Raw genomic sequence first — 144,179 nt, 5'->3', positions numbered from 1 at the left:
CAGGCGCGTACTGATGCTGATACCCATATTGTAAATGTTGGTGTTGGTAATATTCTCCTGGTGGGATGTAGTCTGCTTGACTGTATTCTTCGGAAGGCGGGAATTTGGGGTCCGGCTGCGGTTGGTACCCGCCGTTCATGAGGAAGGAGCTCATGATGGGCGTGGTCGAGTCGGCGCATCACCTCGCGTCCAGCACGCCTGCTAATATGGCCGCCATTCAAACGTCACGGGATAGCATGACCTTTGATTCGTCTGTGCGGTCACTTGTTTTATATTTAGAAAGTGACTTATCGTATGAGATACAGGTATCGCTATTTTATAAGAGCATTTATTTAGTTAATTAGTCAATTTCAAATAATACTTTTCAATATAGTCGGCAAAATTTCTTTTCAAATCTCATGTCCATTTCTCACAAGATACAAAGACAGTATTGAAAATGTGCACAAATATTATTTTCACACAAATACGATCATGAAAATATACCTAAAACAAACTCACAAACAATCAATTGTTTTTAAAATGTTTCAACTAATCCATTAGGCACGGTCACAAAACAAAATCACTGGGTATAAAGTTCTAAAATATTCATTGCTCCGTTATTTACGTCAAATTCTTCCCAATTTCGATAAGACAGTAACAATTTTGTCCACAACAAAGTCCACTTTTCACATGCACAAAGTTTTAATAATTATTTTGATCACAATATTGCGAGTTTTGTAAAACGGAATAATTTGCAGAGTCATTTGATTTATCACTGTTTGATAATAAACAAAGGCGTTGAAGGTGCGCTACCCTGGGACGACATTTTGAAACAATATACACTGTCCAACACGCCAGCGCACTCTGTCACTTTAAGGACTCCTATACATGTTCATCAATTTTTACATACCACCTTCCATTTTTAAGGCGGAGCTGTTCTTATGCTGACTTATTCACAACTGAAAATCCAAATCTAAATTCTATGGCAATTGAAATAGAATTGAATTTGAATTACTCCTGCGTTGTGAAGCATTAAACCGCGACAATGAATCTCCCCTTTCCACCTATACACAACGCGATGCGTGCGAATGAAATAGAGCTAAAGCGAATGGGTTTGTGGAATATAGTGGTACGCTATACAGCTCTCTTTCTTCCACAGCGAATTATGCAATAGGGTAACAGAGAGAACGAACAATACTGGGGACTTGCGTAGAAGAGATTAAGAAGCTGTTTTAATAATAATACAGAATGAACATGGTCTCCTGCTCGTAACGACACGGCCGTTTTAAATATTTAATATGCAATTTCCTTTAGTTTTCATTACTATTGTTCTTTTATAATAAAGTATAAGTGGGATATGATTAAGTGTAAATTAATTGTTTTACTGATACTTGTCATTTGCATTACTCTGATGGTGATAAGTGGATTACTTACGTATTTATTTATATTGATACCGGTCGTTAACGTCTATAGAAATTCTAAAAATTTTATTAAGTACAAATAATTTTGTATTATATAATTTAATAACATAATAAGAAAATCTTTTATGAATTGTATTAAACAGAATTTTTAAAATTATCCATAACAACGCATTTTTAAACGGATCATATAAGAGTAAAATATAAATAAAAAGTCATCTGCCAATGGAAAATACCAAGACGAAAAACTGAGACTTAAAGAAAGTACAGATAATGAGTCATTTACTGTTACGAAATTAAACCTTCTCCTTATGTTAAAATAAAAAATATCACAAGAAAATACCCAATTGAAACCATAGCCAAACCAACCTATTTGTTATGGAATATCTGCTTAAACTAAACAGGCAAAATGCAAAGTCTCTATATTTGTGCCAGAGATTAGGTATTTCTTATACGAGGCCAATTAAAAGGATATTAATACTTTAAAATAGCATCACCAACAATCGTTAGACATTTCTTAAAACAATCTTACAGGGTAAGTTACATGACATCTAAATAATTCCTTCTAACCCTCAAAAACAACAGTCATGGTCTATATCATGTAGCTTAAGCCGCCAATACACTAGTAAGTAGCCGACAAAGACGGGCGAACAGACAAATAAACAAAAATGTCCGGTGATTTTATTGAATTAGACGATCACAATGCCGGAGGGTCATCGGTTCGATTTTGCCAAGTCATGGTTAAAAATAAGGAGAATACAGACAGGTAAACACTCACTGAAATTCAGGCGTGAGGTTCCCGACCACCAATATAAAAAAGAATAGGACCACTCCCTCTCTATAACATAGATGTCGTAAAAAGCGATTAAGGGATAGGCTTTTAAACTTGGAATACTTCTTTTAGGCGATGGGCTAGACACGAGTCACTTTTTGCATCTCAATTCTAACATTGAGCCTACAAGTCTTACAAGGTTGCTGTATACGTCTAAGGTATATGGACGTGATTACACGAACGAACGAACTCACTGAAAGAGTACCCACTAAGTAAATCCTCAATAGAATTAGTTAAATATTTTTTTTATCTTCGATTCACCTAAGTAATCTGTTAGTAAGCAAACTACAATTTTTTTAAATTCTCTGTTCCCTGATAATTACAAAAGGGACTTTCAAGGCAAAAGTGAACAAGAAGTCATTATTGAAGCTAGTGTGCATCTAACACTTTATCTTGCTAATTATAAGGCATATTGTGGTCTATCGCACAAACATTATCGAAAAAAGGAAAATTAAATGGCTTAGTAAAAATTTCATGAAGATATTTAAGTCGTGCAGTTATCTTAAAATTAAATAACTCGAAATCTGCCCGTGGACACCGCAATATGCCTTAACCGCTCGAAAAGTCTTCTCCTTTAATCTCTAATGTAGTTTTAATTTAAAAATCAATATTTGTGTTTTGCCTTGTGCTTTCAGGCTCTACCTAATACAAATAAATAGGACCACTCCATCTCTTTCCCATGGATATCGTAAAAGGTGAAGAAAAAGGCTTACTTAAGATTCTTTTATTAGACAATATCCTAGCAACCTGTCACTTTTTGAATCTTAATTCTACCACTAAGCATAGGTTTAAAGATGGGGCGTCTTAGGACGTATAGACGTGACTATATTTACATATGTACGTAAACTTGACTTTAAGTTGCTAAGCAAACTAAGATTTGGTATCAAAAAATCAATATAGCTTCGTTTCTATACTCTTTACATTTTAGGGTCCTTGCTACTAGCCGGCTGCTACTAAAAGGTGGTAACACCCGTTCAATGGGTGTTTGATCAATAAATAGATGCGGCGGTCATGGAAATTTTGTTAAGAATTTGTTCTGAGTCTATGTAAAGCTTTTCAATAATTTGTTAATGAACTAAGTAGTACATAGGTTCATTCATGGGTTTGGTTAAAATTGATTTAGTTTTGTCACACTGACTATAGTATATTCCAGGATCATGGTCAAAGGATCATTTTGTTCGCGTAAAGAACAATCGCATGAGAAGAAGACAGGTAATAAATAATAATTAATGATATAGCTAATAATGAATAAGAAATATTTCGTCCCATCATCAAAATAACAGTGGCTAATTTTAAACATGCAGACAAAGAAGTGTCAGTGAGTAGATTTTTTATAATTTTATTGAATTTTGAAGAATAAACTTAAATGACTCTTGCAAAAAACAAAATATAGCAATTTTTTATTTATTATTAACGACAGCTAGCTAGATATAAGTACTTGCACGGTACAGCTACTTATTTGAATCAATGTCGATCTCGAGACAATGTTATCTTAAAGTTTGTTGGAAGTTATCCCCTCGCGCTGTTTTTTCTCAACGCTAACTGCTTGCCGCTCGTTCTATCCAGCGCAAACTTAATCCAAGTTTAATGAACAATACGACAGGCCCTTAATCAAACTTTGAATTTCCCAAACAATCCAACACCCCAATATGCACCTTAAAATACAAATTTACAGTTCAATATGGCGTAAACGCATCACTACACTTATTACGTTTAGATTTTCAAGCTCGCAGCTGGAGAAAAACCTATTTAGCTGACTTTGATCGTATTATTTGTTTCTTGTTTTGTTTTGAGATTCAGTCACGGAATAAGAAAGTAATTTAAAACAAAGAATATTTTGTGTTGGCGATTTATTATAAAGTTTGTTATTAGAAAAATTTTGGTTAAAATGTCAAAGACCGATTAATTAAATGAAGGCATTGCCTTTTGATTAAATTTAGCTTCTGTGTGCGTGCACTCAGTGTTGTATGAAATGAATTTGAAAAGGTCACGTGAGCAGCTCAATACCAAATTATTGAATTACTTGTTCTTCACTATTAATCATAATTTGATTGTTTTTCTAACTGACCTATCCGAACCGAAGGCCTGGCTTATGAGCGTCATTGACATATGCAAATCGCTTAACTAAGTTTGACACTATTTGTTACCAAGCTCAGTTTTTAAATAGCATAAAAACTGAATGTATGGACGGACACTGACCTTTTTCATTCAAAATTGTGAACCTTAAAAAATACTCACATTTAGATAGTTACGAGGGAACAAAAGATCCGCTCCCAATTACATATTCCCGATGCAAGGGGATCGAATAGCCAATTTTCTATAATGGCGGGTTGCATAGCCTATCTTTGTTGCACCCAGTGCCGACGTTTTTTGCAACACTGCCCCTCCCATAGGGGCTCGGATGTCTACGTTTAAAATTTATGAGATACATTATATAAACGCAAATCCGACATCCAAGGAAATAAGCTCCTATTTTGTGTTATTTCAGTATTTGGTAAAATGTCTACGCTGAAAAAATACCCTGGTTGACTAAATATTTTTTGTTTTGTTGTAAATATTTATTTGGATTGGTCTAAGAAAGCAAATTGTAAAAAAATACCCAAGTGGGCATCAGGCTTCTCTCAATGTAAGCTTACCTTAGCCGAACATCACAGTAAAACAACATGATTTTATCTTCTTTTCCAAGCGTCAAGCTCCATACAATTAAAGCCCTTGCCTCTAGCAAAGAAGATGTATTGATGGTGATGAAAATATTGCTGTATAAGAATTAGATACTTCTTTTCTATCCGTCTTACTCTTAACCAATGTTCCTGAAATTCTCATAAACTACATTTTCGTAGCATATACTATAAACTGCTTTACAGAAACGGAGTAGAACCGCAACACAACTTCGAAGCAAACTTAGGCCATTGTAGCAACGTTGACGGAACATAACACGTCTGGGAACCTTTTGAGGGAAGTTTCTGACGCGACCCGTCATCGTATGTCAAGGGTTTGACAGCCGACGCTGCTCTCCCTCCGCCTCCTGTGACGTCATCCACCCCGGTATATAAAGGCGGTGTTCTACTTGCAGAGACAAATTAATAAGCGATTATGAAATGTTAATAAACGAAGTGAAGAAGTCTATAAATTTTATAAGCATTGTAAATTTTATTCAGTGCTTTTTGTATATATTTTCTATAGCAACCTCTGTTATGCAGTAGTAATATGCTTGCCTCTAAAATATAAGGTCCAGGATTCGGATCCTGACCCGTGCATAATGAAAAATAAACTTTGATGAAGATGCATATGCATAAAAATGGTTTTAACAATGAAAATGCTTCAGACCAGATAAAGTGGAAAGCAAAATATCAAAAAGCGGACTCTAGCCTGCCTAAAGATGAAATAAAGTATTTAGTTTAAACAGGAAGGAGAATTTAGATTGGATTTTCCCACAGGAATGGCAAACATCGAAAATTACGCAGAGAGAGAGAAAGATCTGTACTAATTACAGATTTACTTACAAAAATCGCTGTTTATGAGACCAGTCCCTGTTATAGACTTTGGGAGTATCTGACAATATTCGATGTCTAATCAGAAATTTGACGTTGAGGAATATCTTGGGGTATTTTGCAAACTTATTTACGGTGAATGAGGAAACTTTCTGTTTTGCTGATGTAGATATAGCTACGTTTATTTAAGATCCCTCATTAGGTAATCAATTTTTCTATGTTTAATAATTGTTATATTTTTCTTTATTAAGACTAATGTAGCTAGACTGTGTAGTCATGTTTTGCTTAAACGTTCTAGCTGAATATCATAAATGATTGAAATATATTTTTAAAATACTTCTGCTACATTTTTTTGAAATTTGAGTATTTGGATAGAAGGAATTTCTATTACCTACTTTTTCATTGTTTGCATTATGGTTATAAGTTTGGCACCTTGAGTGATTAAACAGAATTCATATTCAGATTAGTTAATCTAGAAACATTTATTCTTGTGTCAATGTATATTCATCTACTGAATTGTTATAGTTAATATTTTGCTACGTTACATATACATATATCCCACAAAAACGTCAAATGTTACAGCGTAGGGGAAACGTTTGGTATTCTTGGAGGTGGCACTACATAATGTAATAAGTCCGTAAGTCTATCAAACGATATTGACATCTACGATGCTCTATGTAAGGTTAAAGATGAAAACGAATTTGTTGGTGATATAAAGAGGTTCATAGATGAGTGAGCAGAGGTTTCATTAATCAGCAAGCAGTCGCGACAGTGCAGCATTGCCGTCGTGGTTCAATTTTTTTCCTCTTGCGCCCTTAGATTGGATATTGGACACGATTTCCTGCGAAACTCTAAGGAGAGTGGGTGGTCTTCAGGATAGAGTTATAACTATAGTTACAACATTTCAGTATTTCGTTCTTGGAAACTTTAGTATAAGTTTAAGGCACGTGTTTGGTATAATATGTACTTACTTACTATAAGTTACTATAGCATGTGTTTTAAAATCTTTTAACTTTTAATTTTTGTAAGGGCGTATAAATATTTATGAAACATTAACTAGGTATTTAAATACAGTTTTTTGGTAAACTAAAACTGAAATTAAGATATTTATTTCTGATAATATCTGATTTTTAAATAACAATTCCACTGGACACTTTTTTTTTAATATGAGTTTTCACATGGTAACAGCATTAAAAATTTAATAAAATTATATGCACTGACACTTAGCTCCGCTCTCAGATGTCATCCACCAATCCACCCTTCTCCACAGAGGGTGAGAATTTGCATCGCATGCATAATTTACCTTATGTATCCAGTGATATCTCTGAATAAATATTTCTGTTATCTCTGCCCCTCAGACCCTCTGCACTGTATCTAAAATAATCCCTTTGAAAATAGGGAGAGTTTCAAAACATTTTTTTTATTTATGCAGTTATGATCTAGAAAACTGATATGAATTGGTGTTTTTTTTTGTCGCGAATTTACTGATAAGATATAATGGAACATACCTATAATATACCTCGAACACATACTTTCTCGAAAGAGTAGGCAGAGACTTGCTATAATCTCTATACTTTTCCTTCATAAACATTCATTATATTATTCATGCAAGCTCATCGGTTTTGTTTATGTTAACATAAAATTAAAAAAAAGGAACATAAAATGTAAAATGTGTCAAGCAGTAAAGTAAATACAAGTTTATTTTATTTATTGACTATCATATGCAAATTGATTTGCTTAACCGCAGTCACGATGGGTCTAAGCTTCAGTTTTACTTAATGAAACGTCAAACATATTGAACTCATTACAAACACTTCAATTAACACGTTACTTGCGCAATCTGTGTGAGAGTCACGAGGACTACTTTATTACTTTTTTTACGGCTCCCAAATGATAATATCGTAAAAAGTGATCGACACGTTATTTCGCTACCAATCAATCACAGCGGATTGTTAAATAAACTCCAATTTCACGCGTCCACGACGCATCTTACTTTCTAACTGGGAACTGATCGATCGGCCGGAAAATCGAGTTGAATCGTAAATATTATGACACGATCCGAGCATCGTATTAGGAAACAATCGTTTTTGAACTGTTTGATCGCCTCCGGTTGAGGGACGTCCAAAAACTTAATATCTTTGATAGATCGGTCTCGAGGGCTTTCGGTGTACAGTAGCGCTTTACTTCGCACTAAACAATGGTCGATTCGGAGACTCGTCCCAGGAGGGAATGCTGGTTAGACTTACTTTGAAGTTTGCGTGGAGAAAGATGTATCTACCTATTATTGTGTGATGGAAGTTTGATTCTGACTTGTCATCGTTATTGGATTGCAAAATGATAAGTAGGTATTTAAGATTTAAACATTGAATATCAGGGTAGAATCAATTCAACTCTGAAATAAATGTTTACTGAATAAACCAGTACTCAACATAGTCAAAGCCTAGGCTTATTTCCATATGGATGAATCTCAAACAATGTGCTTGTTATGTATTTTTTATTTATACATTTACTTTTATGACTTGTATATTTCACTTTTTGGCAAATTTGATTTGAGAATGCTAAACTAAAGCATTCTTCGTTATTCATATCTACGTGATATCAAACATAAAGTTATAAATTGTGATAAATAGTTCTCCATCCTACTGAGGAAAACATTTCCATCTAACATTTCCACCAAAATAGGAGTTGAAATCCCTCACAAAATGCACATTTAGGTTTGGAATTGCATCAGTTGAGTGCGGCAAAAAGCATCACTCCTCGGCAGAATGACTAATGATCCTCGGTTCCGCGAGGATTTCGAAAAATACCCCGGCGGTAGACAATGACAACGATTGAAATTCGAAATTCGAATAATTGAAGATTCTTCAAAGAGGCCGCTCTCACAACGATTAGTTTTTGGTCATAGTTTTTGTATGGAATTAGCGAAACGGCTGTTAAATTTTAATCGAGTTCCTATTTTGAAAATTTTGTAAATTCCTTCACTTTTCTGAGCTGTTATTTTTAAACTGTTATTATGCTAGTAGCTATGCTGTAGGTATGTTTTCTCCATTTTCTAAAGGTTGATTTGTAGAGACTAGAGAATGAGTTCGACATAGAGTACTTACATTAAGAAAAAAATAACAAATCATAGAAATCGCGAACGATTGAATGAATTTTTCATTTATTTCGATTGTTCTTCTTTTCTCCCTGGCTTTAGTCCCGGTTGCATTCTCATCACTCTGGATAGGCCCAGGGTATAGCTTTGGATGGCTAACCATGAATCCTAGTTTGAGTGAGTCAGGCTTTTACACAATCCATTTATTTCGATAGTTATTATGAATAACTTTGTTAAAAGTTTACCATAAATATGACCTTGCATTTACTTCATTGTAGGTAATATGAATGATCATGTTCTATTCTTGTTATAAATAATGAATGGTCTATAGTTTCCTAGAATTTATAACTTATCTTTAATTATCGTAATTTGCACACACACACATTTATGAATAAATAGACTGACATTAGCTATCCCAAAAAAAAATTTTATCTTCAGTATTTTATATAAGTAATACAGCCCTGAAATATATTTCATAACAAATTTCATACTGATAATTTTTCACGTTTTGTGTGATCCAGTGGTTTGTTTTCGCCTGTGAACCACAAATACAGTCATTTAAATCAGATAAACAGAGAACAATTTACACACGAGCGAAGCCACGAGCAGACGCTAGTTCTATATACCTACGTCTTTTGTTTCTTAGCCTCTGGTTTAATAAAGCAGTCGTTTTTACAGTTCCGTTCGTAGCCCTGAACCAAACAAAGACCTAAGTCGATCCTTTGCACCAGCCGAGAAAAATAGTAGGAAATCCATTAATAACTGTCACCGAAGCTCCTTGTTAAATGCATACAATACTTGAAGCTTTTTAAAAGACTTACAATGGAGTCTTGGCTAAATTAAAAGTTTTTCGATACAGAACGCGACATTGCACGGAACTAGAAGACTGTAATTATTGTACGCTTGTAGCGTTAGCAACCAACATGAAAATAAAAGATAAATAACAAAATAAAAAGAGTTATTTTTTTCTTAGGTTTCGCTTATACACAGAGTTAATTGTGGAATTCGAAAATTTTTCTCCGTTTATATAAAAATAAATAGCGTTTTGGAGGAAATATATTCTCCCATATAAGATAAATTTATTTTAAATTGCGATCGAAGCGCAGTCGCCAAATAAAAAAGCATGATGTACGTACGTACATGTCAATTCCTTTAGAGAGATATATCTATTTTAAGGTATACCTTACGAATAAATGTAGGCAGTTTGACCAAAAGGTTTGTGTTACTAACCGATGTTCGTAAGGTAAGGAATATACACTGTCAGGAAACCTGTATATTCAAGCAATTGCATGTGTAACCATGACCTGTTATGGGTTAGGCTCCCCCGCAAAGGATTCAGGAGTCAGACGGGTGATGCTCCTTGAAAAACTTGACTTGCTAATTCGAGATCGTGTTCATGGGCGGATGCCTGATTCTTCCCCAGACATTCTTAGCATGAACAGTTCCACAACGCTATAACCTAAAATTACTCCATCTATGAAAGTTTGATAATTTAGTTTTGATATTATACAAAAAAATACCTACATTTTAACTCGTCACTGCAATTTATTTCATTCAAAGTCTCGAGAGCATGCAAAGAATAGGGAGGTAAACAAATCTTTAAATTAACATTTTTATTATTTTTGTAATGGAATTTATTATTATTTATTTTTTTATTATTATTCAATGTATGTATTAAAATGTTATTTTTGTGTCGACGATATGTGTCTAGAAACCTGGAATAAATGATTTTTTTTTTATATTTAAATGAGTTCCATTTGAAAATTAATAATTGTAATGCTGTCTGTACTACACAAACGTCAACTGCCACAGGTTTGTAAAGACACATTTAAGCGGAAAAAAGTCAAAATTAATGATATCGCTGCCAACTAGTAGGGTATATGGTCGAATGTTTCCTTTCATACAACCTCCGTTTACAATTTGCCTGGCGTTGTTGTTATTATATAAAGATTTCCGGCATACAGCTACTTAGTAGGTCTAACTACCTGAATTCTCATAAACATAAGTTTTAACGTATATGAGAATTAAGTTTGACAAAGAATACTTATATTTCAGACTAAATTTTGGCGGTGTACAATACCTGCACAGGTACAGAATTAGTATTATTTTTTAACTTAGGCGTTAATGGGTTAGGTAATATTCTCAAAACTAAACAAAATATGTTGTGTGTTCATGCTGTGCATTGTCATTATCATTAGATTTATAGAAAATAAATCGAAATTAAACAGGACTGTTAGTACGATTAACATATTTACTTAACCAAAATCACTGCAAATTTGCGATCTTATACCGCGTCATAGAGTTCCATGCATAAAGACTTGATACTTTGTTGTTTGTACATATTACATCTCACACGAGGTGTGGAAACAGTGATAAATGTGGTTGATTATCCACATTCTCAATCTGGTACATAAAATGTTATGAAAAGAACTTTTATTTACCAGTCCACCAGCATGCCCTCGTCAAAACATTGACAGGCGATCACGCCGACGTCTGCAGATGGTATCGACCGATGATTGGGAGGCAGCGCCCCCGCGTAAACTTGTAGCGAACTGATCTTACGATAAGTCAATCAAACTTGATGTCGTGGGATTTGGAGCACGTTGCGATCAACAGAAGCAGAGGCTCATTGTTATTTAATTCCACTGTGTTTCTTCTTACCTCTATACATATACTCTGTTTCTCTCGTCTTTAGATGTTCCCAGTTGAACCCTCCGACTATCCTTCGATCCTCGATCCGCTAGAGTCAATACTTAATATTAAAATTTTCAGTTAAATTACGACTGTTGCTATATCTATAATATATAAACTCTTAGCAATGATAACATAAAGACTCCTGAAGGACGCTAAATGCAGATGGCTTTCAAGCAATCAAAGTAGAAATCTAGTAGTAAACTTGAGATTTTAATTCCTTTTTCAACGTCGAGCAAAGAACGTTGAGAAATGATTGTAGGTTATGAAAACCATAATTTTTTACAGTATTTTTGGACGGTGAACTAAGAAGGTTACCATAAAAACATACAGGTAAAAAAGTTAGTACAACCCCTTTTTTGATGCACTTCTTGACGATTATTTATCCTCCTCCATTCCACTACAGGACGATGTGATTAGGACAATCACATTCTCCTGTAACACAGGGCTCTTTTCGTCTTCTTAAATTTAAAACCTATTTCTTTACGGTAAAGTATCCTCCACTCTTTGGTTTTCTACTATTTTACGTCTTGGATATCGTAATCCATATTATGATTAATAAATTCAAATGTTTCCTATCGCGTTAACGATTATACTATTTCCATTTTAAAATAAACCCCGAAACTCACGCAGATGCATCTCAAAATTAAAAAAAAAAACTCCTTCCAAACAATAGCTATTTCCCATCTGCCAATCGCATATCGATTTGAATTTTAATTACTCCAAGTGGCTGAGGCAGAGCGATCAAGACGGGACCTTGTGACCCATTTTAAAAGTTTTATAGCGGGTCCAACGAGGGGAGTGATAAATGAGGAGCATCAATCAGGCAAATTTAAGTGTTGCAAATTTTCACCCGTACTGATGCCGTTTGTTTTGATGGAATGAAACTAATTTGCGAGGTTTGAGAATATTATTTTGGAATTCATATTATTGAGTCTTTGGTCCGCTTAGTGCATAGTTGTGAAAATGAAGAATTAAAAATGAAGGTGGAAGGTGGAAGGTGGAAAGATGTTTATTAGCGTATCCAGACCTCTTAAATATCACTGAGTTTGGGAAAATAGTCAAATTATGATAGATTTGTGGAAATACAGCACATGAAATATCACTGTTATCCCTGAAAAGCATTCAGATATTGGTAAGGTGGTTCGTACCTGTTTGACCAGTTGGTAACCACGATCCTAGAGAAAGAGAAACGGAAATGTCGAGAACTTACAGTGGAGTTAACTGTCATTTTCGATACCCTGTAACATATTTGAAAGATGGAACCCGGGACCAGTTCAAAGAAAACTACAACTGCGCGAAACAGGAACTTGATAAATAAAAATATAAGACCTCTTTATTTTGCATAATAGCTTAAATTCTTGGTTTCATATTTCGTTTTCAAGTGTAATAAATTTAAAAGAATCTTTGCTCAAACTAAATCAATTTCGCAACAAGGCACTTTCTTGAGAAACTTTTAAGTGAAACGTTGATTCCAAAGTGGGTGGGAAAGTCTTGTTGGCACCCACGATAAATTCTCTATTCCTAATGGGTTCAGTGAAAGCGTACAGCTACTAACTTTGAAAAGTTGACCAAACATGTCCGGCTAAGTTCTAATAATAATCCTTTAAAAAGGTATATTCAGTATCAAGTATCTCATAAACTCGAGTATAGACCTACTAAGTAGCTTTAAATATATGCTTCTTACTTTTTTTATACCCAACTTTATAAGCGTTTCCTTATTATTACCTCTGCGGGGAGAAAATCGGTTTTGTTTATTGTTTCCTATCCTAAATCGGTCTTCATTACCAGCTCTTGATTATAAGCCCTTTCTCTCTTATTTTACAGATTTTACTCATACAGCTACGCCCATAGCAGTCATGCTTAAGACAAAGTATTATAGTCAAGTAACACATGCTGTTGTTAAAAGATTTGGCATACTTTTAACCATAGTCTGATTCTGTTTTCAAATAAATTCAAAATAGAATGCAAATTTTACACGCATATTTCATTCGCTTTTCATCCTATTAAGCTTAGATCAAGAGATTAAAAGATACTCTTTGAGAATCCCCATTTGATAACTCACACTTCTAAATTATTAAACTTGATAAATACACATTTTAGTAATTTATTTTAATAAAAGTAAATTAAAACACTCCGATTTGATTAAAACAATGGGAAGGGACATCAATAATGCGTTATCTGTGACAATGACCGCTGATCGGCTACCGTGGACACTTTTAAACAAGCTTCTGGAACATTCTATAGAGATATTAATACCGCATATTATTTTTTGTGACATCTAAGTTTTCTTGATGAGAATATTTCGTTGGTTAAGGATTGTATTCGATAATTACTCTCTAAAGGCAGTCAATAGATGAGCAATTCCATTGAAGTGAATGAAGCTTGGTAAGAATAATCATACAAAATGGTTTTAAATAAATTAAAAATACTGTCGTGTTTCTTTGTTTCTAATTTTTAGATAGTTTGTCAAATAATAATTTAATAAAAATAAAGGAAATATTTCACTGATGAGCATATAATCTTCTTCTAAAGATCTAGGAAACTTGACTGGTTTAAAGACCCACAGATCCGAACTGGCAGCTTCCTCCCGCGAGAACGCTCGCAAAAAATTCCTTATTAGAGCACCCCCATACCAAAAAAGCATCTTACGACCTATCTCAAAAATTCAAAATTCAAAATTTTTATTCATTATTATAGGATACTTCATATCGCTTAATAATTGTCAAAACGTATGGTTTAACAACATTGGTTGACGTCAAATAAATTACTTAAAACTAAGTTAACTGCCGCTTCCAAGGCGTCAGTGTAGAAGAAGCGGTAACAAACTGACAAAATCTATATTGTGCGTTGATATATCGGCCAATCAGTCAGTCAGTGTCCTCTTTGAGTATTTTTGATAATACATATTTTATAGAGGTTTCAAAGTTTTACACATATGCTGCAGCTTTAGTAAATATTTTGAACGACATCGATTTACAATACAATCATCTCATTACAATTCGATTCCCGTGTAGGTCTAGATTAGAGACAGTTTTAGGTAACTATTAAAAAATAACTCTGTCATAAGCTATTAATCAATGTTCCATAAGGAACTCAAAATGGGCGGTCCGTGTTGTAAGCCAGGTGATTTATTTTATAAGTCCAAAGACTAACACGACCAATTTAAAATGAACTCCGCGATTTCTCTCGAGTTTCATTATCGAGGTTTTCGTGGAAGTATAAGGAGGTCTTATCAATTTGGTTGCTTTATATTGGCGATGGATGATAGTGACCGATGTATTGACAACGTATTCCAGACAATAGGTAATGCTTGTATGAGAAATCGTATTTTTGTTGTATGGAGAAATTTGATTTGATCTTGAGTGGACGGTTCGATAATACTGGGAACTTATATGTTATACTTAACTATTGATCACATCATTCTTATTTAGCATTGAGAATCGCTTAAATTTTAAATTATCGTTATTTTTTTATGTCTATAAATATTTACATTTGCGAAATTGCAGGTCAAGAATACCTACCCTAGCGATGAAATTGCATAAGGAGAGTGATGCATGTGAATGAAGCGAAATAAGTATACAGGGAAAGTGCCAAATATAAATATGTAGTCCCTGCCTACCCCACCAGGAAACAGGTATGTAAGTATGTCATTCCATATACCTATGTCAAGTCGTAGAAGATACTTATGAATAATGAATTATATTGTTCGCATACGATTTATGTCAGGAAAATATTTATAGATGCGTAGATACGAGTATGATTCATATTAATCCCACGATCTTTAACCTAGTATTTGCTGAAGGTCCAAGGTTGCCATTGCCGCAGAAATGGATTTTCATTATTTATTATATAGCAATATTACTTTGTACATAGGTTTCTCTTTTTATACTCAAATGTACGTAATAAAATTACATTTCTTTTCCGGACGCGCAGGCATTTTTCGACTTGCCTCGATCCCAATTTACTTCTTTCGCCTCATCTAAGTATTTATATTTATTACTGTCTTCTTCTACGTAAATTACTCTCTTTTTCCTGGCCAGTTCAATTCAGTGGTGACGCACTCTGGAGATGAGCCCGGGGTAAGCCTTGACCATGGATCCTTGATTGGGTGAGTCAGGTTTTTACACGAAGCCACTCGAGTAATCCGTATTGGTTCATGTGGTTACACATCCAGTTGCCTGAATGTGCAGGTTTCCTCACGATGTTTTCCCTCATCATCTTCATCTACGTATATTAATTACTGTGGGGTACATATTACAGACCTGACTCTTTTTAACTTTTTAGATAGGGATGAGAACCTGATTGTATGAAAAGATTTTGTAAATAGATTACGATCGGTTCTCTTCCTGCCATCAAATTAAACTGATTAGACGTACCTATTATGATTTAGATAAGGTTTATAATAAATACATTCTTAGTCATGACATGAGCAAGTCGGAGATCGTTTCGTGTAAACACCTGACTTACCCAATCCTGGATCGTGATCACAGCCGGATCCCGGGCGCCTCTCCAGAGACTCGCAATCGGGACTAACGCCAGCAATCTAGATTACATACATACGTACATAAAATCACGCCTCTTTCCCGGAGGGGTAGGCAGAGACTACCTCATTCCACTTGCCATGATTTCAGCATACTTCCTTCGCTTCATCCACATTCATAACTCTTCATGGAAGCTCGGCGGTTTCGGGTACTGAATTGTATACAATCAAGATTATCAAAGGTAAGTAAGATTGTTTAATAAATAAATAACTAAAACTGTTACTAAAATAATGTTCTATTTTCTGTGTGAAATTACAAGAACTTCCCAAATACTTCCTAATAAAATATTAACGCATTTCCAAACTATTTTCTATTATGATACTGCCAACGCATATGACATCTGTTAACGAATAGATATAAACAATTTGATTTATAAATGAACCAACACGTTAACGTTAATAGCGCCATCTTCTGACGAGTAGCAGGCACTCTAACGTAACAACTTACATACTTTGTAAAAGCACCACAGCAAGGACAAAATTATAAAATTTATTTGTTAGAAAAATATGTGTGGCTCCCTCCCGGCACCAATATAAAAAAGAATAGGACCACTCTATCTCTTTCCCATGGATGTCATAAAAGGTGACAAAGGGATAGGCTAACAAACTTGGGGTTCTTTTTTAGGCGATGGTATGTATGTATGTAGAAAAATATAAGCATGTGTATTACGATAGGTTTGTAAATAAATACTCTTGTTATGTTTAAATTTTCTGACATCTATTTGACTAATACTATTAAATACTAATTATAAGAGAGAACCTTTTCGTAAATATTTAAACACTTATTTTTGTGTAGTAGTAGTAACATACAGTACTCTTAAATAATTTTTGCCTCATATATATTGCATGTTTGCATCATAATAACATTGAAAACTCTCCGTTTCTCTCATTTAAACGACTCAATTTGTAGGTAGGTACTTACTTGTTGTTGTAGAATTTCTGAGTCATAAGCTACTTTACTGTGCAATTATTTGATATTATTTTTATTCTACCTGTTTAGTTTTTCCAATCCCTTTTATTTGTAATCAAATTTATTTCCTGAAGAGATAGACAGAGGTAGAAAGTTGTAGCCTCTGTCTAGAAGAAGTATGTAGAAGTAGGGGTTACTACACATGCACATTCATCACGCTATTTATATATCTATACTCTTTCTTGCCTTTTACCAGGACGTCCGCGATTTGATCAAGGGACACTTGTCGGAATTTGATGTTCCAGTTGTTTGTTTTTGTCCTTTAGTTGCCTCCCACGACATGCGACTCCCACACACTCCCAGACACATTTGAGATAAGTGATGGAAACGTATCATACAACTGACTTAAAAGGTTGAATTGCTGTTGAAAGTAGCCACTTCTTCGGAAAGGACATTGCAGGTGTCATAAACTTGTCAATATTATAAATATAAAAGATTATGAAATTGTGTGTTTATTACTCTTTCACGCAAAAAATATTGAACAGATTTCCGTGAAAGTCAGCTGTGTAAGAGATAAAGCATATTGTACGTTATCTTACATAGTTATTTCACAATTTGGAAGGAAGATAACGCTGTTATGCGAAAATGTAAAATTAAACTTGTGGAAACATTCTACAAACGCTTAAGTAATTTTAGAAATAAAACTGCCAATATTTTTGTTATATTATTTATTTTCTTCTAGGAATACCAACGAAGCGTTCTCACTGTAGAAGACAGGATTTTCAGGTTTGTAGAATCATTCAACTAACTCACTCTTTCATCATTATATTGTTTAAGGGCTATGATACTGATAATCAAAAATATTGATTTTTTCACATGCCTACAATGTTTTCTGTTTTTATATATTTACATACATACATACACATAATCACGTCTATATCCCTGCGGCGTAGACAGTCTACATTCAGCTATTTGGCTTCATGATAGAATTGATATTCAAATACTGACAGGGTGCTAGGTTTTATATATTTATGTATATCAATGAAAAATGCAACTAGAACTTAGAAGAAGGAGAAACTTTATACAAAGGCACTACTTATTTCTGAAGAAAGTTCTTCCAGTACGTTTCTTATTTTTGTCAAAATATTTTGTTCAAACTAAACTCCATCGCCAAAAGTAAGTTCTCAAATATAAGAAGAAAAGATTCGTTGTGAAATATTACACAAAATTTAAGCGATCGTAATTTGACGCTCTAGTAATCCAGTAGTCAATGCTTTCGGCTTCTACGACATCTACAGAAGGAAATAATCCTAATCCTAGCATAGCTAAACTTCTTTGGCGGTAACCAAATGTAAACTTTCCTGAAAAATTACTTAATACTTATTGTATATAAGAACTCCACAATTAAGCCAAGATTTAAGTAAAGATTGTTGAAAGGTTGGTTTTTTTCGGCCATGTGATGATATGATATGAGTCATAACTCCACATGATAAGACTAATTTTACCATCAGCTATTCCAAGTCAAAGCAGACTCTAGTAGTACTCCGAAGTACAGCAGCTGTGGGGTGCATGAGAAATCTATTCGATATCATCATATTGATAGGCGTATTATACCCATAAGTCTAAACTAATTATAAAGGTATCCTATTTCATTTGGACGAAAGGTGTCGCTGTCGTCGAGTCACTCCAAAACCTGGAAATAGATAATAACAAAACACACACATATTTATGTTGTTGTTACACAAAGCAAATGTTTACAAAAAATATTCGTAGACATGTAGACAAAAGTTACATTTTTTATTCGAGATTGCGTCCCCCATCTTTGATGAATAAATCTACTTATATTGGCAGTTATTTATGTAGAGGTCAAGTGAATTAATGTAATGTCTCTTAATAAATAGAGATATTAAAAAACATACTCGCCCTTTCATGATTACCATTTAATACTTTCATTGTATTTTAAAAGGCAGGAAAAATCTTATATTTACTAAATCTCTAAATATTTTACTTGACGTAAAAATTTTCATAAAGGGAGACCTTCACATATAATATACATACATCAAGTCTTAATCGCTTACATGGTAGGCAGAGGCAAAATGAAATTAAAAGCTTGAGATAACCTTTCTAAAAACTTAAAACAAATTATATTTCATTAGATATTAACTAAGAGATACTAAAATTAAAAACTTGACACACCATACATATATCCTTTCTTTCTTATCAAAATTTATGAACAATGCAAATAGATCTCAAAAATTTGAAAACATAAACAAACACGTAATCTTATAAAGACAGTCACAAAAAGGTTACACTGATTTCCTAATCCAATATTGGTATCACATGGGTCCCGATATAAAACTCAAGTGCATCTAAAACCTTATCATAAATCCAGGGGCTCTTACGGTAACGATATATGACGCAATAAAGTATATCGTTGGACCTCCTATTACCAATACTATGTCTTCACCTAAAGTGTTGTTCTATTAGATTGAGAAATAAAACGCTTTATTACTGTGATATTTATGTGTGGAAGCAATGTTTTTTTATTTATAGAGTGTAATGTTTATTCCAATCACTTCATTCCAATAAAGTATTAAAACAAAAATAAAATGGAAAGGCGCAGTGTAAGAAATAAATATGAAGGGAACGGATATAAGAGTCTTCTAATATATTAGTAAAATAAACAAAATGATAGACATTTAAGCAAAAATACTACATAGTAATGCATAAAGTTCATTTTAAAATGTTCATGTTATTTTTGTTTACTTACACACACAATCATTATTCGTAATCGTTGCTGATTGTAGAGATTCGTAGCCGATCTTTATTGTCGTAGCGACGGCAGTCTACGAAAGATTTTATTGTTCTGCCCTGCCCTGCTTTGAGAATGGAAATGTAATAGAACTTCTCGTTCTTTTTCTCTCAGTTTTTTTCGTTCAGTTCTCATTTCCATTCTAAAGAGAAAAATTAACAAGGGAAAAAGCTATATTTATAATAGCTTTGTGCATAATGGAATCATTCTACCTCTTCCAGCGGATTATTTAAAGCAGCAGCTACAGTCACTCAAAAGTAGTAGTACCTAAACATAGATTCAACGCAAAATGTTTCGAAAACGTTTTTACTTTATAGAAATTTGAGATAGATAATTTTATATTTAAATATAAGTTTATAATTTATGACAAAATCTACACAAGAGAGGCAACGTGTAAACCCTGACTTTACCTGTCCACGTTGACAGTCAAATGTCACTTTGAGCTCGTCTCAAGAGGGGTGATAATGTAACCAGATGAATACCAGAAAGATGATGTTGCCTTGAATGGGCACTAGGCACTGAAGTCCAGAGCTGAGAAAAAAATGTTATTACAAAGAGACAGTAAGTAGCATGTGATCTTCATAATCTTCTCGTCTTCTTAGAACAGCAAGTAGCGTGGTCTTCCAGCCGTGAGATACCTGTAGAGACGAGCTTCTGATGAGGCTTAACTACAAAAGCCCGGATCTACAGGGTAGATCACGAATGTGCCATTTAATATCTTTTTTGTCTTCTTTTTTCAAGTTCTTCTTTGTTCTGATACTTTTTTTTTCAAATTCTTCTTTGTTCTTGAGCTTCTTTTTTCTAATTTTTCACTTATGTTCGAAGTCTTGAAGATGTGTTTTCTGTCTTGAATGTTGACGTTGATGCATCTTCTTCACATCTTTGGGGATGAAATCTGAAAGTTTAAATTAAAATAGTTAATGATTTTTAACAGTCTAACATCTTAATAACTGATAATTTTTGCAAATAAAATTATTTTTATTTTTGGTCCTGATCCTCTAAATATATTTTAATAGTCAAAATATCATTTTGATATTAAACACACACAAACAGAGACAGCAAATCAACAGACCTAAGTCAAACTTAAAGAGTGTTGGGTTGTTGGGGTTTGAAATTCTAGTCTAATAGGTATTAGTCTCCAAAAAAATTTAAATATAATATAATATTTTTAAATTAAAATCTGTATTAAGTCCGATACAATAGCGTCACATTGACAAAGGCCCGCAGGAACCGCTTCGCCCGCTACAGTGTAATTAAATTGACGGGGTGACAGCGCAAAATAAGAAAATCTCAGATTTGGAACATGTTCTTATTTATTGTATAAATTAATACAGCTCAATGCCATATAGATAAGTTTAGAATTAGATCATTTTTTATTTAACTACTTCAGCATGTTGAAACCGAAAAATCTGGTTAATTCCTGTTCTGTCGGGCTATGCGTCAATGTCAATCAGTCACTCAGTCACAAATTAGTTTCCTTTTTTAGTTAAACAGATTCCAAATTTCCAAATTTGTAACCGCTTGAATTTTGTACTTTCGTAATACGAAGTGTCATTTCTAGATTTTCTTTATTTTGAGCCCGGCAGCCATTTAATATGGAAATCTCATTACTGAAAGACCTTGACACGTGTAGAATCATTTATTACAACGTAATTGAGATATAAATTTAAATTCAAGTGTATGTTGAAGTCAGAAGACAATTTGTTTGTGAAAAAAACATTTAAAATTTATTGCGATTAAACTTACGCCTTCCTGGTATAATTTTTTATGGATACGAAAAAAAATTATGCCGAACAAAAAGGTACATATGAGTGAGTGCAATTGTAAATATTTTAATAATTAACTTTTTTTCGGCTCCTATAATAAACGTTATTTAATTACAATTAAGTAGTCAATAATTAAATATTGTTGGAATGCTCAAGTGAGTTTTGAATAAATAAGTAAAAACGTGAGATATCCTCACAAACATTACACCAACGTAAGATAGGCATAAAATGACAAAGAATATCTACAAGAGCCCAAGGAAAAACAAATAAACAACAAACATGTTAATGAAGACAGTCCTTCAACATTAATTAATAGCCGACAAACGCCGACGTTCCACATCAATACCCCGAAATTCAATTTACGAACACAATACACTGCTGGCCATTCCTGTAGCATGACGAAGGACCACAAATCAGTCGAATCGGAAACCAGCTCCCGCGGGATTCGCAAAAAAATAATCTCGACGTCTTTCCGCAAATCATTGCTACCATTGTGTACCGATAATGTAGTAGAAGCGTGCTCTAACAAAAAGGTTCACTTAATTGCGCGAGGGAGAACGCTGAAAGGCGCCGCCATTGTTTCCCGCGAGGCCTTTGTACGACTCGAGCAATCCACTGACTCATCAATTTCCCCGATTGACGGAGCCGAACGATTGAGTTGGATCCGTCCAACTAATTCCCAAGATCCGCGGTTTTTCGCGAAACACTCCAGCTCGATCATGTCCTCGTTAATCTATATAGAAAGCTCGTAGCGAATTAAAACCGAATAGCAAAGTTTAATTAAATAATTTAACTTAAACCTCATTCAGAGCTCACGAATTAGTGTAACTAGCTGGAATTTATAGAGGATTATATATTAAATGGTTAACTAAATATCCGAACGCAATTAGCTGGTATGGAACTAGAGAATAACCGAATTTCGGGGATTGAGGAGAAATCCCGTATAGACTCCGACCCCCTCTCCTCTCTGGGGGTCTTTAGTGTCTTCGCGAAACCATTAATCTTGTACGGCAAGCAAACACCGTCTTCCCAAGTTTAGAGCTGCGCGGAGTCGATAATGTAAGTAAACTATAGTCGATATGATCGATAACACGGCCGGCGTCTTCCGTTATTAATTGGGTTTTAAACGAGGGTCAAGAGAAGAATTTATCTTTTTCAAGTTAAAATGATTTATTGGTTACGAAAATAACAGTTTAACATTAAGAGTGAAATTACTACTGCAACTGGAAACTTAATTTAAAATGTAATGTTTTACACCTACTTGTAGAAAACAATATTAGAAAAACGTTGTGACGTTATGATTTAGTTGTAATTAATCATAGGCATAATTAAACACACAGAAGAAAAAACTTTATAGTTTGTTAAGGTAATTTTGCTGGATATTTTTTTTTATTAAATCGTCGATAACAGGGTTCTCTTCCCTAAACCGAAGGGGTTTATATGCCAGCTACATGGATTGCATATTAATAGGTAGGTTAGGTTATAGTTAGGTTAGGTTAGGTTATAGTATTGAATATGAAATCTCGGAATTGATTCGTGTTATTTCTGCCATTTTTTACTTCGCAGAGATAAGGTTTTTTGTCTTTCTTTAAATTTTCTAGATTCTAGGCATTTAGGTTATTAATATAAAACTGAGTAGTAATATTATTTTATTCATTAAATTATTAACACTAAAAATTTGTACATCTGCATATAAACTACCAATTTATTTATGACAAACGATATATATTTGAATGAAATAAAAATGAAAGGCCCAGTAAATCTTACCTGAAGTTTGTTTTCCACAGCGACCTGCCGGGTGCTCGCCCTGAAACATACGACCCCAAATGTTACATTTCAATATGATGACGCAACTTTCACTTTACCCATATTTTATGGATAACAGTGTCTCGGAAGGATTGTGATGACGTGGTCGTATACAAAGTTTGACAATATTTTATTCAAGGGAATTTTATTGCTATATATTGCAAATACATATATGAAAATTAAGTACCGACAAAAACTGTAACCTTGATTTCGTTAGACATTTAATTCGATGAAGATTTCGAATTATATAATATGAGTGACATTATCTGATATCGATTGAAGTAAGCATGAGTTGAGAATCTGTGCACGTATATCACGGCTTTATCCCCTAAGAGATAAACAGAGCTTATAGTAAAAAAAAGACGTAAAGAACGCATTCAGCAAAATATTTAAAACTGTAGAGATTGGTTTCTTAAGTTTATTCATATATTCTCGGAGTCACTTAGGTTAATGGGATGTAAATGCGTTCAACCATATCGTTAATTGAGTTAAGTGTAAACAAAATCTGGCTAAATTAAACTTGATCTCATTAACAATAACTTCGCTTTTAATATTTCAGCTAACGAGATTACTTTGGCAACACATAAATGTTAAAGAGATTGCATGACCGGCAAACGATAATAGCTTCCTCGGATACAATAAGTATTTAAGTAACTATATATTTCGTGTCGTTTGTATTTTTTTATTATTTTCTACTTTCGTACATAAATTCATATCCTTGATGGTTAGGTAAATAAAATTCACACACAGAAACAGGACAAAATCGTATAAGATAACAAAAAATCTGGTGGTCCATATGGCCAATTGAATCTGACTCTAACGGCACAATATTCAGAACATGAAATGGCAGTCAGCAAAAACTGAATGGCCGATCCCAGCTGTCGCTAAATTTGAAATCCACACGTTCACGTATACAACAAGCGTTGCAGAATAATCCCAGGATTTTCTATTTTATTTAATTTCAGCTAAAAGAGCATTCTGCAAGCGAGTGCACTGCATTTTGTTTCTTGAAATGGTACTAATTAACATTTTTTAATTGTACTAGCCTTAAACCTTGTCCGTGTCCTTTGTAACTAGAAATACTAATTTTATCATATAATTACGATCAGGCAAACGGCTAAGAATTGTTTTGCTGTTGCTAACATAAGTTTCGATTTGCTCATTTATTCATTGAAATAAAAAATGAGTTTTTGAACAACATAATAACAAAAACAAATAAAACACTGCTTCCATGCCGCTTTACAATTCAATTGAAAATTCGTTTAATCTAGTCCAAATACAAAATTAAACGGCCGGCTTTACAATTCAATTGAAAATTCGTTTAATCTAGTCCAAATACAAAATTAAACGGCCATTATCTGCACTCGCCATCCATTTTAATTAACTACCAGTCTAGTTTTATTAAAACACAGAAAGCCCTCAGCGTTGGCTCCGGGCCAGGAAACCGCACGAGATTTATATTTGCAAACATATAACCACAGAGCAGGCAACTCCACAGCTTCCCTGCTCTGTGCTATTACCATAGGACGTGCGCGATCAATATGCCGCTATTGGCGTCGTTCATACTTCCATACGCGGATTTAGTGAGCGTGAAGATCCACAACGTTTATAGCCCACAAATTCAGTACGTGATACAGCCTAAACCGTTAAAGGCAGTATGAATTTAGAAATCTAGAGCAATATTTTATGCTTTTATTGCCTGATATTTAGAAAGCTACATTTAGTAGTATCATTTAGGACATAATAGTAGAATGATTGTGGTATTGTTTTGTACATATTCAGTATTAGAAGGCCTCTCGGCGGGACACTGAAGGTCCCGCGTTCGAATCCCGGCCAAGGTATGATGAGAAACGAACATTTTGTAATTAGCTTAGGTCTTGGATGTTTATCTATATAAGTATTTATTATAAAATATATCGTTAAGTATCTCGTAACACAAGTTTAATCAACTTACTTCGGGGCTAACTATTATTTGTCCCGTATATATTTATTACATATTGATAATATTTAATATTATTATAAATCTATTCTCTTTTATTCGTTATGTGTCGTCTTTAATATAATAAACCTATGAGGCATGTTATACGTAAAACATTTTATTTAAAAAGTAAAACGGAAAATAAAAATGTCTATATCTTTGCCCATTTCTTCCTCCTCGAAAGACCGTAATAAATTTCGCCGTAAAGAAAGAACCGGACGATCGGATAACTCAAATATCTCCACGGGCGAAGCGGAAACGTTGCTTTTTTCCTTTTTTTACAAAAAATAGGAGCAAAATCCAATTCGCCAAGAAGCGACGGTGACAAGAACTTTTAAAATTGTTTTTCTTTAAAGTGCAAATAAATGGCTCTGGGAAATTAAACGTGACGTCAAATAAAGCAGCCTGTAATATCAGCCTTTTTCAGATAAAAACCGCAGACAACGTTTTTTGTTTTTAGACATTTGAAATGTTCTTCTTTACCAACGTTTTTCCGCTGCTGCCTCAAAATATGGAAATACTTATTGTGACTTTAGGGTGCCTTGTTCAAACAAGAGTTTGTCATAATATATTTCTCTTCTTTTATAAAAGCAGTCGCATCTACACTTCATCCTTCTATTGGCTTGTAAAAATCGGGGACTTTATGCAAATCTGGCAGAGTGAAAAGATATTCCAAAATTTCTGAATTTCTTTCCTAAGCTTTCAAAGCCTGATTATCCGTCGATATAACTGGCAACAGTCTTGTGTCATGGAAACAAGACAGCTCCTTCTCAACAGATATGTCAAAAACTACTTAAAATTACAATAATGCATAAAAAAATATGTATAAGTAAAAACAATTTGATTACGAAAGCCAACCACGCTTCATTACCATGCGTTCCTTGTGCACTATAATGTCTAAAGCTGAGATAAATTCTATGCAACCATAACATTTGTAAATACCCAAAGACAATTGCTTCACTTAATTCAGTTGCTAAGTGCACTCGCTTTATCTGAATAACGGAACTACCCTAGTTAAGCTCCGGACACATTTGCAGGAACATAAACTTGGATTCTGCATACACGAAGTAAAAGCCAGGGCCAAATTAAGAGCGGAGAGCGGCGCGCAGAGAGCCTAATTAGAGGCGATTTATAGACACAGATTAAGTTGCAAGTGTCGTGCATTTGAATATGTAAAATTATGTGAAGGACTTAGATGATTATAAAAATGAGAGTATTAAACCATAGTGTCGTAACGTATGTTACATGCAGTAATCGTAGAAGATAATGTGACGAAATAAGAAAGATCTATTGATGATATATAATTTGCAAATTGTAATTGTAATAATGCAATTTTTTCTAATGTTAAATGTAGTAAATATTATAGTATTTAATTTAAAGAAAATGTGCAGGATTGAATGAGGTACGAGAAAATAATAGGAGTAAGAAGCACTTTTGCTTTGAAAGCTTACTTTATTCGTGTCGGTTTTCTAAGCGAAATACTATCCTACTTTTATTCGTTTACATTTTTATGCTTTCCTCATAAAATATACTAGCATGGTACATATAACCCGTTTCAGTTCTTAACTTATACCAAGGCAAGTCTAAGGTTAAGCTCACCAGAGAGCTGTTAGCTCAAATTGCATTTGCATATCGTGCTTGTTCCTTTGTGCGGAATGGTGGCGGGAATAGGAAACTAAAGGTATTTAAATAATAACTACCTTCGAATGCATTTACAAACATATCCAATATTTGCATATAAAGTAGAAGAATTTTAAGACCAAATTAAAGCTCTAGGCGAAAACAATTTTTGTACGTAAGAGCGAACGAAAACCGGAAATTATTTAGAGAACGAATAACGTACGTTAACTGTTTAATAGACATTTTTCATATAACTTAAAACAGATAAAGGGTTAAGGCGACAAAAAGCCTTTAGCACAAGCACCAAAATATTATTAGTCTGCTAATATAATATTGCAAAATTATTAATTTTTTTTGGAAAACTCTGTGTACCCTTGTATACACCAATGGGCTTTCTAAATTTTGTCGTTTATATTATTATTAAAAAGTATCTAACGTGTAGGAAGAAATAATGTTGATAGCATTATTTCAATTCATTTTATTTTGAACTTAAAAGATTTCAGTGTAATATAAGTCAGTCTACTTCAGTCTAAACTAGACTTTGCAAAAATTCATATAAATTTTTATGTGAGAAGTGAAATAAATTGCACTTTTCTCCAACTATCGTTAAATAGACGGCAAAGAATTATTTTACATTAGTAGTCGAGTTGCGAAAGTCGTTATTCATATTTATGCAAGTTCCAACGCCTGGCGAAATTAATGCCACGCGACGAACATATAATGTTAAATAAAATGGCTTCTACTGAAATAATTTACGGCTACGTTTCGCATAACGCTTGTTTTAAATTTTATTTGCAGGATTAGAATTCCGAGATATTTAGTACAGGAACTGCGTTAGATTAGAGGAAATGAAACGGGTTTGGTTTATTCCGGTTATCTGGCATTAATGTTTTGTTGTTTGCATTTAATGGTCCGAGTCATAATTTTAAGTATATCGTAATAACCAACCTTTATCTTGGTAAAGAGATTATAGTATTTACTCCTGAAAAATCTTTTTAATGCAAATCGGCAGAATGCGCACAGCCGACCATACTATTCGTAGGTATTCGGTGTGCAACAAAATTTTAATAGATTTTAGTCTACGATACTGATTTCTTTCTATAATATTTATAGAGAAAGGCAAAAAACTAATCTCAAAATAAATACGGTTTTGTATTCTGTTCTGGCCTGACGTGAAAAGTAAGAGGAAGGAAAAGTTCTAGAGGAAGATTTTTCTTTACATTTAGCTAGGGAGAACAGTGGTCCAAGTAAAATAAAATTAAACATACAAGCGGGTAATAATTACAGTTCAACAAAAACACATTAGTACTCCTAGCGCACAGCGGTTTACTGCATTTTAATTGTGCCTGGACTGAATCAAAGATGGCGGCCGGAGGGTGGGAGTAGGGGTCGCATTTCGCGCCCGGGGCGACATCTATAATTCCTGAGAGCTATCATAAATTAGCATACGTATTAGATTGCGGCACGGCCGCGACTAATTCTGCGCACGACGCGACTACTGTTGGTTAAGATGCAAAGTCAGAATGGTGAGATGGCAAAGTAAACTTTAAGTACTCTTTTTAAGGTTTTTTTGTTTTGTTAATAGAGCTACTAAGTACATTGGATGAAATAGTTCGGTTTTGGTGGGTCGGTTTTTTAAGATTGCTTGAGTATGTAGTAGGTATATTAAGTATAAGTGAAATAATTGATTTGAAAGTTGAGCATTCACAAATCTAATTAAAAAAATATGTATCAGATATTGTTAATTGGGATTTAAATTGCCTATACTTCTAGACAATGTAAATTGAAATCGGTTTAAAAAATAAAACTTTCTTCTTTAATGTCTGTGTGTATGTCTGTGTCACCACAAGATAGTATGTTTTCTTAAAAAAATCCTGATTACAAGCTTGACCTGATCTGAGCCTGAAAATTCTGACTCATTAAAGACATTAATTAAAGAAATTAGTATCATTAGCTTACATAAAATGCCACCCAAGAAACGGTTCATTAATTTGATCAAATGACTTTACGTACTAGAATGGTAATAGAAAAGGAAGAAAGTGGGCTTAGCTAAAATATGTAAATTATATGTTACTTGACAATGTTATTTCAACTATAAGTAACTTCTGATTTTTCTGTAAGGCCATGGGCTAGAATAAATACATACATACATACAACACGCCTATATCCTTTGCGGGGTAGACAGAGCCAACAGTCCTTAAAAGACTGACAGGCCAAGTTTATTTGTTTGCCTTAATGATAGAATTGAGATTCAAATAGTAACAGGTTGCTATGGGCTAGCAACCTGTTACTATCTCTAAATATCACTTCCAGACTTGTGAATCAGTAGCTCTGTCTACCCCGTAAGCAATAAAGTAGTGTTAAAAAAACGTGTAAACATTTTTAAGAAATAATATTTTATCTACCAAGAAACTATTAATACCAAATAGAGGTTTTATCATATAGACCGTAAAAGGCGAATAAAGGATAAGCTCAACTAAAAGATCACAGAATGATTAATCCAAGAATATAACCGTTTAAGCTGGCGTAAATAAATGAATAATCAAGATGTAACGTTAAATTTACAAGTAAAATTAAGTTGTGTTTGGTCGATTTATATCAAAGCATAAAGGTCAGCTACAATGTAAAATTAATATTTTTATACGACGATAAAACAGAAACTTCATTAAGACGTTTGAGATTAAAATAAAAGTCTCAAGTTATACTTGAGGGAATAATAGTAAAGATAAAAGGAATTTTACGCGGGTCCGCAATAAAAGATCCCTTTGTAATACTTGTTGAGCATTCTCATTAGTTATTCATTTTCATTTTCGTAGTTATGACAGCCATTTTACGCGTCCTATATTATATAAATATTGACATAAAGTAATGAGATTACGGAAAATAACATAATAGAAATAATTTCAGTAATTTAAATTTCAGGAAGAATGTACCTCAATCAAATCAGTTCTGTCGAAAGGTCAGGTCAAGAGTACCCGACACAGCCGAGCTTGCATAAAGAGAATTTTGAATGTAGATGAAACAAAAAAGTGTTCAGGAGTCACAAGATGTAGTCTCTGCCTACCTCTCGAGAAAGAAGCGTGATTTTATATATGTATGTAAATATATATAATTTCAATGTTTAATATAGATACGTAGAGCCATTGCCACCAATAGCATTATGAAATGGGGCATTTTGTATGAGAAAAGTTCCTTTCAACTATCGAGAAATAGACTAGAAAAGATGTAATATTAACCCTACAATTTTCAGAAACAATAAAGGAAAAAAAAAGTCAAGACTTTTTTAAGAGCTTCTAACAAATCTATTTAGATGAGTCCTAATATAAAAACAAGGTACACGATAAAATATTTCCTACAGAGAAGAAAAACAGAATAAAATAAACGCGAAAGTAGCAATTCAGCAAAGCTATTTCAAAGGATTAGATACTGACATTATCAGCAAGGCTGTTCCCGCAGATAATCTTGATTGACACAGGATAAAAGGATACGTGTTACATAACGCGGAATTATCCGGGAGAACATTTCTGTTTCATCCTATGATTTGTAAGATTTAATACTGGCTTTTACTCGGGGTTTTGTCTCGTGCAAATTTGCAGTAATAAAAATACCACATGTAGGTATATCTAGTCTGTATCTTTGATAATTTTATGAAAATCAAGAAAAATTGGTCCGTTATAAATAGGGAAATTAATGATCTCTTTAAGCATCATATTATAATTTTTTTAAATAGTTTTTGAAATATGAATGCAACATGATGGTTTAGGAGTATTTATCATTAATTTAAGTAGTGTGAATTAATTGCTTATACTCTTCTGTACTTAATTGTTGTACTTGCTTTTATAAGTATTCTCAGGGCTAAAACTATGTAATTAAAAAAAAATGGCAAAGCAATTATTAAGCTATATAGGAGACAATTAAGTACTGGCTAGCATTTATCTTCCAATAATCAGATAAGGCGGGACCGAACGGCATTTTCACAAAGGAACAAAACATTATACATTCCCTTAGACATTTCCCTAGCTATTCGTGAACAAAACAATGGTAATACTGAACACCGACGGCCAAATTGCCTGGCTATATCAGTGGCCGCTGGAGGATTGTTAGGGTCATAGCAGACTAGCAATACTTTGATCCGGATAATAGTAACTTGCGATTTTGCTAATTTACCGAGAGTAGGTGCAGCAACTTTTGTAGTACTTTCAAAACAAACTTTGGACTAGATGCAGAATAAGCAGGGGAAATAAAAAAATATTACACAGATGGTCTTCGTAAACATTAATCGAAGTAGACTCAATAAAAAGATTAAGGATTTACAAGCAAATTTCTCGCCATTTTAAAAGGTTTGTGGCAATCTGAATGACTGTACTAATTATTTATACTATGGGGTATGTTGCGCAGTGGTTACGTGATTCCCTTTGAGTTCTGACAACTTATGCTTGGACCTCATCATTGTCGCAATAAAAAATGACCTTTTTATGAAAACATATGTAATAAAGAGTTTTTCCAGCTTTTTATCTCCCACTACTAAAAAAGGGTTCTCCTTTCTCTTTTCAGATAACCCTATCTATCCATTACCTTTCAATATAAATAATTATTATATTATTATTAAATAAATTCTTAATATTCCGTCACAAGAGATAGATGCAAAATAAATTCTCAAAAAAAAAATGTTTTATTTTTTATTTCAAAGATCGATTTGGTTTTGGTCTGGGTATAATTTTTTTTATCGCAATTACCCTAATCCGCACCTCGTGTGTAAAGACCCTTAACTAGAATGAGATATGTAGTGTGGAGAATTAATCTGGGATCTTCCCAGAGGAGTAGTATAATGTGACCTCAACTATTTGTTTGTACATATATACTCGTATAAACAATGTTGCTTAGTTTGTGTCCTGAGGTTAGAACGAAATTGTTTTTGTATTGGTACTTATTCAATTTGACAAAGAACATGATGAATTTGATATTTTAATACTTTTATCATACATCGATTTTTTTCATTCTCATACCAATACCAGCTTACGCAGACCTCTTATTAAAATTCTAAATTTGTAACGATCTTATTAAATGATGATTTTTATATTAAACACAAAACCAAAGTAGATATTTTCAATATTTTAGAGAAGAAAACGAAGTTTATGCGCACCGATCGAGTGCAATATCGACTGCATTGCGTTGCTATAAATTCCCGGGACGGCGCGGCCCGTAATTTCTGCCGCCTACGCTGTTAACTGCACGAGTTGTTGCGAAATATGAGATAAGTTTTAAGCTTTTGTCTCGAGCCGGCTTAGAGACGTAAAATATTAAAGCCAATATTAGCAGGTTTATATTTAAACCATTTGATAATGAATTTAAAATCGTCGTTTTAGGACTTTTTTATATATTTGACCTTACTTTATGACAATATTGAAAGAGTCATAGGAGATGAATATTTTATTTTATTTAAGTACTTTTTCTTTATATAGGTAAGACAAGATATATTTTTTGTAATGTGTTTTCTTTATTATTATAATTTTTGTGGAATGTGTGTTATGATAGGTGTTATGAGTACAAACAATCTTTTTCTTTTATTACATAAAACATTCATGTATTATATAGGCTCTGTCTTCCCCGCAAGGGATATTGACGTGATTATATGTATGTATCTAACAGTCATACGTATACTACGTATGTATTTTTCTTGATTGCTTACTCTTATTAAAGAAATACGCAAAGCTCAGAGGAATCAAATCTGAGGTGGTCTCAAAATTTTTCGAGAATATTTATATAATTTCTAAGTAAAAAAAGAAAGCAAATTTAATTTACTTAAATGCATACACAAAATATTTTTAAAGAAATCATGTTGAAAATAGTTAAATAAAATTTAAACGAGAATATATAACATATGCGGTCGGCAAAATAAAATATAATTTTCCAAATGATACTTAATTAAAAATAAATACTTAAATAAGTGAATAAAATAAAAAAATACATTAAATAACCATATACATTACCTCATCCGTATAGCATCACTCCTTACGCGGCCGCTCATCGTCTCTGAAATGACGAAAATATATCATTGACATATCAAATCAACGAACAAGTTCGCAAAACAGACAGTGAGAAGTCAAAACAAATGGAAACAACAACTCAACAACACTTGTGAGGGAAGAAATCGCGTTAGGGACCGCTTGACGCAATCAAATTACATTGGAAGTTTCGTCGTCCCCTTCAAGAGGAAAATTCGACTCGAAAACATTGGAAAAATCAAAAAACGAACAAACATACCTTCTTTTCTAAAATCTTCTTAGAGTTCTATTTTTGAATTTATTTAAAATTTGAAACTGTATGAACATGATGTGACGATATCGGCTGAAGCTCAGTCGCGTCTAACTTTGCGGCGAGCCGCGCCCCTACACGCTACTTGTACTGAATCTCTACCCCTATTCCGGGCTTCGGGAGGCGATTTTACATCCACATAATAGGACTTAAGACGAAAAATCTACGATTTACAAGAGAGAACTGTATAACGTGCCGAAAAGGTACAAGTTCGGGTAGCAGAGCGGGCGTATAGGACGTTTGAATGTCTACCGACTGCATTTGGGTACCCGGGGATGCTGCGCAAAATAGGAGCACGGGATATGAACGAGACTGCGAGGCGCTGGCGGGTGGGGAGGGGTGTGAACAGACAGGGGATATTTGAATAGACCTCGCCGGCTCTTTCGCGCGGCGAGGGGTCGGGGGCGCGGGGGGACGGACGCTGTTGTGTCGGAAGCACGCTCCATGGTACAAATCGGCAATGTACAGTAAGCAACAAATGTGCACTTTCCATCACAGTTTTTATCAAGGTCTTCGCCTTTTGCCAGAAAAAAAAACAAAAGAGCGGCGGGTAATTGAATTTACCCTCATTACATTATCTGGAAAGCGAGATGTTTGCACAGAAAATATATTCAGCACTGTTGCTTCGAAATGTAAAAAAGGCAATACACGGTTGGGTTTACAATTTACATTCAACGAAATATACATATTTAAATCGAATGGCGGCATCAGTGCCTGTGTAGAATGTTCAGCCGGTTCACTTTTTTTCTTCAACGTGACATTTATTCTTAGAATCCTTTACTTAGCTTTATGTTTGCGAAAATGTCGCCTGTATTGTATAATACATGAGATTCAAAGTAACCCTGTTATTCTTTAATTACAATGTTAAAACCAATTGTTGTTCATTCCGCAATATTAATTAAAATGAAAACACGTCAACAATTATCTACACTTAACTGTAGTAGTACTTAGTATACTTAGTATACTTAGTATACTAAGTACTACTTACTAATAAAAAGAAAAAGCACCACATGTTTAGATATTGTAATAATGGTGGTCAGAGCACACCCATTAACCAAGTTAACATAAACCAAGTTTTAACGTATTGGCAATATTGGCATTTTATTTTTTGTACGAAAACCATTTCAAATACTTATATTTTGTTTCGCGCTATGTAAGCGTTATTAGATATAATTAGAATTCAATAAATATATCCAATTTTGAAAATATGTCTATTCTACGAGTATTCTAATAATGTTACATTTTGAGGAATAGATTTTTGTTCAGTCGTACAAAAGCATGTTTGCTTTACATCAAAGTAAGCTGAAGTGGTAACAAGACCATTACATGCCTGTATACATAACGTCATATTTACATAAAGCCAGCCATGAATCCCACAGGCGACCATGTGGAATACATTGATAACTCACACCTAGCAGGGCACAGTTTACTTGGCGACTGGAAACCTGCCAACTCAGACGGGCCACTTTCAACATTTCACTGCAATCTGCTCCGAACTCACGAAATCCTACTTATTACGGCATTTTCATGATTTTGATCGTGTCAAGCGTCTTTGCCAAATTTTAACAAGTTATCATGATGAATGTTGGCTATGGCTTATGTAATATTTCAAATTTACACAAAGACTTTGTAAATTACTAATTTATTGAAATTGGATCAGAAAATATTTCTATTACTGATGATTTCTTATACTATTTTTCATTAATCTTCAAGAATCGTCATTATTCTCGTTGTCTCCTAGGAAAGGAACCCGGGGTCCCCCATTAACTACGCTGGAGTAGGTAAATCCGGTTTTATAATAAAGCAACTCCCGTCTAATCTTCAAAATAAATAACTTACTTTCTATACTAATTATAAAAGCGAAAATCGGACTTAACCGAACAAATTTTAAAATTCCAGCAATAGTTATGAAAACGGGAAAAACGTGAGAGAAAGCTTGTACGTCATATCAAAGTCATAATAAGTCATATGCTTTAGATTAATTTGTTCCAATACAACAACTATCGTATAATTCTAATTCAAAACGCTATTAACACAACTTGTCTTAACCAAATACGCAGTCCAAATCTGCAACAAACAAGCATTTCAGACGATCCGATTCGTAAAATCCCATTAATTGAACACAAATGCGATGCTCGCTTGGGCTCTAGCCAATTTAATGTATGGGCTGGCACGAGGCTGGGTAAGTAATCCGATGCTGAATAGAAATAATGGGTGTACCTAGCAGATATAATGGTTATGTTGACATACGATTTTAAGACATAATAAGCTAATATTAGGTGCAATAATGTCAAAAAATGTTTTCGAGAATTTTAATTTCCTAAGGTCTTCATATGTTGAATCCACATACTAGGTAAATCCAAAAAAATATTATCGTAAATAACGTAAATAAGCATCCTTGATAATTAAACTCTTGTGAACGAGGAGCAAAGCTAATTATTTTGCTATGAACTCTTCATTATCCAATATTAATTACGGACGTCAAAAGTTTCAATCTACAGCCTGTTATCGTGAAAACTTCGAACCCTCGGGATTCACGACGCCTTCTGATCTTTCTGTGTTTATCGGTTAAAATATTGACGACTTTTGTGAAACATCATCTCTTGGACTATTATTTACTGAGACAAAAAATTACAAAATGATAATTGCTGGAACCTCCTTTTAAGCAAGAAAAATGCTTGTGTCGGCAGGCTCCGCTATTCGTGTTGCTAATAACGTACATATATTATATCACGTCTTTATCTCTTGCGGGGTAGACAGACTGAAAGGCCACGTTCAACTGTACGTAAAAATTATGGACTTCAGATTCAAATAGTGACAGGTTGTAAGCCGATCGCCTAAAAGAAGAATACCAAGCTCATTGACCAATCGCTTAGTCGGCTTATATGTCATCACTGAGAAAGAGATGGTGTGGTCATATTCTTAATTGCCGGGAACCACACGACGGCTTATTACTTAACACAGAAGTTAACACAAAATTACACAGATAAGTACATTATTTTTCGAATTATCTGAAGTACAAAAAATTATAAATTATATCAACTGAGAGGATTTGACAACTGAAAGGATTGTCAAATCAAAGGAATTAATTTATACTTAGCAAAAAAAACAATCGCTAAAACAATCTTTAATAAAAAACACTGTGTGTGCCATGTGGTTCCCAGCACCAATATTACAAGAATAGGACCACTCCATCTCTTTCCCATGGATGTCGTAAAACGCGACTAACACTAAGATAAATTTGGGATTATTTTTATAGGCGATGAGCTAGCAATCTGCCACAATTTGAATCTCAATTCTATCATTAAGCCTTACAGCTGAAAGTAGCCTATCAGTGTTTAAAGACAGGTGGCTCTGTCTACTCCGCAAGGGATATAGACGTAATTATACGATAATTGAATGAAAAAACACTCCAAAAAAACTGTACTCTCTAATTACGTGTAAAATTGTGCATTGTATTGTGCATTTCCAACACTATGGGGGTAAAAAGAGTTTTGTATTTTTCAAAAAAGAAAATAAGAGGCCGTTAGTTTTATTACCAGCATGTTAATTGGCCCCGAAGGCGGTTGGTTCGGGTCCAAATGGGAGTTCAGCGGCCGTATTCTCTGTAATTTTCTAGGCGCGAAGTTTTGTTGAAATGATCGTGCCTTCATATAAGAGACGCAGACTTGGATATATTATATTACATTTATATTATTAACGTATTCGTACATTCGAATAAAGAACTTCTGAATAACTGACAGATAATTAAGTAACTCTTTGTCATATTGTGACTCTCGAATATCTCGAACTTCCCAAGAGAACATGGAAACACTTTTTAAGCGAGCGGTAATTTAGATGTGTATGTTTATGCTTCTTTTATTAAAAAAATAATAATGCTTAGCGAGCCCGGAATCCACTAAGTATTTCTATAAAAACGATTATAATCATGCATTCACCCCTATTGCACTATTTTTGCACAAACAATATTTTTAACTATGCTTACTTAATATAGTATACTTAAATCTTAAAGAAAACAAACCTTATATAAATTTTACGATATGAAACTTTTAATCCCGTCGAAACCTAAAGCGAAACAGGTCTTAAGTGAAAATCTCATGGAATACAATGAAAATTCATAAAACTACCATTTTGGATTATATGATACAAAATATTTCGTCTAGAATAGAGCCAGCAGTTGTCTGTAACGGGGTCACTTCACTATTGTCAATGCAACTTGGCAGCAACCAGCACTTAAATGCTTTAATTTATATAACACAATGTAATAGTACGTGTATTTAGTCATTAATGATATTGAAGAAATATTTCTTTAATAATATAATACTCACATAGCTCTCTTCCTGCAATGTTGTCGGTTTAGAGTGCTCTTGATTAGATATTTCATCAGATATTTTAAAAGTTGTAAAATATAAATATATCTGGAAGAAAGTAGTTCAAGATAGATTATGTTATTTAAGCTTGTATCTTTTCTAAGGCGATACCTTACGTCACTTGTATAGTACCTAGTAACAGTATTAATATACCTTCAGAGACACAAATATCCATCCGAGGCAATAATTAATTTAATGTCAAACTTGCTTGTTAAAAATTAAAAAAGTCATCATAATATTCAGCCAAAATTCAAGTTCCGTATAGTCGATGCTAGAATGTGAGCCCGCAATAAACGCTGTCTGGCTGAATCTCCGTATATTTCACAAGCAAATCTTACCAATACCGGAGCTATTACGTACATGTTCGGAATATGCAGTTTCCAATAAAAGCTGCATTATTTTCAAATGCGTGTTTTTGAAAGCTCACAAGAACGTTTTCTTTTTTTTATTTAAATACTGAAGAATCTTTCAAACTCTTTCAAATTTTTCAGAAGCGGTGTGGCCAGTAACTTTGACAGCTTAATTCAAGGAGGATTATAATGGACAAAAATCATTAGACCCAATACAAAGGAAGGTAACCTTCCTGGCTGATGTCCCGGTTATGGACTAGTCTTTTTGGAGAGGCTCCCGGAGTCCGCCTGGCACCTGGGGTAGAAGTCAGACTTAATATTAAACTCTAACTTTTAAGTATTTATAAAATAATAAATTTATCGTCTATTTCATTTTTGATTTATGTAACAAAAAATTAGTAGAAGAAATTTGTTTGTGTTCACACATAGAGTAATTATATACCTATAGTTGATCTAGATCCCACCCCAAATCGCAAAATTAAGTGCAAAAATTAATTTTCACGTTTTAGTTTATTATCTTTTCTCGTTTTTTCGACTTTACTATATTCTTAAATTTCTCACAGATACACGTAGGAGTAATAAAAAATACATCTTGGAATAAGACCCCATGGGATTTTGCTTATAAACGACTTTATTTATTCACGCACAAATAAATAAACTGAACTTACATGTAAAGATACACGTGTTAAAGGTCTAAAAAAAATCTCGAATAATAAAAAACAAAAGCTGCCGATAAACACCTCGCGATATAGTGTTCCGGATATTTCACAAGCAAATCATACTTATACATACATACATATCATCACGTCTAAATTCCTTGCGAGGTAGACAGAGCCAATAGTCTTTAGAATCCGGGAAAGGCCACGTTCAGCTGTTTGGCTTAATAATATAATTTAAAGTCAAATAGTGACAGGTTGCTAGCCCATCGCCTAAAAGAAGAATCCCAAGTTTATAAGCCAATCCCTTAGTCGCCATTTACGACATCCATGGGAAAGAAATTAAGAAGTCCTATTTTTTCTATTGGTGCCGGGAACCACACGGCATCTTACTTATATCGAAGCTATTATTGATGCGCTTGTATTGTTGGATAAGTCATGCAAGTCAGCCACTGATTCTGGATTAGGTAAGTCAATTTTTTTACACGAAGCGACTTCTGTCAGTCCTCCGCAACCTTTGCAATCAAAGAACCTATCTTATATCGGATCATAATTACATATCCAATTATACAAGACGAGCAGTCAGCAATCAAAACATAGGTAAGTACATAACTCGGAAAAGAGTCATTGATAAGTACGCAGGATTTGAACCTTATTTATTCGGACACCTTATCCGTTCAACAACAGAAGCTGAACACGTACATACAGCGTGCCGCATATTTCACATACAAGTCTCACCAATACCGAAGCTATTAGGGACGCGCTCCCAACTTGTACTGTTGTTGGAACACTCGATGTAACCAATTTATTATGTCGGGTTATTGTTCGGTACTAAGTTCAACAGAGTTCATATGCTATTTTAAGGATATTTTGGTTCTTCATGGTTAGAATTTAAAACGAATTACATGCATACTTTATCACATCTGTTCTCTGATCGATGAGGCTTTTTCAGTGGAGTAGCTTAATGATGGAAAGAGATTATGATCAAGGTCAGGTTGCTACCCCGTCGCCGAAAAAAGCCTTTCCCTTGATTGACTTTAACAAAGTGCGCGGGAAGGTACAACAAACAGCTTGAACAGGGATAGGCTTACAAACTTGGGATTCTTTTTTTAGGCGATGGGCTAGCAACCTGTCTCTATTTGAATCTCAATTCTATCATTAAGCCAAATATGTGAATGTGGCGTATCAGTCTTTCCAAGACTGTTGGCTCTGTCAACCCCACAATGGATATAGACGGGACCATATGTATGTATGTAAGACCAGCATGAAAGCTTTCGAAATAATAAGAAATTTTAAAGTTATCGAATTTGCTTAACTTTTATGTTTTAGTTTACGAACTGTATAAACGACCTGTCACTATCACTTATGTAGGCTTTCAGTCTAGTGAATATGGGCTCTGCCAATCCCGTGATAAAAATAAAGATGAACAGTAAGTAAATAAGACATGATGTAAGTAGAGTATTAGACCGAATTAGGGTTATAACCAACACCTTTTAACATAAAGTCTGTCTACCGTTCAAGTATTCGCATGCTCATAAAAGCTAAGAAGAAACTGTAACATTTTCTATCTTAATACCTGTTTGTACTTGCTACTTTTAAAAGTCGTGAAGTGATCTCCTTTCTTGAAGAAAATATCACCTTGAATACTGCACATGTACATATAATCATGCCTATATCCCTTGCAGGTAGACACGGCTAACAGTCTTTAATACTACTTAAAAGCCACATTCAGCTACACGGCTTATTGAGAATGAAATAGTAAGAAATCTTTCACCTTCCTTTATCTTTTTTTAAATTAAATAGTTCAGCTCATGGCTGCTGAAAAAAAAGACGCGAAGGAAAAATAGATATATATATTTTTTACAATTGACTCTGAAAGTAGCTAGTCTACTCACGATCAAGTCGCACGTAAAAGTTCATCGCCCGTCTTCTGAAATCTTGCCTTTTCCCGTATCCAAGTAGTTTCCACATCCAATCCTTTTACTGCTGTCTCTTTTCTGAAAGAACCAAAATAAATAACAATCAAACAATGAGATAGCTCAGAATTGGGATATAAATTCTGAGAAGGCACTTTAACAACTATTCAGTTAATTTGGTTTATAACTATAGTTAGCAGCGCTGAATTAATTGAGAATTTATGATGTCATTAAATTGATGCAGAAATAGTGCATCCCATACTAGTAGGGTTAGCAAATGTTTTAATGTTGTTGTTAATATTTTATGAACATTCAAAATTTAGAGGTAAGCACCTCATATTTAGTCTCGACCCGAGATCAGTGAATACAGACTTCAAAATTATGTGAAATAGAATAACCGATCATACCTAGGTCTAGAATGTGCATGTGTCTAAATAACATTTGTATGGAGGGTCAAGTCTGTCTATATAAGTATTAAATATATGTAAATTATAGTATTGTTAAGTTAGTATTTCATAACACAAGTTTCAAAATTACTTCGAGGCTAACTCAAGGTGTGTAATTTGTCCCATAATAAATGAGTATCGATATATGACGTAGTCTCATCAGAATAGTTTTTCGTAACGTAGTAATTGAGTACATTTCTAGTGCCAAAGGAATAAAAAAAAATTTAAGAAGGAAAGAGGCGTGATTTATGTATTATGTATGTAAATTTCTTAATCGTGATTGAATGGCTTTACAAAGAAAAGTGCTAATCGCATATGTGGCTACAGAATTATTAGCTTTATATTATGTATCCACAGGCTAAGAAAAATTTTTCAAGACACATCAGTAAGTCTAGTAGATAACTAGACGCTAGCACATCGACACGATTATTGAATCGTGTTGATCGAGTGCTACAGATATAATATAACTAACGCTATATTGGGTTGTAAATATAGCGTTAGTCATCTAGCACTCACACCAAGAAGTATAACGAGATAAATTAATTTGAATTTTTCATTTCACTTTGTAAATTGTAGCTTCGTAGATTTATCGTATATATCGTAGACGTATCGTAGCATGGCTACAAAGATCTACGAAATCGTAGCATATAACCTTTGATGTAACGGAAATTTTCTTTCGCTTACCTGTGTTCGAGTATTGAAATTTACGTTTTATCACCAGTTAACCCGGCCTTCATCCATTTGATTACATGTTGAATTAAAATAAAAATAGAAATTAATTACAATATAAAGTTTACGTTTAAGAGATAAAATTATTTATAAATACATATATTTCAACACATAAATGAAAATGTGGTGACCCTGAAGTCGTCACGTTATTTATGCACACTATGCAAACCTCCTCTACTTTACACAGTCGTAAAATCTTAGTACACCCGTTCAAATCGGAGTCACGTTTCCCTGAGAACTATTATAGTGCGTTTAATACCACCGTTTATATTCTGTAGACCTTACCTCTACTATAAATCAGGGCGATAATAATTATAGCACGCCATTTGTAGCCATAAGGACCGACAAACACAGGTCAGATAAAAGCACCAACCAGAAATATATACGATCAAAGAGCAATGGATTTCCTTTTTCAAACATTGTTATCAAAAAAATATTATAAACAAATGAAAAGGCACTGGCTAGAAATACAATACAATTTAAAAGTTTGAAAAGAAACCATAGTGATATGAATAATAAATTAGGACCAGAACTGGTAGTTATTACCTACTGGTGAATGTGATGTGATGTAATACATGTGCTGACATGTGAAACCATCATAGTACGTTTTATTTCAAATTGTCTTCATATTAGGTATTTCAGAGTCTATAGCAATAAGAATTACAAAATTTAAATTAATTAGTTTGTAAGTATCATTTTATTCTTAGCTGAGGTTCTATCTATTCTAAGTCCTCATTTGCATCTGATTGCTCCAGAATCTGTTATTAAGTCATTAATTTTGATTCAATACCTACTTATTTTATGTAGACATGCTAGCGATGAACCACACCCACGATTATTATACTTTAAAAAAAATTCAAAATATTCAAAATTTAATTTAGTACGGAGAACGTCTTCTCAAAGCCGCGAAAAGACGCGAGAAAACTCTTTATTCAAAGCGGATCTTCTGAAGCCTTCGCTCAAATGTACACTCAATAACATAAATAAGTATACAGAGCTTTTAGCAATGTTTATGAAGAATTGGGTTTTTAATATTAATTTGGTTATGTAAAAAAAAAATACCCTAAGATTTATAAGACAGTAAGAATGTCTTAACAATTTTTTTTACAGTCATTATCAAATACGTCTTTTGTCCCGCTCACGATCTCCACAATACCCTTTTTTTAAGATTACGCGAATCATGGCTTAGGTAAATAGCTGGCCGATCCCGGTCCAACTCGAGCCCTTCCCTCGACATTTATACGAATACTCATGTAAATAACACTAGGGATACGTTGGTTTTTCATTCTCTTCAACTATAACGTTAATCACGTATAAGGTCATATGTTAACATGTTTGTATATATTACAAGAAATATTCACGTATATATGTAGGTTAGTACAAAGAGTTGGATTGCGATATGTGTAATATGGTGTTAACATCTTGTTTGATCTTAAAATAAAATAAACGATTACGATCTATTCATATGCCACGTAGGTATAATTTTAATTATTCATTTCTTGTACTTACTACTTTTATTATTCCAACTATACGTATCTAGCATAAAAATATCTCAAATCCGCCGAGCTTGCATGAAGAGAGTTATGAATGTGGATGAAGCAAAGGAAGTATGCAGGGATCGTGGCAAGTGGAAAGAGGTAGTCTCTGCCTACCCCTCCGGGAATGAGGCGTGAGTTTATGTATGTATGTATGTATATCTCAAATATAAGAACAAGTTTCTTTCGATCCACGCCTGACACAGATTTCTTCAATCAAAACCATTAGTTACATCCCTTCATACACGGCCAAAAGATAGAAAGTGGTAACGCGGCGCTGTCGCCCCCGCGACATTATTGGCCACTCACCCTTTTTTATCTAGACCCAACCAACCCTCACAAACTTTCGTAGAAATCATCGGTCCAATCCCACCCTTTAATATTGTTACATAATATTGATAAGATAACCCAATACCAAGCCGCATCTTATGTTATATTAGAACAGATAATAAAGATATAAAATGTTAGAATAAAGATGTAACTAAAGTATACTCCTGGCGTTGGTCCCGGCTACATCCTCGCTTTTCTAAAGAGGAGCCCAGGGTGCGCCTTCGCGAACATGATCCTGGGTTGGGTGTTTGTGGCTCATACGAAGAGACTGACAATCTAACCTTAAATGGATAGATAAAACTATTTATTGCACCATAAGAGTAAAACATACAAAACAACACAAAGCAGATATAGATGGTACAAAGGCGGACTTATCGCTAAAGCAATCTCTTCCAGTCAACCTTTGGGTGGAAGGAAATCAAACAGGAGATTGGCGTTGGCGCAGAGCAAGATAAATAAATGTTTGAATATAATAAAATACATACATAATATATATCTATATAACCTTCGCAACTTTTGCACAGAAATCAAGCTTATATTGGATCAAGGTAACAAGTTCTCTCTCAAAGGATCTTAATTCTATCATTAAGCCAAATAGCTGAACGTGGCCGATCAGTCTTTTCAAGACTGTTGGCTCTGTCTACCCCACAAGGGATATAGACGTGACCATATGTATGTATGTAACAAGTTCAGTTACCTGAACGTACAGGTTTCCTTGCGATGTTTTCACTATAATAGCATCGGTAAGCATTCAAACTATGTGCATATCTCAAACACGAATTACCTGCGCATTTTAGCCGGGCACTTTAACCGTTCGACCACAGACACACATCAAACAAAAGTCTTAAGCCATATTACCTTGAAAACTGGACATCAACCTTTTTGATGATAATATTAGATGCTCCTAAGTAGAGTGGTTTTATTACTTAGTATATTTTGAACGCCCATTTTCCCGAGCAACTTTAATCTAAAAGCTAAGACAGTAGTTGCACAGTCTAAAGTCTGTCTTATGTAAACAATGAAACTCTTAAAGCACTTTTATTTTTGCTAAACAAATATATTTTCTTAGGCATTTGAAATTTATTGTTTCATATATTTATTTTTATGTAGTATTTAATCGAAATTCACAACGCATGCCAACTGTCTGTTAAACAACTTTAAACAAATTGATCACCTTTTCGTTTAATTCAAAACTATACAATATAAAAAAAAAATACTATTGCGATGTAAATTCGACTTAATTTTATTATTTTCAACAAACAGCAAATTTTTATGACAATGCCTATCTCTTCGGCCAAATAGGAAATTGTTCCCACTCCCTAGACGCCTACCATGTCGCGAAATATGTACGCGAATTATTCAGTTTTTTACCTCCTCTCGGGATGATCTCCCTCTTTAGATTTAACGTCGGAACCGCCATTACACTGTACATCAATTATAAACCTTATGAGTTTAGATCGATGGTGGAAATTTCACTACTAATTAATATATTATATTCGATAAGTAGCGAGCGTCGATTTCTTGTTTTTACTCCTGCGGTGGGATTTTGAGAGCTTTTGTTAAGTGTTCAGCCTGTTCAGAATGACGGAATGAGAAAATTTCGCCTCAGTTAAGCGTTCTCAGAGAAAAATATCCTTCAGTATTTTGTTTGAATTTTACTTTTGAACAACTTTTTGTGACAAAATCGTGAGTGATTATTGAAACGATAAGAACAATTTTGAATAATGAAGTTAACTAATGTAGCTTCATATTTATTAAATCCCAACTTCATATTTATATGGTATCTTATCTCGTACGTATAGAGATCATTTAATTAATTAGATATTTTGACGCACAATACAATGCACTTAACTTAAACTTAACCCGAGATCCTGTAATGGAAAGCACAGGGCAAATGGCTACTGGGATCGATGTCAGTAATAAATCGGCTGCTAGGCACCGCACTAACTCTCTGATTAGCATCGGCCCGCGAGGACCCAAGACTTAATGGACATATCAGTTAAGACAACTGCCGTATTTGAAAATAAAAAATAACTACGACGTAGCATCTACTTACTTTCTTATTGTACAAATCGTGATGAGATACAAACTTTTTCTGATTAGCCTGGGTCTTGTATGTTTATCTGTATAAATATTTATTATAAAATATAAATGTATCTCGTAACACAAGTTTCGACCTACTTCGAGATTTATTCAATCTGTATGATTCCTTTCATGATGTGTCCAAAATAAGCTTTCTATTTCTTCTTATTTACCACTTCCACTGAGTGAGAAAAATTAGAGAAAATGTTTTACTCATTGAACTTTGGAAACCACTATATACGAAGCATAAGTCTACCGACAATCTTAAAGGCTTTTCTTCCTCCGATTAAGAACACAAGCCGAAGTAAGAAACCATTGTTGCGCCTAATCAACTCTATCACGAAATAATATAACTGTAAAAAAATAACAATGACTGTTGCGTATGTAGTTACTTATCTCTTCAATTAACGAAACATATTGGCCAAAAATAATTTTTTCGAGGAATTTTCAGGATACAATTCGAAGAATCATTATATCTTGTACTTAGTACTCGTGCATAATTAGCGTTCCCGTCCGAATTTTGGCAAATCCTTCCGTAGTGCACTCCTAAACATAAGGAACCCAGCTAGATACATCTTAAATTTAATATCTCTAAAGAACGGTGCCTAGGCCTTGCGTTGATATGTCAGACATTTGAAACGAGTACGTTTTCTTTTTATATATTTAAGATGGTACATTTTTTAATGTATATGTTAGATACTGTGATAAGTTCTATTTATCAGCAAGATCAATTGGAGCCCGTAATAAATCGACTGGTAGAGACACCGCACTAACTCTGCGATTAGTAAACGACCCGTGAGGACCCAAATGCGGGGATTGAATATACACCTAAATACACGAAAATATACCACTTTAAATTATTAAGCTTATTATTTCCTTAAGCGAAAAATTTAAGAACCTTTAACTGACAAGCTGGCATGAAAGGAGTGATGAGTGCGGATAAAACAAGTAGAAAGATTATGACTGCTTATCCTTCCGGTAAAGGCAAGATTTTAAGCGTGTATTATGTATTAAAGGTAAGGAGAAAACATCGTAAAGAAACCTGCACATTCAGGCAATTGGATGTGTTACCATGATCCAATAGGGGTTAGGTTCTCCTGCAAAGGTCAGATGGTTGTCGCTTAGTGTAAATAAACCAGACTCATCTTATCCACGATCCATGGTCAAAGTCTTACCCCGGGCTCCTCTCCAGAAAGGTAAGGATGCACCCGGGACTATAGCTACATACATACATATAATCACATCTATATCCCTTGCGGGGTAGACAGAGCCCACAGTCTTATAAAGACTGATAGGCCACGTTCAGCTATTTGGCTTTAAGATAGAATTGAGATTCAAATAGTGACAGGTTGTTAGCCCATCGCCTAAAAAAGAATCCCAAGTATGTAAGCCTATCCCTTAGTCGCCTTTTACGACATCCATGGGAAAAAGAGATGGAGTGGTCCCATTCTTTTTTGTATTGGTGCCGGGAACCACACGGCACACGACTATAGCTAGGAGGAAGAAAAAGACTATAGAACAAGATTGTTGGACAAAGTGAAAGGAATTACCCATTCCTTTGGTCGCCGCTGAATTAAGAAATATTAGAAGTCTTATTTTAAAAAGCCTGGCTTTACCCGTCAAATTGTTACTTAATTCTAAGTTGACTTTTCAAAAGGAATGGGAAATTACCCATTCCTGTTACCAATATTATGTTTAATTAGGTTATCAGGAATAAACGTAATTTTTATATCAAAACAAGCAACAGTTACCCAAACAGCGTTTTTGTTGGGCAGTTAATTTTTCATTGTTACGAGTATTTCAACACCCGAGCAGTCAACATAAGTTCAATTAACACAATTGACTATTAAATGTTTGTACTCCTTAAAATAATTTAAAGTACGGAAAATTTCCATATTAAAGCATTATCTGGCGTTGTCATTCGCCGCAAAACCTTAATCGCGTCGCTAACATAACTTAGTAATCAGAAACCCTAAGGTGGTCGCCAACTGCAAAGGATAAAGTGAAAATTTGCTCACGAAATCTGTGTCGCTTTAAGACATATCGAATCTGTGACATTGCGAGGCGTCGCGTCAGACAAAGACGGAAGTATAAACGTTGGGAGCGGGATAGAGACGGCGTCAAGCTTTTGGTAGGTCATATTGATCTTTCACCCACCATTTTAGAGTGTGCCATTTTCGCTCCGGGCGTCACATGTATACCAAGGCCTGTCTGAAAAATACTTTCTACTCCCCTTGGTTCCATATTTAAATCAAACGTGCCATTGTAAGAATATAGGTGCCCCTGTCTAGATAGAAAAAGTATTTTTCAAATAAACTTTATGGTTATGGCAGTTTCGCTGCTAAAGTTCTAGAGTATACTAGCATTTATCTCTGGTTTTGGATATAAGTAATACATGTCGTATATATGTATTTAGGTGATGTTGAAAATGTCTCATAATAACAATTTTCCGTAGGAATTGTGTAAAATAATGTCTTTGCGATTGTTAAGGAAACTGAAACAGAAAGAAGGAATTTGAAGCAATTTTCAACTTTCATCAGACGCGGAGAGGTCTACATTTATAATCTCAAAGATAACTTCAAAGTTAACTATCAGTGCAGAAAGTAACAGCTGGCACACGATGATTTAATTTTTCCGCTACCAGACCAGCTTAGTAGCTAAACAAATAATCAATTCGACGTAATATGATGTGGAAATTTATAACTCCAATCATACTTATTATGTTGAACGATACGTAATATCGTACACGAGTATTTGTTTTAATACTAACCTCCATTGGCCGCCCAAAATAAACGGCCTAATAAAAAATAATGCGAATATTAAACTCCTAACCGGGTCGCATCCCACGGGACCATGTGTTTTCATCTCGATATATATAAGCAATCAAATAATGGAAAAGTTTGAATTTAAAAAATTATGGTGTGTAAAATTTTTGAACACCGCGTGAATACGAATAAGGGATTTGAATTCGATTAGATACGATAACGACAAGGCCGGGAAAAACCTACATAATGTTCTTGCGTAGATCACGCCTCGTTACCCTTCCGGCAGAGACTATATGTTTCTACATGCCACGATTTCTTCATAATTGTTAAACTTCATCCAGACTCATCAATATTTTCATGCAAATTTGTAGAAAAAAAAAAACTATTTTAGTTAAATAAACGAGTTATTTTAAGATCCAAAGATTAAAAAAACCGCTTTTATTTTGCAAATCCCTTTGGCTAGCTTCCGAATTTTTTACTAATCCTCATTTTCTTATATCATTTAGTTAAATTCTCTATGTCGGGAACACTCAGAAATGTTGGGAATATTTATGTCTTCTAAGGGTTATTAAGCGGGGTTTCATCGCAACTTAATATAGGGTTAGCAGTATACTGACACACCATATTTTATACATTAATTACTATTCGAATTTGAACCTTAGTGGCTAAGTAATAAGGCTCACATTATTATGCTTGATAATAATGTAAAATTTTATATTCACGCAATTTCCTAGTGGTAGTGTTTACTTAAATATATACATTATAGTTGGTATTAAAAGTAATGATAATATTTACGCAGCTCGAATTTAGTTTTAGATATCCGCTTAAAAAGGATTTTTACAAATACTTTCAGAAGCGAAGTCATAAACAGGCAAAATGTCAGTGCTAGGACAATTTTCTGTTATCAATGGTCAATTTGCATTAACTCTGTTTTAACAAATCAGGTTCGTTTATTGTAGATATTCTAATAATTATATGACTACACAGATACTAATCATAATAAGTCACTGATCTGAATGTTGTATTCGTGTACAATATGTCGTAGGAGTTGACAGAACAATGTAATTTAGGTGTATTGCATACTGTAGTTATTAGTGTAACGATTAGCGCCACGTCAGGCACGTGACGTAAATCGGAACTGTCCTAATTAATGTCATTCTAGCTGGTTACAATTTATTGTTTAATAGATTTCGGGAATTTGGTGTGCGTCGGTGGTAAAACCGTTAAGGTACATACATACGTATAGTCACGTCTCCCTTGCGGGGTAGACAGAGTCAACAGTCTTGAAAAGACTGAACGGCCATGGCCAGCTATATGAATTAATGATGGCATCAGGATTCATATAGTGACAGGTTGCTAGCCCATCGCCTACAAGAAGTATCCTAAGTTTATTAGTCTTTTACGACATCCACAGAATATATGGTGTGGTTTTATTGTAAAGTTGCGGGAACCACACGGCACCGTTACAGTTCTAGATTAAATGAGTGATGCTCAGAGGCACAGGTTCAAATCCAACCTCGGTCATAAACAAATGACTTTTTCTGAGTGCATTGTGTTAATTATATGTAACTGACGCGTGATCGTCTAAATTTATTAAGTACAGTGAATAGTAATGCGCAAATGTACTATATAATGCCTGAACGTGCTAGACAGGCATTAACTACTTAGTATATGGCGGCAGATTTGAAATTGTGCATCACATACGTCATCATCGATGAAGAAACCTATCACGGGAGGAAGAAAATCTAGGAGATTAAAGCTTAAATGTTGTTAATGCACTCGGAAACAATATCAATTGGAAACTTTCTCTACGAAAGCGAATAAATTTTAAAAGTTTATCACTTCAAATCAATCATGAAATATTCATTAAGTTATATAAACACTAAAAGGCTCGCACCATACAGCCTAGATACTAAAAGCTTAATTTACACATCTAGTAGGAACACTAAAACATTAAGGCGTTTGGTTGTTACAAAGACCATTTTGTAGAGACCAACCAATTCGCTAAACATAACTTTTTAAAACTCTAAACGTTATTTTTTCTTTAACTTTTTAAAGGAATCGGTACCTAAATACCTAAATACATATTCATAAAATTATGAAGATTTTTGCCTCCAGGAAAGAGGATTATGGAATTATGTTCAAATTTGTACAATTACAGGATTATTCCATAAAAATCTTAACTTTTACAGCTTTAAATTAGCTGTTCAATTAAACAAAACAAAATTTATTAAATAATAATAATTAGAAAACAATTCCGCAAAAAGAAAAAAAAATTATTAATGGAAATCTTTATTTCAAAAGAAAATATTTTAATAAAAATTCATAATGCGAAGAATTCTAAGCTCACTTTAATGGGTTAATTTAATTAATCGGGTTTCTAAAACTCAAAGGAAAACAACAAAGTGACATGGATCTAAATACATTGGTAGATTTCAGAGCGGTTAGCCCTGTCGGACCCCTCTTGTAATAATTGTCACTAGACGGGGGCAATGACCCTGCAGTATGTAGGCTCGGTACTTATACAACACCTTTTGTAGTAATAAAAGTTCGATATTTCCCATTATACAATACAATACAATACAAATTATCTTTATTGTCCATAAAAAAATACATCTGTAGTAGAAACATACATTATGAATATGTTGAGCAAAGGCGGACTTATACATATATTATTATACCTAAGCTGATGGAGTAAAATAATTATAATTTGAGAGTATGTGTTAGTTCAAATGTAAAATTCTTCTCATTGACCGTATAGGAACGCTATATTAATATTAGTTATTACAAAAGGGGAAGTATACGTGTTTTTGTTTGCTTGTTGATAAAATCTGGAGGTTCTGGTGAAGGGTCAGGTTATGAATATAGGAATCGAAAAACTAATTCCAGAAAAGATTATTGAATGTAGATGAAATAAGTGAAGATTATCGTAAGTAATCATGTTGTGGTCGTTCAAAAAGTACTTGAATTATCATGTTATTCTACGTAATGCATTTGTAACAAGTTCGCAAACCCTGTATTAAAAAAAGGAGAGAGACTTTCTCTCTGCCTACTCTTCGAAGAACCTCCAATAATTAAACTGAAAACAAACTTCTAGTCGTAAAATGTAAGTATAATTGCTTGTTTTATTTTCGCCAGCCGAGATTACTGGGTCTCACATAAAAAAATATATCTCTATAATTGGATGGTAAATTTTATTGGCGTCGTTAAATTACCATGAAACAGTGCAAATAGCTTTTGAAATCAACGTGTTTTAAGTTTCCCATTTAAATTATTCAAGAAAGATTTAATCGAAGAGCTTGTATAGAAATAAATATGTTATCCAAAACTTGTTTCGCTTTAGCGAATAATCTGACTAACATACATTAAATTTTATTAATAAAAACATACAAAACTCTATGAGCAAGAGTATGTTCGTTTGTAACTGTTTCACACAAAAACTATTGAACAAACGATTAATTCAGACGCGAGAAACGGCACGAACTGTATCAAGTTATGTCGTTATTATTAATTATTCAGCCTCTGTTGTTATTACATACATATAATCACGTCTATTTCCCCTTGCGGGGTAGACATAGCTAACAGTCTTGTAAAGACTAACAGGCCACGTTCAGCTGTTTGGCTTAATGATATAATTGAGATTGAAATAGTGACAGGTCGCTAGCCCATCGTCTAAAAGGGGAATCCCAAATTATATAAGCCTATCCTATGTTATTATTACAAGTTATAATAATAAAAGATCCAATATGGCATCCGGTATCAAGTTTGGCAACAGTTCAGAAACGGCGTTAACGGGCACATTCGCGCCATCTGTCTACCGGGAACTCGAACGTTTTTAATATAAAGCCTACATAGGGCACTAACGTATGTCATACATAATAGTATAGATATGTTTATGATATTACAGAAAAGTTATACATAGGCTTATATTAAATGATGATACTGGAAATAGAGTTTACTTAACGCAAAATATTTTTCATCCATTTAGAAAACAAACATTTATTACTTGTGCAACGTCACTATTTGAATCTCAATTGTTTCATTCAGCCCAACAGCTGAACGTGGCCTATCAGTCTTTCAAGACTGCTGGCTCTATTTACCCCGCAAGGAATATAGACGTGATTATATACATGAATATGCAACTATCAACACTCTCAAGTAAAATTGACGCCAGGCAGGCAACAGGTCGAAAAAATGGCCAAATTATATTATGGGAATTATGAGTGATGCATCATTAGACCTGTTCTATTATATGGCAGTGACATGCAGCCAGTGACACGAACAGGAACTTCATTCCACGCAGATGAAAATACAATACTGAATGTGCGTAGTGTCGTGGAGAGGCCGCGTCAGGAATTCACGCTTGAGTTATTTCAAATAAATTTTTCATTCATTCATTCACGCATACTGTCGACAGTCTTCATGTCTGCGATATAGCTAGCAAAATACAAGCTTGCGCAATCCCTGTGGCATTGCACGTACGATTCCGTTTTATCGCGCGAAAACTATCGCTGTTTCGCGCGGTAAAAATGGCGCCGTCCGGGCCATGCTACAGGGCCTGGGTCGGTCACGTACTCATATCACAGAAGCCTGCAGGCTATCTAGAGAAAAAAATCGGGACCCGCCGCCTGTGCTGGAACCCACTGAAAGAAACCGAGATTTTACGAAATAACATTATAAGAGCTAGTGTACTCAAAACTGAGTATGCTCCAAATTGCACAAGTGGAATGAAAAAAGTCAGACAGCGGACGTTAGGCCCCAATGTATTGTAGCAAAGCGTAGGGTGCAACTGGCACACAAAATGATAAGAGAAAGCGTTTGCTTAATTAAACGTTTCAACAGAACCAGGAAATTCTAAACTAAAACTAATGTTTTCTCTGAATTACAAAAGGAGACAAAAGACATATTTATTCCTGATTCTTTTTACATCTAGCAATTCCAATTGTAATATCTCGTACCACACCAGGACAGAACTATACAAAAGTTTCGCCATTCACGAGTTCCACTGCACATTCTGGCAAGTAACTGCAGGCGAACAACTTAACATTGCCTGTAAATTTGCAAGAACGAAATTAATTTAGCCTAGCGGTCTCGCTTTTAGCATTTGAATATTTCTTTCTAGATTTATTGCTCGTATAGCTGTGGGAGAATTCATAAGTAAGTACGCGTTGCTAGATAATTGCAAATAAGTGTTTATTTTTAATGTATTTTAAGCTGTGCCGTGTGGTTTCCGTCACTTTAGATTAAGACTACTCCATCTCCACTCTCATGGATGTCCTCTGTCTACCCCGTTAGGGATAAAGACGTAATAAATTATATATGGAAGAGAGTATAGACATTATAATTGCTTACTCGTGTATGGAGTATCGACCAGATGGATTTACTTAGATAAGGCATTGGCACTTTACGTCTTATCTTCTTTCTTTCTCTTCGGTACCAATGTAGAGCCCTGATAAAATATAAAGGTTCTTATCAGTTCATGAAGAGCCTTACAGATTATTAGTGGCTCAAGATTAAGAAGGTAAAACTCCTCATGTATAATGGAATATAAAGTTGTGATATTTTTGCTTTAACAATAAACCTTAGTATTAAATCACGACTCATCAAATTATTTAAGTAAATAACGTAAATACATTGATCCTAATCTGGGTAAATTATCGCATCATACGATATAAGTACCATATAGGTTTATTACATTATGCATGCTACTGCTGCTGTGAGCTCGCATTTCAAACTGATACATAAATGATGGTCATTAACCATAACTTCAGTCCAATTAGCATTTCTCATAATTATTAACGGCACTATGGGTTAATGAAGAAATCAATATATACATATAATAAAATAGTAACTGACTGATGTCTGTATTTGAGAGATGTTACCAAAAAGTCAATTTGGGGATATATAATATATCAGACCAACAGATGTCAATAAAATATATCCTTTTTGAATTTCTGCCTATCTGTATATTTGTACACGCAAAAGCGAAAACTATTGCTCCTATTTGAATGCCGTGTTTTTGTCAAATGTATTAGGCTTGATACAACTTAAAATCAACTAAATACCTCCCTCGCCCCTCTAATGGGCAATATATGTGAAGTGGAAACCCGAATATAGCGATATTGTATAAATTGTTGGTAAAAATAGATCAAGAGAAAGGGTAATAAACTTGAGAACTATTGGACTAGAAACTTATTATTATGAATAGAATAGATTTATTTTCAAATTGGATACAAGATTTCACTTATTGACGTCACATCACTTAAATCTAATTATACTGCTTCCAAAGCGCATGTGTAGAAGAAGCGGCGGAACAAACTTCACTGCAGCATTTTCATCGGACGTCAATATACAAATATAGATCTCTTAAATCTAAATCATGGACGAATGCACATTGTCTACATTAAAAAACATGAATGAATGTAGAACTAGTTATTTCAATATGACTATTACTACCCCATAAGAGCTAAAGACGTGCGTGTTTAAATAGGTCTTAAATTATTGAAGGTTTTCATTTAATTCCATAGCTAATGGTAATAATAAAAATCGCGCATGACCGAATATTAATTACAATTTATGACAGAAATCCGGACAGTTACATGGAAACCGAATGTTTGAAGATTAATGCTGATTAAACATAGCCGGTATAACGGGTTTCATTGTTTGCTTTGCTTGCTAAACTGATTTTATTTAATTTTCAGCTATTATTATATTTGTTTAAGGATTAGTATTTATCGTATACCTACTTGCTTTCGGCCGCGGCTGTACAAGTACTCTATCTCACTCTGCGTACGTCACACTATATGTACTAAAATTAACGGAGATGGTTTCTATGGTTTTGACGTGAAAGAGGGACAAACAAACACACGAACACATTTATAATATTACTATCATGTATAATATTATAATGGATATGACTATTTTAAAGATGGTCGGTCTTATTTATGTAATTTACTAACTTATGGAGCAGATAGAGAAAAGATTCAAAGGCCCCGATTAGCTGACATTCTCGTCAGGTAAAATAATATTGCAAAAGTTTAAAAGCCTCCGGATTAACTTTTACAATCTCGCAGGAAAAAGGTATTAGCACGCATTATGCATTTTCACTGCTAACTTATACTTCTCAATGCTGTCATAAAAAGCGAACTCAAGCATCTTAAGGTTGTTCAGGCCATGTTATATATAAATAAGTATTTCAAGTCAAATAAAACATTTAAATATTATGGTATGAATATGTTTGTCAGAAACTATCGTATCTACTCGTATCATAAACGTAGCTAAAATTCTAATTAAAATTTTATGGTGAAAGGCCAGAGCAAAACTGTCCTATGCCAAAGAGGTATAAAAACATATAATCACGTCTTTATCCCTTGCGGGGTAGACAAAGCCAATAGTCTGTACTTATAAGTTCGTTAAAATAGTCTCTGGCTACCTTTCTGGGGAAAGGAGGGATGCTGTCTCTATTTTGTGTTTGTTTCTCTTTCACGCAAAATCCACTTAGCGCATTTTGATAAAATTTGATACACGGGTAGAATTAAACTTTGTTGAAAAACATATACGGCATTTTAATACTTAAATACATACGGAAGCGAAGCCCGGAGGCGCGACTAGTATCACAATATTTTGCACAGACATATTAGTATCAATTTCATAGTGACGCCATCTAGTGAACTGTTACTGCGTTTCTGTGGCGTGCAAGCCTCCGTATGTTATATTTGTCCTTGAATGAGAACCTCCGGTTTAGGTTACCCTCGATAAGGCAGTGAGGCAGTGTATGACTACATTTCTACGAGATGGCACTAATTTAATACAGAAAAAAATATAAATAGACACGTTTTTCGTAAGTTTGTTATTCGTTATGTTTACTCCGAACTTATATGCGTTGTTATGCGGAATAAAAATCCATCAAATTTAAAAATTAAGCACCTATCTTAGCAATCTTTTAAATATTTCGATATCTAAGAAGGCTAGCTAATAAGTTTATATTTCTACATAGAATTAACTTCATGTTGAAAATTAAATAACATTCCTTAAGAATCATCTCGTTCTATCAAAAAATAAAAAAATCGAAAAGTTTTTGACAAATTAATTACTTACATTTATTCTGCATCTTTATTCATTCTCTAAGAATTCAATAAGATACGGCGCCAACTTTCAAATATTTAAGAAATTTAATACACAGATTCTCCAGGCTCCAGAAATATTCAATTTTATCATGTTACATCACAATAATATCTCATTTGTCCTTCAACCAAGAAATCCTATAAACTTTCAACCGCTACCACCAAGCACCACGGTTATGACTACAACTGTTGACAGTGGATAACCAAACCAAGCTCCGATGTCTGAATCACTTTTCTCTGCTACAGATACTCAATCTTGTATCCCATTCCCACTTAAACAAAACGATATCTCCATCCCTGTCAGTGGTGTCGATTAAGTAAAACCATTACGATGAGAACAAAAAAAGGTCCCCTTTGAGCAAATGGTAATATATCATCGCTTTGACGTTATGAGCATAGGGTCTTTGGACGGGATAGCACGCTTTTGTCCCGGGAGTCATAAAATTTATTAGAGTAACGGTTGCTAGCCGTAGCTGTGAAATTTCTGCCGACTTATGTTGTATCAAAGCGAACAGATATAAAAAACGGTTATTGGATTATTTTTCCTTTATTTGACTTGATTTAAAACTACATCTGCAAAGGTTCTGAAAGCAATTACAATATTTTGTACTCGTACTTATTAATATAGGTAGTCATTCAGCACATTCTATATCCTAAAGAATAAGCAAAGATAAGAAAGAGTACACATCTAAGTAATTATTAATTTATCTTCTCGAACCGGGATCCTAGATTGGATACTGGTCCGATCTGAGATCTAATAACACCTTCATATAAAATACAGTTACAGAATTAAGACTTAGGCTAGACATATTTCAATGTGATATGAAAGAGCACAAATCCTTTGACAAAAGTTCCCTGCTTACCATCACGATCATAAACCCCGTAGGAGACATACTCTCACGACCCTGGGCCATCCATCATACGCGACAATGACCAGGGTGGCGGGTTCAAAGCAGCTGACTATAAGGGTGCGTTTCCATTAAACCGGGGCCATAGAATAAACGCATAGGGTCTTTACAGGACCGTCGGTGATCAAATTATTAAGGTGTCCGAATAATTACGGCGGTCATGTACCAATTAATAGTTTTTAAGTTATATTAGTTTAATTGCTAACCAAGTCACAACAAAGAGGTTTAAAGTATCGCAATCGAATGTATTATTTATTAGTTGTTTGCCGCGAACTTAGACAAACAATAAATTTTTACAAAATTGTGAATATCTCAAAAACATCTCAACCAATGTCGATGCCCCACGAAACTAAAAATTCTATTGAACGATCCTACATATATTTCAATTTCGTCAAAATCAGATCAAAAATTCGAAAATTATCGCGTAACAAACAATCATACATACAATAAAAATTATTTAGCCCATGCGCCATGCCCAGGCTTCGCTACCATGGTTGTTTCGGAATAATAACTTATGCGTTATTCCATCTTAAGCTCTGTGTACTAAACATCGAAATTCGTCGTAGATTTTGCGTGAAAAAGTATCGAACACACACACTTCCTTATTCACTTTCGCATTAATAATATTAGTATTAATGCATCCAATCCATCCATAATAAACAGACCCTGGGTTCCTAATTTCGTACCCAGGGAAGATGCAACAAAAAGAAGGAGCAAACCACAGTCACAATTATTTAATGCTCACTTAGTTCGCACGTGCTGCTACAACAATTATTGATTAATGAATTTTTCTCCATAACAGGCGCTTCAAAAACCATTTTACTATATTACATCGAACGTTACTGTAATTGTTATGCCCATTAATCTTTAGTTTTGTTCATACGGCGTCCTTTGAATCAGCAAATTATGTGTTGCCCTTGTAATCGACGAAGATTTCAGATGTTTTTGTATTTGGTAAAGTAGAATTTTCCACGATATCTTAATGAGTTTCCTATCAGGACGGCCGAAGACCTAAATAACGGTTGTAAGAATTATGTGAGTTGATGGATGCAATACATATTGCTATACTAAAATTATAAATTCAAAAATTTGTTAGTCTGACACGTTAAATTGTTAAACAAATTTTAAGGTTTTTATGGTACCTAATACAGTTAATAATCTTAAGTCTACTTCTATATCTTCTATAAAATTTGAGATTGGTTAGTATGCCACATTGCAATTTTCGTTCGACTTAGTTGGTAGGGTAATATTTACTAAACAAATGAATACAAATATCTGAACAATTACAATAGCGAACTTATTATTGTAAAGATTGTGTCATAATCATAATTAATTGTGAAGGTAGTATGCCACTGTTCTAATTAGGTTACTGCACGAAGCGACGCTATATAGCCTCCCCAGGGCCAACCAGGGAAACCTAACACAGCTATGACCAGGGTTTGGACCCTTTGGTTTCCTCACTCTTCACCCTTTGGTTTCCTTTGGTTCCTTTTATAGACAATTCCCTCTTTCTTCCCCAAACTTTGTTTAAAACAATTTCTTTAAAATACCCTTGAAAAAGTGGTCGAACTCAAAAATTTGCTATTTTCTGTTCATCAGTTACGAGTATAAGAACAACATGCAGTGTTCTATCAACTAAACCTTTAAGTTAAATTCAAAACGATTCCAAATTAGTAATTGTGATAAGCATTGGAGCTACCGTAAACCATTTTTGTCTATTATCTCCTGGCCACTATCGGAAACACGGTATGTGAGCCTTATCATGCCCACAAATAAACCGGACTAGTGCAGTAACGTGAAGTCCAACGCACACAAACGACAAAAGTCATTACCAAATTAACGACAATCAGGTAAAGAAAAAAGCATTTTGTAAACAAGTCTCAATGAGTACGGACGCCTAGGTGCTTAGTGATTGACTATGACGTCATTGTTTCGAACGTAACTGTTATTGTGATAAGTGATATAAAAAGAATTTTCAAAATGTCAACATCGTCTTCTTCAATGCCAAGTCTTCTTTCTGATCCAGAATTTGAAGATTCGAGAGATTCAATTTCATCAGAATTATCTGGTAAGAATATAACAAAATATCAGAACAGTCAGATTTTTGATCCAATACAAAAAAATGACTATAAAAATTCAATCACGTCTCATGGGGTCGAAGATATACTCTCTGAAGGAGTAAATTATACTGTGAATGAAAATGCATTCACAGACTGCAAAGCAGAAATAATTTCATCAATACCTAACCCGTTTGTGCAAGACTACAATTCAAGGGATTCAACTAGTTTTAGCATACAAGATATTCTTGGTTTACATCAAACATACAACCCTGCAAGCAATCAAGAAGATTTGGAACCGAGATATGATTATCAGATACCGAACTATGAAAACATTAGCAATAGTTCTAATAATAACAATTATGGATCTGGCACTGAAGAAACCTTAGCTGAAGATTGCATCAATAAAGGTGGCGATATTTTTAGTTCATCTGTAACGCAACTTGGTAATCCAGTTGAACACAATAGAAACTATGCAATTAGTGAACCAGTCCAATATCAAGCAAGAAGCAGTTTTGACGGTGATGTTACCAAAGATCCTGGAAGAGTAATTAACGAAATAAATGAAACTAGTTTTCCCAGTCAGGTAAGAAAATACAATTATTTTGAACCTTATGCCAATGATACAAACATATTTTAGTTGCACCAAAGGTATGCAACCTATCGTGATTTACCACAACATAACCGGATTTATAATGACAATTTAATTAATTTGTCAGTAGTGGTTGAGAAGTAGGTTGAATTTAACTTATTTTATCGCCAACTATTTAATAAGTGACACGCATTTAGCATATTTATTATTATTTTCAGAACAATATTTCATGGAGTAACAAAGCAACGCTAAATAACCCTATATCTACAACAAGGACGGCGTCATCTCTTTCTGGTAACGGTATGTACTTGATTCTATTTATGTTATTTTTTTATAATAACATGACATTATATTAGGTTTTTATGTAAAGAACTTCTTATTTATTTCAGAAATGTCATCAGAGCAGTCATCCTATCAGAAGGGATTTACGAAAAGAGCAAGGACAGCTTACACTAGTTCACAGCTAGTAGAATTAGAAAATGAATTTCACCAAAACCGTTATCTATGTCGACCAAGACGCATTGAACTTGCTAATTACTTACAGCTTTCTGAACGACAAATTAAGATATGGTTTCAAAATAGAAGGATGAAATATAAAAAGGATAATAAGCACAATAAGCCATCCTCATCAGTGGAAGATAACAGTCCTTCTAGTTCCAAAGAGATGTCTCCTAGTCAAGAACATAAAATGAGCCATGGAAGAGGCTGCGGTGGACATGATAGACATAGGCGTCTTTTGACTGACAATCATACTAATCATCACAAAGTTTTTATGCCTACAAATGATTCGCTATCAAGACCCCCTGATTATTCTTCGATTAATTCACTAAAATCTGTGATAAAAGGACCCCAGAATACGCTTGAGCTTCCGTCTTATACTCCAAACCTGTCTTATTCCTCATACTACACGCCAGGAACAAGTAGAGCCGCTTACTCACCGATGTCGGAGGTTTATCGATACTCGGTCGATGAATCACTGCAGCCAAATTCTAATACTCTGTCCACACTGCAAACCGATAGCTACGTGCCCAACGGAGTCAACTTGAAGTTAAGCGATGATTTGCCTCGATACACTGCCACGCCTTCTTCATATTATAATCCATTAACAACGGGAGTGGTGATGCACCCTCCAACTTCCGAAGCTTATGGATTTGGCACGTCATTATCCTCGTTATCCGCACCGACTTATGAAGAAAGTAATTTGCATTCTAGAAACCCAACCTTATCTTTGACTCAAGATGCATACTATTCATATTTAACAACACCACCAGAGACCACTAATCAACAGACTTCATCTACAAGCAAGTATTCTTCTTATATTTCTTTATAAATTGAATAATTGAAATATCATTTGTCGTTATTTTGATTGATATATTTTGTAATTTTTTTAATAATAATTTTAATTGAGGGATACATACATATATGTATATAGTCACATAATATTCTGTTTTTGATGAGCTAGATTTTAATAAATTTAAATATTTTTTTAAAATATCGAGACCCTATATCTATTTAAACAATGTTTCTAAAGATGATCATTCATCCATCAAGGATTCAATTTTCTTGAAGTATTTTAAACTTTCATTTATTTAGACTTATAAAATATTATAAAGAGGCAAAGTTTGTAACTTGATTGTTATTGTTGTTACGGTACGATCAGAGGCAGAAAAATGTGACCACGATATTATGGTTAATATAATAGTTTTTATATGGAGAAGTGGTTACATTTCTATGTGCCCGACCGTACAATGTATATACTGTATTGCTGTAAGAGATTTTTATTTCTTTTTTGGAGTCATCCTTAATTTAATGTGACACACCATTTTAAATTGTATACGACATTCAACTGGAAAGACTGAATTTGATTCAATATGAGGTCAAATTATAAAAGTGAGATAATGTTTCATAATGACAAACTGGAGAGGGTTTTTCAGTTCGACCGACTGGGTGAATTTTTATTCGTTAGAGAAATTTTGATAGCATATTTGGACAGTGAAACTTAATGAGTTTCTGTAAAATAGAAAAAAATCGGAAATTTTAATTTGTATAGATGAGTAAAAAACTTGTTTCACTTTTAGTAAGTATTTTTTTTGATGAAAACTACGCAGTTTCATCATTCAAACATGCTGTGAAAATTTCCCTTCAACCTTTCTATTATATCGTTACTAATATTTATTTAAGAGCAAATAATTGAAACCAAAGCATTAATAATTAATCATTTTTTTTATATAACTATCTTCTTAATTAAGTAATATTTATCAAGGTATTATTTTTTCAAAAATTGTATTTATATAATAGTTTTGTAAATAAGTTTAAATGTTTTTATTAATACTTTAAATTAAACCAGTTCTCGACATTTAAAAACTCTAAAACCACTGGATCAATTCCATTGCGGTTCTTAGTGATGAATTTCAAATTTATTGGGTGCTTGTCTTGAGGTTATAAATTACATATTAATGTATTATGATTACAATTTACCTGACTGCGCCGCCGTATAAATTTTGTTTGTGTAAATTTATGTTATTACATGTATTTATCTCTAAACCACTGGTTCGATTTCAATGTAATTTTCAATGATGGGTTTGAAATTAATTGTTGCATGTTATTATGTAGGTATTATGGTACTCGTAACAAAAATTATAACAAAAAATTAAATGTTTAAATAGACTTATATATGTTTTGTATATGCTTTTCAAAAAGTACGAAATATAATATACGTCTCACGTATAAAATAATTTAAAATCCCCTAATTTAAATAATTTATGTGTCCAGAGATAATTAACATTGACGGCCTCTGTGGCGCAGCGGTAGTACGCTTGTCTGTGACACCAGAGGTCCTGGGTTTGAATCCCGGCCAGGGCATGATGAGAAAAGAACTTTTTCTGATTGGCCTGGGTCTTGGATGTTTATCTATACAAGTATTTATTATAAAATATAGTATCGTTGAGTTAGTAGCTCGTAACACAAGTCTCGAACTTACTTCGAGACTAACTCAATCAGTGTAATTTGTCCCGTATAATATTTAATACATACATACAAACATATAGTCACGTCTATATCCCTTGCGGGGTAGACAGAGCCAATAGTCCCGAAAAGACTGAATGGCCACATTCAGCTGCTCTGCTTAGTGATGGAATTGAGATCCAAATAGTGACAGGTTGCAAGCCCATCGCCTAAAAAAAAGGATCGCAATTTTATAAGCCTATCCCTTAGTCGCCTTTTACGACATCCATGGGAAAGAGATGGTGTGGTCCTATTCTTTTTCGTATTGGTGCCGGGAACCACACATAATATTTAATATTTATTTAATACATAAAAAGCTTTTGATGCGTTGATTTTATCACTCATAGAGGCGGCTATATGAACAACAGAGTACCTACCTAGCAATGATACGGAAACAGTCTGACTTGCACTTGGCCTCTTTTTTATTATTTGCAGTCTATCCCACCACCACCCATGTCTCCACTAACCTTCCGGTTCTTCTTCCTCCTAGCACTACTCCCGATTGCATCCTCACCACTCTCGAGAGGAACCCAGGGTATGCTTTTAACCATGGATCCTAAATTAGGTGAGTCAGGTTTTTATACGAAGCGACTCCCATCTGACCTCCGCAACTTTTGCGGGTAATCCTAACCCGTTTTGGTTCCATGGTTACACATGCCTTAATGTGCAGTTTTCTCACGATGTTTTCCCTCATCGTAAGAGAATCGGTTAAAATTCAAACTAATTTTAATAACTTTGAAACCAGTCATTGGTTCATGGCTGAGGAGGGATTTGAACCTGTGCCTTTCTGCGACTCGACCACCAACGCTCTTCTACCAACCTTCCGGTTATACGAGCCGAATCATGGGAGGCGTGCGCTCACGCATTTTCAGCGCACCCTTTCTTAACTCCCTACAAAATATTATTGTCTTTTAGTAGTGTATATTATTTGGAATCTGAAAGGGTAAATTGCTGTTACTTGAATGTAGTTTACATTCTAGCTACTTCGATAGATTTTTTCATAGAAAAGAAGTTAGTTAGTGTCAGGAATAGCCTGGGATTTTAGGGATTTATATTAATACATTATTCTAAAATAGTTATAGATGAAGTTTGTTGGTTAGTTATCCCTTTTTTTAATTAAGCTATCGAACCGAGCGCTACGAAATTTTGTGTACATGTTGTGTGGAGTGCAAATAAGAACTTAGCAACATTTCTAGCGGGTGGAGGTGCGGGCTACATTAAATCGATACTATATTATAAATGCCAAAGTAACTCTGTCTGTCTGTTAAGCTTTCATGCCTAAACCGCCAAACCGATTTTGATTAAATTTGGTCCAGATCCTGAGGAAGAACATAGGCTACTTTTTATTGGAAAAAAGAGTGAGAAGGGTTTAAAAGCGGGATGAAAGATTTTCAGAGTTCTTCTACGAGAAGCGAAGTCGCTAGACGACTAGTAAATATCTATATTCTTTTTCCATCTTGAACTGATCGGGTAAGGAACCTGGGATCTCATGATTCGGAGGCATCATATGAAGATAAATAAAATGCCGTGTGGTTCCCGGCACCAATAAAAAAAAAAGAATAGGACCACTCCATCTCGTTCCCATGGATGTCGTAAAAGGCGACTAAAGGGTAGGCTTATAAACTTGGGATTCTTCTTTTAGGCGATGGGCTAGCAACCCGTCACTATTTGAATCTCAATTCTATCATTAAGCCAAACAGCTGAACGTGGCCTATCAGTCTTTTCAAGACTGCTGGCTCTGTCTACCCCGTAAGGGATAAAGACGTGATCATATGTATGTATGTATGTATAAATAAAAATGTGAAATACATTATTCTAATTTAATATTAAAAGTAAAGCGCTGGATATTGATATTTTTACATATTTATTAGTAAGACAAAGGAACAAGATTGATTTTAGGTACATCATTAGGTTTCATCTTGAACTTATCAGGTAAGGAACCAGGAATCTTATAACTCGAAGGCATCACATGAAGATAAAATAAAATCAGAAATACATTATACTAATTTAATATTAAAAGTAAAGCGCTGGATATTGATATTTTTACATATTCATTAGTAAGACAAAGGAACAAGATTGATTTTAGGTACATCATTAGGTTTTCCATCTTGAACTTATCAGGTAAGGAACCAGGAATCTCATAACTCGGAGGCATCACATGAAGATAAAATAAAATCAGAAATACATTATACTAATTTAATATTAAAAGAAAAGCGCTGGATATTAATATTTTTACATATTTTTAGTAAGACAAAGGTACAAGATTGATTTCAGGTACATTATTATACCTTTAAGTAAAATTAAGAAAATTTAAATTGTAATCACGAAGTCACTACAAAATAGATATGTTTCTGAAAATATACAAGATTGAGAAGTAGCTTCGAATTTTTAAAAAAAGCTTATACAATTTAAGACTTTACTTAAGTACTATCTTTTCTTTAAATTATCTTATTTTACAATAATTTAAATAAAATTAAAATAATCTCTAAAAAATACTATCATTTCCTTAAACTATTTCATTGAAGGTCATTATTATTCTCTACAACCATTTAGTATAAATAAATTATAATATTAAAAATAAATTTTAAGCGTTCAATAATTATCAACATAATACAAATCTCTGAAAGTAAAACGAATGCATAATTGCCGATAGTGCAACTAACAACTTACAATAAACTATTATTGACTAAATTATTATTATGAGAAACAATTTAAACAATTTTAGTTGCAGAACAGCAAGAAGTTATATAATATTATTAATTTCTAAATTTTAAGCGTAAAACAATATTTAGGTACTCGCTTATGCAGTCATAGTTCCTACTTGCAATAAACTATTATTTACAAAATGTTAAAATAATTTATTTAAAAATTTCTTAAAAACAAATTTCAAGAATGCCTGTAATATTTTTTTCTAACAATTTAAATAATGTATAGAAAATACAATACTTGCATACATTGTACTCGATTGTACTTTTAATAAACCAAAATTGCTTAAAACTAATTCACAGATTATTATTTATAATCTCATTTCATTATGTTCTTATAGACACTGAATAATTTAACATATAAGTAAGTCTTTTACTTAACAAGATTGTCTTTTCAAAAGAGAAAGAAAGGACGGCACGGCGATCACTTTTTTTTAAATATAATAATAAATTAAAAGTAGCTTGCATCGAAACTATAAGGCGACCAGAAATCCGGACTGACCGTATTGCTGTTATATGTATTATGACTTACATCATTCTTATTATAATTATAATAATTAGGATAGTTCCCAGTAGGATTAACAGCAGCCTGTTGAGGAATCGTCGCTGTTTGTTCCACAGGCACTATTGTTCCATGTTCATTGTTGAATTGTGTCAACTCCGAGTTGAAAGGAACTCCGTATTGTGCATTCTTAAAATTATCGCCGCAAGGTAATGCACTGAAAGAATTGTTACTAGGTAAAGCGAGTTCATTTGCAGTACTTGATACCCCACTGGAAGAAACGGCACTAGGTAATAGGAGTTTAATTTCATAACTAGGTACTTCACTGGAAGAATCGCTACTAGGAAAAGAAGGACTTTCACATGAAGAATCTGAATAAGACTCGAGGCACTCCTTTTTTTCTTTCATGCGTCTATTCTGAAACCAGATCTTTATGGATCTCTCATTGATCTTGATTGAATTTGAGATTTCTCGGCGTAACTGTGCGGTTATGTATTTGTTGCAAGCGAAAGTTCTCTCTAAAAATTGTAACTGTTCCGTGGTGTACGCTGTTCGAAATCGTTTTGGTTTTCTTATTTTCGGTGTTGTGACATTGAATTCTGTAACAAAATTTTATATTTAGTACTATCTGCAAAACGATTAGGATATGAGTACCCTTAAAGGATAAACTTATAATTTAAGATTAATTTGCATCAATTTACATCTTTAATCCTGATTTCCCTAATCTTGGACCGTGGCTATAGGTAAACCTCGGGCAAAGAGGTGAAAACACAACCGACACTAAAGAAGAATGATGTAATTGATGCAACAGTTTAAAATTCACGCAAAAGTCTATAAAAGTAATATGTACCTCTGGGTTGTGTATTATTATTAACTGGCTGCGTGGGCCAATTTCCAACAAAGGGTCTATTTTCCCATTGGTGAACCTGCAACAAAAAGTAAAAATAAATAATAAATTCAAACATAGAAGTTATCATATATTTATCCCTTTACGGGGTAGACAGCGATAACAATCTCGAAAAAAAACTGGAAATCTACGTTCAGTTGGAAACGTTCAAAAAACGGGGATCTTATAGACTTCAAAATTAATGCCTCCATTTGCCTACCTCATTTGTGTATTCGAGAGGTGTGTACATCCACATTAAATCATTTCGGAACATAGTTAATTATTATGTTAGATATGTGTTTAAAAATTTTATCAGTTTTTACACACTCACGCAATTCAGAGAGTAGGTACACTTAATATTTAATGGCTTGTGGGGTAGCAAATAATATTTTATAATTTCAACGGCCTATTTATTCTTTGAAGCTGGGTACACACCAGCCGAAAGAATGTTAGAACGTATAAATAGGTGCCAGAGTTAAGACTCATGAGCTTACAAAGTTGAACTTATAAAAAACTCTTAGAAATTACTCAATGTTCTTGATTGCAATAATAGTACACTATAAACTAATAACGATTAGCACGGCAAGAAAACTGAACTGATATTTTAATAGACTTAGTGACAATGAAAAGGCGGATTTTCTGTTCATTTTTTTGCGTAACTGAATTTGACAGACACCATCATCAGTTGATTGTCCTCCACTATTTTTGTCGCTATTAGTCAGACCAAAGACTAAAGTCTGCAGGGTGCAAACAACAGAGGCTTGGGTCTTTCTATTCATAGTCGTGAAGTTTGAACATTATGTTCGCGAAACCGTACAGAATCAGTGTACACACCGGGCCATCGATCATAAAACTACCAGAAAAAAATTACACTCATCGAAGGGACGTAACCCGCGTTCTAAATTTTAGACTCGCGAGTCTTAATTTATGATCTACTTTTATTGTTTACTTTAAATGTGAGTCGGTGGTCAAATAAAAAAACCTGTAGTTGACACAAGATTGAAAGCGGGATTTTGAATACAAAGTAAGATCGAAATATAAAAAATACTTATTATGTTATTACAGTCAAATTATTAAATAAAATTTACCTGTGCAGCTGGTGGTTGTTGGTTATTAGTATTTAATAACATGTCAATAACTTGTTCCATACTCTGCGGATCCTGAAATAGGAGAAACATGACAGTATTAGAAAAATTAATTTTATAAAATCAACGTAGGTAGTTGTAGGCAACGAGCTAGCAAACTGTCATTATTTGAATTTCAATTCCATGAGTAAGACATACAGATGAGCGTGACCTTTTAGTCTTTGATATAGATTATATGTATGCATAAAATTAAAAGTTTTTATTGTGGCTGAGAAATTACTTGAGTGAAATTTGTACAATATTTACCTCTGGAACTAGTGCCTGTTGATTATTGAATAACGATGCTCCCGCTTGTTGCATACACGGCGGAGCCTGAAATAGTAAAATAAATTATACTATAAGTAAATAAAAGGGAAAATCAATAGCTCTTAATGTGTTGCAAAATATATAAAAAAATATAGGTATACATATAATCACGTCTTTATTGGGTTAGACAGAGCCAACGGTTTCGCACAAACTTAAAGACCACGTTCAGTTGAATGGTTTAATGTTGGATATAATATAAACTATTAATATTTCTTATAATTTTCTTCTTATCGCATTAACTCAAAAACTACCAGACTGATTTTATCAATTTTATTAACAACACCTCGAGCTTTTTATCTCACTGTTGTGGACGGATATAAGTACGCGGGTTAAAACCGCGCGCGTATCGGTACTAACTAAATATATTTTAAATACACTCGGAATATTAAATAAAAACTTACCTCTGGTGCTAGTGGCGGCTGATTATCCAAATTTAATAAAACGTTTTCGATTTGTTCGGTACACTGCGGAGCCTGAAATAGTAAAAAAAAGTTATAAGAAAAAAATACTCGTATATGTTAAATCAATAACTTTAAAATGTGTTACAGAAATAATGATGAATTAAATAATATAATAATTGGCCAAGTTACACACAATGAGTTGACCTTAAGTAAATTCGAGACTTATTGGAGTACACTACGATACTATATTTTATGGCTAAAAATGCACAGCTGCAAAAATGGGATTGACAATCATAAAGTTGCATAGATTTATAAAAATAGGTTCCAAACTGAAATCAATATAACCAAAAAATATATATAGAAAAATAAATAAAGTCAATGTTAACATACCTGATTAGTTTGAATTGGAATTTGATTTTGATGGAAGCCAATGTTCCAATACTCCTCTAAATTTGTATTGGAACAGATACTGGACGTCATATTCTGAATGTCCGATCCATCCGTACTTGTTATCACGGGGTTGATATGTGGAACTTGAGAATTCATCTTCACGACACACTTCGAGTGAATGACTGCACTGTCCTGGTTTAGTTGCAATTTATACGGTTTATTTGGTCAGTTACCACCCCTCACATATTAAACTTTCTTATCGCCGATAGTAGATAAGCCTTTTCTTAATGACTTGTTGATGTACATAAGTTTAACTGACAATAACACGTTAAAATCTTAACAATAGAGCGTTTGAAATAAACAAGCTAATTACTTTTGTTTCAAATATTGAATAACATCATTAACGATGTTGTTCTTAAGTTTGAAAAATATATTTTTTTTGTATTTATATCTTTATGTATTTACTAAACAATATGGCGTTACAAAATAAACATTTTGTTAATGTTGGTTGAATTTCCTTGATACATTTTTAACAGTCAATCTTTATTGGTCTCCTTCCTCCTGACTTTACCCGGCTCCTAACCTCTAGGAGCCCAGAATATGGCTTTGACCATGGATCCTGGATTAGGTGAATCAGGTTTTTACACAAAGCGACTCCCATCTGACTTCCGCAACCTTTGCAGGTAAATCTAACCTGTATTGGATTCATGGTTACACATCCAGTTGCCTGAATGTGTAGGTTTTCTTACGATGTTTTAACTCACCGTAGGCGCATCGGTTAGTATTCAAACTAATGCACATAACTTTGAAAATAGTCTTTGGTACTTAGCCGATGTGGGATTTAAACATGTGCCTATCTGCGGATCACGCATTTTAACCGGGCACCTTACCAATTCGATCACCGACACTTAAAGTCAATTTACTTAGGTATCTAGTTTATTTCAAGTAGCATTTGGTGATATGTAAAAAGTTTCCTACAAAACTGTAATAAACTCATCGAAACACATATACTTATCACCAAAAACTACTTGCAGTCAACTCTACTGTCGCGAGGGTAGTTTTTATTGAAATTAAATAAAAGTTATGTATAGTCCATTTATATTACTGAAATAAAATAAACAATCTTGATTAAAATATGTAGCAATAATAATTTCTGTGGGTACCCAATGAAATAAACCTAAATACATACATACATATGGTCACGTCTATATCCCTTGTGGGGTAGACAGAGCCAATAGTCTTGAAAAGACTTATAGGCCACGCTCAGCTATTTGGCTTAATGATAGAATTGAGATTCAAATAGTGACACATTGCTAGCCCATCGCCTTAAAAGAAGAATCCCAAGTTTGTAAGCCTATCCCTTAGTCGTCTTTTATGACATCCATAGAAAAAGAGATGGAGTGGTCCTATTCATTTTTGTACTGGTGCCAGGAACCACACGGCACTACTAAACTACTACTACTAAATAAACCTAAAGGTTATGTTAAACTACTTATCTTTGCATTTAAGTACTTACCTGAACAAGATGTTAGCACAGGCCGAGCTTTTAATTATAGAAAATAAAGTATAAACTAAAATGTTAGAACGCATGAGTACGAATTTATTTATCTGTTCATTTGTAGGTTCTGTTATATTTATTGTAAGTACATGTTAGGTTCTCTATTATAATTATTGTTCATTCTAATTTCAGATATTATTAAAAGAAGTTAATTTTTGTTAAGTTCTTATTTACCATTTTTATTCATGCTACTTTCTGATAATCTACCTTTTAATGAAATTTGATAAATAAATTAATTAATTCTGTTTTTATACATATGCAATAAATCATTTATTTTTATTACAAAGATCGACATGACAGTGATATTCAACTCCTTACAGGATAAATCAAATTATATTCTTAAATAAATACAAAAAATCATAATTAATAAATGCCTTTATTAATAAAAAAAATTACTTCTTTTTTAACAAATTAGATAGACACGTAAAATTTTGTCACAAGGAATTATTACTCCATCACATGCTGAACCTTGCAAAAATAAGTCATAATTTATTATGATTTTAGAAATTCTTATATATCCAGATAATGAAATAAATAATTTTGTTATACTAACATACATTTAAGTATTGTATACTTATCCAATATGGACTTAGTCTGAAATATAATTTTTCTTTCATTTACAACATCCACAATAAAACCATTAGAAAGCTATTGAACTAGAACAGAGAATATCCGGCACAGGAAAACAGCGTTTTGCCCGCTGTTTTGCTTTTTTTTGTTAAAGTGGCCATTTTATTGCTCCTTAAAATGGGCATTTTATAGGTCTACTGAAAAGGACATGGGCACCGTTTATTCCGGAAGATAGACTATTCTCGTTGTATATGCCTTATAAAAGCTAAAATGATATAGAATTTTATCATTCTCGTTACTTATTACTTACTTATTTCTAAGAATTATTCACCAATATCTTATGAGTAATAATTTATAATAATAATAATAATTAATTAATTACATTCCAGTTATTATGAAGTAGTTATTGCAATAAAAATAAACAAACTAGATAAAAACTTTATATTGTAACATTTTGATGTTACAATATAAAGTTTTTATAAAGTTTTTATCTAGTCAAATACACATTTATTAAAATTATTTTAAGTAAAAATTGGGTTTTTGTACATTTCAATTTTTTTCCAAAGAACGGATTAAGGAAAAGTGCCCGAAACCAAAGAAACAGTTTTCAAAATATTGTCTATCTGTCTGTTTGGTAAGTTATAACTTCGAAACATAAACGTCATCAAAAATAAGTTGTGTTCACCCCGAGACAAAATGCGACGTGAAGCTTAAAAAAACCTGGCGGTAAACTTATTTATAATATTTAGAGGTGAAAATAAGTGATATTTTTACTTTCGAGGCATCGTTACATTAAAACCTAATCATTTGCTTGGGTCTTTTTTCATAATTCTACCAATATTCTTTATACTATTATTACTTTCTACTCTAAAATATTTTTCTGGTGGTGCCTCTATTAATTAATATCATTTTTAGTTCATATATCTTCATTTAGTCATCATCATTTCACCTAATATCCAATATTACAATGCACTTCTAATTGTAATATTGGATATTAGGTGAAAGGGACCTTAGTCCTGAAGTTTTGACCAAGCACTGCGGTAATTACGAGTAGGTATGTATTGAAAAGAACTTCAGATTATTTATTGATGCATTAATTGGGATGTTGACAAATCTTAAAACAATATAAATTAGTTAATAACATTTATTGTGATTAAAATTTTACATGAATTTTCAATTTTAATTTGGAAGGAAAAGTTTTATTATTATAATAGATATGATGGAGAAGTCCATTTAAAAAATTAAAATTGATAAATAATAACTATGTCATCAGTGAATAAAAAAATACGGGACAACTTTTTAAGAAATTATATCTTTAAAACAATTTGAGTAAGCTGCCAGAAGAAAATAATTCATGTATTATTCGTTAAACTAATGCATTTTTTTATTTATTGATGCTATTATTTCACCAACATTTTAATTATTCAACATGCCTATAGCAGTTACAAGTTCTCTTCGGTATTGATTTTTCTTGAGGGGCAGATGAAGTTGATGGAAGATTGCTGGTTGCCGAAGCTGTAGAAGGACCAGGCTGCGTCATTGGCATTACATTTGTTGGATTCCAAATCATTGGATTGTGGTCAACAAATAATGGTGGTAATTCAACACTATTTGAAGGCACAGTATTTCTTTGTCTATTATCGCATTCTGGTTCTGACTTGATTTTAGTACAAAACTCTTCAGGAACATTTTCAGATGAATATTCACAATCCTCACACTTCTCTTCTTTAATTGACAATTTAGAAGTCGTATCTCCAGAGTCTGACTTTTTTGGCTGTTGGCTACTGACAATAAAGTCATTCATATATTTTTTGTATAAATCAAAGGAAAACTCGGCTGCTGGCTTATGTATAGTATTAGGGCTTTTATTCAAAACTGGTGACGTAGCGATATATAATGGGTTTTGTTTTGGGGATAATTTTGGCTCAATCAATTCTTTCGTTGCTTTTGGATCATGATCTACTGTTTTGTTTGTGAAATCTTCAGATGACGTATGTGGCTTGCAATGGTCCAATAATCCAAATTTATAATCGTTAGCCGATAGTATTTCTGGCATATCATTATACGTTTCGTTACTAAATTCTATAATATTTCGATTAGTTTGGTGGAACATGTCTGGTTTATACTTTACTTCGTCTGTTTTTTTCTTTTCTTTCGATCTTCGATTTTGAAACCAAGTTCTCACGACATGATCGGGTACATTCAAAACATATGCGACTTCTTTCCGTTTTGGAGATTCAATGTATGGATTTTTTTTAAATAAACTCTCTAAATAATTCACTTGTTCTGGAGTAAATGCATTTCTATACATAATCGTTTTCATTTTCTTTGCGAAGGAATGTTCAAACGCATCATCCATCTAAAAAAGTAGTTACTTTATAATTTTGTAATAAAATCACTAGGATTTAATATAACAGTTCAATAATTATTACCGTCTATATTAATGATATACAGGGTGACATTTAAAACAACTGCATCCTTTTAAACATAGACTATACTCATGCTTCTGAGCTGTTTGAGCCTATTTTTATTTAAATTAAACGTCATCATTTTCACATTTAAAAAACCCTCAAAAACTACGTCACACGCTTTATTAAAGACCAATACTACAAAAAGAAATTAACACTAAACATGTAGATAAATGTCTGAAAAATAAATTATTTTTCTAGTATCAAAATCAAGTAAAGTACGGAGTTGTCGAGATCGCTGAATGAATTGTGTCGTTGACCTCTGTATCTTACGCGTCGCTTTTCCGCAGGCCGGGGTGATATGACGTATTTAGGATCGTGGATTTTGATACTTTTATTTTTTTTCATACTTTCTGAAATGTGAACCGATATTTTTCTTTTAACGTTTTTTAATATCCTTTAGATGAGTACACTTAACAGTTAAATTTATGCAGTTGAATTAAAAGTCACCCTGTATAAATTGTCTTGAAACACCACTTAAAGAGATTCTATACCAGGCCCTGCCGGCAAACATCATAACCAAATCGATTATGGTTATCATTTGTTCTACTTCAATATTAACGGCCATACGATACTGGCATTTTTACTGTCTCTTTCTGATAAAAAACTTATCTTTGTCGCATGAAAAATCGGCAAAAATTAGTTCGGACTTCCGATGGTGTCCCATCGAGGCCTGGAAGGCGATGGGTCCTCGTGGTGTGGGCACCTTAAGAAATTTATTTAACCATATGCTCTTCACTGGGAAAATCTCTGACAAGGGACGGCTAAGTATTATTACTCCAGTCTACAAGGGATCAGTGCAAGAATGTAGCAACTTTCGCGGCTTAAAAGATCAAGTCCCACACCATTAGGCTCTTCGAGACGATAATTGAATCCTGTATCTGATAGGAGTGTGCTGTCTCGGAGTGCCAATATGGAAACCGCTCCGGTCTGGGAACTATGGAGTCCGTTTTTACTACCGATTATCATGGAGGAATATAGAACGAAGAACACGCCTCTTCATTTCCACTTTTTGGATATGGAGATGGCCTATTCCACAAGGAATCTGGAAGGTACTGAGATCTAAAGGGGTTTCAGAAATCTATTTTAATGTAATTCGCGACATGTATCGCAACTACGGTTCTTTAGTCCAGACTGCTGTTGGTGATACTAAACGTAGTTATGCTGAAAGGCAGGGCTATAAATCCATCATTAGGCCTGTACTGTTTTATGGCAGCGAGAAGTTCCCTGTGCTTGAGTGGCACAAGCAAAACTTGCGTGTTATAGAAATAGACATGCTGCGCTGGATTCGTGGAATAAATAACACAGAAGGACCAGGTGATAAATTCCCATATCCGCGGAATCTTGTTCGTATCATTAGCAGAACAAAATGCAGGAGAGCCGCCTACGCTGGCACGGTTATGTCATGCGGAAAACGGCAGACTACTTGAGGCACAGATGTCTGGCCATGCTGCTACCGCTGAGACAGGCCGAAAAGGTCATGGCTGGAAGTCGCAAAAGATGATAATGCCAATGGACTGAAATCCGAGGATGCCAAAAACCGGACCAAGTGGAGAGAGAGAAGTCGGAAGGCGGACCCCGGGCACCGAAACACTTCTGTGAAGAGTGTAATCGGGAACACAGAGATGAGAGAGAAAGTCTTAAACTTAACTTGGTAGATCTAAAGAATCACAAAGAAAATATCAAAGCGTTTTAAAGTTGTTCACATGGAGGCCTCACATAGATCATGCAGAATGCGAAACCTTGAAAAATTAATCTGCCAACTGCGATGCTATTCCATAGTTAATTTAGCAACTAAGTAAAACTACTATTAAACAGCAGTAAAATCATCTCAGCCAAGATGAAATACTTCAAAACGACAGCTTTCGCTTACAAAGGAGGCTTGGTGGATTGGCACAAGTGATTTGGTGGAGAAAAGTCACAATTAAAAAGTATCGGGATTTAACAAAAAGAGATTAAATAAATTAATGTTTAAAAACAACAGCTAGTTGTAAAGATTGATATATGGAACTCTATCTGTACAGAAATGAAACAGCATGCAATAAGGTCAAAAATAATAACGAGACCTATGACTTAGGCAATAGAAAACTCTGAATGTTACGTTGTTACATCTAGTCAGATTTACATTGTTACATTCTTCAGAGTCTTTGGATAACTGACGATCACAAACCCCCGGACATATAAAAACATCTAAAATGTGGCAAAGTTACAACTGCCGAAATTCCCGTATAAGTATTGAAAATCATCTGGACTCTCGGTGTGGATATCTTGGCACACAAAGTGTATCTGATAATGACCCTAGCCCCCGGAACATAGTAGCGGATGATAATACTCGGAACACGAAAATAAGAGAAAGAGGTCTTCTATATCCCGAGCTAGCAAAGTACTATGTCAAAAGGACACGCGAATCTATTCTCAACATAAGTCTAATCTCTAATATTATAAACTAGCTATGACCCGAAATCACGAGACTTCGTTCGCCGTAAAGTTCAGTAAAAAGCTATATTGCCCCTTAGAGGGTGGCGGCAGAGGTGTTCTTTTATATAGTAGTAGTATTTTATAGCAGAAGATTGGTTTAGTAGCCAATCTTCTTAAAATTTTCTTGGAGAAGGACAAGATACAAATGTTCTTTTGTAAGTGGCGCTTACTTCGCGCGTATAGTTCTTATAATTATATACTACCTTATTAAAAATAAATGGTGTAGTTGGCGCTAATAAATCATCTAAATTCGCGCGTGCAGATGGATTAAATTCGGGCGGGCGAAGCCCGATTCGGTAAGCCTTTTACGCTGTTAAAAGATGGCAGCTGTGGGAGACACTTCTAAGTACGTCAACATCTTGTTCGGCTTTAAAAGACTGTACGAAGTCGACTGCTGCGTTTCTTTTTTATGGGCAAAACACTACGAATTTCAATTCTCAGGCTGTTGTTAGTCATGGATAAGTTCTTTTCTTACTACTAACTACGTTAATTGTAATACACTTAATAAAAAAGTTAATTCTCGTAAAATGGAATAATTACAGTAGTAGCTCGCAGACAACCAAAATGGTGGTGCACTTTATAAGCTAAGTATTATATTTTAAATGTGGTAACTCATGTAGTCTGTCTCACATAGTAAAATCCAAATTAAAAACAATAAATGCATTTTTATATACTCATATTAAATACCTCTTTTACTGCAGCGCTAAACAAAATAATCATCCTACATGCCATATACATCTCTAGACCCAGCGGTTTGAGCTGTGCGTTGTCTGTCAATCAGTCAGAAAGGGAAGGATTTTATGTTTTATATATATTTAAAGATGACAATTTGGCGGATTACAACTATTCTGGAGGATATTTAACATTTCGCATTACTGGTCGTCCTGTGATTTTGATCTTATCATAACTTTTGCATAATGTTAACTATAAAATCAATTTTTATTATTTACTTAGGTATTTCCCTTACTTTAACTCAAAACTTTATTCTTTTCTTATTACCAGTACAAAAGTACTTGAGTCAGCTAGTAAGTTATCTATTTTAAATACGATTATGTTTTTTCAATTATTCTAAATATTATTCACACTGATTAACAAAAAGTTGTTTATCTACAAAGGAAAGCTTAATTAAAGGTTATGATGATAACTTCAATTTTAAATCCTTTATATTTTGTTTAACTAATTTTGTGATTACCTACAATGATATGAAATATAATTGTATAATTCTTGTAAAATAATTTTATAAAGAGCTTATGAAGTGAACAATGATATTATCCGACACCTTAGTTACGTGGGGTATTCGAGTAACTGGGGAGGTTTTGAACAGGCACTGCAGTCAATATATATTGAACAAGATGTGATGAGGTTTCTGTTGAATCTACATTAGATGGCATTGAACAATTACAATTAATACATTTTTTCTTCAGTACTGCTTGTTCTTGAGGTGGAGATAAAGTAAACAGATGATGGCTATTTACCGGAGCCGTAGAAGGACCAGGTTGCATCATTGGCATAGCATTCAAAATCCTATTTCCTGGAGATGGCATTGGACAATTGCAATTAATACATTTTTTCTTCGGTACTCCTTGTTCTTGAAATGCAGATAAAGTAAACAGATGATTGCTATTTACCGGAGCCGTAGAAGGACCAGGTTGCATCATTGGCATAACGTTCAAAATCATATTTCCTGGAGGCAGATGTGGTTGAGCAACAAATAATGGTGGCATTCCAGTAACATTTGGAGCTACAGTTCTATTTGTATTATCGCATTCCGAATTCGACTTAATTTTACTCGAAGACAAATCTTCAGGAACATTTTCATTAAAAGACTTATCTACTCTTATTAATGGTGTAGAAGGCGAATCTCCAGAGTCATAGTTCATTGCGTGTTGGCTACGTTTAATTAAGTCACTTTTAAATTTTTTGTATAACTCTTTGGTTGAAGCCTTATATTTACTATATGGTGTCGATAAATTTTGTTTTGGTGATAATTTTGGATCAACAAATTCTTCTGAAACATTTGTAGTTGCTTTTGGATCATGATGAACTGTTTTGTTTGTTAAATCTTCCGGAGGCTTGTGTGGTGGGCATTGACGCAATAATCTCAATCTATGATCGCTTTCTGATGGTATTTCTGGTGAAACGTTGCTAGATTCTTGATAATTTTGATTATCATGATAAACCATGTCTTGTTGATACTCTACATTTACTGATTCTTTTAATTGTCGATTTTCATACCAAATTTTCACAGCTCTTACTGGGACATCTATAGCATTAGCGATGTTTCTTTGTACTGGAGCTTCATTGTAACGAACCGTTGTAAACAAACTCTCCAAAAAATTCACTTGTTCAGTGGTGAAGTCAATTATATTTTTTTCACAGAAATGTCCTGGATCGTCATCCATCTAAAACAAAATGAAGCTATTAAATACTGCCTACTAAATTATAAATACGAAAGTTTCTAAGGATTTTTGTCACTATTTCACACAAAAACTAACTACTGAATATGAAATTTTGAAAATTTTCATGATTTTTTGCAGAATAGCTGGGGTACTAGATAACATAATAAACAGTAGTACAATTAATAGAGATTAAGATAATAAGTACTAAGACACCTTAGTTAGTTTTGTAATAAAATCGCTAGAAGTTCGGAATTCACTAAATCAAACTTTTCAATATTGTTGTTATGTATTTAAATGTCACAACATTTATTAATTGTAATGCAAAACCACTGTTATCCTACGTCCTAATCCTTAAAAAATAAAAAAAATTCTCAGAAAATAAGACAAAAGGCAAGTGGACTGACTTAATAAAAGAGAGAGAGAGACTCAAGTGAATTATTATTACCTTTATATGTACATCATTACATAAGATGATGAATGAAAAAAGAATAAAAGATAAAGAAGATTACTAAATTTCATGAAGATCGCTTCAGTGGCTTTGACGTGAAAGATGGAAAAAGACACGTTCACATTTATCATACTATTAATAAGGACTTATAATTATTAGTGTAAATAGCTATGAGTAAGCTTCTTGCATATAAGTTGTTGGTTTTAGTTATTTTATTTCCGTCACTCTTAAGTATTATTCAAATAAGTAAAGTAAAAATCAAAATGTTTAAGGTGAGTATGAAAATGAATGTTGATCCTTAAATTTTTAACTATTTTTTTTTTTTGTAGGAAGGTGGTTGTTATACCAAAAATTTAAATATTTAGTTTCTTTTATAATATGTTCATTTTACTTTCAGATAACTTATACTTTAATGAGACAATGAAGTAATTATTTTTTTTTTAATAAAAAGGACGATGATAGAATACAAAAGTTAAATAGATTACTCTATTTATTTAAATTGGGTGTGGAATTTCGGTGTGGGGAATAAGGCGTGGAATCAGGTCTAAAATTTCCATAAAAGATAAATTTGTTTGAATCTGCAATTAATATATTAGCTTAACATTAAAATTTGTCAAATAATAAAACAATTCTCTTTTATGTACATTGTACTACATAGATAAGGTAATGATTTAAATTTTGAAAGTAAATAAAAAGATTATTATCTTATTCTAAGTTAGTTTTTCTGTTCATTCGGTTGAATAAGTTATTATATTACATTTTACTGTTCTTTTATGATAATTTAACAAGAGAGCTATCTGGCACAAAGGATAAGGTTGCCATTCAGCGCCGGAATGCAGCCAGAGTTCTTGGCACCATTGGATTTTTGAATTGTTAATTATGATTAAGATTTTCCATTTTTTGGTTATGTTTTAATTATAATTAGTTTTAGTTTGTTTTAATTAGTATTTACAATCATATACAATAATTCATGAAAATTAACATTTCAGTTTGTTTTATAATTTATTAAGTTGTTATTTGAATAAAAATATGTAAATAAAGGTAACCTTTTATTTTAACTTTACTTATAAAAAGTTATGAATGTGGTTGAAGCGAAGGAAGTATGCAGAGATCGTGGCAAGTGGAAAGAGGTAGTCTCTGCCTAAATCTCCGGGAAAGAGGCGTGATTTTATGTATGTATAAAAAGTGATCTCGTTCTTTCTTTCATACTATGCCTTTTTAATATCACGACGGTGACATTTTGACTGATAATTACGATTTCCCAACTAAATTGCTGAAACTTGGAATACTTGAAGAATCCAGGTCAGACGAAGGGTCTGTTCACACCCAGGCGCGATGCAGCGCGTTATTTTATCAAAACCGACGGTATTAGCCGTTATTTGAAATATACCTTAACCTAGTGGCTTATTCGGATAATTGGAGAGATTTTGAAGAGACACTGCAGTTAACATGTATTGAGCAAGAGGTGATGTGGCTTCTGTTGAATTCACTATTGATGCATGACAATTGCAATTACAAATTTTCTTTGGTACTGTTTGTTCTTGACATGCAGCTAACATTAATGGATGATTGCTATTTACCGGAGCCGTAGAAGGACCAGGCTGCGTCGTTGGCATAACATTCCAAATCATATTTCCTGGAGGCAGACGTGGTTGAGAATGAAATGGTGATAATTCAATTCTATTTGGAGGCACAGTTTTATGTTCATTATCGTATTCCGGTTCTGAATTAACTTTCTTAAGAGACAAATCCTCAGGAACATTTTCAGATAATCGTTCACAATCACCAGACTTTTCTTCTTGTATTATATTTGGTGCCGAGTCGGGTTCGAGTTTTCTTGGGTGTTGGCTAGTTTTAATTAAGTATTTTTTATACTTTTTATATACATCAATAGAAAACTCAGGTGAGGACTTATATCTAGGACTTTTTTCAGATACTGGTGATGTAGCAGTATATGACGTCGATTGATCTCGTGTCGGTGATAATTTAGGGTCAACCAATTCTTCAGAAACTTCTGTAGTTGCTTTTGGATCATGGTGTATGGTTGTGTTTGTTAAATCGTCCGACGAGGTGAGTGATGGCAAATGGGGCAATGATCTCAATCTGTCATCGCTAGCTGATGGTATCTCCGATATATTAATTAATGGATCGTTACTAGATTCTTTATCACTTTGATTATCTTGATGAAGCATATCTTGTTCACACTCCAATTTTTCTTTCTTTTCTTTCATTCGACGATTTTGAAACCAAATTTTCACGGCTCGTTCAGGAATATTCAAAGTAGTTGAGATTTCTCTTCGTCTTGAAGTTTCAATGTATGGAAACTTTTTGAACTCACTCTCCAAATAATTCACTTGGTCAGTCGTGAAGGCACTTCTTATCCTCTTTATTTTCTTTCCGCCGGAATCTCGAGGGGAGTTCTAAAAAACAGAAGCCATTTAATATTTATCAAGTTCAATTTCTAGTTTTTAATATAACAATTCAGAGAAATTTTAGTTTGATTTTCCTTTACTGTGCAATAAAATTATGACGAAATTTTTTCTTGGACTTGGGATATGCTTATAAACTTAGGATTCTTATTTAAGGCGATGGGCAGTAACCAGTCATTTGAATCTCTAATTCTATCATTAAGCCTAACAGCTGCATGAAGCCTACAAGTCTTTCAAGGCTCCTGGCTCTGTCTACCCCACAAGGCAAATACACGGGAATATGTGAATAAATGAATATAATGCAGAAAACTACTTACAGTTCGAATAAAATCGTATTTGAAAACGGATGACCTCTTTTGAAAAAAGGAACTTGTAACGACCTCACTTTGATTTTTCATGATTGTCATTCGTATGACTGACAATGACACAAACAAAACTATGAAGAACGTAAGCAGTACTGATTATTGGGTAATTACATATTTCCAATATATAGTGTTCCAAAAAACGTTATTTAATCACTATTATTATTTCTAAATCATACACAATTAACTAATTTCTATTAATACAGATACGTTAGTATACCATTTATAGTTAATTGTCTTTGATATAATTATCATAACGTACATTAATAGGACACTAATTTTGACAGTTGTTTCATGTCCACCCACATTTTTGCCTTTATTATATACTAGCTGTCATTACTTGCTGCGCACAAGTGATAGTTTAGTGTCACCTACAAAAGAATACAGGTTTTCGCAAATCCCACAGCAATTATTGATACATCCTCTCTTAGCATTAGTTCTGAGTAATTAAAGAACCCTTATCAATTGTTAGGAAGAGATAATTATCCCGACTTCTTTGCTAAGTGCCACTAATCGGAACAATAGTTCGGGTTTCCATAGACCCTGGACTATGAAGCAACTAATGATGCCATTGGGATATTAACGATGATGATGATTGCATACTTGTACACAATAAACATAAAAGTAGTTGTTCTGAACTTCTTCTTTAAAGTTCTTTTTGTTTAATAACGTCGATAAAATTTTTATTTTTTTACAAAATTGTGAATATCTCAAATACCACCCGACCAATTTTATTGTCCCCTTCTAATTTCATCAAAATAAGATGGCATTACAGACATAATAGTGTACATAAAAAAAATTTTTTTGCCCCAAGTTGATCTGCAGCTCTTTACAGGAAAAACAAACTCCATTTTCGTTAAACTTATAACATTTGAAGCTTAACCTATTTAGGGTTCTACATTAGATAGCTATGCGGGGTTAAGTTTTATCTAATTTAAAGTTTTACTATTTTTCTATAACACACACCTTGATTACTTTCAACCTTATCTAGTGTTAGAATAAAATATCTTTGACTAGCTATTGCCCGCGACAACGTTCGCCATAAAAGTTCACTGAAAAATCTGACACCCCTTAGAAGGATATTAGCTTATCTTACCTTAGCTATCGGTTGGTTACTATTTTATTATTATATATATGGATATGTATGGATGAACCCTTCAATGAGAAGTATAACAGATTGGGCTGGACAATAGGGATGATTAGAAGGTCTTCAACAAAATAAACTAGAAAAAACATGACAGAACACATTATGTGACTTTTAAGTTGTAATTAAATATATATAAATATTTTATAGCCATTCAATATTATGATGGAAAAGACAAGTTTAAAAATTCAAAATAATTTAAAAACAACTATGTCATCAGTGAATAAAAAAAATATGGAACATCTTTTATTAAGACATCATATCCATAAACGTAATAATTAAGATAGCTGCCACCTGATGACTACCTGTCATACTTAAATAGCGTTTGTAAGAGACGTTTTGGACTCGTCCAAGTAATGCGTTAAGTACTTCGTTATATCTCAGGTACTTTTTGTTTAAAATAAGATTATTTCACTAATGTTCTAGTTGTTATGAAACTAAATTAATAACCACCAAAACAAAAATAAGTCGTCATGCCTATTTGTTAATTTGTTTGTGAAATAAGTATTTACTAGAACCAGTTGGTGCCATTTGTGCATGGTAAACAGTGAATTCTTGTTAGTACTACTAGTATATACAGGGTGATTGGTAAATTGCCTTTCATAATTAGGGCCATAGTTAATGAGTAAGATAGAAAGAGAGAGAAAATAAGGCATATTCCTTCTTGATATTGGTTAATAGCGTTCGTGTAGGCACAATTTGATCTAAATTCTATGTATATTTAAACAAAATTGTATATTTATTATGTTAGGTGATTTTAATGGATGGGTGGGTGTAAAGCGTGATGGATATGAAAAGGTGCTTGGTGCGTTTGGTGACGAAAAGGTGAATGATAATGGAAGAAGTGTATTAGAAATTTGTCTAGAGTGGGATCTTTTTGTGTCGAACTCAATGTTTCAACATAAAGAGATCCACACCTACACAAGAGTGGAAGGTATTTTAAAAAGTATGATAGACTTTGTGATTGTAGATGAAAGATTGAAGAACAAAGTGCTGGATACCCGTGCATATCGCGGTGCTGGCATTGACTCGGACCATTTACTGGTGATATCCCGGATAAGGGGTATCTTCAATCGCTGGCGGCACAGGGTAAGGGAGCAAACCAGCGCTTTGGAAAGAGTAAAAGTAGAAAATTTGCAAGATATGGATGTAGGTAAGAAGTATATTAATAGACTGAAGGATGAATTTGAAGATTTAGAGGAAATGAGCGATATTGAAGATGGATGGAAGGAATTTAAAGAAAGAATTGTGAAAGTAGCTGTTGAAGTGTGTGGTGTAAGTAGAAGAAGGAAAGGAAAAAATCACAAAAATGCGTGGATGAGTAAAGATGTGCAAGAACTTGTGCGATTAAAGAAGAAAGCATGGCTGGATTTGTTAGCAGCAAAAGCTAACTTAAGAATGCAAGAGGTTATAGATGAAGATGTGAATGAAGCACGTAAGGAATATAAGAAAATGAAAGATTTGGTTAAGAAAGCTGTGATTAGAAAGAAAGAAGAGTATAAAGAGGATTTTGATAAAAGGCTATCAGAAGACTTTCAGTCAAATCTGAAAGTATTCTGGAAATCCGTAAGGTCAGCCCGAGGAAATACTATAACCAGAGAGCTGACTAGGATCAGATGCCAGGATGGTAGCGTTGTGAAAGGAGAAGAATGTGTACTAAAGATATGGAAGGACTATTTTGAAAGTTTATTTGAAAAAAAGGAAGGAAATAAGAAAGATTTCTGCTATAGCGAAGAAAAAGAGAATGAGATGGAAGGCGAAATTGAAATGTTCGAAATTGTGGAAGCACTTAAGAGTATGAAAGCGGGAAAGGCTGCTGGGTGTGATAGAGTGTCGGTCGAGATGCTTAAAGCAGGAAAAGGCGTAGTAGCTAGTCAGTTGTACTGCCTTTTCAATTTGTGTTGGAGAAGCGGCCGAGTACCAAAAGATTGGTGTAAGGCTGTTATCGTGCCACTTTACAAAGGAAAAGGGTCACAGCTGGACTGCAAAAATTATCGTGGTATAAGCCTGCTTAGCGTCGTCGGCAAATTGTATGCTAAGGTATTGATTAATAGAGTCAGGAATGAAACTGATGACAAAATATGGGATGCTCAAGTGGGATTTCGAAAGGGAATGGGATGTACTGATCAGGTCTTTTCCTTGCGGTGCATAGCCGAAAAGTTTTTGGCCAAGAGTCAAAAAGTCTATTGCACATTCGTAGATCTGGAAAAGGCCTATGACAGAGTTGAGAGGAATGAATTGTGGTCAGCACTTTCTATGCATGGGGTGAGCAGTCTCTTAATACGAGCACTGAAATCCTTATATGAGGATTCGAGTGCTTGTGTCAGGATAAACGGAGCGCACACTGAGTGGTTTAAGATTGAGAAAGGCGTTAGGCAAGGATGTGTTGCGTCACCGTGGCTGTTCAACCTATTTATGGATAGCTGCTTGACAGATTTGAAAGAGTCTAAAAGTGGATTAAGGATGAATGAGTTACTCGTCAAATGTCTGCTCTATGCCGACGATCAGGTTATACTGGCGTCATCAGCGGAGGAGTTACAGGAGATGGTAAACTGTATGCATGAAGCTTTAAAAGAGAAAGGAATGAAAGTGAACGTAAGTAAAACTAAAACACTGGTTTTTGAAATGGAGAAAGAAATGACAGCATGTAATATTTTGATTGGAGGAGAAAAAGTGGAGCAAGTGAAAGAGTTTGTATATCTAGGATCAAAGTTTACATCAGATGGCAAGTATGATAGTGATATTGAAAGGAGAGTGAACGCGGGGAACATGGTGAATGGAGCTTTGCATGCCTTTATGAGCAGTCAGAAACTATCCAAAAAGGCTCGACTGGCTGTGCACAGGGGCGTGTTGGTCCCGACATTAATGTATGGGAGTGAAAGTTGGGTATGGCAAAAGAAGCATGAAAGCAGAATAAATGCAGTGGAAATGAGAGCGTTAAGGAGTATGATGGGTGTGAAATTGAGTGACAGGATAAGGAACAGCGTGATAAGGGAATGTTGTGATGTGAAAGAAGATGTAGTTACAGGAATAGAAAAGGGTATGTTAAGATGGTTCGGTCATGTGGAGAGGATGAATGAAAGCAGGTTGACTAAGCAGATATACAAGGAGAGTGTGGAGGGAAAGGTCGGAGTGGGAAGACCTAGACGAACGTATCTTGATCAAATTAAGGACGTCCTGGTAAAGGGTCAGGTCAAAAGTACCCGAAACCGCCGAGCTTGTATGAAGAGAGTTATGAATGTGGACGAAGCGAAAGAAGTATGCAGAGATCGTGGCAAGTGGAAAGAGGTAGTCTCTGCCTACCCCTCCGGGAAAGAGGCGTGATTTTATGTATGTATGTATGTATGTATATTTAAACCATACAGCTTAACATGACCTGTCAGTCTTTGCGAGACTGTTGGCTGTGCCTAACTTATAAAGAAGTGACAATATGAAGGTATTTACAAATAGCTGTATAGGTAAATGATAAAATTAAGATTTAAATTGATTTATAATCAGTATGGGAAAAGAAGTAGCTGGCCCACATTATGTGTATTGTCAGCATGGAAGATATTTATTATACTGGAAAAATTTTGAAATGGCGTCATAATCCCATTTCTTGCAGTTTCAAATTAGCTTTAATATTTAGATTTTAGCTTTTTAAGACGTGACTATATGTATATATGTCTTTATACGTCACGCTTGCTACTGCCAAAAATCGATGACTTTCTTAACTTAATTTAATATATCTGTGATTCATAAAATAAAGACCATTTAAAAGTAACTCACAATGAATAACATTTCCAGCGTCCGTAGTATGGCACGCCCGACGCCGTTGTTACCGCGCGAAATAGTATCGTTTCACGCCACTACAAAAAACGAAACAGCAATAGTTTTTCGCGCGATAAAAATGGTGCAGCGTGTGGAGAAAGCAACGGTTTCATTCAGAAAAAGTATATAGATATTTAAGATCTAAAGTTCACTTAATTCAAGCCAATTCTACAAGTGGCGTAATTAATCTTATTTATTTTAAGATGCTTCCTCCTGCGAGTAATCTATACTTACTAATATTATAAAGCTGAAGAGTTTGTTTGTTTGAACGCGCTAATCTCAAGAACTACTGGTTCGAACTGAAAGATACTTTTTGCGTTAAATAGACCATTTATTGAGGAAGGCTTAAGGCTACATAACATCACGCTGCAACTATTAGGAGCGAAGAAATAATGGAAAATGTGAAAAAAACGGGGAAAATTATTCATCATTGAGGGCCGTTTTCACGCGTTGCGTGCGCTGCGAAAACGGTTTAAGATACCAAAATATATGTATGAAAGAATTATTTCTCTTGAAAAAATCTTAAAAAAAATGGCCGCGATAGTATATGTCTATCTTTTAAGATTAGCTCACTAGGACCGTTTTTACGGTAATCATAGTTGGTCGAAATTAATGCATTATTTATTAAGATTTGTTTCGACGGAATAATATTAATCTTTATCCAAAAAAATGTTTTGTTGATTAAGAGTATTTATTTCTGAACAAAATTGTCTTTGACATTACTTAATTTCAACGAACATCTTAGAAGATTATTACAATTTTAAAATAACATCGATATAAAATGAGATCAAAATATGACACTGCAAGGAGAGGCGTTGCTTGCGAGCTCATTTGTTTTTGCGATATTACATTTTGGTTCTTAAATATTTTTTTTAGTTGTTGGTTTGAAATTAATTATCTACTAATGTAGATAATTAATTTCAAATTATCTAAATTTCTCGCAATAACGTAATCGATGCAATAGTTTTGACTGGTCCAGCAGTCGGTCAAACAGTGCTTATACGAGTACCTCGCATCCCAATGATTCCATATGATTTACCTTTTAATTTAAAAAATAATCAATTTCCCATTCAGCTATATTTTCCCGTTACAATATATAAATCACATTTAAACACGTAGGAATCGAATGTTCTGCCACATGCGAAGTCGGATCGGGTCGCTAGTGGTAAAATAAATTAAACCAACGTTATCAATTACTCAGAACGGTTATTACGTGTCAATCAATATTAGAAAAGGAGTTACATCGTAAAGTAGCTTCCATGTTGAGCTGGTCTGCTTGTCTTCCCATGCAAAATGTAAAAGTCGATCAAGCAAAGGCTATTATTATACTTGGGATTTTTCTTGTAGCAATAGGTTAGCAACTATTTGAATCTTAATTCTAGCATAGAGTTAAAGGTTTTATTTCACTTTGGTAACCTGGGTAATCAAATTCGTGGCTTGCTAGTCTTTTCGAGATTTTTAGCCCTGTATACCCCGTAATGGACAAAGACGTGATTATATGCATGAATGTAAAAAGCAGTTGATAAATGTCAGTCAATTTATCAGAATCTTTTGATATGAAAAAAGGAGAAACATTTTAAAATTACCTACTTTTTAAAGAGAACATCGGGTCTTCTATGTGTAACCGCATCCAGGAGAAATAACTTAGTAAATTACCAAACAGATTAGATAACAATTTGATCGATCTTGCTTATCTGTCAATTTTCTATCAATAAAATAATTTCAATACTGTCAAAGTCTGTAGGAATTTGATCATTATGTAATGCAAGCATAAATAGAAATATATACAGGACAAATTACACATATTGAGTAAGCCTCGAAGTAAGTTCCTGGCTGGGATTAGAACCCGGGACCTCCGGTGTCCCAGACAAGCGTACTACCGCTGCGCCACAGAGGCCACAATACTTAATCATATTATAAAATCTTAACATATAAAAGGGTTCCGAATCCCAGTAGCAAACGCTGTATGTCAGTTCGTACATAAAATTAATAATACTCGTATATATCATTTGTTCGGATACCGTACTAAGAATTAAAATTAACGAATTAATATACTATAATAAGGTTGACATACTTTTTAAAATTAAAACTATATTTCTACTATTCGTTGTTTTTGTTAGTTAGTTAGAATTAGACTTTTTTAAGAAAGAACAAAATTTGTAACATTGCAATATCTAAAGGTTAAAAACGATTTCATATTTCTACGAGTATGCACGCAGTCGAACACAAGCATAAGTATTAGAACCAATTGTACCTAAGTAATCTCAATAAGTTAATGTTTTTATGTGTTTTTATATATTCCTATGAGCTTCAAATTCCGATCGAATCAATTCAAAATCACATCGAAATCAAGTTATTTTTTTTGGTATTAAAGCTGTTCTGTGGTTCTGTTCCGTGGCTGATAATATGATGGTTTTTATGATAATACAAAAATATAGTAAAAAGTTTTGAATTGCCGTGTAGGCAGTGAAAAAACAAGTTGACAATATTTTCGATTTTTCAATTATGGGCTAACAAAATAATAAATTTAAGATATACTTACTCGTACTTATAAGAAAACGAAATATTAACAATAATACACATTTATTTATTAAAATTAAATAGTCACAAACAACACATTATTTAGAAGAATGTAACTTAATAAGAACAAAATGAACTTTATAAAAAAAGAGGACCCGCACCTCATTCCTTGAGGTATTCCATTTAGGACACCTCTGATATCACTGTGATATCCATTAAATGTCTGGTGATGACCATTATAGTTGTTCTACATGAAGTGAATGTTTCCATTCATGGTAAAACCATTGCGAGGCAAGATGGCGGTGGCGGTGGTGGAATAGGCAGCATGGGGCAGGGTCCATATTCTGCTGAGGTATCTCGTAGTTTCGCAAATTAGGTGTCTGTAATAAAAAATATATATAATTAGACACCTATTATCTAAAACACATAAAATATTATTGTCTTGGAAGGTATCGTATAAGCAAGAATAAAATATTTTTGAGTTATAATGAGATTGACTAACCGACACAAAAATGAATGGGATTCAAGTCTTAAAAAATTTGTATATCGGTTGCAAGGCCGATCTCTAGAAGAAAACATTGAAATATTCCCAAAGAAAGTGGATGTTTATCCAGTTTCTTGGGTTTGAGATTTGTCTTGAGCAAAACTGTGAGATTTTTTATATATATTAATATTGGCTGTATTCGTATATTATTTTGATAAATCAGATCTCATTGCCACGGATTCAACAAACAGCCACAAAGTAAATAAACAAAATTACCATGATCCAATAAGTTTTTCTATGAACAGGCATATCACAAGAAAATCCAGTACCTAGTCGATCAATAAAAAGGGGTACAAAAGGAGTACGGCTTTTGTATTATGGAATATCAAACTCACCTCATTTCTTTGTTTGTAACGTCGTACGAGTAATAATCCCGATCCACGATCTGAAATTCTGGGGACGATGCGCCCCCGCAAAAATTCTTCCGTAATTTATTATACATAGTATATCCAGTATTTATTATAAACTTGGGATTCTTCTTTTTCTGAGCGACGGGCTTGCAACCTGTCACTTTATACGAATCTCAATTCTATCAGTATAAACCAAACAGCTGATCGTGGCCTATCAGTATTTCAAGACTGTTGGGGCTGTCTACCCCACCAGGGATATAGACGTGATTATATTCCAGGTGCCACTGCAGCTGCATCTGACGCGGCAGACATATTGGCAGAATCATTTGGCTCCAATTGTTGTACAAATTATTTGGTTGTTGCGGCGCATTTTTCTGTTGTTGGACTTACATCTACGGTGTCGATGCAGATGTGCTTTTTTCTTGTCATTAGTCTGTCTTTAGACCTGTTTTTTTTTTCTTTCATTCGAAGATTCCGGAAGTATATTTAATTTTTATATTTAGGTTTAGAACCTCGTCCAGTTTAATGCGCCGCGTTCGGTCTAAATAAAGGTTTCGTGAATATTCTTTCTCCAGTTGTAGCATTTGCTGAGTAGTTGTGTGTGAAAAACAGAAAAGTGCAGTGAGATTGCTATCTGTTTTTTATCTCCGTTCACAGCTTGTACGGTTTTCCCAACTTAATGATCATGTCACGAAGCGTGGTGGCAGCCGCAGCCACATATCCATTATTATTCATTCTGTAATATCCGTTCATACGATTTAGAAATCAGTTAAATTTAATTATTTGTCCCTGCAGCTAATGTTTCTCCACTATTTTAATCCAGGATATATCCCAGTTGTTTGGCTGCACTGCCTATTGGTAGAATTATTAGAATGAAAGGCCGAATGGGGGCACATATACTAGCTCTAATTGCTTAAAAGAATGATTTGGTTGTTGCTGCGGAATGATTGGCGCAGGAATTGATAGTTCAATGCGCCGCGTTTGGGTTAAATATCAGTGTCTTGAAAAGTTTTCCTCCAGTTGCAGTATTTTTTTGGATTCTTTAAAGCTGTCTACAGATCTGTCTTTTAATTATTCATTCTGCGGTTCTGGAACAATACAGGAATAGTTTTGAGTTTCTGGGTTGAACATGTCATGCTTGTCAACAACGCCTTGTATCAGCATCTCCGTCCTGTTCTTCGGATTCCTCATTTTCCTGATTCAGCTGTTTTCAGATCAGTCATTCTTTTTATTCAGTTGGGTGTTCTCCATTTTGGTGATCGTATTACGTAGTATGCGTGAGCAGTTGTGGTCACATATTATTAGCACACATTAGATAAAGACAGTATTTTTCCTGAAATTTAAATTCTTCCATGCTTTTAATCCAGGATATACCCCAGTTTATTAGTGCCTCTGGAGCTAAAATGGGCGCGGTGGGAATATTGGATCGTAATCGTTAAATTAGAATCAAAGGCTCAGTATATAGTTGCTCTAGTTGTGAGAAATTGGTTTTTGTTGTGCTAGTATATTTCCACTTATATTTTGCGCACCGAATCTATGTTGTTCTTTCTACTCCATATATTCGTCAATTGAATATTGAGGGTCTTTTGGTATGATTGGAGCAAGAATTAGTTGCTTACAGTTTCGAGTTTCTTGGTAGTACATATCATACGTTGTCAATTATGGCTCGTAGATCACTAATGTTGGCATTTCAACAATTTCTGTATCAGTTTCTCTTTACGGCCTTACTTCTTCGGGTTCCTCAATGCTGTCTTTTTTTATTCATTTGGCGGTTCTGAAACCATATTTCTATACTTCTTTCATTTAGATTGATAGTTCGTTGGCATGTTAGGAACACCTTGTGTCCACATCTCCGGTGACGATTCAGTCAGAAAGCTTTGAGGAATCCGAAAAAGTGAAGCTGTCCTTCTATTCTTTCATTCTATGGTTCTGAAACCATATTTTTTTAGTTCTCTCGTTTAAATTCAGAACCGCTGCCAGTTCTAGGCGCCGCGTCCGGTATAAACATCGGTTTTGTGAAAATTGCTCCTCCAACTGCAAAAGTTGCTGCGTGGTAAATGCAGTACGACTTGTTTTTGGTTTCTTGACTCCTTTTACGCGTTTTCCCGCTATTACCTTACTTGATAATGGTGTCAAGTAGCGAAGGTGAGCAGCTGTGGTCACATATCTAGTACCATTCAATCCGTAAGATCCGGTTATACCATTTGTCTTCCTCCAGTTGCAGCATTTGCTGAGTGGTAAATGCTATGCGGTTTCATTTCTGAGCTTAAACTCCGTTTATGCTCCTATTCGGTGTTCCCCATTTTGGTAATCGTATTAAGTAGCGTTGGTGAGCATGTAGGGTCACATATCCAATACTATTAATTACAGATAGTTGTTTTCCTAGAATTAAAATCCTTGCATGCTTTTAATCCAGGATATATCCCAGTTTTCTGGTGCCTCTGGAGCTAAAATGGACACGGCAGGCATGTTGGAAGAGTCATTGGATTCGGGGCGCGATGGCTTGGCATATACTGGCTCTAGTTGGTTGTAACAATTAGTGTGTTCTTGCTGTGCTGAAACATTTCCACCTATATTTCGCGCACGAAATCCTTGTTCCTCTATATACTCCATATACTCGTCAATTGGATTTGAAGCTGGAATTGATAGCTCATAGTTCGGACTTATTTGGTAGCACATATCATGTGCTGATGGATATGGCTCATGCATTACTAATGGTGGCATGTTAGGAACACCTTCTATTAACATATCCGGTGACGATTCAGTCTTCACTTTTTTCGGGTTCCTCAATACTTTCTTCTAAGTTGTCCTTCTTTTCTTTCATTCTACGGTTCTGAAACCAAATTTTAATATTTCTCTCGTTTAAATTCGGAACCGCTGCCAGTTCTATGAGCCGCGTCCGGTCTAAATATCGGTTTCGTGAAAATTGCTCCTCCAGCTGCAGAAGTTGCTGCGTGGTAAATGCAGTACGACTTCTTTTTGGTTTCTTGACTCCGTTTACGCGTTTGCCCGGTGTTACCGCACTTGATGATGGTTTCAAGTAGCGAAGGTGAGCAACTGCGGTCACATTTCCGTAAGATCCGGTTATACCATTTGTTATTATGTGGCCGTTGAAATCCCTGTGGCTTCCACTAAATGTCGGGTGATGACCATTAAAATTGTCCTGCACGTACTGAATACCATTCATGCTAAAGCCATTAGAAGTATTCTGTGTAGGCGGCATCTCATAAGGCGGTAAATACGGTGCCTGTAATAAGAAAAGAAAGAGTTAGACACTTAACCACTACTTTAACCAGTCGTTTTCCTGGTTGTATGGTATAAGATATTTATAAACATACTTCTCAGAACTCCTAAAAACATTGACGTGTTTAAAGCCTTATTTATTTCAAAACAAGAATGTATCTATAAAATTTGTAATAATGAGGCTTTCTACAAGAAACATGTTTTTGAATAATAAAAATTTTCAATCAAATTAATTTTTACGTACAAAAACATAGAAATCTTATATTTCAAATATCAATGAAATCGTAAGAGCCTTTTTCGAGAACGCGAGTACAAGCATATATATGTTACGGGAAAATATATAATAACGAATATACATTCTAAGATTCTAAACGGTTCGATCAATAACAGATGAGCGTATAATTTTACGCTTCAATAAAATACGGCAAAGTGAATAAATAAATTTACAATGATCCAAGCAGACTTCAGTTATTTTATGAACAGAGAAAGAAAACCGAGTAGTCCATCAACGAATAGACATACGAACGTCAAGAGTAACATTATTTTATTTTGAAACTTTGAACTTACCGTTACATTTCTCGGCACGGTGCGGTTCAAATCCTGAACGGAATGATTCGTAGTTAAGTCGAAAAAGATCCCGACCGTGCTCGAAGGTTCCGATGGAGACAATATCTTCCAGATATTCACAATGACTGTCAACAACGTTCGCTAAAGAAGTCGTAGTGTCAATGGTTGCTTTCGGTAAATTTTCAATTTATATATTTTATTTTTCACCTTATAGTCACCTCATAAAGCTCGAGCTATCGATTAGAGGGCGAAAGCCCAGTATGTAGTGGCTCTAGTTGGTTGTGAGAATTATTTGGTTCTTGCCGTGCTAGTTAGTATATTTCCACTTATATTTAGCACACCAAATCCTTGTTGTTCTTTGTACTCCATACATTCGTCAATTGAATATTGAGGGTCTTGTGGTATGATTGGAGCAAGTATTAGTTGCTTACTGTTTCGAGTTTCTTGGTAGTACATATCATACTAGGATCAGCATCTCCGGTGACGTCCTTACTACTGAAACGTCTTACTTTACTGGAACAATATTGCTATTTTTCTTTCATTTAGATTGAGAATCTCGGCCAGTTTAATGCACCGCGTTCAGTTTAAATATCGGTTTCGTGAATATTGTTCCTCCAGTTGCAAAAGTAGCTGCGTGGTAAATACGGTGCGATTTCTTTTCAGTTTTTTAATTCCGTTCACGCTCCTGTTTGGTGTTTCCCAGCTTGATGATTGTGTCAGATAGCATGGGTGAGCAGATGAAGTCACTTATCCTATATCATTCATTGTGCGGGATCCGTTCATACAATTTATAATCTTTCTTAGGAACTTATATTTTTCCAGGCCTTTAGTCCAGGATATATCCTAGTTATTTGCCTCTGGAGCTGCATTGAGCACGACAGGCATACATGCGAAATGATTAGAAAAAAAGGACGAATGGGTGACATGTACTGGCTCCAGTTGGTTGTACAAATTACTTGATTGTTGCTGCGCTTACACATTTGCTGTTACACAATTGAATATTGAGGGTCTTATGGAATGATTGAAGCAGGAATTGATAGCTGATAACTTCCAGTTTCTCAGTTGTACATATCACGCGTTGTCTGATATGGCTCGTAGATCACTAATGTTGTCATGTCAATAACGCCTTGTATCAGTATCTCCTGCGACGTCCTTACTTCTTCGGATTCCCCAAAGCTGTCTTCTGATCTGTGTTTCTTTTCACTAATTTTGCGGTTCTGGAACCATTTTTCTATACTTTTCTCATAAAGATCAAGAATCTCGGCCAATTCAATGCGCCGCGTTTGGTCTAAATAACGGTTCCTTTAATATTCTTCCTCCAGTTGCAGCATTTGCTGAGTGGTACATGCAGGGCGGTTTAATTTGATTTTAACTCCGTTTCTGCTCCTATTCGGTGTTCCCCATTTCGGTAATCGTATTATGTAGCGTGGGTGAGCAAGTAGGATCACATATCCAATACCACTAATTACAGACAGTTGTTTCCCTAGAATTAAAACCCTTGCATGCTTTTAATCCAGGATATATCCCAGTTTTTTGGTGCCTCTGGAGCTGAAATGGACGCGGCAGGCATGTTGGAAGAGTCATTGGATTCGGGGGGCGATGGCTCGGCAAATACTGGCTCTAGTTGGTTGTAACAATTAGTGGGTGTGTGCTAAAACATTTCCACTTATATTTCGCGCACCAAATCCTTGTTCCTCTATATACTCCATATACTCGTCAATTTGCTTTGAAGCTGGAATTGATAGCTCATAGTTTAGAGTTATTTGGTAGTACATATCATGCGCTGGTGGACATGGCTCATGCATTATTAATAGTGGCATGTTAGTAACACATTGTATTAACATATCCGGTGACGATTCAGTCTTAACTTTTTCGTATTTTTCAAAGCTTTCTTCTAAGCTGTCCTTCTATTCTTTCATTCTACGGTTCTGGAACCATATTTTTATAGTTCTCTCGTTTAAATTCAGAACAGCTGCCAGTTTTATGCACCGCGTCTGGTCTTAACATCGGTTTTGTGAAAATTGCTCCTCCAGATGCAGAAGTTGTTGCGTGGTAAATGCAGTACGACGTCTCTTTGGTTTCTTGACTCTGTTTACGTGTTTTCCCGGTGTTACCGCACTTGATGATGGTGTCAAGTAGCGAAGGCGAGCAGCTGCGTCACTGCTGCTACTGCTGTCACATATCTAGTACAAATCAATCCGTAAGATCCGCTTATACCATTTGTCTTCCTCCAGTTGCAGCATTTGCTGAGTGGTAAATGCTATGCGGTTTAATTTCTGTGCTTTAACTCCGTTTATACTCTTGTTCGGTGTTCCCCATTTTGGTAATCGTATTACGTAGCGTGGGTGAGCAAGTAGGGTCACATATCCAATACTATTAATTACAGACAGTTGTTTTCCTAGAATTAAAATCCTTGCATGCTTTTAATCCAGGATATATCCAAGTTTTCTGGTACCTCCGGAGCTGAAATGGACGCGGCAGGCATGTTGGAAGAGTCATTGGATTCGGGGGGCGATGGCTCGGCATATACTAGCTCTAGTTGATTGTAACAAGTAGTGGGTTCTTGCTGTGCTAAAACATTTCCACTTATATTTCACGTACCAAATCCTTGTTCCTCTATATACTCCATATACTCGTCAATTGGATTTGAAGTTGTAATTGACAGCTCATAGTTTGGACTCATTAGGTAGTACATACCATGCGCTGGTGGATATGGCTCATGCATTACGAATGGTAACATGTTAGGAACACCTTCTATTAACATATCCGGTGACGATTCAGTCTTCACTTTTTCGGATTACTCAATGCTTTCTTCTAAGCTGTCCTTCTTTTCTTTCATTCTACGATTCTGAAACCATTTTTTTATTGTTCTCTCGTTTAAATTCAGAACCGCTGCCAGTTCTATGCGCCGGGTCCGGTCTAAATATCGTTTTTGTGAAAATTTCTCCTCTAGCTGCAAAAGTTGCTGCGTGGTAAATGCAGTACGACTTCTCACATATCTAGTACCATTAAATCTGTTAGATCCAGTAATACCATTTGTGGCCATCTCTGTGGTTTCCACATAAAGTTGGGTGATAACCATTAATATTGTCCTGCAAGTCCTGAATATTACCATTCATGCTAAAGCCATTAGAAGCGTGGTAAGCTGGCGATAGTTGCGCAGGCCCCGGCATGTGGACCGGGACCGTATTCTGTGTAGGCGGCATCTCATAAGGCGGTAAATTCGGTGCCTGTAATAAGAAAAGAAAGAGTTAGACACTTAACTACTTCTTTAACCAGTCGTTTTCCTGGTTGTATGGTATAAGATATACATACTTCTCAGAACTCCTAAAAACATTGACATGTTTAAAGTCTTATTTATTTCAAAACAAGAATGTATCTATAACAATTTTTATAATGAGCCTTTCTACAAGAAGCATGTTTTTAAATAATAAAAATTTTCAATAAAATTAATTTTTACGTGCAAAAACATAGAAATGTTATATTTCAAATATCAATGAAATCGTTAGAGCCTTTTTCGAGAACGCGAGTATAAGCATGTATAGGTATATATGTCACGGGAAAATATATAATAACGAATATACATTCTAAGATTCAAAACGGTTCGATCAATAACAGATGAGCGTATAATTTTACGCTTCATTAAAATACGGCAAAGTGAATAAATTAGTTTACCATTATCCAAGCAGACTTCAGTTCTTTTATGAACAGAGAAAGTACAAGAAAACCCAGTAGTCCATCAACGAATAGACATACGAACGGCAAGAGTAACATTATTTTATTTTCAAACTTTGAACTTACCGTTACATTTCTCGGCGCGTTGCGGTTCAAATGCTGAACGCAATGATTCGTAGTTAAGTCGAAAAAGGTCCCGACCGTGCTCGAAGGTTCCGATGGAGACGACATCTTCCAGATATTCCAAATGACTGTCAACAACGTTCGCTAAAGAAGCCGTAGTGTCAATGGTTGCTTTCGGTAAATTTTCAATTTACAAATTTTATTTTTCAACTTATTATCACCTCATAAAGCTCGAGCTATCGATTAGAGGGCGAAAGCTCAGTATGTAGTGGCTCTAGTTGGTTGTGACACTTATTTGGTTCTTGCCGTGCTAGTATATTTCCACTTATGTATTGCGCGCCAAATCCTTGTTCTTCTTTGTACTCCATATATTCGTCTTGAATATTGAGGGTCTTGTGGTATGATTGGAGCATGAATTAGTTGCTTACAGTTTTGAGTTTCTTGGTAATACATATAATATTTTCATACGTTGTCGGATATGGTTCGTAGATCTCTAATGTTGGCATGTCAACAACGCCTTGTATCAGCATCTCCGGTGACGACTGAAACGTCCTTACTACTTCGCATTCCTCAATGCTGTCTTTTTTCAATTCATTCGGCGGTTCTGGAACCATATTTCTGTACTTCTTTCATTTAGACTGAGAATATCGGCTAGTTTAATGCACCGTGTTCGTTTCGTGAATATTATTCCTCCAGTTGCAGAATTACCTGCGTGGTAAATGCGGTGCGATTTTTGTTCAGTTATTTAATTTCGTTCACGCTCCTGTTCAGTGTTCCACAGCTTGATGATTGCGTCAGATAGCATGGGTAAGCAGATGCAGTCACTTATAATATGTCAAGCATTGTGCAAGATCCGTTCACACAATTTATGATCTTTCTCTGAAACTTATATTTCTCCAGTCCTTTAATAAGGATATGTCCTTGTTATTTGCCTATGGAGCTACGTTGAGCACAAAAGGCATTTATGCGGAATGATTAGAACGAAAGAACAAACCGATGACATGTTCTGGCTCCAGTATTTTGTACAAATTTTTTGATTGATGCTGTGCACATTAGCTGCTACACAATTAAATATTGAGGATCTTATGGAATGATTGAAGCAGGAATTGATAGCTGATAAATTTGAGTTTCTCAGTTGTACATATCCCGCGTTGTCTGATATGGCTCGTAGATCACTAATGTTGGCATGTCAACATCGCCTTGTATCAGCATCTCCTACGACGTCCTTGCTTCTTCGGATTCCCCAAAGCTGTCTTCAGATCTGTTTTTCTTTTCACTAATTCTGCGGTTCTGGAACCATTTTTCTATACTTCTCTCATTTAGATTAAAAATCTCGGCCAATTCAAAGCGCCGTATTCTGTCTAAATAACGGTTCCGTGAATAGTCTTCCTCCAGTAGCAGCATTTGCTGAGTGGTAAATGCTGTGTGGTTTAATTTCTGTTCTTTAACTCCGTTTATACTTCTGTTCGGTGTTCCCCATTTTGGTAATCGTGTTACGTAGCATGGGTGAGCAAGTAGGGTCACATATGTGATACCAATTATTAAAGACAATTGGTTTTCCTAGAATTGAAATTCTTGCATGCATTTTATCCAGGATACATCCCAGTTTTCTGGTGCCTCTGGAGCTGAAGTGGACGCGGCAGGCATGTTGGAAGAGTCATTGGATTCGGGGGGCGATGGCTCGATATATACTGGCTCTTGGTGGTTGTTACAATTAGTGGGTACTTGCTGTGCTAAAACATTTTCACTAATATTTCGAGCACCAAATCCTTGTTCCTCTATATACTCCATATACTCGTCAATTGGATTTGGAGCTGGAATTGATAGCTCATAGTTAGGAGTTATATGGTAGTACATATCATGCGCTGGTGGATATGGCTCATGAATGCTTGAGCCATATCCACTATTATTAATGACTAGTGGGGGCATGTTAGGAACACCTTGTATTAACATATCCGGTGACGATTCAGTTTTCACTCTTTCGGATTCCTCAATGCTTTCTTCTAAGCTGTCCTTCTTTTCTTTCATTCTACGGTTCTGAAACCATATTTTTATGGTTCTCTCGTTTATATTCAGAACCGCTGCCAGTTCTATGCGCCGCGTCCGATCTAAATACCGGTTTTGTGAAAATTGCTCCTCCAGCTGCAGAAGTTGCTGCGTGGTAAATGCAGTACGACTTCTTTTTGGTTTCTTGACTCCGTTTACGCGTTTTCCCGGTGTTACCGCACTTGATGACGGTGTCAAGTAGTGAAGCTGAGCAGCTGCGGTCACATTTCTAGTGCCATTCAATCCGTTAGGTCTGGTAATACCATTTGTTATTATGTGGCCGTTGAAATCTCTGTGGTTTCCACTAAATGTCGGGTGATGACCATTAAAATTTTCCTGCAAGTACTGAATACTACCATTTATGCTAAAGCCATTAGAAGCGTGGTAAGCTGGCGGTGGTTGAGCAGGCCCCGGCATGTGGACCGGGACCGTATTCTGTGTAGGCGGCATCGCATAAGGCTGTAAATACGGTGCCTGTAATAGGAAAAAAAAGAGTTTGACAAAACTACTACTTCAACCAGTCTTTTTCCTATTTGTATGTATGTATTGTGTAGTATGTACTTCTCAAAACTCCTAAAATTATAGGTGTGTTTAGACTAAACAATAATAAAGCTTTTAACTGGTAATTTTTTTTAACAATTAAAATTTTTACGTACAAAAACATACAAATCTATTATTTCAATGAAATCGTTAGAGCCGTTTTAGAGAACGCGAGTACAAACATATATAGGTCCAACAACATAACATATATGTCACGGGAAAGTATATAATAGCGAATATACATTCTAACATTCTTAACGGTTCGATCAATCACAGACGACCGTATAATTTTACGCTTCTTTAAAATACGGCAAAGTGAATAAATATATTTACCATGATCCAAGCAGACTTCAGTTCTTTTATGAGCAGAGAAAGTACAAGAAAACTCAGTAGTCCATCAACGAATAGACATACGAACGGCAAGAGAAGGATTACTTTATTATGAAACTATGGACTTACCGTAACATTTCTCGGCACGTTGCGGTTCAAATGCTGAACGCAATGATTCGTAGTTGGGTCGAAAAAGGTCCCGACCGTGCTCGAAGATTCCGATGGAGACGACATCTTCCAGATATTCACAATGACTGTTAACAACGTTCGCTAAAGAAGCCGAAGAGTCAATGGTTGTTCTTGGTAAATTTTCAATTTATATGTTTTATTTTTCACCTTATAATCACCTCATAAAGCTCGGGCTATCGATTAAAGCTGATTAAATATTGGTTTTGGACTAATGTTTCGATTATCTAATTATGTAATATACAACTCTTACATTGTAAGTACTACAAGATTCCTTTTGGAATTACGAAATATTTAAATATTTTTTGTATAATTTTAAATATGATTTTATTATGGTGGCAATTTTAACTGATTTTCTTTACAATGGACTTCTAAATAGTTATATAAGTATCAATTCGATTGCATTTTAGTTTTTGTAACGAATATACTCAGCCATTTCTAACCTAACTGTTGTTTTTTAATATATTTATGCTCTCGCAGTGAGTTCATGTTTTTTATTCATAGTTTTTTGTTCATCTTTTTAATATCTAATTAATTAAATCTTATTTCATTTTTCAAACCATTTTCCACAAATTAACTTAATATGGGAAATCTGTACCAAATACATAAGTGTATGCTTGAGCAGTGTGAATCATTCTTACCTTTTTCATACATTCATTCATGGAATTAACTTTATATGTAGGGTAGACAGAGCCATCAGTCTTTTAAGGAGGCTATGACCACGTGTCGGCTACACGTATGGCACTGAGATTCGAATAGAGATAAAATCACATTTATTTCTCTGACTGACATTTATTAAGATCTTAATCCGCACGGAAAAGGCAAAAGGTACATAAACTGACTGTCTAAGAGGGACAGGGCTGGTGTCATCGAACTTTTAATAATCAAATTTCGAATGTCTTAAACAAGGGAGATGTTGGGAGTACCCGTAATTGTCAAATATGCATGAAAATAGAAATGAGTGCAGAGGAAGCGGGAAAGGTCTGTAATAAGGATCGCTGCAAGTGGAAATCAATAGTCTCTGCCTACTCCAATAGGAGACAGGCGTGATGTAGTCATTTCGTGTGAAAACCCGACTTACCCGCTTCAGGACCCCAGGCTCCTCCCCAGAGAGCCTGGTGTCAGGAGAATGACATTCAAGATGAACTAAACCATACTTTATATGTCAACTAATTGGATTTTAATAAATTGCAATATAATGTATAAACGTTTTAATAGTACAATTCATTGTCAAACGAGTCAACTCTTAGTGGAACATCATATTAATGTACGTATCTTAATTGTAAGTAAAAATAAACTTACTCGTTACTTTTATCTCGTGATAAAAGTAACGAGTAAGTTTATTTTTATTTACGGGGAATGAGAGCCAACAGCGTCGGAAAGGGTCTAGGTTCGATGATCTTTATTTTTCTTTGCCGTGTAGTTTCCGGAACTTTAAAGAGAACCGCCCCATATCTTTCCTATGGACGCCGTAGAAGGCGACTAAAGGATAGGCTTATAAACTTGGAACTTCTCTTGAAAGCTATGGGCTGGCAACTTGTCACTATGTGAATCTCAATTCTATCATAAAACCATACAACTGAACGTGGCCTTTAAGACTTTTCAATACGGTTGTCTATATCTACCTCGCAAAGGGTATGATATAAGAAGTGGCATGTATCCTCATTTTTCTCAGTAAAACACAACAGCCACTTAGGTATATGAGAACAATTATTAGTATTTCAATATGAATTTTCCACGGCACTGCCACGGAATATAAATGAAAGTTGTAGGAACTTATGGTATGTAGTTTACAATAACACTATAAAATAGGCACAGTTAAAGTTATTACGTTAGTTGTTTTCCTAAGATCGTCTAAGATATTCAGAGAGCTATGATATCTTAAATACATTTTTTCTTTTTTTTATTTCATGGGTACTTTGCTAAATAACTGCGCTCCTTCAAAGATAAACATCCGCTTACCATAGTTCGTACAATGCGCCGTGTGGTTCCCGGCACCAATAGAAGAAAGAATAAGATCACTCCATCTCTCTCCCATGGATGCCGTAAAAGGCGACTAAGGGGTAGGCTTATAAACTTGGGCTAGCAACCTGTCACTATTTGAATCTCAATTCTATCTTAAAGCCAAATAGCTGAACGTGGCCTATCAGTTTTTTCAAGACTGTTGGCTCTGTCTACCTCGCAAGGGATAATAGCCGTGATTTTATGTATGTATGTACAAATCGTTCGCTAGTTCGTGGGTAGGTAGTGTGAAAAAACTAGCACGTCTAGTATCTTTTCTCAAGTTCTCTTTTTGTATGGGTTCTTAACACCGCGGTGCGAACAACCCGAAACTTCAAACGTACCTTCGAAAGTCTCGAAGGACATGTATGGATGGATTCATGATGTAATTAAGATTTACATTTTCCTTCATTAGCTTTTACAGTTTAAAGTATTAAATGTAACTTACGCCCTTCGATCATATATTTTCGCAATTTGAGATCGTAGCTTACACCCAAAACAAACAATATTTACCTATGCCTTTAAATCATTAGATAATATGTTTACAAAAATTAAGAAAACATCATTTATAAATGATTCGGTACAATAGAATATCGGTTGGTTAAACTAAAAAAAGAAACAAAATCAAAGACAACAGCTTCTATTGATAAAATAAGTAAACAAGGTGATTAGAAGCCTTTTTAGTTGTTAGACATTTGTTAGGTATCTTTGAGAGGTGAAAATAAATAGATAAAGATATTGGTACCGGCGTCCTACATCTAAAGAATAAGTATACAATTTATCTCGTAAATTGTTTTATTGTTTATTGTTGATACCCAAGATTTTAATCTTGATTCAATGCTTTCTCGGGAGGAGCCCTGGGTTCGCCTTCCACTAAATCCATCAGAAATAAAATTTGGTAAAACTAATACCGACTAATCAATTAGGTCAACTCAAACGTTGTTGTTCATGTATATGCCATCGCTTTTCTTCCACTTCAATTAGCCTCAAAGAAGAAGAGAAAGTTCAGACAACGTCAAACTTTTATAGGCTAGGAGATAAATAACACTACCTATACCTACAAAGTTATCTGATGTAGTTAGTTATTAAAAATATTTCCAACTAGCTTCCGCCCACGACTCCGTCCGCGCGGATGTCGGTCTTCGCGTGGATGTTTTATTTCTCCATTTTGAGTAACTCGGACAATGACATCTTATAATTATCTATTGGACCCAAATACGGCTAGGCTTCGCCTAGCATGTTTCGATGTTTTAGTAAGAGAAGATCGCTTAAACTGAAAAATTAATAAATTTTTTTCTACGTATTTTTCCAGGATAAAAAGTATCCCATTTTATGCCCAGGATAATAATGTATAATTATACCAAGTTTCATCGAAATCGAACCGTTAGTTTTCACGTGATGCCTGAACATTCAGACAGACAGACAGATAAAAATTCTACAGATTTATTATATGTATGTATAGATTTATTTTGGTGAAAAATCACAATTTGAGCTACAAAGTAAGATCGATACTTATGTTATGAGACTCAACATACACACATTAATAAAAATTTTAATAAACATCCAAGACCCAGACCAATCAGAAAAAGTTTATTTTCCATCAGGCCCTGGCTGGGATTGAAACCCTCCTACTTCACAGATAAGCTCACTTAGCTGCTCCACAGAAGCCGCCGAAATCACGTAACTGCACATACAAGATATACGACAACTGATACCTATATACATAGTCACGTCTATATTCCTTACGGGGTAGACAGAGTCTTGAAAAGACTTAAGGAGTCACATTCAGCTGTATAGCTTTATGATAGAATTGAGATTTAAATTGTGACAGGTTGCTAGTCCGTCGCTTACACGAACAATCCTAAGTTTATAAGCATTTCCCTTAAATGCCTTTTATGACATCCATGGGAAAGATAATGACAGTGTTTCTATTCTAAAGTGCTGGAAACCACACGGCCCGAAGTTTCATCAAGATGATATAAATGTGATTAGTAATGTACGCTTATATCTTTAAAAGTTCACAACGGATTTTGATGCGGTTTTTTAATAGAGTGATTTAGGAGGAAGGTTTACATTTGTAATAATTTGCTTAATATATTAGAGAACCACTGATAATTTTAAGATTTCTAATATGAAATCATAAGTAAACATTTTTTGCGCTTACTACCCAACGCTGGCTAAATGCTGGCTGAACTGTACGAGATAGATCAAAATATTATGCTAAACATTGTATTCCTTAAAAAGGTCTACAAAAAAGTCCGCGATAATATATGTTTAACTTTTAGGAATAACCCACAATAATTAATTTCTATCCTTTACTTTTTACAAGAAATAATGGCAAGCGATTTTAAGCATTACAGCATCAATCCTTACCTAATTAAGTACCTCAAATATATATATTCCAGTGGTTAATAATATGGAATAATTTCTGTAATGTAAAAATTAAAAACATTCTGTAATGTATTTTGGTATCAGCTATGCACCCGTGCAAAGGTGGGGCGGGTCACTAGTTTGAAATATAAGTATGGAAGTTTGCTGCGTAAATAATACTAGCTATCTATATTTTATTCATTCCAAACGACCTATTTACTCGTATTTGTCTTATTTACGAAGGTATATACAACTGAGATAAGTTGCGGATCCAAAGTCTGACAGCTGCTACAAGGATTAGAGGACCCTCAAAACATAACTTTTTATAAATTGCAACATCCATAAAATCTGTGCGTATTTGACTAAAAATATTTTTTTTTCTACCTTACCTACGTCATCATTAATTCAATAGCCACAAGTGCATTAAGGTGTCCATTGCTTTCTAAATAATTTTAAAACACATTCTACATAAAAATATTAATAAAATTTCAATTTCCTGAATCATTCATCCATCATGTAATGACGGCGTTAACACACGAGTGTTCCAATAAGGTTAGTATTGGTTAATTCCAGTAGGCGAATTATAAAATAGGTGATTTATAAATTATGTAACTATTACTAAAGTACCGTTTTATAATTTCATGCAATCCAATTTGTAATGTGATAATGATGATTTTAGTAAATTCGCTTTCTCTATAATGCTACCGTTTCACCTGCTTATCAGCACTTGCGCTTTTTTCAGGGCCTCCATGATGAAGAACCATAAACATATTTCACCGCGGAGTGAATTGCCGAAGTTCTTTTTTCGTGAAATAATAATCTCGGAGATCAAGAATCAGCAGTTGAGGTACATTTCTTCGCCATATCTTTTATCTCATCTTTCTCTTGGTATAGATGTCTGTTTCATTGCCACCTCTATGAAGACGAGCCTGGGGTGCCATTTTAGTCATGATTCTGGATTGCGTAAGTAGTAACTGATAATATTGGATTTTAGTAACGTACACCTTGTATTAACATACACGGTCGTATAAAAATAATGTATACAAAATTTTCAATTTTGGCCTAGCAAAAATTATAAGTGTATATAATTAATAAAACGAAATATTACAATAATATTCATTTATTTACTGTAATAGTCACAAAACATCAATTTATATTATTACAAAGTATGTGTAAATAGTAAAAATATTTTGTCTGTACATTTAGTATTTTTGACTGAAATGGATAGAGGGACACTTAGAATGAATAATAGAAAGCAAAAATATATTTTTTTTAATTTCTTGTCTGTCTGTCTGTCTATCTGTATGTATGATCACGATTTTCTCCGAAAGTACTGAACCGATTTCCTTAAAACATTCACCAGTTGCTTTGTTTTAACTCAGAAAAACATATAAAGTTTGTTTCATCAAAATCAGTTCACTAAAAAAAAGTTATCGACATTTGAATGAACTCAAGGCATGAGTTTGCCTGCAAATAAGTTACGAAATTTTAAATTCAAAGTCATTTATCATTATACGACAGCACTATACCTATTACATATTACATATAAATATAAGTAAAAGGCGACTTAGGGATAGGCTTACAAACTTAGGATTCTTTTTTAGGCGATGGGCGAGCAACCCATCATATTTGAATCTCAATTCTATCATTAAGCCAAATAGCTGAACGTGTCCATTCAGTCTTTTCAAGCCTGTTGGCTCTGTCTACCCCGCAAGGGATATAGACGTGACCATATGTACGTAGTCTACTGTAATTTCGACACCACCGCAACGGCCTCGATGGTCCAGTGGTTAGCGCGTGAGACTGTGAAGTTGGCGGTCCAAGTTCGAGCCCCAACAAAACAACATACGTATTTATAGTTATTAAAAAAAAATTATTTTGTGATGTTTGAGTATATAATTAAAAAAAATGAGAATCAAAATACTACATATAATAAAACGGTAAAAATATTTTGTCTGTACATTTAATATTTTGTCTGAAACGGATAGAGAATTTTTTTTTACATTTTTGTCTGTCTGTATTTGACTGTATGATTAAGATTCAACTCAAAATTTACGCGGACGAAGTCGCGGGCAACAGCTAGTGTATACCTAAATATTGTTATAATAAATTAAAAACATAAATCTAAGAACTTAAGATGTTTGTTTATTGCCCTTCTGGTAAGCAAAGTAACATAAGCGCAAGATTTTTGTCCGGCTAGATCTATCTATATCTGGATTTTAAATCACTGTGATTTTGTTGGAAATGAAACCCTATTCTTACCAACGATAGTACAACCTTTAGTGTATGTAAATATACATCCCTCCTGTTTCCCGTAGGGGTAGGCATGGCTACATTTGGCCTCGGTCAAATAGGTGATACACATACATATTATAATTAAGCACCAATATAAAAAAGAATAGAACCACGTCAAAATTTCATTATCATATTGATGACCGGGAATCGAACCTGATATTCTATATGACTCAGCGGGAAGGGCACGCTACTGCACCACTGAGGCCGTCAAAATAATGTTTAACCACAATATTTTCTCATACTTTTTGTCCACGACAAATCCTAATTCCTAGTTTCAACTTTATTGAAAGACAGGTAGCAGTTAGGAAAATATAATAAATCTAATATATTTAAACGAGCAATTCTTGTACATATGTTAACGGAAATGTATGTTATTCCTAAAGTAGCCCGGAAATGTGTGAAATAAATTATATTAGACACATTTCCTAGGAAATCTATACATTTCCTAACTAGCAATCGGAAATGTAAAACCCTTGGTGGTACGCGGGATTAGCGGGAAGAGGGGCATCATTTAGAATGTTAACAAACGCTAAAAAACAGCTAATATCGAAGATGAACGTTACAAAGAGTTAATAGAAGAAGTTTCCACTGCAAAAAAAAACAGCTAGAAATAGGGCAACATAAAAAAGGGCATCGTTTTACTCGTAAAGCCTATTATATCGTCAGAGTTTAACTCCAAGCAATTATAATTTCATATAAAAAAAACTAACCTAACCTAACCTAAAAATATAATTCTCATTTTAACAAGGTGTTTTATTACAGAAAGCCTTCTTTTTATACATTTCCTAATACGATATAGGAATTATATACAATTCCTAGGAAATGAATACATCTCCCAGGATTTGTATGTATTAAATAATTTTTTAAACAATATTTTATACATTTCCTAAATAGCTTCGGAATTGTATACATTTCCTAGGAGTTCTCTATCTCCTAGATTTTATACATTTCCGTTAACATCTATAAAATCAGGATCTCGGAAACGGCTCCAACGATTTTCATGAAAGTTACAGATTAGGGGCTTTTCGGCTCAAGGAATCGATTTATCAAGGTCCTAGGTGCGAGAAAAGCTCGGTTCCCAAGATAAATAAACATTTTATAAACCGCGTTTTAAGAAATTATATCAGCGCCATCTCTGGTAGACCGAGCAAAGCTCGGTCAACCGGGTACTGTACTGATATATAATAAAAGATTGGATCAAACAGTTCTGGGTTCGATTCCTGGCAGATTATGATCAAAAGTTAACTAGTTCTAATTGGACTGAGTTTTGCGTATTATATATAAATTTCTAGATACAAAAACAGTATGATATGCAGTGTTATTTCAGAAATAATTATTTACTTATTCGATGAAGGGATCTTTCATTCAGCCAACCGACAAACAATAAAGGAACTAGATAATTAAGTAAAATAGTGAAACCGCTGCATATAACATAATATAACATATGTATACATTCAGTCAGAAAAGTATCGGGAATGGATTATTTATTTATGGTTCCAAATTCAAATTTTTGTTTTTTTTGTTGTTGTTAGATTGGCACAACTGTTTTCCATTTTGTCGCGGAGTTTGAGTTGCATCTGTTGTTTACATTAAATACAGTGCTATTTTTAGTTATATCATATCTAGTGTGTATTGCTAATTTCATAATGGATAAAAACATCGAACAAAGAGTTTGTCTTAAATTTTGCATTGCCAATGGAATATCGTGTTCGGAGTCACTGAAAATGTTACAGAAGGCTTACGGTGAATCGACTTTATCAAAAACTCGTGCTTATGAGTGGTACAAAGCGTTCAAAAGCGGTCGAGATGTGATGGAAGATTTGCCTCGCTCTGGTAGGCCATCAACGTCTGCAACTGAAGTTAACATCGCAAAAGTGAAGGAAATAGTGACTGAAAATCCTCATTCAACTTTGAGAGAGATAGCCACCGAACTTTCTGTATCTCACGAGTCGATCCGTACCATTTTAACTAATAATTTGGGTATGAAACATGTTGCCGCTCGGCTAGTCCCAAAAGACCTGAATTTTTTTCAAAAACTCAATCGCATGGGAGTCGCTGAGGACATGCTAGAACGAGTCAATTCCGACCCAACATTCATGAAACGCATTGTTACTGGTGACGAGACGTGGGTTTACGAGTTTGACATGCAAACTAGTCAACAAGCTTCGGAGTGGCGCCTTCCAACTGAACCGAAACCGAAAAAACCACGCCAAAGTCGTTCAAAAGTCAAAGTCATGTTGACTGTTTTCTTTGACTATCGCGGTGTTGTGCACTCGGAATTCTTGCCGGAAGGTCAAACGGTAAATAAGGAATATTATTTGAGTGTTATGCGGCGTTTAAGAGAGCAAATCCGACGAAAAAGGCCAGATTTGTGGAAAGAAAATTCTTGGATTTTGCACCATCATTGTGAACGAATTTTTAACCAAACACTCAACAAATACCATCGAGCAACCACCATATTCACCAGATATGGCTCCAGCCGACTTTTTTCTTTTTCCTAAACTCAAATTACCACTTCGTGGCACCCGTTTTCAATCGGTAGAAGACATAAAAGAGAATTCGCGGCGAGAACTGACCTCAATTCCGGAAACAGCGTTTAAAAAATGTTTTGATGATTGGATTATTCGTTGGCGTAAGTGTATCGTTTCTAAAGGAGCATATTTTGAAGGTGATAAAATAAATTTGGATGAATAACAAACAGTTTGTGTATTATTGATCTTTTCCTGCTACTTTCTTGACAGAGTAGTATATAAGCAATACTATAATAATATACAGACATAAATACAAATAATAAACAAAAACCTACCCACCAATTTATAATTAAACATACATAAACTAAGATTATTTGCCTGAATAGGATAATTTTTTAGGTTGTTTACATATTGTGCCGTGTGGTTTCCGGCAGCAATATAAAAAAGAATAGGACCACTCCATCTCTTCCCCATGGATGTCGTATTAGGCGACTAAGGGATAGGCTTGGGATTCTTCTTTTAGGCGACGGGCTAGCAATCTGTCACTATAGTGAATCTGAATTATATCAGTAAGCCAAATAACTAAACGTGGCCTATCAATATTTTCAAGACTGTTGGCTCTGTCTACCCCGCAAGGAATACAGATATGATTGAATGTATGTATCTATGTACATATTGTTATCAAGTTGTTTGTTTGTTTGATAGAAAAAAAGAAAGGTGATCTCAAGATATGAGGATGATTGTTATAATATCATGAAATATTAATAAAAAGCATCTCCAGCAACCATCCAGACTTGCTTACTTCTTCGGATTCCTGAAAACTGTCTACAGACAGACGGCGGTCCTAAACTCGGAACTGTATTTTTAAGTTTTCTCATTAAGAGTGAGAGTTTGTGCCAGTTAAATGCTCCGCGTTTGGTTTAAGTAACAGTTTTTGAATATCCTTCCTCCAGTTGCGGAATTTTGCTGGGTGGTACATGCTATTTAACTCCGTTTACACTCCTGTTCGGTGTTCCCCAACTTGATATAAAATTATCATATTATTAACTTGTCATGTAGCGTGGGTGAGCAGTTGCAATCATATCCATTACCATTCAATCCGTAAGATTCGGTTCATAAAAATGTCTTCAGACATGTCTTCTATTTGATTCATTCTGTGGTTCTGGAGTGCCGCGTGGCTCCCGGCACCAATACAAAAAAGAATAGGACCACTCCATCTCTTTCCCATGGATGTCGTAAAAGGCCACTAAGGGATAGGCTTACAAACTTGGGATTCTTTTTTAGGCGATGGGCTAGCAACCTGTCACTAGTTGAATTTCAATTCTATCGTTACGCCAAATAGCTGAACGTGGCCATTCAGTCTTTTCAAGACTATTGGCTCTGTCTACCCCGCAAGGGATATAGACGTGACCAAATGTATGTATGTATGTGGTTCTGGAACCATAATTTTATAGTTCTCTCATTAAGATTGAGAGTTTGTGCAGTTCAATGCGCCGCGTTTGGTTTAAATAACCAATTTTATTAATATTTCACATTTTAGAAAATTATTGTTTTGCCAAACTAAAACATACCTTAAGTTCTATATAATATTTTTATATAATAAAAAAACTATTCTAAATTAAATAACTATTTTAATAACAGTTTCTTGAATATTTTTCCTCCAGATGCGGAATTTGCGGGGAGGTGCATGCAGTGCGATATCTATTTAACTCCGTTTGCGCTACTCTTCGCTGTTCCCCAACTTGGTGGTTTCATGTAGCGTGGGTGAGCAGTTGCAATCACATTCATTACCATTAATTCCATAAGATTCGGTTCATAATTTTATAGTTCTCTCATTAAGATTGAGAGTTTGTACCAGTTCAATGCGCCGCGTTTGGTTCAAATAATGGTTTCTCGAATGCGCTTCCTCCAGTTGCAGAATGTGCGGAGTGGTAAATGAAGTGCGATTTCTTTTCTGAGAGCTGTATGATCGTTTCACGCAAGTGGGTGAGCGGCTGTGGTTGTATATCCATTATCATTTATTCCGTGGGATCCGTTCATCTCAATTAGGAAGCTCGGACAGTTAAATACATTTTTTGTCTAGAACTTAACTTGTTCGGTGCCTCTGGAGGAGTACTGGTCGCGGCGGGGAAATTGGTAGAGTTATTGGATTGGGGGGGGGGGGGGGGGGGGCGAAGGCTCGGCATGTGCTGGCTCTATTTGGTTGTAGGAACTATGTGGCTTTTGCTGCGCTTGCACATTTCCTGTAGTATTTTGCGTTTTGCGTACTAAAGCCTTCTTGTTCTATGTACTCCTCGTATTCGTCAATCCAATCCTGAGTGTCTTGTGAAATGATTGAGGTAGGAATTGTTAGCTTGAAGTTTGGGATTTCTAGGATGTACATATATGCATTGTCGGATACGACTCGTGGATAACTAAGGGTAGCATGTAAACAACGCCTGGTATCCGAATGTCCGATTCGAATTTGCTTTTTCCTTCGGTTTCCTCAAAGCTGCATTAGACATGTGTTTCTTTTGAATCATTCTGCGGTTCTGGAACCATAATTTTATAGTTATTTCATTAAGATTGAGAGTCTGTGCCAGTTTAATGCGCCGCGTTTGGGCTAAATAATGGTTTCCTGAATGGTTCTACCTTCAATTGCGGAATTTGCGGAGTGGTAGATAAAGTGCGAAATCTATTCTATTTTTGAACTTCGTTTACGCTCCTGTTTGGTGTTCCCGACTTGATGATGGTTTCAAGTAGCGTGAATGAGCAGACTCCGTCACATATGCGTTACCATTCATCCCGTTCGATCCGTTCATGATGTTTGGTATTATGTGGAAGCTGCACTTCATTCCTTGGGATATCTCATTTGGGAGGCCATCGATACCTTTGTGGAATCCGCTAATATGTTTAGTGATGTGTGTTATATGTTTTATGCATGTAGGGCAAGTGAAAACCATTAGAGGCGTCGTAGGTTGGCGGCGGTGGTGGTGGAGCAGACCGATAGATACAGATACATACCAGCAGATAAATATAAGTGAAAATCAGTTTGATAATATTCTGGTTATGGCGCACATAACATGCGTAATTCTCAAGTAAAAGGATTATTGATTTGTTAGTCTACTTTAGTACCGTGTGGTTCCCGGCACCAATACAAAAAAGAATAGGACCACTCCATCTCTTTCCAATGGATGTCGTAAAAGGCGAATAAGGGATAGGCTAACAAACTTGGGATTCTTTTTTAGGCGATGGGCGAGCAATCTATCACTATTTGCATCTCAAATAGGGATATAGACGTGACTATATGTATGTATGTAGTCTACTTTAATTTCGACACCACCGCAACTGCTTCGATGGTCCATTGGTGGCGCGTGAGACTGTAAAAATGGCGGTCCAAGTTCGAGCCCCAACAAAAACAAGATATTTTTTTATTAAACATATATTTTTTTTGTGTTATTTGAGTATATTATACAAAAAACTGAAAATCAAAATACTATCTACATATAATAAAACGGTAAAAATAATTTGTCTGTACCCTTGATATTTTGACTGAAACGGATAGAGAATTCTTTTTACATTTTTTGTCTGTCTGTCTGTATCTGACTGAATTATCAAGTTTCAACTCGAAATTTACGCAGACGAAATCGCGGGCAACAGCTAGTTTACATTAAGAATCTCGGCCAATTCAATCGCAGTGTTCGGTCTAAATAACGGTTTCTTGAATAGTCTTCCTCCAGTTGCAGCATTTGCTGAGGGGTAAATGTTGTGCGGTTTAATTTCTATTTTTAACTCCGCTTTCGGTGTTCCCCATTTTGGTAATCGTGTGACGTACTCGTAGCGTCGATGAGCAAGTAGGGTCACATATCTGACACCAATTATTAAAGACAATTGGTTTTCCTAGAATTGAAATTCTTGCATGTTTTTTATCCAGGATACATCCCAGTTTTCTGGTGCCTCTGGAGCTGAAATGGACGCGGCAGGCATGTTGGTAGAATCATTTGGTTCGAGAGGCGATGTCTCGGCATGTGCTGGCTCTAGTTGTTTGTTATAATTAAGTGGTTTTTGCTGTGCTAGAATATTTCCACTTATATTTCGCCCACCATATCCTTGTTGGTGTATGTACTCCAAATACTCATGAATTGGATTTGAAACTGGAATTGACAGCTCATAGTTCGGAGTTATTTGGCAGAACATATCATGCGCTGGTGGATATGGCTCATGCATTAGGTACTAATGGTAGCATGTTAGGAACACCTTGCATCAACATCTCCGATGACGTTTCGTCTTCACTTTTTCGGATTCCTCAAAGCTTTCTTCTAAGCTGTCCTTCTTTTCTTTCATTCTATGGTTCTGAAACCATATTTTTATGATTCTCGAAATTTATGCAGACAAAGTCGCGGGCAACAGCTAGTATAGATTAAGAATCTCGGCCAATTCAATCGCCGTGTTCGGTCTAAATATCGGTTTCGTGAATGTTGTTCCTCCAATTGCAGCATTTGCTGAAGGGTAAATGCTGTGCGGTTTAATTTCTATTTTTAACTCCGCTTTCGGTATTCCCCCTTTTGGTGATCGTGTGACGTACTCGTAGCGTGGGTGAGCAAGTAGGGTCACATATCTGACACCAATTATTAAAGACAATTGGTTTTTCTAGAATTGAAATTCTTGCATGTTTTTTATCCAGGATACATCCCAGTTTTCTGGTGCCTCTGGAGCTAAAATGGACGCGGCAGGCATGTTGGTAGAATCATTTGGTTCGAGAGGCGATGTCTCTGCATGCGCTGGCTCTAGTTGTTTGTTGTAATTAAGTGGTTTTTGCTGTGCTAGAATATTTCCACTTATATTTCGCGCATATCCTTGTTGGTGTATGTACTCCACATACTCATGAATTGGATTTGAAACTGGAATTGACAGCTCATAGTTCGGAGTTATTTGGCAGAACATATCATGCGCTGGTGGATATGGCTCATGCATTACTAATGGTAGCATGTTAGGAACACCTTGCATCAACCAACATCTCCGATGACGATTCGTCTTCACTTTTTCGGATTCCTCAAAGCTTTCTTCTAAGCTGTCCTTCTTTTCTTTCATTCTATGGTTCTGAAACCATATTTTTATGATTCTCAAAATTTATGCAGACAAAGTCGCGGGCAACAGCTAGTATAGATTAAGAATCTCGGCCAATTCAATCGCCGTGTTCGGTCTAAATAACGGTTTCGTGAATGTTGTTCCTCCAATTGCAGCATTTACTGAAGGGTAAATGCTGTGCGGTTTAATTTCTATTTTTAACTCCGCTTTCGGTGTTCCCCATTTTGGTAATCGTGTGACGTCCTCGTAGCGTGGGTGAGCAAGTAGGGTCACATATCTGACACCAATTATTAAAGACAATTGGTTTTCCTAGAATTGAAATTCTTGCATGTTTTTTATCCAGGATACATCCCAGTTTTCTGGTGCCTCTGGAGCTGAAATGGACGCGGCAGGCATGTTGGTAGAATTATTTGGTTCGAGAGGCGATGTCTCGGCATGCGCTGGCTCTAGTTGTTTGTTATAATTAAGTGGTTTTTGCTGTGCTAGAATATTTCCACTTATATTTCGCGCATATCCTTGTTGGTGTATGTACTCCACATACTCATGAATTGGATTTGAAACTGGAATTGACAGCTCATAGTTCGGAGTTATTTGGCAGAACATATCATGCGCTGGTGGATATGGCTCATGCATTAGGTACTAATGGTAGCATGTTAGGAACACCTTGCATCAACATCTCCGATGACGTTTCGTCTTCACTTTTTCGGATTCCTCAAAGCTTTCTTCTAAGCTGTCCTTCTTTTCTTTCATTCTATGGTTCTGAAACCATATTTTTATGATTCTCGAAATTTATGCAGACAAAGTCGCGGGCAACAGCTAGTATAGATTAAGAATCTCGGCCAATTCAATCGCCGTGTTCGGTCTAAATATCGGTTTCGTGAATGTTGTTCCTCCAATTGCAGCATTTACTGAAGGGTAAATGCTGTGCGGTTTAATTTCTATTTTTAACTCCGCTTTCGGTTTTCCCCATTTTGGTAATCGTGTGACGTACTCATAGCGTGGGTGAGCAAGTAGGGTCACATATCTGACACCAATTATTAAAGACAATTGGTTTTTCTAGAATTGAAATTCTTGCATGTTTTTTATCCAGGATACATCCCAGTTTTCTGGTGCCTCAGGAGCTGAAATGGACGCGGCAGGCATGTTGGTAGAATCATTTGGTTCGAGAAGCGATGTCTCTGCATGCGCTGGCTCTAGTTGTTTGTTATAATTAAGTGGTTTTGCTGTGCTAGAATATTTCCACTTATATTTCGCGCACCATATACTTGTTGGTGTATGTACTCCACATACTCATGAATTGGATTTGAAACTGGAATTGACAGCTCATAGTTCGGAGTTATTTGGCAGAACATATCATGCGCTGGTGGATATGGCTCATGCATTACTAATGGTAGCATGTTAGGAACACCTTGCATCAACATCTCCGGTGACGTTTCCACCATATTTTTATGATTCTCGAAATTTATGCAAACAAAGTCGCGGACAACAGCTAGTATAGGTTAAGAATCTCGGCAAATTCAATCGCCGTGTTCGGTCTAAATATCGGTTTCGTCAATATTGTTCCTCCAATTGCAGCATTTACTGAAGGGTAAATGCTGTGCGGTTTAATTTCTATTTTTAACTCCGCTTTCGGTTTTCCCCATTTTGGTAATCGTGTGACGTACTCGTAGCGTGGGTGAGCAAGTAGGGTCACATATCTGACACCAATTATTAAAGACAATTGGTTTTTCTAGAATTGAAATTCTTGCATGTTTTTTATCCAGGATACATCCCAGTATTCTGGTGCCTCAGGAGCTGAAATGGACGCGGCAGGCATGTTGGTAGAATCTTTTGGTTCGAGAAGCGATGTCTCTGCATGCGCTGGCTCTAGTTGTTTGTTATAATTAAGTGGTTTTGCTGTGCTAGAATATTTCCACTTATATTTCGCGCACCATATACTTGTTGGTGTATGTACTCCACATACTCATGAATTGGATTTGAAACTGGAATTGACAGCTCATAGTTCGGAGTTATTTGGCAGAACATATCATGCGCTGGTGGATATGGCTCATGCATTACTAATGGTAGCATGTTAGGAACACCTTGCATCAACATCTCCGATGACGTTTCGTCTTCACTTTTTCGGATTCCTCAAAGCTTTCTTATAAGCTGTCCTTCTTTTCTTTCATTCTATGGTTCTGAAACCATATTTTTATGATTCTCGAAATTTATGCAGACAAAGTCGCGGGCAACAGCTAGTATAGATTAAGAATCTCGGCCAATTCAATCGCCGTGTTCGGTCTAAATATCGGTTTCGTGAATGTTGTTCCTCCAATTGCAGCATTTGCTGAAGGGTAAATGCTGTGCGGTTTAATTTCTATTTTTAACTCCGCTTTCGGTGTTCCCCATTTTGGTAATCGTGTGACGTACTCGTAGCGTGGGTGAGCAAGTAGGGTCACATATCTGACACCAATTATTAAAGACAATTGGTTTTCCTAGAATTGAAATTCTTGCATGTTTTTTATCCAGGATACATCCCAGTTTTCTGGTGCCTCTGGAGCTGAAATGGACGCGGCAGGCATGTTGGTAGAATTATTTGGTTCGAGAGGCGATGTCTCGGCATGCGCTGGCTCTAGTTGTTTGTTATAATTAAGTGGTTTTTGCTGTGCTAGAATATTTCCACTTATATTTCGCGCATATCCTTGTTGGTGTATGTACTCCACATACTCATGAATTGGATTTGAAACTGGAATTGACAGCTCATAGTTCCGAGTTATTTGGCAGAACATATCATGCGCTGGTGGATATGGCTCATGCATTACTAATGGAAGCATGTTAGGAACACCTTGCATCAACATCTCCGATGACGATTCGTCTTCACTTTTTCGAATTCTTCAAAGCATTCTTCTAAGCTGTCCTTCTTTTCTTTCATTCTATGGTTCTGAAACCATATTTTTATGATTCTCGAAATTTATGCAGACAAAGTCGCGGGCAACAGCTAGTATAGATTAAGAATCTCGGCCAATTCAATCGCCGTGTTCGGTCTAAATATCGGTTTCGTGAATGTTGTTCCTCCAATTGCAGCATTTACTGAAGGGTAAATGCTGTGCGGTTTAATTTCTATTTTTAACTCCGCTTTCGGTTTTCCCCATTTTGGTAATCGTGTGACGTACTCATAGCGTGGGTGAGCAAGTAGGGTCACATATCTGACACCAATTATTAAAGACAATTGGTTTTTCTAGAATTGAAATTCTTGCATGTTTTTTATCCAGGATACATCCCAGTTTTCTGGTGCCTCAGGAGCTGAAATGGACGCGGCAGGCATGTTGGTAGAATCATTTGGTTCGAGAAGCGATGTCTCTGCATGCGCTGGCTCTAGTTGTTTGTTATAATTAAGTGGTTTTGCTGTGCTAGAATATTTCCACTTATATTTCGCGCACCATATACTTGTTGGTGTATGTACTCCACATACTCATGAATTGGATTTGAAACTGGAATTGACAGCTCATAGTTCGGAGTTATTTAGCAGAACATATCATGCGCTGGTGGATATGGCTCATGCATTACTAATGGTAGCATGTTAGGAACACCTTGCATCAACATCTCCGGTGACGTTTCCACCATATTTTTATGATTCTCGAAATTTATGCAAACAAAGTCGCGGACAACAGCTAGTATAGGTTAAGAATCTCGGCAAATTCAATCGCCGTGTTCGGTCTAAATATCGGTTTCGTCAATATTGTTCCTCCAATTGCAGCATTTACTGAAGGGTAAATGCTGTGCGGTTTAATTTCTATTTTTAACTCCGCTTTCGGTTTTCCCCATTTTGGTAATCGTGTGACGTACTCGTAGCGTGGGTGAGCAAGAAGGGTCACATATCTGACACCAATTATTAAAGACAATTGGTTTTTCTAGAATTGAAATTCTTGCATGTTTTTTATCCAGGATACATCCCAGTATTCTGGTGCCTCAGGAGCTGAAATGGACGCGGCAGGCATGTTGGTAGAATCTTTTGGTTCGAGAAGCGATGTCTCTGCATGCGCTGGCTCTAGTTGTTTGTTATAATTAAGTGGTTTTGCTGTGCTAGAATATTTCCACTTATATTTCGCGCACCATATACTTGTTGGTGTATGTACTCCACATACTCATGAATTGGATTTGAAACTGGAATTGACAGCTCATAGTTCGGAGTTATTTGGCAGAATATATCATGCGCTGGTGGATATGGCTCATGCATTACTAATGGTGGCATGTTAGGAACACCTTGCATCAACATCTCCGATGACGTTTCCACCATATTTTTATGATTCTCGAAATTTATGCAAACAAAGTCGCGGACAACAGCTAGTATAGGTTAAGAATCTCGGCAAATTCAATCGCCGTGTTCGGTCTAAATATCGGTTTCGTCAATATTGTTCCTCCAATTGCAGCATTTACTGAAGGGTAAATGCTGTGCGGTTTAATTTCTATTTTTAACTCCGCTTTAGGTTTTCCACATTTTGGTAATCGTGTTACGTACTCGTAGCGTGGGTGAGCAAGTAGGGTCACATATCTGACACCAATTATTAAAGACAATTGGTTTTTCTAGAATTGAAATTCTTGCATGTTTTTTATCCAGGATACATCCCAGTATTCTGGTGCCTCAGGAGCTGAAATGGACGCGGCAGGCATGTTGGTAGAATCTTTTGGTTCGAGAAGCGATGTCTCTGCATGCGCTGGCTCTAGTTGTTTGTTATAATTATGTGGTTTTGCTGTGCTAGAATATTTCCACTTATATTTCGCGCACCATATACTTGTTGGTGTATGTACTCCACATACTCATGAATTGGATTTGAAACTGGAATTGACAGCTCATAGTTCGGAGTTATTTGGCAGAACATATCATGCGCTGGTGGATATGGCTCATGCATTACTAATGGTAGCATGTTAGGAACACCTTGCATCAACATCTCCGGTGACGTTTCCACCATATTTTTATGATTCTCGAAATTTATGCAAACAAAGTCGCGGACAACAGCTAGCATAGGTTAAGAATCTCGGCAAATTCAATCGCCGTGTTCGGTCTAAATATCGGTTTCGTCAATATTGTTCCTCCAATTGCAGCATTTACTGAAGGGTAAATGCTGTGCGGTTTAATTTCTATTTTTAACTCCGCTTTCGGTTTTCCCCATTTTGGTAATCGTGTGACGTACTCGTAGCGTGGGTGAGCAAGTAGGGTCACATATCTGACACCAATTATTAAAGACAATTGGTTTTTCTAGAATTGAAATTCTTGCATGTTTTTTATCCAGGATACATCCCAGTATTCTGGTGCCTCAGGAGCTGAAATGGACGCGGCAGGCATGTTGGTAGAATCTTTTGGTTCGAGAAGCGATGTCTCTGCATGCGCTGGCTCTAGTTGTTTGTTATAATTAAGTGGTTTTGCTGTGCTAGAATATTTCCACTTATATTTCGCGCACCATATACTTGTTGGTGTATGTACTCCACATACTCATGAATTGGATTTGAAACTGGAATTGACAGCTCATAGTTCGGAGTTATTTGGCAGAACATATCATGCGCTGGTGGATATGGCTCATGCATTACTAATGGTAGCATGTTAGGAACACCTTGCATCAACATCTCCGATGACGTTTCGTCTTCACTTTTTCGGATTCCTCAAAGCTTTCTTATAAGCTGTCCTTCTTTTCTTTCATTCTATGGTTCTGAAAGCATATTTTTATGATTCTCGAAATTTATGCAGACAAAGTCGCGGGCAACAGCTAGTATAGATTAAGAATCTCGGCCAATTCAATCGCCGTGTTCGGTCTAAATATCGGTTTCGTGAATGTTGTTCCTCCAATTGCAGCATTTGCTGAAGGGTAAATGCTGTGCGGTTTAATTTCTATTTTTAACTCCGCTTTCGGTTTTCCCCATTTTGGTAATCGTGTGACGTACTCGTAGCGTGGGTGAGCAAGAAGGGTCACATATCTGACACCAATTATTAAAGACAATTGGTTTTCCTAGAATTGAAATTCTTGCATGTTTTTTATCCAGGATACATCCCAGTTTTCTGGTGCCTCTGGAGCTGAAATGGACGCGGCAGGCATGTTGGTAGAATTATTTGGTTCGAGAGGCGATGTCTCGGCATGCGCTGGCTCTAGTTGTTTGTTATAATTAAGTGGTTTTTGCTGTGCTAGAATATTTCCACTTATATTTCGCGCATATCCTTGTTGGTGTATGTACTCCACATACTCATGAATTGGATTTGAAACTGGAATTGACAGCTCATAGTTCGGAGTTATTTGGCAGAACATATCATGCGCTGGTGGATATGGCTCATGCATTACTAATGGTAGCATGTTAGGAACACCTTGCATCAACATCTCCGATGACGTTTCGTCTTCACTTTTTCGGATTCCTCAAAGCTTTCTTATAAGCTGTCCTTCTTTTCTTTCATTCTATGGTTCTGAAACCATATTTTTATGATTCTCGAAATTTATGCAGACAAAGTCGCGGGCAACAGCTAGTATAGATTAAGAATCTCGGCCAATTCAATCGCCGTGTTCGGTCTAAATATCGGTTTCGTGAATGTTGTTCCTCCAATTGCAGCATTTGCTGAAGGGTAAATGCTGTGCGGTTTAATTTCTATTTTTAACTCCACTTTCGGTGTTCCCCATTTTGGTAATCGTGTGACGTACTCGTAGCGTGGGTGAGCAAGTAGGGTCACATATCTGACACCAATTATTAAAGACAATTGGTTTTCCTAGAATTGAAATTCTTGCATGTTTTTTATCCAGGATACATCCCAGTTTTCTGGTGCCTCTGGAGCTGAAATGGACGCGGCAGGCATGTTGGTAGAATTATTTGGTTCGAGAGGCGATGTCTCGGCATGCGCTGGCTCTAGTTGTTTGTTATAATTAAGTGGTTTTTGCTGTGCTAGAATATTTCCACTTATATTTCGCGCATATCCTTGTTGGTGTATGTACTCCACATACTCATGAATTGGATTTGAAACTGGAATTGACAGCTCATAGTTCCGAGTTATTTGGCAGAACATATCATGCGCTGGTGGATATGGCTCATGCATTACTAATGGAAGCATGTTAGGAACACCTTGCATCAACATCTCCGATGACGATTCGTCTTCACTTTTTCGAATTCTTCAAAGCATTCTTCTAAGCTGTCCTTCTTTTCTTTCATTCTATGGTTCTGAAACCATATTTTTATGATTCTCGAAATTTATGCAGACAAAGTCGCGGGCAACAGCTAGTATAGATTAAGAATCTCGGCCAATTCAATCGCCGTGTTCGGTCTAAATATCGGTTTCGTGAATGTTGTTCCTCCAATTGCAGCATTTACTGAAGGGTAAATGCTGTGCGGTTTAATTTCTATTTTTAACTCCGCTTTCGGTTTTCCCCATTTTGGTAATCGTGTGACGTACTCATAGCGTGGGTGAGCAAGTAGGGTCACATATCTGACACCAATTATTAAAGACAATTGGTTTTTCTAGAATTGAAATTCTTGCATGTTTTTTATCCAGGATACATCCCAGTTTTCTGGTGCCTCAGGAGCTGAAATGGACGCGGCAGGCATGTTGGTAGAATCATTTGGTTCGAGAAGCGATGTCTCTGCATGCGCTGGCTCTAGTTGTTTGTTATAATTAAGTGGTTTTGCTGTGCTAGAATATTTCCACTTATATTTCGCGCACCATATACTTGTTGGTGTATGTACTCCACATACTCATGAATTGGATTTGAAACTGGAATTGACAGCTCATAGTTCGGAGTTATTTAGCAGAACATATCATGCGCTGGTGGATATGGCTCATGCATTACTAATGGTAGCATGTTAGGAACACCTTGCATCAACATCTCCGGTGACGTTTCCACCATATTTTTATGATTCTCGAAATTTATGCAAACAAAGTCGCGGACAACAGCTAGTATAGGTTAAGAATCTCGGCAAATTCAATCGCCGTGTTCGGTCTAAATATCGGTTTCGTCAATATTGTTCCTCCAATTGCAGCATTTACTGAAGGGTAAATGCTGTGCGGTTTAATTTCTATTTTTAACTCCGCTTTCGGTTTTCCCCATTTTGGTAATCGTGTGACGTACTCGTAGCGTGGGTGAGCAAGAAGGGTCACATATCTGACACCAATTATTAAAGACAATTGGTTTTTCTAGAATTGAAATTCTTGCATGTTTTTTATCCAGGATACATCCCAGTATTCTGGTGCCTCAGGAGCTGAAATGGACGCGGCAGGCATGTTGGTAGAATCTTTTGGTTCGAGAAGCGATGTCTCTGCATGCGCTGGCTCTAGTTGTTTGTTATAATTAAGTGGTTTTGATGTGCTAGAATATTTCCACTTATATTTCGCGCACCATATACTTGTTGGTGTATGTACTCCACATACTCATGAATTGGATTTGAAACTGGAATTGACAGCTCATAGTTCGGAGTTATTTGGCAGAACATATCATGCGCTGGTGGATATGGCTCATGCATTACTAATGGTGGCATGTTAGGAACACCTTGCATCAACATCTCCGATGACGTTTCCACCATATTTTTATGATTCTCGAAATTTATGCAAACAAAGTCGCGGACAACAGCTAGTATAGGTTAAGAATCTCGGCAAATTCAATCGCCGTGTTCGGTCTAAATATCGGTTTCGTCAATATTGTTCCTCCAATTGCAGCATTTACTGAAGGGTAAATGCTGTGCGGTTTAATTTCTATTTTTAACTCCGCTTTAGGTTTTCCACATTTTGGTAATCGTGTTACGTACTCGTAGCGTGGGTGAGCAAGTAGGGTCACATATCTGACACCAATTATTAAAGACAATTGGTTTTTCTAGAATTGAAATTCTTGCATGTTTTTTATCCAGGATACATCCCAGTATTCTGGTGCCTCAGGAGCTGAAATGGACGCGGCAGGCATGTTGGTAGAATCTTTTGGTTCGAGAAGCGATGTCTCTGCATGCGCTGGCTCTAGTTGTTTGTTATAATTATGTGGTTTTGCTGTGCTAGAATATTTCCACTTATATTTCGCGCACCATATACTTGTTGGTGTATGTACTCCACATACTCATGAATTGGATTTGAAACTGGAATTGACAGCTCATAGTTCGGAGTTATTTGGCAGAACATATCATGCGCTGGTGGATATGGCTCATGCATTACTAATGGTAGCATGTTAGGAACACCTTGCATCAACATCTCCGAAGACGTTTCGTCTTCACTTTTTCGGATTCCTCAAAGCTTTCTTATAAGCTGTCCTTCTTTTCTTTCATTCTATGGTTCTGAAACCATATTTTTATGATTCTCGAAATTTATGCAGACAAAGTCGCGGGCAACAGCTAGTATAGATTAAGAATCTCGGCCAATTCAATCGCCGTATTCGGTCTAAATATCGGTTTCGTGAATGTTGTTCCTCCAATTGCAGCATTTGCTGAAGGGTAAATGCTGTGCGGTTTAATTTCTATTTTTAACTCCGCTTTCGGTGTTCCCCATTTTGGTAATCGTGTGACGTACTCGTAGCGTGGGTGAGCAAGTAGGGTCACATATCTGACACCAATTATTAAAGACAATTGGTTTTCCTAGAATTGAAATTCTTGCATGTTTTTTATCCAGGATACATCCCAGTTTTCTGGTGCCTCTGGAGCTGCAATGGACGCGGCAGGCATGTTGGTAGAATTATTTGGTTCGAGAGGCGATGTCTCGGCATGCGCTGGCTCTAGTTGATTGTTATAATTAAGTGGTTTTTGCTGTGCTAGAATATTTCCACTTATATTTCGCGCATATCCTTGTTGGTGTTTGTACTCCACATACTTATGAATTGGATTTGAAACTGGAATTGACAGCTCATAGTTCGGAGTTATTTGGCAGAACATATCATGCGCTGGTGGATATGGCTCATGCATTAAGTACTAATGGTAGCATGTTAGGAACACCTTGCATCAACATCTCCGATGACGTTTCGTCTTCACTTTTTCGGATTCCTCAAAGCTTTCTTCTAAGCTGTCCTTCTTTTCTTTCATTCTATGGTTCTGAATCCATATTTTTATGATTCTCGAAATTTATGCAGACAAAGTCGCGGGCAACAGCTAGTATAGATTAAGAATCTCGGCCAATTCAATCGCCGTGTTCGGTCTAAATATCGGTTTCGTGAATGTTGTTCCTCCAATTGCAGCATTTGCTGAAGGGTAAATGCTGTGCGGTTTAATTTCTATTTTTAACTCCGCTTTCGGTGTTCCCCATTTTGGTAATCGTGTGACGTACTCGTAGCGTGGGTGAGCAAGTAGGGTCACATATCTGACACCAATTATTAAAGACAATTGGTTTTCCTAGAATTGAAATTCTTGCATGTTTTTTATCCAGAATACATCCCAGTTTTCTGGTGCCTCTGGAGCTGAAATGGACGCGGCAGGCATGTTGGAAGAATTATTTGGTTCGAGAGGCGATGTCTCGGCATGCGCTGGCTCTAGTTGTTTGTTATAATTAAGTGGTTTTTGCTGTGCTAGAATATTTCCACTTATATTTCGCGCATATCCTTGTTGGTGTATGTACTCCACATACTCATGAATTGGATTTGAAACTGGAATTGACAGCTCATAGTTCGGAGTTATTTGGCAGAACATATCATGCGCTGGTGGATATGGCTCATGCATTAGGTACTAATGGTAGCATGTTAGGAACACCTTGCATCAACATCTCCGATGACGTTTCGTCTTCACTTTTTCGGATTCCTCAAAACTTTCTTCTAAGCTGTCCTTCTTTTCTTTCATTCTATGGTTCTGAAACCATATTTTTATGATTCTCGAAATTTATGCAGACAAAGTCGCGGGCAACAGCTAGTATAGATTAAGAATCTCGGCCAATTCAATCGCCGTGTTCGGTCTAAATATCGGTTTCGTGAATGTTGTTCCTCCAATTGCAGCATTTGCTGAAGGGTAAATGCTGTGCTGTTTAATTTCTATTTTTAACTCCACTTTCGGTGTTCCCCATTTTGGTAATCGTGTGACGTACTCGTAGCGTGGGTGAGCAAGTAGGGTCACATATCTGACACCAATTATTAAAGACAATTGGTTTTCCTAGAATTGAAATTCTTGCATGCTTTTTTATCCAGGATACATCCCAGTTTTCTGGTGCCTCTGGAGCTGTAATGGACGCGGCAGGTATGTTGGTAGAATCATTTGGTTCGGGAGGCGATGGCTCGGCATGCGCTGGCTCTAGTTGTTTGTTATAATTGAGTGGTTTTTGCTGTTCTACAATATTTCCACTTATATTTCGCGCACCAAATCCTTGTTGGTTTATGTACCCCAGCGTTGTTCCCCAGCTTGATGATTGTGTCAGATAGGATGGGTGAGCAAATATGGTCACTTGTCCTCTTTCATTAGTTGTGTAAGATCTGTTCATACCATTTATGATTTTTCTCAGAATCTTATATTTTTCCACGCCATTAATCCAGGATATGCCAATTAATTGGTGCCTATAGAGCTGCATTTGGCAAGACAGGCATATTGACGGAATAATAAGAACGAAAGAGCGAATGTCTGACATGTTCTAGCTCCAGTTGCTTGTACGAATTATTTGATTGTTGCTGTGCTTACACATTTGCTGTTACACAATTGAATATTGAGGTTCTTATGGAATGATTAAGGCCAGAACTGATAGCTGATAGTTTTGAGGTTCTCATTGTAAATATGTATCACGCGTTGTCTGATATAGCTCGAAGATCACTAATGTTGGCATGTCAATATCGCCTTGTGTCAGCATCTCCAACGATGAGTCAGACGTTCTTACTTCTTCGAATTACTCAAAGCTATCTTCAGATCTGAATTCCATTTCATTCATTCTGCAGTTCTTGAACCATATTTCTATACTTCTCTCATTTTTATTAAGAATCTCGGCCAATTCAATGCGCCGTGTTCGGTCTAATTCGGTTCCTTGAATAGTCTTCCTCCAGTTGCAGCATTTGCTGAGTGGTAAATGCTGTGCGGTTTAATTTCTGGTTTTTAACTCCGTTTATGCTCCTGTTCGGTGTTCCCCATTTTGGTTACGTAGCGTGGGTGGGCAAGTAGGGTCACATATCCAATACCCTTAATTACGTTTTTTTCCTTTTTGACGACGGTTGTTTTCCTGGAATTAATTAAATTCTAGCATGCTTTTTATCCAGGATACATCCCAGTTATCTGGTGCCTCTGGCGCTGAAATGGACGGGGCAGGCATGTTGGTAGAATCATTGGGTTCGGGAGGCGATTGCTCGGCATATACTGGCTCTAGGTTGTTGCCATAATTAGGTGGTTCTTGCGGTGCTAGAATATTTTCACTTATATTGCGTGCACCAAATCCTTGTTGGTTTATGTACTCCACATACTCATCAATTGGATTTGAAACTGCAGTTGATAGCTCATAGTTCGGAGTTATTTGGCAGAACATATCATGCGCTGGTGGATATGGCTCATGCATTACTAATGGTGGCATGTTAGCAACATCTTGCATCAACATCTCCGGTGACGATTCAGTCTTCACTTTTTCGGATTCCTCAAAGCTTTCTTCTAAGCTGTCCTTCTTTTCTTTCATTCTACGGTTCTGGAACCATATTTTTATGGTTCTCTCTTTTAAATTCAGAACCGCTGCCAGTTCTATGCGCCGCGTCCGATCTAAATACCGGTTTTGCGAAAATTGCTTTTCCAGCTGCAGAAGTTGCTGCGTGGTAAATGCAGTACGACTTCTTTTTGGTTTCTTGACTCCGTTTACGCGTTTGCCCAGTGTTACCGCACTTGATGATGGTGTCAAGTAGCGAAGGTGAGCAGCTGCAGTCACATTTCCAGTGCCATTCAATCCGTATGATCCAGTAATACCATTTCTTATTATGTGGGAATCGCGCCTAATTCCTTGGGGTATCCCATTCGAGACGAGGCCATTGAAATCTCTGTGGTTTCCACTAAATATCGGGTGATGACCATTAAAATTGTCCTGCAAGTACTGAATACTACCGTTCATGCTAAAGCCATTAGAAGCGTGGTAAGCTGGTGGTGGTTGAGCAGGCCCCGGCATGTGGACCGGGACCGTATTCTGTGTAGGCGGCATGTCATAAGTCGGCAAATTTGGTGCCTGTAATAAAAAAAGAAAGAGTTAGACACTTAGTTAGATCCTAAAAACATTGACGTGTTTAAAGTCTTATGTATTTATTTCTAAACAAGAATGTACCTATTACAATCTGTTATAATTAAGCTTTCTACAGGTAAACATTTTTTTTAATAACAATTAAAATACATACATATAATAAAACTGTAACTGAACTTTGTCTGTACATTGAAGATATTTAAGAAAAAAAAATATAAGGGGTCTTTTTAGGGTCAGTAGAAGCCAAAACAATATTCAATAAAATTAATTTTTGCGTACAAAAACATACAAATCTTATATTTCAAATTTCAATAAAATCGTTAGAGCCGTTTTCGAGATCGTGAGTACAAATATATATGTATATGTCACGGGAAAATATGTAATAACGAATATTCATTCTAAGATTCTTAACGGTTCGATCAATCACAGACAAGCATTTAATTTTACGCTTCTTTGAAATATGGCAAAGTGAATAAACAAATTTACAAAAATCCAAGCAGACTTCAGTTCTTTTATGAACAGAGAAAGTGCAGTAGTCAATTAACGAAAAGACATACAAGTGGCAAGAGAAGTATTATTTTATTATTAAACTTTGGACTTACCGTAACATTTCTCGGCACGTTGGGGTTCGAATCCTGAACGCAATGATTCATAGTTGAGTCGAAAAAGGTCCCGACCGTGTTCGAAGATTCCGATGGAGACGACATCTTTCAGATATTCACAATGACTGTTAACAACGTTCGCTAAAGAAGCCGTAGTGTCAATGGTTGTTCTTGGTAAATTTTCAATTTATATGTTTCATTTTTCACCTTATAATCACCTCATAAAGCTCGGGCTATCGATTAAAGCTGATTAAATATTGGTTTTGGACTAATGTTTCGATTATCTAATTATGTAATATACAACTCTTACATTGTAAGTACTACAAGATTCCTTTTGGAATTACGAAATATTTAAATATTTTTTGTATAATTTTAAATATGATTTTATTATGGTGGCAATTTTAACTGATTCTCTTTACAATGGACTTCTAAATAGTTATATAAGTATCAATTCGATTGCATTTTAGTTTTTGTAACGAATATACTCAGCCATTTCTAACCTAATTGTTGTTTTTTAATATATTTATGCTCTCGCAGTGAGTTCATGTTTTTTATTCATAGTATTTTGTTCATCTTTTTAATATCTAATTAATTAAATCTTATTTCATTTTTCAAACCATTTTCCACAAATTAACTTAATATGGGAAATCTGTACCAAATACATAAGTGTATGCTTGAGCAGTGTGAATCATTCTTACCTTTTTCATACATTCATTCATGGAATTAACTTTATTTGTAGGGTAGACAGAGCCATCAGTCTTTTAAGGAGGCTATGACCACGTGTCGGCTACACGTATGGCACTGAGATTCGAATAGAGATAAAATCACATTTATTTCTCTGACTGACATTTATTAAGATCTTAATCCGCACGGAAAAGGCAAAAGGTACATAAACTGACTGTCTAAGAGGGACAGGGCTGGTGTCATCGAACTTTTAATAATCAAATTTCGAATGTCTTAAACAAGGGAGATGTTGGGAGTACCCGTAATTGTCAAATATGCATGAAAATAGAAATGAGTGCAGAGGAAGCGGGAAAGGTCTGTAATAAGGATCGCTGCAAGTGGAAATCAATAGTCTCTGCCTACTCCAATAGGAGACAGGCGTGATGTAGTCATTTCGTGTGAAAACCCGACTTACCCGCTTCAGGACCCCAGGCTCCTCCCCAGAGAGCCTGGTGTCAGGAGAATGACATTCAAGATGAACTAAACCATACTTTATATGTCAACTAATTGGATTTTAATAAATTGCAATATAATGTATAAACGTTTTAATAGTACAATTCATTGTCAAACGAGTCAACTCTTAGTGGAACATCATATTAATGTACGTATCTTAATTGTAAGTAAAAATAAACTTACTCGTTACTTTTATCACGACCTTTACGGGGAATGAGAGCCAACAGCGTCGGAAAGGTTCTAGGTTCGATGATTTTAATTTTTCTTTGCCGTGTAGTTTCCGGAACTTTAAAGAGAACCGCCCCATATCTTTCCTATGAACGCCGTAGAAGGCGACTAAGGGATAGGCTTATAAACTTGGAACTTCTCTTGAAAGCTATGGGCTGGCAACTTGTCACTATGTGAATCTCAATTCTATCATAAAACCATACAACTGAACGTGGCCTTTAGGACTTTTCAATACGGTTGTCTATATCTACCTCGCAAAGGGTATGATATAAGAAGTGGCATGTATCCTCATTTTTCTCAGTAACACACAACAGTCACTTATATGAGAACAATTATTAGTATTTCAATATGAATTTTCCACGGCACTGCCACGGAATATAAATGAAAGTTGTAGGAACTTATGGTATGTAGTTTACAATAACACTATAAAATAGGCACAGTTAAAGTTATTACATTGGTTGTTTTCCTAAGATCGTCTAAGATATTCAGAGAGCTATGTCTTAAATACATTTTTTCTTTTTTTATTTCATGGGTAATTTGCTAAATAACTGCGCTCCTTCAAAGATAAACATCCGCTTACCATAGTTCGTACAATGCGCCGTGTGGTTCCCGGCACCAATAGAAGAAAGAATAAGATCACTCCATCTCTCTCCCATGGATGCCGTAAAAGGCGACTAAGGGGTAGGCTTATAAACTTGGGCTAGCAACCTGTCACTATTTGAATCTCAATTCTATCTTAAAGCCAAATAGCTGAACGTGGCCTATCAGTTTTTTCAAGACTGTTGGCTCTGTCTACCTCGCAAGGGATATAGCCGTGATTTTATGTATGTATGTACAAATCGTTCGCTAGTTCGTGGGTAGGTAGTGTGAAAAAACTAGCACGTCTAGTATCTTTTCTCAAGTTCTCTTTTTGTATGGGTTCTTAACACCGCGGTGCGAACAACCCGAAACTTCAAACGTACCTTCGAAAGTCTCGAAGGACATGTATGGATGGATTCATGATGTAATTAAGATTTACATTTCCCTTCATAAGCTTTTACAGTTTAAAGTATTAAATATAACTTACGCCCTTCGATCATATATTTTCGCAATTTAAGATCGTAGCTTACACCCAAAACAAACAATATCTATGCGTTTAAATCATCAGATAATATGTTGACAAAAATTAAGAAAACATCATTTAAAAATGATCAGTACAATAGAATATCCTACCGAATCGTATCGTATCGTTAAACTAAAAAAAATTAATTCAAAGACAAGCTTCTATTGATAATATATTAGAAGCCATCTTGAGGTGAAAATAAATAGATAAAGATATTGGCACCGGCGTCCTACATCTAAAGAATAAGTATACAATTTATCTCGTAAATTGTTTTATTGTTTACTAGCTTTTGCCCGCGGCTTCGCCCGCGCAAATGTATTTTAGATTATAAGGATACGACATAAAATTTCACCCATTTTTTAATCCCGTATCGTGCGGGACTGTTTTAAGTTTATATTTGATTTAAATTCATATGGCTTCTCCCGTCTCTTCTCGTTCTGTTCCGTCCCGTCACAACCTGTTGTGTCCCGTCCTGCCCCGTCCAGTCCTCCTATCCTGTCCCATCCTATTTAGTGCCATCCTGCTTTCCGCAACTGACACGTATTTTATACTAACCAATATATTTACAATACAAATGAACAAAACACAACGAAACGTCTTCAAGCATGAATACGAAACGACCAACAACTTATTAACGGAGGGTAAAAATGCTTTCAAAATCATAGAAGTCTTATTGATTGTCGAACGACAAACGATAGCGACTTTGACATGGTGGCGCCATCTATTGCTACATTATCAAACAAATTGTTCATTGAAGGAATAAATTTTCTTATCTTTTGCATATCAAAAATTAACACTTATAAGGGTTCCATCGTACCTTAAGGGTAAAAATGGGACCCTATTACTCGACTTCGGTGTCCGTCTGTCTGTTAGTTTGTCTGTCCGCTCACCCATCCTCCTGTCACCAGGCGTGTCTCATGATCCGTATTAGCTAGACAGGTGACATTTTCACAGATTATAAATTTCTGTTGACGTTAAAATAAAAATACTAAAACTGTATGCATACCAAATTTCATCAAAATCGGCCTAGCGGTTAGGCCGTAAAAGCGGAACGATGATTCACCCCCCCCTTTAATTGTTTTGGGGGTTGTTTTTTGAAAAAAAAAGTAGCCTATGTTTGAACTCGTATCTTAATCTATATGCATTTCAAATTTCATCAAAATTGGTTCAGCGGTTCAGGCGTGAAAGCGGAACGATGATTTTCATACAAACTTTCACCCCCCATTTGACTATTTTGGGGGTCGAATTTTAAAAAAAAAGTAGCCTTTGTTTGAACGCGGGTTTTTAACTATATACATATCAAATTTCATCAAAATCGGTTCAGCGGTTCAGGCGTGAAAGCGGAACGATGATTTTCATACAAACTTTGACCCCCCATTTGATTATTTTGGGGGTCGAGTTTCCCCCCCTTGGGGGTTGTCATTTCAAACATCCCTTCTTAGTGCTCACTTATGTTACTAAAGGAACCTCTGTTCAAAATCTCAGACTCCTATACCGAGCGGTTTCGGCTGTGCGTTAATAAATCAGTCACCCAATCGCACCCCCTAAATCACGATTGGAGGGTAGTTTGAAAAAACTTATAATGTCAAACATATTTACTTGCCTATGTACGTGTTCATGCCAAGTTTCAAGTTTATAAACCCAAGGAATAAGATTTTTCATAGAAACGTTTTTACCCCTTTTCCCCCCCTTGGGGGTTGAATTTCCAAAAATCCTTTCTTAGTGCTCCCCTACATATCCCAAAGAACCTACATTCCAAATTTCAGCTGTCTACGACCAGTAGTTTCGACTGTGCGTTGTCTGTCAGTCAGTCACTCAGTAACGGAAGAGTTTTTAAACGGTTTTATTTAGCTCACCCCGTTTGTTTTATTTATTCTTGGGTCAAATTTAGTAATTCAAATTTCACCCTCTTCCTGTCAACCGATTAATCTGAAATTTTGTATACACTTTGGATTTTGGTGACAATATAATTATGTTTATTCATTATCATTATAAATTCAAGATGGCCGCCGTTACAAAATGGCGGATAATTTAGGTTTCATTAATCCCATCAATATGGGTATCAAATGAAAGGGCTCAACAAGCAGAATACAATATACTATAAAAAATTGAAATCCAAGATGGCGGCCTCTACAAAATGGCGGATAACTTAGGTTTTATCAATCCCATCAACATGGGTATCAAATGAAAGGTCTCAACAAGTAGAATACAATTTACTATTCAAAATTAAAATCTGTTACTCCTGAAGGTTAAGTCTATCCCTGTGCCAAATTTCATTCAAATCGGTCCAGTAGTTTTTGAGTTTATTCGTTACAAAAACAAATAAAAATAGGTAAAAAAACTTTTTAAGTTAAACGGTTTTATGTTAAACATACATTGCAATGTTTAATATAAATGTACTAAAAACCAAAAAATAAAAAAATAGGTAAAAAAACTTTTTAAGTTAAACGGTTTTATGTTAAACATACATTGCAATGTTTAATATAAATGTACTAAAAACCAAAAAATAATAAAATAGATACAGTCGTGGGAATTATAAACATATGCATAGACTAGACTAAAATAAAACCGTGGGGCACGTCAATTGTCTACAATCGTTGATTAAAATGTTTGTTTTGTAATGTTACACTATAATTAGGCAGTTGTTTAACCGACAACGATGGACGTGTGATAAGTAGGGCTAGAATGTGGAAACAAGTTAGCAAGCTCGATTAAGCGAGTTTTAGGGTTTCATAATGTTGAGCGAGTAGTACTTTTATCATAAGTTTTGTCGATTAAAGACAAACTACGAGCAGTGAAACGATTCCTCGCTAGCCAGCAAAATAGTAAGTAATTTGCGCACCGTCTGCGGGCCAACTGCCTAACGACGAATTAAACGATTCTTCTATCGCACATTAAGTCTATAATTTGTAGACAATTGACGTGCCCCACGGTTTTATTTTAGTCTAGTCTATGCATATGTTTATAATTCCCACGACTGTATCTATTTTATTATTTTTTGGTTTTTAGTACATTTATATTAAACATTGCAATGTATGTTTAACATAAAACCGTTTAACTTAAAAAGTTTTTTTACCTACTTTTTTATATATATATAGATTGTTGATCCCCAAGATTTTAATCTTGATTGAATGCTTTCTCGCGAGGAGTCCTGGGTTCGCCTTCCACTCAATCCAGCAGAAATTAAATTTGGTTGAACTAATACCGACTAGTAGTAGGTAGGTCAATTAAAACGTTGTTTCATTTCAATTAGCCTCAAAGAAGAAGAGAGAGGAAAGTTCAGACAACGTCGAACGTTTATAGGCTAGGAGATAAATAACATTATACAAAGTTATCTGATGTAGTTAGTTATGAAAAATATTTCCAATTTATTTTGGTGAAAAATCACAATTTGAGCTAATAAGTAAGATCGATACTTACGTTATGAGATACAACAAAGATACACATATTAATAAACATCTAAGACCCAGACCAATCAGAAAAAATGTTTATTTTCCATCGGGCCCTGGCTGGGATTGGAACCCTCCTACTTCACAGATAAGCTCACTACCGCTGCAGAGGCCGCTGAAACCACGTTACTGCACATACAAGATATACGACAACTGATACCTATATACATAGATACCTAATCACGTCTATATTCCTTACGGGGTAGACAGAGTCTTGAAAAGACTTAAGGAGTCACATTATGTGCTGGAAACCACACGGCACTAAGTTTCATCAAGATGATAAAAAGTAATGAATAAATCAACCAAAAAAAATTAAACATGTAAATCTAGTCACTACATAGTATAAAGCAAAGTACGCTTATATCTTTAAAACTTCACAAAGGATTTTGATGCAGTTTTTTAATAGATAGAGTGATTCAGGAGGAAGGTTTATACAGGGTGACATTTAAAACAACTGCATCCTTTTAAACATAGACTATACCCATGCTTCTGAGCCGTTTGAGCCTATTTTTATTTAAATTAAACGTCATCATTTTCGCCCATTTCATCAAAACCCTCAAAAACTACGACACACGCTTTATTAAAGACCAATACTACAAAAAGAAATTAAAACTAAACATGTAAATAAATGTCTGAAAAATAAATTATTTTTCTAATATCAAGATCAAGTAAAGTACAGAGTTGTCGAGATCGCTCAGCTGAATGAATTGTGTTGTTGACCTCTGAATCTTACGCGTCGCTTTTCCGCCGGCCTGGATGATATGACGTATTTAGGATCGTGGATTTTGATACTTTTATTCTTTTCCTACTTTCTGAAATATGAACCGATAATTTTCTTTTAACGTTTTTAAATATCCTTAAGATGAGTACACATAACAGTTAAATTTATGCAGTTGAATTAAAAGTCACCCTGTACGTGTAATAATATGCTGAATATATTAGAGAACCACTGATAATTTTAAGATTTCTAATATGAAGTCATAAGTAAACATTTTTTGCACTTACTACCCAGCGCTGGCTAAACGCTGGCTGAACTCTACGAGTTAGATCAAAATAATATGCTAAATATTGTATACCTTAAAAAGGTCTACAAAAAAGTCCGCGATGATATATGTTAAACTTCAAGGGATAACCCACAATAATTAATTTCTATCCTTTACTTTTTACGAGAAATAATGGCTTATTTACAAAGCGATTTTAAGCAATACAGCATCAATCCTTATCTAATTAAGTACCTTAAATATATATTACATTTAATATGGAATAATTTCTGTAATGTAAAATTTAAAAACATTCTGTAATATATTTTGGTATCAGCTATGCACCCATGCAAAGGCGGGGCGGGTCACTAGTTTGAAATATAAGTATGAAAGTTTGCTGCGTAAATAATACTAGCTGCCTATATTTTATTCATTCCAAATGACCTATTTACTCGTGCTTGCCTTATTTACGAAGGTATCTTTAACTGAGATAAGTTACGGATCCAAAGTCTGATAGTTACTACAAGGATTAGAGGACCCTCAAAACACAACTTTTTATAAATTGCAACACCCATGAAATCTGTGGGTATTCGACTAAAAATATATTTTTTTTCTACCTTACGTCATCATTAATTCAATAGCCACAAGTGCATTAAGGTGTCCATTGCTTTTTTTTTAATTGTTCTAACAACACATTTCACGTAAAAAGTTCATAAAATTTCAATTTTCTGAATCAATTATCCATCATGTAATGACGGCGTTAACACACGAGTATAAGGTGAGTATTAGTTAATTCCAGTAGGCGAATTATAACATTGGTGATTAATTAATTATGTAACTTTATTAAGTACCCATTTATAATTTCATGCAATCCAATTTGTAATGTGATAATGATGATTTTAGTAAATTCGCTTTCTCAATAATGCTACCGTTTCACCTGCTCATCAGCACTTGCGCGGCCACTGTAGTGTTTCAAGCCACTAATGACAAGGGAAGCTATCCCACATTGTATCATAATAACACATATGTTAAGGACTGATATCCTCTCGGTATTTGCCATCATCTCTGGCGCGCCATGTAGGTAGTTGAGAAACTTCATCTGTTACATAAAAATATTTTTTTTATAAATGATGAGTAATGGAAAGCCTAATAAACTTGAGGCTCCTCTTGTAGGCGATCGAACAATATCAATTCCACCATTAATCCATACTGCTGAACGTGGCCTCTCATCAATACCATCTAGTCCAAACGGAATACAGATGAGATTATAAGAATCACTTAGTGAATACTCTAGGCATTATAAATTAAAGTCCCTCTATTTTCTCTGTCTGTATGAATGCGCTAATCTCTGAAAGTTTTGGATGGAATTTATTCCTTTTTGAAATAAAAGCGTCTGCCGAGGCAGCATATTTATCCGGGTTAATTAAAATTGGGCTCTATGACCAAATTCTTCATACAAAACTTAAATTCCTTTTTGATCTTGAAATTCGAAAAGTCCTTATCTCAGCACTACGTGGTAAAATAAAGCTGACGGCAAAATTTCAAGCTAGCTTTTGTATGATTTAGTCTGGGCTTTGATGAGTCAATCACCCGTGTCCCTTAATACAATAGATTTATTTCAAAGCTATTTCAAAATTAATCTAAGCTATTTATCGAGAATAATTTACACTCACATTAAATATTTTTTTTCAGGATCTCCATGATGAAGAACCATAAACATATTTCACCGCGGAGTGAATTGCCGAAGTTCTTTTTTCGTGAAAAAAAAATCTCGGCGATCAAGAATCAGCAGTTGAGGCCATATCTTTTAACTCATCTTTCTCTTGGTATAGATGTCTATTTCATTGCCATCTTCATACAGGATGAAGAAGAGCCTGGGGTGCCATTTTGGTCATGATTCTGGATCGCGTAAGTAGTAACTGATAATATTGGATTGTAGTTACGTACACCTTGAGTATTTTCGAGGCAAAAGGCACTATTTGAGCTAGCGTATCACCACCTTAGCTTGCTTACCACCAGGCAGATCACGCAGAATATTTTCTTCTACCGCCAGAAGGTAGGAGGAAATATTATTATGATTACGCCTAGGCCGGAGATGCGCCTTTTGATCATGGTCCTGTAATAGGTAAGTCAGTTTAACACTCTCTGTAACATTTGCAATGTAAACTAACCCATATTAAATCATAATAACACTAAACATCCAGTCGCCTGAATGTGGTCTCCTTCTGTTGTTTTTCGTCAGCATCAAAGCATTGGTTGATGAAATGAAACACTCAAAGAGGTCCATTTATTGCCCTTCTAATAAGAAAAGTTACACACGCGCTGGATTTAGCTTGATCTACCTATCTATATATGGAATATTAATAAAAAGTTATGAATTTACATACAATAAAGAAAAGAATAGGACCACTTGAATGTCGTAAAAGACGACTAAAGAATAGGCTTATAAAATTCATCTTTTGGGCGATGGGCTAGCAATCTGTAGGTAACTATTTGAATCTCAATTCTATCTTAAGGCCAAATAGCTGAACGTGGCCTATCAGTGTTTTTAAGACTATTGGCTCTGTCTACCTCGCAAGGGATATAGACGTGATTATATGTATGTATGTATGTTTGTAGTTATTAACACGGCCGTATAAAAATAATGTATACAAAATTTTCAATTATGGCCTAGCAAAAATTATAATTTCAAGATATATAATAGAACGAAATATACAATAATATTCAATTATTTACTGTAATAGTCACAAAACATCAATTTATATTATTACGAAGTATGTGACTTAATTAAGACAAAAAAAGAAGTTTATAAAATAAAGAAAAAAAAGTAAAAAAACTTTACATTAATCTTTACATACCTATAATAAAACAGTAAAAATATTTTGTCTGTACATTTAGAATTTTTGACTGAAATGGATAGAGGGCCACTTAGAATGAAAAATAGAAAGCAAAAATTTTTTTTTTTATTTCTTGTCTGTCTGTCTGTATGTATGATCACGATTATCTCCGAAAGTACTTAGAACCGATTTACTTAAAACATTCACCAGTTGCTTTATTTTAACTCAGAAAAACATTTAAAGTTTATTTCATCAAAATCGGTTCACTAAAAAAAGTTATCGACATTTGAATGAACTCAAAGCATGAGTTTGCCTGCAAGTTACGAAATTTTAAATTTCATTTATTGTCATTTATCATTAAACGACAGCACTATACCTATTACATATAAATATAAGTGAAAGGCGACTTAGGGATAGGCTTACAAACATAGGATTCTTTTTTAGGCGATAGGCGAGCAACCCGTCTCTCTATTTGAATCTCAATTCTATCATTAAGCCAAATAGCTGAACGTGTCCATTCAGTCTTTTCAAGCCTGTTGGCTCTGTCTACCCCGCAAGGGATATAGACGTGACCATATGTACGTAGTCTTCTTTAATTTCGACACCATCGCAACGGCCTCGATGGTCCAGTGGTTAGCGCGTTAGACTGTGAAGTTAGAGCGGTCCAAGTTTGAGCCCCAACAAAAACAAGATATTTTTTATTAAATTTTTTTATTTGTGTTGTTTGAGTATTTCATTTAAAAAAAACTGAAAATCGAAATACTACATATAATGAAACGGTAAAAATATTTTGTCTGTACATTTAATATTTTGTCTGAAACGGATAGAGAATTTTATTTTTCATTTTTTGTCTGTCTGTATTTGACTGTATGATTAAGATTCAACTCAAAATTTACGCGGACGAAGTCACGGGCAACAGCTAGTGTATACCTAAATATTGTTATAATAAATTAAAAACATAAATCTAAGAACTTAAGAGGTTTGTTTATTGCCCTTCTGGTAAGCAAAGTAACATAAGCGCAAGATTTTTGTCCGGCTAGATCTATCTATATCTGGAATTTAAAATCACTATGATTTTGATGGAAATGAAACCCTATTCTTACCAACAATAGTAAATCTTTAGTGTATGTAAATATACATCCCTCCTGTTTACCGTAGGGGTAGGCATGGCTTCATTTTTCTACCTCGATCAAATAGGCGACACACATACATACATATAAGTAAGCTTCTTTCCCGGCGGGATAGGTATAGTCTACATCATACTAATTATCACACATCCAAGGTCAAATCAAGAGTGATTGATGAATGTGGAAGAAGCAAAAGAGGTGGTTAATAAAATATTGAATTCTATTTTTTGCTTTCAGGTGAATGAATCTCTGTCGGGAAACGCATGTAAGAGAAATGAAAAAGCGTTTAGAAAAATCTTCTATAATTATATCATGTGAAGAAAAAGGACATTAAAAAACAGTCGCAAGTACTTTAAATAATCCTAAACGGGACGTTCATTGTCTTCATAATTAAATAATTCATTAATAAATCGATACATTATAGAAAGCTATGCATCAGTACGTATAAATGACGAACGAATAAGTGAATTGCTGTAATGAATTGCAACTTACCATAGCGAAGATTCATTAAATAATTCATTGCAATTCTCATAATCTAAAGAATATTGTAACGAACCATTGCACCCTCACACGCCGCATACAAATGCAGAAGATGAAATATGTACCAGTCAGCCAAGCAAACTTCGAAGAAATCGAAATTATGTGTTAAATAAGAAATATCTCTAATACATTCGTCATCATCCAGAAAGAACATGGACCGAGGTTCTAAATCAACACTTTTATCTTCCATTTCATGATGCATGCTTAAAATTCGACTGAGCCAGCATTTTAAAATTGATTGAATTGAAAAAAGATTGGATAAAACAGTTCTGAGTTCGATTCTTGGCATCATCGTCGAAAGTAAACTATTTCTAATTGGACTGGGTTTTGCATTTATGCAGTGTTATTTCAGAAATAATTATTTAGTTATTCGATGAAGAGATTTTTCATTCAGCCGACCGGCAAACAATAAAGGAACTAGATAATTAAGTAAAAAAGCGGCAAACCGCTGGATATAACATACATATATATAAGCAATAATATAATAATATACAGACATAAATACAAATAATAAACAAATACCTACCCACTATATATATAAATATAAACTAATTTATAATAGGTTGTTTACATATTGTGCCGTGTGGTTCCCGGCACCAATATAAAAAAGAATAGGACCACTCCATCTCTTCCCCATGGATGTCGTAAAAGGCGACTACGGGATAGGCTTATACATACATACATACATAAAATCACGCCTCTTTCCCGGAGGGGTAGGCAGAGACTACCTCTTTCCACTTGCCACGATCTCTGCATATTTCCTTCGCTTCATCCACATTCATAACTCTCTTCATGCAAGCTCGGCGGTTTCGGGTACTTTTAATAAATAAATAAAAATAAAATAAAATAAAATATGTTTATTTCAGACACAGTCCAGAGTTGTTAGTAAATCTTATGTACTAATGTTAGTAATAATTTGACACGTTTTTATTTAAGCTCGAATGCTGTCGAGTCCAGTGACATAAAAAGGGCCCATCTACCCTGCCAGCGATGACTCTGAGTAGACGATTGGGGGTGCCGTTCAACTTGCGCATCAAGGAGGCTACCCTCTTTCGGGCTATAGCTTGAAAAGTGTCAATTTGAGCCTGTACGAACATACCTGATGCGGAGCAGTATCTTGGCAACCCCAAGAGCGCCCTCAAGCCATTATTATATGTAACACGTAGGGCACTGTATGCCCTCTGCGTAAAGTTGACCCATAGACTGCATGTGTAAAATACCTGGCAGTATGCCTTAAACAACGTTATTTTTACACTACAGGGGCACTTAGCAAATCTACGGGCCAACATATTACATCTGACAGACAATGCCCTACGCTCCCTATCAATGTCCAGGTCATCACTAAGGGTCTCCGTCACCCAGTGCCCCAGGTACTTGAACTGCGAGACCCGTTTAAGCGGCGTACCAGCAAGCGAGACAGGCGGGACAGATGAATATGTCCTAGCGGTAGCCTTAAACATTAAAAATTCGCTCTTAGTTGCATTGTATCTGAGGCCATGGGCCACGGCGTAACGCTCACAGACTGAGATCAGTCGCCTGAGACCGCTGATTGATGGGCTCAGCAGCACCATGTCGTCAGCGTAACTTATGTTGTTAAAAAACGTACCATCCACAGAACATCCTATCATGGTGCCGCTGAGCTCACGAACCAGCTGGTCCATGTAAAGGTTGAACAGCGTCGGTGAGGTTAACCCCCCCTGCCTCACCCCACACTCCATTGCGTATTCCTGAGACAAAGAGCCCGCCCACCTAACATAGTTGCTCTGGTTACCGTACCAGTACTTGAAAATATCAATAACTTCTTTTGGTACTTCTGTATTATCAAGTTTGCTCCAAAGTTTGTCGTACGATACGAGGTCGAATGCTTTAGAAAGGTCCAAAAAACAGGCATAGACGGGTGTTTTCCTATCCGTGTAGTACCGGACAGTATGCTTGAGACAAAGAACAGCTGATTCGGTAGAGAGTCCGGGTCTGAACCCGAACTGCGCATCATGGAGAGTGATATGCTTGGTTAGTTGTCGATCAAGCAAACTGTCCAGCACTTTAGCAAGGATAGCGGCTAACGAAATGGGCCTATAATTTTGTATATCCGACTTATCACCCATTTTGTTTTTTGGGACTGGCACAACTAAGGTCAACATTAACTCTTTTGGCAAGTATGCATGTCCCACACAAAGAGTATAGAACATCGCCAGCACGCGCGACAAGTGTGGCCCCGCGTGCTGAAGATGCTCGACACTGAGTGAGTCATGTCCCGGGGATTTACCACGGGTCATGCCTTTTATTACAGTGGCCACCTCTTTGGTAGAAAAGTGTAGATAGTCCTGTTGACTATCACTTGCATTGATTATACTATGTTGCATGGATGGCCCCAACGGTGAAACAACCTTAAAGTGGTCTTTAAACTGGTTTGCTATTGCGGTAGGATTGTTAATGCCCCCCACACTGGCAGGCATACCCGAAGGGTGATTAAGTTTGCTAGTTTGTTTCCAGAACTTGTCAAACCGTTTAGCAGCGTGATGGGAAGCAATCAAGTCCATTTTTATTTCTTCTTGACTGTCTTGACACCATTTTAATTTAGACTTAAACAACCTTCGAGTCTCACACATCTCATTATAAATGGGCCCTGACGAGGGTTTATTAAAAAATACCCAATTCATAAAACTAACTCTGGCCGCGCTGTGGGCATCCTTAACATGCTTATTCCATCCAATGACAGAATTACGTCCCTTTTTTGTTTTGCATTCGTATGACAAAACAGATGCGTCAATTAAAATATTCACAATTTGGATATACATTTTATCAATTAATTCTTTATGCATAAAATTATTACATTTATGGTCAATACAATTCTTAAATTCTGATGGAAAAACAAATTGTTCAAACTTATTATTACAAACGTCATTATATTTATCTATTTGGTTACTTTCTCGGTTCCCCCAGAGTATTTTATTAATAGAACCATCATTTTTCTCTGATGATGACACAGATTTAATTGCATTAATCTTTATTTCTACACGCAATGGGAAATGGTCTGACCAGCGAACATCATAAAGCACCCTTATACTTGAAATAGATTGATACGTTATGTCCGACACAACACAATGGTCTAACCAGCTGGTGGTACCGTGACAGTCACTTATGTATGTATATGTGTTACCTTCAAGTCCGAGGAACTTCCAGTCCGCACACACCCACTGTTGTTCATCACAGTAACTGTCAAGTTCTCTGCCGAATAACGTACTATGGTCTGCGTTAAAGTCGCCCAGTATGTACACAAACTCGGTGTTATATTCGTCCACAATTGCACTTATTTCACTTAGGCACTCGGTATATTCGGGGAGGTTGTCGTCCGAAACAGTGGGCATATAAACAGAAAACACTAACAGTTGCCGATCTGATAACACTATCTTGATTGCCGCTAGACGCGCACTTTTACAGTCTAACACTGAGACTGTATTAAATACACTTTTACGCCATAACAAAGCTACGCCGCCGTAGGGTCTTCCTCTTAAAATTCCCACAGACGTATCTACCGCCGATTTGCCACAGTACGCAAATTCACTATCGATGGTACCTAGATATGTTATATCGTGCGGCCA

At 35.3% G+C, this 144,179-nt stretch overlaps 6 protein-coding genes across 6 annotated transcripts in view; 1 reads left to right on the top strand and 5 right to left on the bottom strand.

Moving 5' to 3' along the window:
- Positions 1-154, bottom strand: part of LOC106137656 (homeobox protein Hox-B4) — a 9,228-nt gene extending 9,074 nt beyond the window's left edge. The window contains exon 1 of the mRNA XM_013338518.2: positions 1-154. This exon is cut by the window's left edge and continues 378 nt beyond it. Within this exon, the coding sequence (XP_013193972.1) occupies positions 1-154 (154 nt within the window).
- Positions 155-59,445: 59,291 nt separating this feature from the next.
- LOC106137653 (homeobox protein Hox-B3-like) lies at positions 59,446-61,444 on the top strand. The gene is made up of 3 exons (XM_013338515.1): positions 59,446-60,108; positions 60,333-60,414; positions 60,504-61,444. The coding sequence occupies exons 1-3, from the start codon at positions 59,446-59,448 to the stop codon at positions 61,442-61,444; spliced, it is 1,686 nt and encodes a 561-aa protein (XP_013193969.1).
- Positions 61,445-66,273: 4,829 nt separating this feature from the next.
- LOC106137615 (homeobox protein Hox-B4-like) lies at positions 66,274-69,608 on the bottom strand. The gene is made up of 6 exons (XM_013338474.1): positions 69,453-69,608; positions 69,063-69,134; positions 68,602-68,667; positions 68,299-68,370; positions 67,175-67,250; positions 66,274-66,923 (listed from the first exon to the last, which is right to left on the bottom strand). Exons 1-6 carry the CDS (start codon positions 69,606-69,608, stop codon positions 66,274-66,276), a joined length of 1,092 nt encoding a protein of 363 aa, XP_013193928.1.
- A 3,392-nt stretch (positions 69,609-73,000) lies between these two features.
- Positions 73,001-73,891, bottom strand: LOC106137614 (homeobox protein otx5-A-like). Its single transcript, XM_013338473.1, has one exon. It carries the CDS (start codon positions 73,889-73,891, stop codon positions 73,001-73,003), a length of 891 nt encoding a protein of 296 aa, XP_013193927.1.
- Positions 73,892-93,293: 19,402 nt separating this feature from the next.
- Positions 93,294-97,106, bottom strand: LOC106137613 (homeobox protein lin-39-like). Its single transcript, XM_060946246.1, has 5 exons — positions 96,944-97,106; positions 96,560-96,740; positions 94,774-94,855; positions 94,343-94,447; positions 93,294-93,779 (listed from the first exon to the last, which is right to left on the bottom strand). Exons 1-5 carry the CDS (start codon positions 97,104-97,106, stop codon positions 93,294-93,296), a joined length of 1,017 nt encoding a protein of 338 aa, XP_060802229.1.
- Positions 97,107-99,355: 2,249 nt separating this feature from the next.
- LOC132902171 (homeobox protein Hox-B3a-like) lies at positions 99,356-101,290 on the bottom strand. Its single transcript, XM_060946245.1, has 3 exons — positions 101,186-101,290; positions 99,740-100,660; positions 99,356-99,700 (listed from the first exon to the last, which is right to left on the bottom strand). Exons 1-3 carry the CDS (start codon positions 101,288-101,290, stop codon positions 99,356-99,358), a joined length of 1,371 nt encoding a protein of 456 aa, XP_060802228.1.
- Between the last annotated feature and the right edge of the window lie 42,889 nt (positions 101,291-144,179).

The sequence above is a fragment of the Amyelois transitella genome, chromosome 10 (assembly GCF_032362555.1).
Source record: "Amyelois transitella isolate CPQ chromosome 10, ilAmyTran1.1, whole genome shotgun sequence".
Taxonomy (NCBI): Eukaryota; Metazoa; Arthropoda; class Insecta; order Lepidoptera; family Pyralidae; genus Amyelois; species Amyelois transitella.
The sequence above is the reverse complement of the archived record's forward strand: the minus strand, read 5'-3'. Positions and strand labels throughout refer to the sequence as shown.

What these genes read in the sequence shown, in the direction of transcription:
- LOC106137653 (XM_013338515.1), top strand. Translation starts at nt 59,446, where the DNA reads ATGTCAACATCGTCTTCTTCAATGCCAAGTCTTCTTTCTGATCCAGAA. An exon ending in AAACTAGTTTTCCCAGTCAG is followed by an intron (nt 60,109 to 60,332) that starts GTAAGAAAATAC and finishes TATTATTTTCAG; the next exon opens with AACAATATTTCATGGAGTAA. An exon ending in GTCATCTCTTTCTGGTAACG is followed by an intron (nt 60,415 to 60,503) that starts GTATGTACTTGA and finishes TATTTATTTCAG; the next exon opens with AAATGTCATCAGAGCAGTCA.
- LOC106137615 (XM_013338474.1), bottom strand. Translation starts at nt 69,608, where the DNA reads ATGAATTCTCAAGTTCCACATATCAACCCCGTGATAACAAGTACGGAT. An exon ending in AGCCGCCACTAGCACCAGAG is followed by an intron (nt 68,668 to 69,062) that starts GTAAGTTTTTAT and finishes TTACTATTTCAG; the next exon opens with GCTCCGCCGTGTATGCAACA. An exon ending in AACAGGCACTAGTTCCAGAG is followed by an intron (nt 68,371 to 68,601) that starts GTAAATATTGTA and finishes CTCCTATTTCAG; the next exon opens with GATCCGCAGAGTATGGAACA.
- LOC132902171 (XM_060946245.1), bottom strand. Translation starts at nt 101,290, where the DNA reads ATGTCGTCTCCATCGGAATCTTCGAGCACGGTCGGGACCTTTTTCGAC. An exon ending in ACGTGCCGAGAAATGTTACG is followed by an intron (nt 100,661 to 101,185) that starts GTAAGTCCATAG and finishes TTCCTATTACAG; the next exon opens with GCACCGTATTTACAGCCTTA. An exon ending in AGGCACCAGAAAACTGGGAT is followed by an intron (nt 99,701 to 99,739) that starts GTATCCTGGATA and finishes TTTCAATTCTAG; the next exon opens with GAAAACCAATTGTCTTTAAT.
- LOC106137614 (XM_013338473.1), bottom strand. Translation starts at nt 73,891, where the DNA reads ATGTATAGAAATGCATTTACTCCAGAACAAGTGAATTATTTAGAGAGT.
- LOC106137613 (XM_060946246.1), bottom strand. Translation starts at nt 97,106, where the DNA reads ATGTTAATAGAAGGTGTTCCTAACATGTTACCATTCGTAATGCATGAG. An exon ending in TATAGAGGAACAAGGATTTG is followed by an intron (nt 96,741 to 96,943) that starts GTACGTGAAATA and finishes TTTTAATTCTAG; the next exon opens with GAAAACAACTGTCTGTAATT. An exon ending in CTACCAAGAAACTCGAAACA is followed by an intron (nt 94,448 to 94,773) that starts GTAAGCAACTAA and finishes AATATCTGGAAG; the next exon opens with ATATTGTCTCCATCGGAACC.